The sequence below is a fragment of the Lacerta agilis genome, chromosome Z (genome assembly GCF_009819535.1).
Source record: "Lacerta agilis isolate rLacAgi1 chromosome Z, rLacAgi1.pri, whole genome shotgun sequence".
Lineage (NCBI taxonomy): Eukaryota > Metazoa > Chordata > Lepidosauria > Squamata > Lacertidae > Lacerta > Lacerta agilis.
The window spans coordinates 1,119,971-1,231,786 of record NC_046331.1 but is presented as its reverse complement, the minus strand read 5'-3'; the positions used below and the strand labels follow the sequence as shown (position 1 = coordinate 1,231,786).

The 111,816-nt window shown below is 46.8% G+C and overlaps 3 protein-coding genes across 4 annotated transcripts; 1 reads left to right on the top strand and 2 right to left on the bottom strand.

Annotated features, from left to right (window-relative positions):
- Positions 1 to 41,300: 41,300 nt before the first annotated feature.
- NDUFA8 (NADH:ubiquinone oxidoreductase subunit A8) lies at positions 41,301 to 45,350 on the bottom strand. The gene is made up of 3 exons (XM_033137880.1): positions 45,052 to 45,350; positions 43,668 to 43,833; positions 41,301 to 41,564 (listed from the first exon to the last, which is right to left on the bottom strand). Exons 1-3 carry the CDS (start codon positions 45,345 to 45,347, stop codon positions 41,427 to 41,429), a joined length of 600 nt encoding a protein of 199 aa, XP_032993771.1. The 5' UTR covers positions 45,348 to 45,350; the 3' UTR covers positions 41,301 to 41,426.
- A 2,844-nt stretch (positions 45,351 to 48,194) lies between these two features.
- Positions 48,195 to 67,606, top strand: MORN5 (MORN repeat containing 5). 2 transcript variants are annotated; one of them, XM_033137733.1, is made up of 5 exons: positions 48,195 to 48,323; positions 48,674 to 48,821; positions 49,604 to 49,715; positions 50,215 to 50,346; positions 67,526 to 67,606. In XM_033137733.1, exons 1-5 carry the CDS (start codon positions 48,277 to 48,279, stop codon positions 67,603 to 67,605), a joined length of 519 nt encoding a protein of 172 aa, XP_032993624.1. In that variant the 5' UTR covers positions 48,195 to 48,276; the 3' UTR covers position 67,606. The 2 variants fall into 2 exon arrangements, with proteins under 2 accessions (XP_032993624.1, XP_032993625.1); XM_033137734.1 differs by lacking the exon at positions 67,526 to 67,606 and adding an exon at positions 50,622 to 50,707.
- A 3,617-nt stretch (positions 67,607 to 71,223) lies between these two features.
- Positions 71,224 to 108,868, bottom strand: LHX6 (LIM homeobox 6). Its single transcript, XM_033138058.1, is given in 8 exon segments — positions 71,224 to 72,173; positions 74,451 to 74,554; positions 76,503 to 76,677; positions 78,070 to 78,165; positions 78,269 to 78,369; positions 92,714 to 92,809; positions 92,812 to 92,933; positions 108,749 to 108,868. Coding segments are annotated over 8 exon segments (729 nt in total). The 5' UTR covers positions 108,763 to 108,868; the 3' UTR covers positions 71,224 to 72,152.
- Between the last annotated feature and the right edge of the window lie 2,948 nt (positions 108,869 to 111,816).

Sequence of the window (111,816 nt, the reverse complement as noted above, 5' to 3'; positions counted from 1 at the left end):
TTAGAAATAGTATAGGAAATCTGAGATTAGAAAAAAAAATTGGAGTAGAAATGATACGCAGTTGATAAGAAATTTAGGGAACCAGGAATTGCGGTGGGGGGAGTCACGGGATTCAGAAAATCCCACTTTATGGATTAGATATGGTTTTATGTATAATTTTCTTTGTTTGTGGATGTTATTGCATTTATTTGCATTTGTTGGGTTTTTTTGCTACTTTTGTTGAAAGCTTAATACAAATACTATATATATCCCTGCAACCTTGGCATTATCAGCACCACGCACCAACCGACTGAGCTATCCTTTGGATGGAAGAATGTGTTTAACCATAACTGCTTTTAGATGTTTTTCATTGTAATTGTTTTTTGAATGTTTTTTTTTTAAAGGAAAAAAGAAACCCTGAATATATATTTTCCACCCTGGGCTTCTTGGTGAGGAAGGGAGGGGTATAAATTACCCATATTTTTCCATGTATAAGATGCCCCCTATTTGGGGGGTCTCCAAATTAAGAAAACACCCCCCTCAGCACTTCCCGTGTATAAGACGAGCCCCAATTTTAAACTGAAATTTTTGGTTAAAAAAACCTAGTCCTATACACAGAAAAATACGGTAAATCAACTGTCTAAAGACAGATTAGACAAGTCATCTAATAAGGACATAAGAACATAAGAAGAGATCGTGGGATCAGGACCCTGTTCTCACAGTGACCATGAAGATGCGTGTGGGAAGCCAGCAAGCAGGAACCGAGCACAAGAAGAAGAAGAGTCTGGATTCGATCTCCCACTTGATCACCACCCGAAGGAGTCTCAAAGCAGCTAACATTCTCCTTTCCCTTCCTCCCCCACAACAAACATTCTGTGAGGTGAGTGGGGCTGAGAGACTTCAGAGAAGTGTGCCTAGCCCAAGGTCACCCAGCAGCTGCATGTGGAGGAGCGGGGACGCGAACCTGGTTCACCAGATTACGAGTCCGCCGCTCTTAACCACTACACCACACTGGCTCCACACTTTCCCCTCCCTCTTGGCTTCCAGCAGCTGGTGTACAGAAGCATTGCCACTTCCGACTGCAAAGGCAGAGCTGAGCCATCAAGGCTTGCAGTCAAGTGTAGTCTTCTCTTCCTCCATGAATTAATCCAATCCTCTTTTGAAACCATCCAAGTATGTGGTCATTGTTGCCTCCTGCAGGGGTGGATTCCACAGTGTGACTATGTCCTTTATGAAATACTTTCTTCTTTAAAATTTGTCCCATGTCTTCCAACATTAAGCTCCATTCAATGTTCATGAGTTCTGGTGCTATGAGAGGAGAAAAGCCTTTTTGGTGGACATATATTGGGGCAATGAATTCCATACTCTATATGTGTATGTTGTCAGGGCGCCTCCCCACCCCTCCGCTGAAGAATGGGTGAATGAAGATCTGCAACAGGAATTGGGGGGGGGGGATAAAGACCCATATCAGGTTCTGCTGCCCCTCTGGATCCTGCTGCCAGAGGCAGTTCCCTCACAGTTTTGTTTTGTTTTTAAACTTAGCTGCATTTAAATTTTTAGCACACATGGGCTCAATCTCATCTCACTTGTTGTGTTGCCATCTTTCCCATTACCTGGAGGGAAGCTTTCAAAAATGTGATTCCACACCCCCTGTCTGCCTGTATCCCCCCCCCCCAGACAGAAGTCTGAAATGCTATGGCTCATTCTATCACCTGATTCTACTGCATGTGTGGTAAAGGTAAAGGTAAAGAAGAAGTGTGCATGCACACGAAAGCGCATACCAAGAACAAACTTAGTTGGTCTCTAAGGTGCTACTGGAAGGAATTTTTTATTTTATTTTGTTTTGACTATCCCAGACCAACACGGCTACCTACCTGTAACTGGTAAAGGTAAAGGTAAAGGGACCCCTGACCGTTAGGTCCAGTCGCGGACGACTCTGGGGTTGTAGCACTCATCTCTCTTTACTGGCCAAGGGAGCTGGCGTACAGCTTCTGGGTCATGTGGCCAGCAGGACTAAGCCGCTTCTGGCGAACCAGAGCAGAGCACAGAAACGCCATTTACCTTCCCGCCGGAGCGGTACCTATTGATCTACTTGCACTTTGACGTGCTTTCAGATTGCTAGGTTGGCAGGAGCTTGGACCGAGCAACGGGAGCTCACCCCGTCATTGCAGGGATTCGAACCGCCGACCTTCTGATCGGCAAGCCCACAGTCTAAACCACAGAGCCACCCATGTCCCATCCTGCCACCTGCATGTGTGGACTGGGTCTAAATACAACTTGTGCTGGATTGTGTGTGTCCCGTTCCCCACCCCACCCTTGACAACACCCTTTCCCCAAATGCCAATCTATGGTGCAACTGCATTTGGAGTACTGTGTTCAGTTCGGGTCGCCTTACCTCAAAAAGGATATAGGAGAGTTGGAAAGGGATCAGAAAATGGCAACAGGAGATGAAGGGACTCGCTTATGAGGAAAGGACACAGCATTGGAGACATTTTAGAGATGGGAAGAGGCAACACAATATCAGTTTATAAAATGATGCACAGGCTGGAGAAAGTGGACAGAAAAAAGTCCCCCCCCTGCCCCCCACCTTGCATAGCATTAGAACTTGTGGACATCAAATGAGGCTGAATGTTGGAAGATTCAGGACAGAGAAAAGGAAGTAGTTCCTCATGCAGGGCCAACTATGAATGAACTCCCTCAGGAGGCAGTGCTGGCCACCCACCTGGATGCCCTTAAAAGAGGACTAGGCAAACGAATGGAGCAGGATGAGGCTATCTGTAGCTACTAGTCACCGTTGGAATCCTGAATGCCAATTGCTGGAGGCAGCCCCAGGGGGGGAGAGTTACTCTTGTGCTCGATTCCTGCTTGCAGGTTTCCCATCGTTATCTGGTTGGCCACCGTGAGAACAGGATGCTGGACTAGATGGGCCACTGGCCTGATCCAGCAACTCCTTCCTATGTTCCGAAAAAGTGAGCACCTGCACCTTATGTGCAGTGAGCTGGGCCCCCCCCCCACGGGTCGCCCAGTTCTGCCCCGTGCCGTTGCGAATGTGGATTGCGAGATGCACAGCCCACGTTCTCCAGCTTCCTCGCGAGGGAGAGAGGAGAACATATCCCTTCTCCTTTTGCTGTCTGGATAAAGCTGTTCGGCAATCATCTGGCACGCAGGTGGTAAAGATTCCTACCCATCCAACAATGGCATTTAGTTTGTAACCTGTGACTAAAATCGGAGCTGGCTTTAATTTCAGAGTCTGCATCAGGGGCACGCTTGCTAATCTCTATGCAAAGCAGATGAAATGAATATGCAGCATTTGAGGGATGTAATTGTACGGCTTCCATTCAGGCACTATAATTTTCCAAACAGGATCTTGCAATCAAGATCCTATTCATTAGGGTATAAACAATTTGGTTTTTCTCCACTCTCCAGTATGCCAATCATTTCAATGGAGTGAGCATCTCTGCTATTTAAAACACCACACACACACACACACACACACACACACAAAGTTTCCTTTGTGTTAAGAGAGGTAAAAGTTGCAGGCAACTTCTGATAAGGAAGGGGGGGTGGAAAGAGAGAAACAATCCAGTTGTTTTAAAGGCTGCCATACTCCTCCTGTAGGGCTATGGGGAAGGGCTATAGCTCAGTGGCAGATGATCAGCTTTGCATGCAGAAGCTCCCGGGTTCAATCTCCAGTGTCATCTCCAGGCAGGACCGGGAAAGACTCCTTTCCTGAAACTCCAGCACTGACCTCAATGGATCACTGGTCTGACTCAGTGGAGACACTTTCCTGAGCGCCAAATTAATACAGCCCTTTGCTCAGAACCATGAGGACTATAATCTTCCTCCATGTTTTTTGGGGTGAAATGCAATAGGTTCAGTAGGAGAGCACCTGCTTCCCATGCAGTCAGTATCTGGGGTCTCCAGGTCATCTCTGGGCTGAAACGCCAGAGAGCTGCTGCCAGGGCCAGCCAGGGAGATTGATGTTGTGAAGCTTCATGTGTGTGTCCTTCACAGAACGCACTGTCAACAGACATGGCGGCTGAATCTTGGCTGGCTTTTCTTCTTGAAAAAAAATAATATTAGACAAATTCTAATCTTAGAATCTGCCCATGGCCGTTTGACATGGTAGTCGCTGATCTGGGATGGAGAAAAGGAAGGACTTCTTCACCACACAGCACCTGTTGGGCATGTGGAACTCCCCATCACAAGATGGAGTGCGAGCCACATAGTTCAGATGGGTTTAAAAGGCAGGATTAGGCAGGATCCACACCATGCATAATTTTTAACAGCACTATCATGTCCCCCCACCTCTGGATCCTTACCTTTAGTTTAGGAAAAGGGGGAAAGCAGATAGAGAGGGTTTTCTTCAATTCGCTTATAATATTAGGGCCTGAGGTGGCCGTCAAAGAGGAATCAGACAAATTCACTATCAATGGTTACTACTCACAATGGCTATATGCTGCCTACTGGGTTCAGAGGCACTACATCTCTGAAGACCTGTTGCTGGGAATCCCAAGCAGGGAGTGTCCAGATCAAGGGAAGTAACAGTACCACTTTATTCTGCCTTTGTCAGGCCACACCTGGGATTCTGTGTCCAATTCTGGGCACCACAATTTAAGAAGGATATTGACAGGCAGGAAGGTGTGCAGAGGAGGGCAGCCAAGATGATCTGGGGTCTGGAAACCAAGCCTTATGAGGGACAGCTGAAGGAGCTGGCTGTGTTTAGCCTGGAAAAGAGGAGACTGAGAGGAGATCTTTCATCTTCAAATATCTCAAGGTCACATGGAAGAAGGAGCAAGCTCGTTTTCTCCTGCTATGGAGGGTAGGACCTGAACCAATGGATTGAAGTTACAAGAAAGGAGATTCCGACGAAACATTCGGAAAAAACCTTTCTGACAGATCCCTTGAGAAGTGATGGACTCTCTCTTGCTAGAGGTTTTCACACAGAGGTTGGTTGGCCATCTGTCGTGGATGCTTTAGCTGAGATTCCTGCATTGCAGGGGGCTGGACTAGATGGCCCTTGGGGGTCCCTTCCAACTCTACAGTTCTCTGATTCTTTGAATTAGCTTTGGACCACCCCGTTGATCGAAAGACACAGAAGCGGAGTGTCCTCTGTGAGAAGCAGGTTGCTGACTAGCTTCCATGCTGCCTTTCTCAGCACTGGGGCCCTAAATGTTGTTGGACTATAACTCCCATCATTGCTAGCTAGCAGTACCAGTGGCCAGGGACGGTGGGAGTTGTAGTCCAACAACATTTAGGGCCCCACTGCTGAGAAAGGTTGCCCAGAGGCACCTGGCTGTCCACTGTTGGAGGCAGCACACTGGGCCAGAAAGATCTTCAGCTTGATCCTTATACTTTTGCAACTCTCGGATGGATCCCCTGCCTCTTGAAATGCAAGCTGGCAGATCCCTAACCCCACATATGCACCTCCCCTGAATCCCCTTAGAAAATCTGCAGCTTCCTGCAGGATCTGCCAAGCCCTTGGTATGTTCCCCATTTCCAAATGAGTATTGATGGCTGTAATTGCAGGTCTGCCTTACAAAGACATAACTTTACTGCATTGCAGGAGTATCCAAAAGGGAAAGAGAGAGAGAGAGGCTGTGCCATCCTGGTCTGAAGCTCCTCTGGAGCTGGCTCATTCATGGAACGCAGCAAGGCAGGCACTCCCCGGTGAGCGAAGCAGCACACACACACACACACACACGCAAACCCACCGCCAAACTAATTACTTCCTGATTGTCTTGCGGCCACCCACTGGGCATAATGGTAGAGCCCAAGTTTGGCTGGTGCATAACTGAGCACTCCGCAACAATTTGGAACACAATGATCATCCTCTGCGCTGCCTAATTAAAATCTGATCACTTAGGGTAATTATTTCATATCTTAAGTATCGGGCAAGGGTGCGTTAACACAGAGAGTGGGTGGGAACAGGCGCCCGAGGAGCTGGCTTGGACTCGGAGGCCCCCTAAGATCCAGAGGGAAGCCTTCTGTGGCGTCAAGCGTTCAGGGCCAGCCCAAGGCATTCTGCTGCTGCCTGCGGGGGAGGGTGAGGTGGCAGCCCCCCCCCCCGCTCTCTGCTTTGGTTCGTAGGCAGCAGCCAGCTGGCCTGGCAGATGAGTCCTCCTCCCGCACTGGCGGCACGGTAGGGTGCTCCACCACCACCACATCTGGGGTCTGCAGGCTACCTTAGCAGGCCCAGGAGATGCTTAACAGCAACAGATCATGGAGACATGAGAATGTAAGAGGAGACTGCTGGATCAGGCCAATAGCCCAGCATCCTGTTCTCACAGCAGCCAACCAGACACCTCAATGGAAAACCTATGGGCAGGACCAGAGCACCAGCGCTCTCCTCTCCTGTGGTATGCAGAAGCATTGCAACCTCCAGCTGTGGAGACGGAGCATAGTCCTTGTGGCTCGGAGACATGGAGAGTCTTAACTCCTTGATAAATTTCTTCATTCCTCTTCTGAAGCTGTCCGTGTCTGTGCTCATCGCTGCCTCCTTTGGGAAGGAGTTCCACGGTTCCAACTGCGCGCTGCATAAAGAAGGGCTTTCTTTTGTCTGTCCTGAATAGTCTATTTAGCTTCACTGGAGTTTTAATGAGAGAGGGAGGAAAAAGTCTTTCTCTCCACTTTCCCCACAACATCGTTTTGTAAACCACTATCATGCTGTCTCTCACCACTTCTCTAAACTCAAAAGCCCCAAATGCTGCAACTGTTCCTCAAAGGGGAATCCATCCACCCCCTCGATCATTTGAGCTGCCTTTCTGCAGTATCCTTTCCCCAGACGAGGCAGCCAGAGCTGAGCCCAGTATTCCAAATGCAGTTGCCAGAGAATGGCTTCCTGCCATGTTGAAGCATCAGGGCCAGACCAAGCCCTTCTGCTGGCTGAGGTGAAGGAAGAGGTGTGCAACAGGGCTGGAATACGAGCCCCCCCCCTTCAACGCTGGTGGCGAGATAGCACCCTTCTCCCTGCCTGAGGTAAGGAAATACTGAGTGGCACCAGACAGGAATGGTAGCAGGGGGTGGTCTCTGCCCTCCAGCAGCTGCAGCCAATTGCCTCACCTCTGCCTAATAGTGGGCCAGCCCTGTGGCCAATGGATAGCGACTTTCAAGATGGCAGCCTGGAATTCCTTCCCACAACAGACACAAAATGTGGTACAGTCTAACCTTGGGAGATCACAGTTTGCATTAACCTTCACTCCAAGGAAACCAGATTCCGGTGTTAGTGAAGAAACCACCAGATTTCCTCACTGGTTTGAAATTAGGGTGCATGCAGTATTATTATCGCTGTTCAGGGACATGAGTTGGGTGGCGTTGTGGTCTAAACTACTGAGCCTCTTGGACTTGCTGATCAGAAGGTTGGCGGTTCAAATCCCCGCAATGACAGGACGAGTTCCCGTTGTTCGGTCCCAGCTCCTGCCCACCTAGCAGTTTGAAAGCACGTCAAAGTGCAAGTAGATAAATAGGTACCGCTCCGGTGGAAGGTAAACGGTTTCTGTGTGCTGCTCTGGTTTTGCCAGAAGCGGCTTAGTCATGCTGGCCACATGACCCGGAAAAACGCCGGCTCCCTTGGCCTATAGAGTGAGATGAGCGCCGCAACCCCAGAGTCGTCTGCGACTGGACCTAGCGGTCAGGGGTCCTTTTCCTCCTCCCCCCCCCGCGCCATGTGAGACGTGCATCCAGCTGTGATCTCACAAGTTTTTGGGCACCGTGCTTTTGGGCTTGCCCCCTCTCCAAAACAGGATGTGCCAGACAGTTGGCAAGTATGTGCCATGGACCCCACAGGTGGGTTACGTGGACCTCCTGGGGTCCACCGAACACCGCTTGGAAACCACTGGCCTAAATTGTCAGGAAGGCTATCAAGATAAGGGGCTGGAAGCCTGCCCCCCCACCCCACCCCCACCCCGGTCTGGTTCCTCTCAAAGGCCCACCAGCTACATTTTTTCTTGCTGTCCAGAAAGCACCCAGGGAGATCAACTGGGCAGCAGAGGCTGGGCAAAACTGCCCCCCTCCCTGACTGAAATGTCCCTTGTCTCTACGCTCTCTGAGAACAAGACAAAGGGTGCAGACTCAAGTCCCTGCCAGAGGCATTTGGTAATAAAGCGAACCCTGTGTGTGGAAGGATGTCTGTGTGTGTGACATAGGGGAGAGAGGGGTCCATTAGCTTCCCTTGGAGGGTCCCAGAGCGGCTTGCAAAGACACTGAAAGAATATGTGGATATCGCTTGAGAGCTGGCACTCAGCCACCACGCCGACTGAGACACACCACTGTGCCGTCTGGACCCATCAATCACCGGCCAATGACACCCTCTTCATGACTTTTTCCGAGTGCGGATATTTCGATTCCTGCTGATTACACACTCGCGGGCCTGGGGGGGGGGGGTTGTATCTTGCATTTCCAGGAAGGGAGGGGACCACAAAGGAAAAAGCAGTGATAAAACTTCCCCACTTACTACCACCCCGAACCCCATCAGTTTGGCTCGTGCAGCGCATCAGCTATTGTTCCTGCTGGAACTGTCCGCAGAGCTGGGGGAAGTATTTTCTCAGCTATAAATCTCCTGGGCTCTTTTTCTTGGCACTGGGCCCTCCCCAACTTGTTTTCAAAGAAGTTGCCTTTTATTAGGAACCATTCTTTGCAAAATAACAAAACTTTAACAGGGTACAGGCTTAAAGCTGCCCGTAGCCACACATTAGCTGAGCTGCAGTGATGTCATGGCATGGCAAGTTAAGCCAGCGTTGCTGTGTGGGAGCCTGTCACCAGTGGAACCCTGACCATCACTTCTGGTTGTGCGAGAGAAGTGAAAGGTTATTTCAGGAGCAGGCCTCCCATCTCTGGATGGGAGGAGCGGCAAGAGGCAGAGATGACTCACTGGTAGAATCAGAAAGTGGGGGGGGGCACCCCAAATAGGAGTGGTTTAATGCACAGAAGGGGACACGGGTGGTGCTGTGGTCTAAACCACAGAGCCTAGGGCTTGCTGATCAGAAGGTCGGCAGTTCGAATCCCCACGACGGGGTGAGCTCCCATTGCTCAATCCCAGCTCCTGCCAACCTAGCAGTTCGAAAGCACGTCAAAGTGCAAGTAGATAAATAGGTACCGCTCTGGCGGGAAGGTCAACAGCGTTTCCATGCACTGCTCTGGTTCGCCAGAAGTGGCTTAGTCATGCCGGCCACATGACCTGGAAGCTGTACGCTGGCTCCCTCGGCCAATAAAGCGAGATGACGGCCGCAACCCCAGAGTCGTCCGCGACTGGACCTAACGGTCAGGGGTCCCTTTACCTTTAAAACTACTTTATAAACTAAACGGCGTTTCCATGCACTGCTCTGGTTCGCCAGAAGTGGCTTAGTCATGCCGGCCACATGACCTGGAAGCTGGACACCGGCTCCCTCGGCCAGTAAAGCGAGATGAGCGCCGCAACCCCAGAGTCATCCACAACTGGACCTAATGGTCAGGGGTCCCTTTTTAATGCACAGAAGTGGTGGGAGAGTCAGGGCCGTTGAGAGCAGGACTGGGCCCCAGAAGGGGGGAAGGGAATCAGGGTCTCCTGGCAAGAGTGGACCGACTAAAAATATTTACATGGGATATAAAACAAACGTGTGATCTCATTTTTGTGTTACTAATATGGTAACGTTTGCACCTGTTGAGAATATTCAGATCCTAATGACTAATGCCAATAATATAAGCACCCAAACCATTGCTGCTGAACTAACCATACATCTTAAATGTTAAACCGGTTGGAGAAAAGCAAATTCATTTCCTTCTTCTGAGCTTCTAACTAATGCATGTGTTGTTTTAAACCACACAAGATCTCGTGATCTACTCACCCACTGCTTGCAGTCTTCACTTTATCTAAGTTAACTCTGCCCACCAGAGCTCAGCCATTTTGTGGAGGCAGAAAAATGTTGTCCCCATCTTCAAAGGGGGGGGGAGGAGAGAGAGAAGACCCAGGTAATTACTGACCGGTGAGCTTTACCTCGATACCAGGAAAGCTCCTTGAACAGATCATTCAACCGGTGGTCTGGGCAGCTAGAAGAGGATGCTGAGATTACTAAGACCCAGCATGGTTTTCTCAACAACAAGCCTCTGCCCAACCTACATTCTTCTTCTTTGGCTGAGTAAGATTGTCTTGCAGGAATTGCCTCAGCTTACAGAATTTGTTCAGTGAAGAGGCAGAAGTCAAAAGGCGGTTGGTTTTAGGAATAAATGATTCCCCACGACTACAAAATGGATATACAGTAAAGTCTGATGACCTATTAGCACAGACGCTTCTCTATTTTGCAAATAATGATATAGGCCTAATTGCGTAACACTTGTTTGGTTATAAAGTCCAAATTGATCATTCTTATGCATGTGTGTGTTTTGCGAATTGTATAATTGTTGTTAATACATATTTTATTTACGCAAGGCCTTTCTATTTTGCCATTGTAATATTTAGGCTATATGATTATATTTACATGTTTTCTTCAAAATGTTGGTTTTTCGGTTTGTTTGTTTTTTAACTGCATTGCAGGGGTAGGGAAACCACCCTGACCTCATCATTCTGCACATACATATTATCTTCCTTCCCCGACCTGGTGCCCTCCAGATGTTTTGGACTATGGCTCTCATCGGCCCAGGCAGCACAGATGTTGTGGTGACCTCAGCCTCTTGAGATGAACCCTCAGACATGGATTGACTGTGATGGGGTCACAGAATATTCAGGGGTCAAAGCGGACTGTGTTCTGTGAGGGACAGGGACGTTGTCTGTCTTGCAAGGGTTACCATGCCGGGGCTGCCATATTTTTCTGCTGAGAATGGGGCGGGAAACAGCAATGTGAAAGAAAGAGGCTGGGTATCCCTGCCTTGCAGTGGGTTGGGTTACCTCAGGGGTCAGCAAACTTTTTCAGCAGGGGGCCGGTCCACTGTCCCTCAGACCGGGGGGGGGGGGCGGACTATATTTTTTGGGGGGGGGATGAACGAGTTCCTATGCCCCACAAGTAACCCAGAGACGCATTTTAAATAAAAGGACACATTCTACTCATGTAAAAACACGCTGATTCCCAGACCGTCTGCGGGCTGCATTTAGAAGGCGGTTGGACCGCATCTGGCCCCCGGGCCTTAGTTTGGGGACCCCTGGGTTACATAAATGGCCTCTGCCCAGTATACCTGAAGGAGTGTCTCCATCCCCATCGTTCTGCCCGGACACTGAGGTCCAGCTCCGAGGGCCTTCTGGCGGTTCCCTCAATGCGAGAAGTGCGGTTACAGGGAACCAGACTGAGGGCCTTCTCGGTGGTGGCACCTGCCCTGTGGAACGCCCTTCCATCAGATGTCAAGGAAATAAGCAGCTATCCTATTTTTAAAAGACACCTGAAGGCAGCCCTGTTCAGGGAAGTTTTTAATATTTAATGCTGTATTGTTTTTAACACTCGATTGGGAGCCGTCCAGAGTGGCTGGGGAAACTCAGCCAGATGGGTGGGGTACAAATAAATTACTATTATTATTATTATTATTATTATTATTATTATTATTATTACCCCTGGAGCCCCTTCCAACTCTATGAGTCTGCTTTTTAGAAGAAAACTTTTAGGCGGAGTCTGAGGAGGGGCTGGGGTTTAAGTGGAAAGGGAAAACTGGTCAAGAGGCAGGGGAGCTGGAGGAGTGGGAGGGGGGCAGAACAACATCCCCCCCCCAAAGCCTGGTGCAAAGATGGCTGGTGGCGAGACAAGGCTGAGGGGAGGAGGGGGCCCCGAGGGGGCAGGGAGGAGTTTTGCAGGGGTGGCTGAGGAATTCGGGGACCTCAAGAAGCCACAAATTGTTGGGGGGGGGAGAGGCTACACAAGCTCCTCAGCCAGCCAGAGTCAGAGGGATGAAAAATTGTTCCAGTTCCCCCACCCCACCCCACCCCACCCTCAAGAAATTAGAGGCAATCTGATTTCCATCACCAACATCATTAGCGGCCTTTGAGGCCACCAGCCGACTCTTTTCTTTCTTAGCTTCTTCTTTAAAAATGACTTCGCTCCCTGTTGCTTTGGAAACTGCTGCAAAAAAAGAAAAAAAAATAACTCCCCCCCCCCAGCAAGCAGTACCAGCACCAAACCCACCCAGCACTTCCTTGCGAGGTAACCAGCAACAGATGCAGCTCTGACCTTTGCAACTTCCTGGAAATGTAAATTTGTCAAAATAAAAAATAAAGGAGATTAATGTGAGGAAGAGGCTCTTTAAAACGATGAGGAAATGGCACTCTGGGGCCCAGACATGCAGGCCGCCAGCCCGAGACCCAGGTTGCAGACCAGCAAAGAGAAAGAGGTTGTATCATCTAGCAAAATGGCTCTCCCTCCCTCCCTGGGGGTGGGGGGTGGGTTGCTGTTCCTCCCCCTCCCTGCGAACGGGCCGTGAACCACCCTTCGGAGAGGCCTTTGACTAGAGACGCTCGCAAGCGTAGGAACATAGGAAGCATCTTGCTCAGTATCGTCCGCACTGACTGGCAGCAAAAGCTCTCTGGCATTCCAGGCAGGGCGTCTCTCTCGCAACCGGGATTGAACCCAGGACCTTCTGCTTGAAAGTGTGGCGTAGTGGTTAAGAGCGGTGGACTCGTAATCTGGGGAACCGGGTTCGCGTCCCCGCTCCTCCACATGCAGCTGCTGGGTGACCTTGGGCTGCTAGTCGCACTTCTCTGAAGTCTCTCAGCCCCACTCACCTCACAGAGTGTTTGTTGGGGGGGGGGGGAGGAAGGGAAAGGAGAATGCTAGCCGCTTTGAGACTCCTTCGGGTAGTGATAAAGCGGGATATCAAATCCAGACACCACTTCTTCTTCTTCTTCTTCTTCTTCTTCTTCTTCTTCTTCTTCTTCTTCTTCTTCTTCTTCTTCTTCTTCTTCTCTGCCCCTGAGCTGTGGCCCTTCCAGGTGATGCAAGGGCCCCTTCCACCCTAGTGCTGGAGGCGTCAGAAGCTGCTCACCTTATCAATGCAGAACTGAAACAGAAAACAAAAAGGAGGTTGCTGCGATTAGGTAAGATGGGTGCGTTGCAACCATCTTGCCCACAGCTGTCAACTTTTCCCTTTTCTTGCAAGGAATCCTATTCGGAATAAGGGAATTTCCCTTAAAAAAGGGAACACATGTGTTTTGCAGCTGACTTTCAACTTGCAGTGTTTTTAGGTCAGAGTTTTCTTTGAGTATGTGAGTTGATAATAATGTTGCACCCAGTCTCCCAGTTGGGGGGGGGGTTTCCTCAGAATGAAGGGCAGTGGAGCCGTTTTCAGGGTACATGGTTTTATTCACGCATCTGTACAACCTGAGCCCAGGGTGGAGGGGCTCACAGCATCAATGCCCTGACAGATCTTGCTCCCCCATTAGGGAAGCCTCAAGTCACAGCTTTAGGGTCCTGGACAGAGGTGGCACCCAAGTCAAGTGAGGTAGGGGAAAGGCCCACCCATTTGTCCCTATGGCAACACAGCAACCTCTTTGGACATGCACATGGAAGTACTTAACTGGCCAGCCATTACCTTAACAAATGAACTGGTTTGGCTGGTCCAGCAGGTCTCCTCATATACATTCTACCCTCACAGATGCAGGATCACAGGTTTGGAAGGGACCTGAAGACATCATCCAGACTAACACCGCCACCCCCCCCCCCCAAAAAAACCCCTCCTGTAACGAAAACAACCTCCACTGTCATTTTACACTAGAAGAGCTGCTCACATTTTTTCTAAACTAATACACCTTTGGGGGCCTTTTAGTTTAGAGTAAGAGGAGACATGACAGAAATGTATAAAATTATACTTGGTGTGCAGAAAATGGAGAGAGATTGGGGGGCGGGGGCGGTTCTTCTTCTTCTTTAACAATACCGGAACTCAGGGCCAACCAAAGAAACTGAATGTTTGCAGAGTCAGGACACACAAAAAGTCCTTCTTTACACAATGCAACTTAAACTATTTAATTATTATTTGCTGATGTTTAATTTTACTGTTTACTGCTAGATTCTGGTGGATTGCTAAATGTTGCTTTGTTCAATATAAGTTGTTTGTTTTAAAGTTATTGTGACTTTTTATATTGGATCAGACTGTTATTATTAGTGCTTGATGTTTTATTGCAGAGCCTGCAAGTGTCTCTGTTTTCCAGGGACAGTCCTGGATTTACAGAAGCCGTCCTGGTTTCTGATTTGATCCTGGAATGTCCCACTTTTCCTTAGGATGTCCCTATTTTCATTGGAGAAATGTTGGAGGGTATGGAGTTATGTGACCCCCCCCCCCAAGCCAAGGAGATAAGTACCGGTAACTATACAACCTTTAGAAGACACCTTCTAAGGCAGTCCCGTATAGTTTTATTGTGTTTTTATATATGTTGGAAACCCCCCCAGAGTGGCTGGGGCCAGGGGCGTACCCAGGATCAAAACTAGGCAAGCCATGGTCGTTCAGGTTCAAAAACAAAAACAGCTTCAAAAAACAGAAAAACTCTCCCCCCCCCCAAACAGAAAGCCCCAAATGGCTGAAAAACTCAGTTTCCCAGGATCCTCCGTCCTCGCAAAGGAACTACTCACCATGCAAGGGAACTCAGTTTGCCAAGCTCCCTTGCAACGATGATGAATCCCGGCAACGATGAATTCGCCCCCTGGCACTGCCCAAGTCTCAGCCTGCATCCCCATTTGACCAAGCAGGGTGCAGGCTAGGATCCGGTCTCTGATAGGCATGCCAGCTCTTTGTCAGCATGAGGGAGGGGGAAACAGCTGCCGCAACACACACACACACACACACAGTGGCCAACTGCCTCGACAAGAGCGGAAGAGCTCAATTGTTATTGAGATTTTGGGAGGGGGAGAAAGACCAGTCTTGAGCTTTTTTTTTTCCTTTTAGGCTGCCGATAACCCCCCCTGCCCCCTGGGTACGCCCATGGCTGGGGCAACAGTCAGATGGGCAGGGTATAAATAAGAAAATTGTTGTCAGTGGCGGAGCTTCATGCTCCAGCACCGGGGGTGGGAAGCAGGTGAGGGCGGGGCTGGCGCACGTTCTGGGGGCAGGGTGCGCTGAGATGGAACCCTATCGGGACCCCGCTGCCTGGGGCGCCCTGCCCCCTACGCCCCGCCCTTCCTACGCCAGTGGTTGTTGTTGTTGTTGTTGTTGTTGTTGTTGTTGTTGTTAACTAAACTATGGAATTAGGTTTCCATGTGATGTAATGGCCATGAGCTTGGGTGGTTTTAAAAGGGCCTGATCCAACTGCAGGGGTTGTCTTGTGAAGACCCTTCTTCTCCCCTGGCTTCTGAGATTATACTGGACGCCACCCAAATAACTGTAAGGTTGATTCCCAATATTCCTTCATTACAACCCTGTCCCACACCCATAGCCCTTTTGGGACAATCTTGCTGGCTGGCCCAACTGCCCCCTTTGCCCAACGACAGGGACTGTTCACAAGGCGGCTTCAACCCCTGCTTGCTCCCAAGAACCAGGCATGGTGCTCCTCATGACCTCTAGTGGCTTCAGGGTGGGACTGCGACTTGACAAACGGCTGCAGGAACACCACAGTTTAAAAACAGGAATCAAAACTGCATGGCAAGGTGAAGTCAGGGAAAGCAGAAAAGGCCAATCTCTCTCTCTCTCTCTTTTTTGCTGCGGCCTCCTTCTTGGCACACTGGCCCTCCCTTGGAGATAAAGAGCCTTAGCCTCTGCGTGTCTTGTCCTCCGAGATGTAGTAGGAAGGGAAGGATTTTCCATGCTCTGTGCTCAGGAGCAACCTATTTCTTCATTTATTTATGCACAGCCTTCTTACCCGACAGGGACTCAAGTTGGCTTACAACTACTAAAAACAGAAAAAAACAATAACTGAGAAACTGTTAAACATGGACAATATGCTAGATAGCTCAGTCCACAGAGCTCTTAATCTCAGGGTCGTGGGTTCGAGCCCCACATTGGGCGAAATATTCCTGCATTGCAGGGGGTTGGACTAGATGACCCTTGTGACCTCCTTCCAACTCTACAATTCTACGATTCTATGAAAAATCTACTAACAACATACAGATAATTACAATAAAAACAGCACCACCTTTTAGAGAGCTTGGATCTAAGCCTGATACACATTGAGCACTGGGCCCAGGGATAAATTTAGTGACTGGGCAGTGGTGGCAGCAGTGGCAAGGAGGCATTGATGGAGGAGGAGAAGAAGAGTCTGGATTTGATACCCCGCTTTATCACTACCCGAAGGAGTCTCCAAGCGCTTCACATTCTCCCTTTTCCCTTCCTCCCCCACAACAAACACTCTGTGAGGTGAATGGGGCTGAGAGACTTCAGAGAAGTGTGACTAGCCCAAGGTCACCCAGCAGCTGCAAGTGGAGGAGCGGAGACGCAAACCCGGTTCACCAGATTACGAGTCCACCGCTCTTAACCACTACACCACACTGGAGAAGGCTGTCTAGGGGCCCTTCAGACCACCTCCCCAAAATCTGGAACAAGCCCTGTGTCATCTTCACCAGCTCCCCATGCATCTGGGGCACAAGCTATTTTTGGACCCAAGTCCCTTCAGCCTCAGCCGGAGCAGCCAAGGGTGACCGAGGATGGGAGTTGCTGTCCAAAAGTTCTGTAGGGTGCCAGGTTGAAGGAAGCTGATCTGGGACTTCGCAAAAGGCTTTCTTCTTTCAGACATATTTGGAGGTTTGTCCCTTTTGACAAAATGATGAGCAGACTTACACCACCTGATGATGGCACTTGCCTTTCCAGAGAACAGCTTCTTGGCACCCAATGCAGCTAAGTGGCCATTTCATTTCATTTTTATTAACTTTTGCAGACTCTCAATAGTTGCCTCTTGCACCAAACGCTGTGTGTTTCCCTTTTCTGGGAGAATTCTCACACCCACCCTTCTTGGAGACTGTTTATGCTCTACTAATCCTTCCCAGAGCCAGCCCCCCACCAGCCCAAAACACCCCTCTCTCTGGGTCTCTCAGGCGGCTGACTTCATCACAACAGTATGCATTTTCGGAAGGCATGTGGAAGGCAGGCTTGCAAAGGCTCCCCCCCCCCCTTCTCAGGAACTCTTCCTTTCCTAGCTTAGGAGGGAGCCAGGAATGAGCTGCGGGGGGGGGGGTAGGAGTTATTCCTTAGATCAGGAGGCGGTGGGACGGATTGGCCCATATTCCACAATTTGACTCAGGCCAGGCAGCAGCACTGAGCACCCTTGGGCCGGTGCCAGGTCGCCCTGCGCTCTCCCAGGGCCCGCTGACACAAGACTTGACCTAGAGCCCCCCCCCCATCCCTTTCTTTGCCCAGCACCCTCTGGCCTGCATTCACAGGGCTGGATTCGTCTCCTCCTTTCCATTCATTCAACATTTGCATGGGGGAGTGATGAAAATGGCACGGCCAGGGAGTCCAGCTAGGCAAGTCTGATTTCACCTGCCAACGCCGCAGTTGGAGCAGCGGGAACGAAGTGCCGCTCCAATTACGGTAGACACCAGGAAAGGCCGTTTCTCTGTTCTCTTTTCAGCCCCTTACAGAAAACCTACCCTGATATGTAAAATGTTGATAAGTTGATATGTATTTTAAGATGTTGATATGTATTTTCATCAGTTTTAATCAGTGGCTATATTTTATTTTTGAACGTTTTACATGGCTGTTTTTATTTATAGTTTTATACTTTTCTTCTTCTTCTTCTTCTGCAAAATGCTACGAGGGATTCTTTGAACAGTGTATAAATTTTATGAATTAAATAAATAAAATCAAATAATTGCCGTGGGGGTGGGGACTTTCCTGGCACAGCATACCCAGAGTGGGGGGTTATCAAAGCAACCGAGTAAGCATCTACTAAATCAGGCATGTCCAAAGTCCGTTTCGGGGGCCTAATCTGGCCTGCCAGACGGTTTAATCTGGCCCCTGTGGTAGTTTATTTCCTGGGGTAAAATCCTAAAAAAACACCTCGACAACTTCAATCCTAAAAAAAGGTCAACAACTCTGGTTGGCCCTCACGGCCCTTCACTTCATCAAATCTGGCCCTCTTTGAAAAAAGTTTGGACACTACTGTACTAAATGGGCTCAGCCCTCTTTCAAATCTGAAGAACCATTTCCTTCCTAGGCAACCAGTTAAACCAGTTTCACATCAGATAGCATGACAATTCCTGCACTGCAGGGACTGGACTGGAAGACCCTTCCAGCTCTATGACATGCAATACATCAATGGGATTAAGTAACAAAATCCCTCTGCGTCTCTCCCAAAATAGCAAACCCAACGGTGTTGCAGGGAAGGAGGGTAGTTCAACACTAGAGCAAGGGATTTCTGTTGGGATAATCACACTTTCACAAAATGATTGTGCCAAGAGTGCTTGGCCACCTTTACATCTATTTTTAACATATTTTAAATGCAGTAGTGTCAAAGTGCCCTTGGAAAGCAGTCCTCAATGATTTCCAGAGACCTGCTCAGTTCCCAGCTTCACCTAAAGAAGACATTCAGGTGAGGCCTCACCAAGCAGGGGTCAGCAACTACATTGGCCAGAGGGCCAGTGGGCCAAGCTCCTCCTATTCTACATAGCTGCCTTCGTGCAAGGGAGGCTGCAGCACTATTTCACCCCAGAGCTGATCTGCTGTGGTGTTTACTCTGGGGGGGGGGGATAGGTACAGTGTTGTTGCTGGGGGGTGTCTCCAATGCGGCCAGCACTTCTCCCACAATCCTCAAATAAGAACAGCCCTGATATTAAAGTTCCACATCCTATTTCCAGTGATGGCTAAGAAGCTCATAAGACAGGCCACAAAGGTAACAGCCAGCCCTCCTCCAGTTTTGTGTCCCTAACACCTTGCATTCTGAGGTAGACTGCCTCCTGGGATGGAAGTTCCATTCCTAGCTATCATGGCTAGCAAGAATATCAGTGGAGGGCTGCTGGGACACACCAAAAGCCCACCTAACCCAGTATCTTCTTTTCCCACATTGGCCAACCAGGAAAACCAGAAGCTGGGGATGACAGCATGAGTTCTCTCCTGTTGTCTTCCTAGCAACTGGTAAAGTGTCTACAAACATGGAGGTTCCATCAAGTTGTTGCAAGGATTGTAGGAGCTGAACTAACCGATTTTTTAAAATAAAATTTTTAAAATTAATTTTTCATTAATAACAATCCAATGGAGGCCACATTAGTACAATGCCAATTTATGCCAGCCAAATCACAATATAATCAAAAGAGCCAATTAAAACAGTTCCGAATTAAACATTTTTGGATGACTTCCCATGTTCCAGCTATTAGGAGTTGATGTTATTCCTTGATCCAAGTTCCACAATTCCGATCTTAATCCTTTGTTCTAGCAGCACTGATGTGATGACTTTCGATCGTGCTTAATAAATCCATAAATCCATATCCATTAACTTTGCAGAGGGAATTTATATCTTGTAGCTGTGTGAAATGTTTGTTTGCCTTCTTCTTTTCCTTCATGTTGTAATCAATTTTCTTCCACATTGCCCCTCCTTCGAAAACTCATTTGTAAGTATGCTATGGCTCCATTTTGCTTCTCCAAAACTGAAAGCACTCCAGCATCCGGCCACGACTTCTGGCTTACTTCCAGTGTTCATCTCCTTGCTTCTTCTAACGAGCTTGCGTCTCACCAAAACCATAATAAATCAGAACTAGAGCTCTCTTTAGTTGGCAGTGTTGCGAATCGTCACAGTATTTCACAGTCTATTCTTTCAAGCGTTCCGTAAAGAAAACCATAAGGTCTTGTTGAATCCCTCCTGCATTCCAGTTGTAATCCATTAGTAATTTCATTCCATTAATTTGATTCCTTTTCAGTGAAGGGTTGCCAAATCATAGCAGAGCAAAAATAATGTAAAAAGAGAACAAAGGCTCCCCTTCACTTACATAGCATTCTAATTATGATAACGAGAGTCCTCTCCAGATCAAAACCTTGGCACTCAGTGACTGATTCATTTCGCTGGTTATCTTGTCTCCTACTTCCAGAACACGTCTGTTTCTTAAGTCCAAATTCAGATACATCTTAAAAGAAACAGAGATACCCCCGCTCATGGAGACGGCCTTGCGGAGTTTCCAACATGTGCAATGCTGTGCCCTCTGCGTCCCTGTCCCCGCATTCCATCGGAGTGAGAAGCAGTTACCGGACAAACTGCAAGGGAAAGCTTCCCCCCCCAACCCTGGGGGGGGGGGCTTTATTCCCAAATTATCCTTAATTAATTGCACAGCTGGCATCCACTACCATGGGACTGGCTGTTCACCATGGCGGCTGCGCCTGAAGTCTGAACTGACCAATTTTTAAGCACTTGGTTCGGTAAGCTAGAATAAAGCTTTTTGTGTTCAGAGTTCGATTACAGCTAGCTGGCTGCTCAGCCCAGGCTCACCAGATGTTGCCCCACAGAATGAGAGGTGTGTGCTGCCCTGACCCCACCTGATGTTGGTGGTTATTTTTACAATTCAGTGCATTTGTACTGAAGTGGTTCACAAAAGATTAAAGATCCAATGTAGATTAATATGGCTTGTTTCCTGAGAGATCATCGAAATGGATCCAGTATTTCTGTTTCGATATTCCAAAGTTTGGGAAATATGCTTTATTAGAAAAGTTGGTCAATAAATTACCGGGTATGTGTTTCCAGGAGACAATGTTAAAAGACTCCTGCATTATAGGGCATTGGACTAGATGACCCTCAGGATCCCTTCCACCTCTATAAGACTATGATTCTGTGATTGTGTCAAAGGACAAATTAGCAGAAGTTTGGTTTGATTTTATCACACATGCCACTACAATAAGTTTACCAGATTTTTTTTTTCAATGAGTCCAGGGACACTTTTCAACTTCCTACTAAATAGATGGATTTTGTCAGGGGACTGATTTGTAAATCCGGGGACTTTTCCGAGGAAACGGGGACATCTGGTAACCTTACCCTACAAAAGAACATGGCCTGTCACCTCCCTCTGCTTATCAAATGGCTTTGCTTAATCCAATAATATGTGATATTATTCCTCTTTCAGATTCACCCTAGCCTTGACAGTAATGGGTCTTATTTTATACTGTGTCCAAAAGTGTAGTCAAACTATTTTTTACGTACCAGCCATCATTGTTGATGTTGTTAGCCCAATAAACAAAAAAACAAAAACCTGATGCGATTTTATTTATTTACTTTTTCCATAACCTTTACACACCACTTGTTTTCTGTTTGTTTGTTGTTGTTTTTTAAAAAACAACCCATCAAAGTGGTTTACAAAGGATAAAACAGTAAGATCAAGCAAAACAGAAAACGAAAACAAACCACAACCCTACTTTAAAACAGACCAGAAAATGCTAAAACAAATTAATATTGCCTCAAGTATTTTAGCATCCTGGTAGACTTGCCTAAGCACAAATGTTTTCAGCAAGCACCAAAATCAGTACAGCTGAAGGTCCTTGCTTGATATCAATAGGCAGGGAGTTCCAAAGTGTAGACACTACCGCACTAAATGACCAAGTTCTCGCAAATGCGGGAAGAATATAAGACAGATGAAAGGGTGGTCAAACCTACAAAGCAAGTCCTTTTGCAAACCAAATTTCTCAATTAGAACAAGACCTACTAGATAATAATAATAATAATAATAATAATAATAATAATAATAATAATAATAATAATAAATGTCTTTAAAATGTACAAGATGTTGTTAAAACAGCAAACAAAAGATGAACCAAATCATCGATGAAACACTGGGCAATGGATCTAAGGCATAACATTGAAATGACAGCATGGGAAAGACTGTGGAATGTAGATTTGAAATTGACTGTGTTATATTGTTAAAAGGAAATTATATGAAAACGATGTATGGATTATATCTGACCCCTAGTAAATTGGCAAAAACGTATAAGTCAGAATCAGATATCTGCTGGAAGTGCTAGGAATAAGAGGGTACCTTTTTCCATATGTGGTGGTCATGTAAGATAGCAAAGGCTTTCTGGGAAATGATTTATAATGAGTTGGAAAAAATGTTGAAGATAACATTTATTTAAAATCCAGAAGTTTTTCTTTTAGGAATATTTGGTTCAAAGGGACCCAAGGAGCGGGTATGCAGAAATGGCAAAAACTTACCAGAAGAATAAGAAACCAAGAAGAGACACTTTTTAATTGAGAATTGGGAATATTTGTGGACTATTTGAGGAATTATTGCAAACAACTTAAAACATTAGCAGGATTGATGTAAAAATGTGCAGTAAGAATAACGTAAGGGAAAAGGAGAATTAGTAAACAGGATTTGAATTGGATATGCAGTCAGTGATAAAAGTTATAACATAAGCAACCACAGGAGGGGGGGTTGAAAGGAGGATTTTATATGTAAGATTGATGTGTGGGAAACCCCCCTCCCCCGTTAAAATATCTGTAAAATGGAAAATAAAATTATAAAAACCCTATAAAGCAAGCATTTCCACCCCACAGCATATTATTAATTATAATTATCACATTTATTACCTGCCATTGCCTGCAGGTCTCAGGTCAGGTTACTACAACCATTTAAAATTCAGAAATAAAAACAGCCACACGTATTACACCCACAAGAATGCAATTTTCTTGAGAATATTCAACGAGAGCCAGTGTGGCGCGAGTAGTTGGAGTTTTCGGTGAAGACCTGGGAGACCCGGGTTCAAATCCCCCCAACTCGGCCATGACGTTTGCTCTGGGGAGTCACTGCCTACTCTCAGCCTGACTTACAGGGTTTGTTTGTTTGTTTGTTTGTCAACATTTATACCCCACCTGTTCCCTCCCAAGGAGCTAAAGGTTGACACTTCTCCTCTTCCCCATTTCACTGTTGTTGTTGCTGTTGTTGTTTGGATAAAATGGGGAGGAAGTATGCACTCTACCCTGAGCTCCTTGGAAGAAAGATGGGGTGTAACTGTAATAAGTCAGTAAGTAAGAACAGGGCGGATCCTGAAAACACAGACCTCAGGTGCCACAGGACAAGGCAAAGAGGTAGAGGAGCAGCAGCATTCATTGGAGGCTGCACAGTCAAGGTGGAAGGAGTTCCACATCTTAGGGGTTGGGAGAAAACAGTCATCTCCATCTGATGCTGAAAGGGGGTCACTGTTGCTAGGATTTTAATAGCGAAGAATTGGAAAAGTGAAGATTTACCGACGGTGGAAGAATGGCAGATAAAGTTGATTGAATACATGGAACTCGCTGAACTGACCGCGAAACTCCGAGACCAGAGGGAGGAAGTGGTGCAAGAAGATTGGAAGAAATTCAGAGATTATATGAAAAAATGCAAAAAGATAGAGATTTGAACTGGAAATCAGTTGAACTAATGGCAACAGCATAGATTAGGTTTAGAAAAAGTAGGATATAATTGTTAGAATTGCTAAGGTGTATAGGAATGATATAAGTTGTTAAAGTAAGAGATAAGATAACAGATAAATAAGGTATAGATTAATTGTAAACAATGATTTAAAGTTGTTATAAAGTTACTAAAGTAAATTTGTAATGAACGCAGCATAGAAGATGGGAGGAAGTCCATTAAGTAAGAATTAAATAAGTATAAGGATGCTTAGGATTTTTCTTTTTTTGTTGTATTTTTGGTTTTTTAGTTTTTTGTTGTTTAGTTAAGTGTAGTTTTTGTTTTTTGGATTTGTAGTGTTTGTATTTTGTATTTTGTATTTTTTTTCTCTTGTTATTCTTAAAATATAATAAATTTTCTTTAAAAATAATAATGAAAGGGTGTCACCGTTGGCACCAGGCGTGGCTGGTGGGGAAGAAGAGGAAGAGTTTGGATTTGATATCCCGCTTTATCACTACCGGAAGGAGTCTCAAAGCGGCTGACGTTCTCCTTTTCCCTTCCTCCCCCACAACAAACACTCTGTGGGGTGAGTGGGGCTGAGAGACTTCAACGAAGTGTGGCTGGCCCAAGGTCACCCAGCAGCTGCATGTGGAGGAGCGGAGACACGAACCCGGTTCACCAGATTACGAGTCCACCGCTCTTAACCACTACACCACGCTGGCACACTGGGAAGAGCATTCTGTAAAGCAACACTACAGAAGATGGAGCCAAGCCAAGATGGAGACTGCTTTCAGAGGAGACAAAGATGTCCAAAGGTTCCAGGAAGGCTCACATGGGGGGGGGGGGAGCGTTCAGCAAGGCACTGTACTGGGGTACAGCAGTGTCTGGCAGCTACCCATTTAAAACTATTGAATCAGAGAACTGCATAGTTGGAAGGGATCTCCAAGGGTCATCTAGACCAGCACTGAATCCTGCGTGTAGAATATATGGTGCTTTGAAGAAATGCAATCTGAATCCTGAAGTACGGCAAATTGGGGGGGGGGGAGGGGCTGCTTTATCTAAATTTTTTGAATATTTTAATCACTACAGTTTTGTATGGAAAATAAAGTAAGATGAATCGTGTAAAAACTTAAAAGGAGCTACATCTTAGAAGTGATTAGGCAGACTGGCAAAGACTTATAGGCATTATTCCAGCATGGTGAGGGAGGGGTTGGACTAGATGGCCCTTGGGGTCCCTTCCAACCATATAATTCCACGACAATGCCAACCACCTAGATGGAACATTGGTCCCACTCAGGATCATAGGCAGGTGTCCCCCTCTCCTATTTATGGAATCATAAAGTCAGAACGGGCCCCCTGCAATACAGGAATCCAGCTAAATAATCTCTGACAGATGGCTTTCCACCCTCTGTTTGAAAACCTCCAGCAAAGGAGACTCCACAACCTTCCAAGAAGGTCCATCTCACTGCTGAATGGTTCTTACTGTCAGAAAGTTCTTCATAAGGTTTGGTCAGAATCTCCTTTCTTGCGACTTGAAGCCAGTGGTTTGAGTCCAGCCCTCCATCTTCCATGTGACAGCCCTTGAGATATTTGAAGATGGCCATCATATCTCCTCTCAGGCTAAACATATCCAGCTTCTTCAATCGTTCCTCATAAAGCTTGGTTTCCACACCCTTCTCTGCACACCTTCCAGCTTGCCAAATATCCTTCTTAAATGGTGCTGCGGAAACAGAGAGTGAGCCACAGACGAAGTGCAGCCTGCCTGGAATCTGGACTTGCAAATCCAACACCACTCTGGTTATAGAAACACACAATACATTTTCTCTGCAAGGAGCTTTTGGCATGGATTTTTGAGCAACGGGCAAGGAAAAACAGATATACTCTGATCAGAAAAGTTTGGCAGAAAGAAAGAAAGAAAGAAAGAAAGAAAGAAAGAAAGAAAGAAAGAAAGAAAGACCAGCCAGTGATTTTTTTCCAATGAGTAAAAAATGCAGATTTCTTTAAAAAATAATAATGATAAAAATCCCTGTGGATTACAGTTCCCGGTTTAGCAAATGAAAACAGCAAATTATGTCAAAAGAACTGGCAAAGAGTTGTCTTGGATGGCCCTGTGATTAAGTGGAAGAATATGTAAATGTACGTGGCAGTTGCCATGGTTACTACATGAATTACTGCTAGTGCTCGGCAGTTTAAAAAAAGGAGAAGCAGCCCCCCAGAAGGGTCAAGATTTGCATTCTCAATGATGCTTCTGCGCTCCTCAAACGAGGCTGCCAAGGAGAGAGAGAGGCACAGGCGCCGAGAATCTCAGGAAATGGGCCAAACCGTCCTTCCCAAAAAGCACAGGCACACTGTAAACACCAATAACATAAGAACGTAAGGATCACCTGTTGGGCCAGGCCAATGGCCCACCTAGTCCAGCATCCTGTCTCACAGTGGTCAACCAGGTGACCCAGTGTGAAGCCTGCAAGCAGCACCTGAGCACCAGGGCCCTCTCCCCTCTCCTGTCTCCCAGCAATAGGCATTCAGATTCATTGCTGCCTCTGACCGAGTAGAGCAGGGGTAGGCAACCTAAGGCCCATGGGCTGGATGTGGCCCATTTGCCTTCTCAATCCGGCCCTCAGACGGTCTGGGAATCAGTGTGTTTTGACATGAGTAGAACATGTCCTTTTATTTAAAATGCATCTCTGGGTTATTTGTGGGGCATAGGAATTCGTTCTCCCCCCCCCCTTCAAAATATACTCTGGCCCCCCACATGGTCTGAGGGACGGTGGACTGGCCCACAGCTGGAAAAGGTTGCTGACCCCTGGAGTAGAGCCATAGTCGCCCTAGGCAGCCCTCTCCTCCATTAATTTGGCTAATTCTTTTTAAAAGCCATCCAAATTGGTGGTCAGCCTGTGGGAGCGAGTTCAATGGCTTAACTCTGCACTGCACTGCGTGATAAGTCTTTTCTGTCCTGAATCTTTCAACATCATAGGATGTCCACCAGTTCTAACATTATGTGGGGGGGGGGCATTTCTCTGTCCCTTTTATCCCTGTCATGCATAATTTTGCAAACTTCCAACATGTTTCCCAGAGACATCTGGTTGGAATAGCGGGTGCAGGACTAGGTGGGTCTTTGTTCTTCTTACATGCTCAATAGCCATTAGAGGAATGGAACCTCCATGTCCACACACAGTCTACCTCAAGAGAACCATATACGGGGAAGTGCTGCTGACTTCAAGTCTACTTGAAGGGGGTTTCCCGGAGGCATTTGTCTCTTATTAGACAGTCAGTAGAAGGACATCTTCCATGTTCCAAGAGAGTCTCCCCTCAGGAGAACAGTGTGGTGTAGTGGTTAGAGTAAATCCCATAAGCGAACAAATGGGACAAGGTACCAGTGGAGGGCCATTGCCTTTGTGGCGTGTGTGGGTGGGCTTTGGGCAGGCACCTGTGGGAAGGAGAACACAGGGGCTTTGCTCTGCTCCAGCAGGGCTCTGGTTCTTCTCCCTCTCGCCTCCAAGTCCATCTGAAAGGAACACCCTCCTGGGTGTGGCCCAGCCAGGCGTTTGGCCATCAGGAAGCCACTGACAGGGGGTCTTGACCCCAGTCCGGCACACCGCTGCCAAGGCACTGTGCCTGAGCCTGGGTGCAGCTCTGGGGGCTTGTGGCCTCCCCGCCCTCCCAGCCAAACACAGGAAGGGAAGGGTCAGCAGAGGCCAGCAAGGAACCAAACCTCAGGAAGCTGGACTTGGCAGAGGGAAGGAATGCGAGCGAGCGGCACATGGCCCTGAGCGAGAGCCTCCTTGCCTTCCTCCCCCCTTACGGCTGGGTAAGCATAGGGGGAGAGTGGGGTTTTGCTGTGGGCCAGTGAGCAGGACCCACAGAACACAGAGGGCAAAAACAGGCATGGAAAAAGCTTGCCCTCTGGAGGTTGTTAATTTATTTACCTGTTGCATTTATGTCCCAAACTTTCCCCCAAGGAGCTCAAAGCAGCATAGGTACTTCTCCTCTTCCCACACCATTTTAATCCTAGCACAACAGCCCTGTGGAGTTGAACTGTTAGGCTGAGAGAGTTAGCAACTGGCTTCCAAGTTCACGCCCAGTGAGTGTTGTGGCCAAGTGGGGAGTTGAAAGCTGGCCTCCCAATCCCACGTCCTAGTTCCACACTCTCGTTTCATCCTCCTTGGGGATGAAAAATGCTACAGGGAACCAGTCAGAGGGCCCTCCCTGTGGAACACCCTCCCTTCGGACAGCAAGGAGAAGATAAAGAACTACATAACAACTTTTAGAAGACACCTGAAGGCAGCCCTGTACCGGGAACTTTTTGATGTTTTATTATGTTTCAATATATGCTGTAAGCTGCCCAGAGTAGCTGAGAAAACCCAGCCAGATGGGCCGGGTTTAAATAATAATAATAATAATAATAATAATAATAATAATAATAATAAGCGAGCGCTCATTTTCTTGCTGGTCTTGTTTTTCTTGGCATTCAAGCTTAAATTATTCCACCACCGCCCAACCTCCCAAAATCTGACGAAGTCCCAGAAAGATTATTTGGCAGTGGGAAGAGAAAGTTGTCACAGCAGTGGTGGCCCCCCCCCCCTGCGTGGGCCAACCACGATGGCTTTTTGATTTCAGGCGGTGACAATTAAAATACTGTAGAATAAAAATGCCCAGGGCTTCCAGTGCATCACACACCTGGCGGCAACCTGGCTGTTTTATTGTCTTCCATTGTGGACATTCTGCATTCCTATTGCTTTTAAGGTTGGAAATGGCATATAACCCCCCCCCCCCTGGCTCCTATGCGATTTTGTCTTTGGAAGCTGCCCTGAGAGCTTGCTGGTGCTATAAGGAAATGTGAGAGGAGTCAGATATTCAGTTTTTTAACAAAGGGAAATGATAAAACATCTGCCAGAGAGACATCTTTCTCTATGTTTTGAATACTCAGAGCAGAAACTGCTGCTTGATTTAAGTTGATTAAGTGGATGTTCCAAGAGGTTCAAGCCAAGTCCCTTTTCTCAAGTCAACTATCAGTGGTCCATCAAACCCACTATTGTCAACTCTGAAAGACAGAAGCTGTCTATGGGGTCATGCAGGGGAAATCCTTTTGTCAGCGCACCAAACTGAGATCCCTTACACTGGAGGTGCCAGGGGCTGGACCTGGGACCTTTACACAAAAGGCTCAAAGACTGAACACACACACACTGCAACTGGTGGAGGGCTTTTGTGGTTCTATTTTGCAGCACAGCAGTGGTGCGATAGCAGTGCATTGGTTGTGGATTCACGTTGGGTTGTCCACACACAATTCTGTGTCGTTAGTTGTTGTGTCCCCAGTATTAGAGTATGTCTGCTGCCTGGAGCAGCACTCATGAGCAGATGGAGCAGCTTAAGTGGGACAAAAGAAAGAAAGAGAAAGAAGATCTGGGGTATGAAAAATTGGAGTATTTCTGCAGAAAGTCATGGATACTGACCAACCCCCTAAAAGCTTTGCAGGTTCAAATGAGATTGAAAACGCCCTGAGACCATCCTGAACACAAACAATCATGAATGCACAATAATTACGGCATCTTAACAAGCCACTTTATTTGGAATATTATTATTTTTTAATTGTAAGTTTAATGATAGTGTTCATCCTTACGCCGCCTTCAACCTGCTCTAATATTTATGAGTATTTTATTTTTTATTTGTTCACTTTACTGAATCTATTTTTTTTTAAAAAAATATTTACTGTATTTCTTTTTAAAGGCACCTTTTACAGTTCCATCCAGCATTGTATTGCCTACTCTGGCTGGCAACCCCACCCCGCCCCGTACCTGCTGCTTTTCAACAGGAGATGCCAGAGGCTGACCTTGGGGGACCTTTCAGATGCAAGGCAAGTGCTGAGCTTTAGAGTTATGTGTTTTGTGGAGCCCACACAATTTCCCGTGTGTGTGCGCGCGCATGTAGCCAAAGGTTTGATGTGGTTTTTGATAGAATGACAGGCGTTCTCAACCTGTTCTGCTGTGGCTGCTGTACCATTTCACTCCAACCTGTAGAATTTGCAGATATTCATTTATTGCGTTTATATACTGCTTGCAAATCTGCAGCAGCCCGTCCTCTCCTTAGAGAGCCAGTGTGGTGTAGTGGTTAAGAGTGATGGACCCGTAATCTGGGGAACCGGGTTCGATTCCCCGCTCCTCCACATGCAGCTGCTGGGTGACCTTGGGCTAGTCACACTTCTCTGAAGTCTCTCAGCCCCACTCACCTTGTTGTGGGGGAGGAAGGTAAAAGGAGAATGTGAGCCACTTTGAGACTCTTTCGGGGAGTGAAAAGCGGGATATCAAATCCAAACTCTTCTTCTTCTTCTTCCAAAGGATGGTGACCCCACGAGGGCAGCCTCCAACTTTCCACACGCTGCAAGGAGCGAGCGGATGAAAGGTGGCTGTAGCGCTTAACGTAATTGTTATTTCAGATCTGTTCCTGGGGATTGGCGGGAGACGTGGGTGGCTGGATAGTTGTGCAGTAGGCCAGCGATTCTGAGAATGGGGAGAGAGAGAGAGAGGGATGATGACTGGAAACAATCTCAGTTTCCTGTTGCTGTTATTCCTCCCTCCCTCGTTTCCCCAAACTGTGCAGCCTCCCCTCCCCACCCCATTTGCCACTCTTGTTATAAAACATGCCTACTAATAGCACAGAAGTGATGCATGAACTCCAAACAACTAAGAGCATCTCCGAGCCCGCAAGGACATAAAAAGACTTTGCTCTCAGGTGGCGCACACACGGCAGCAATTGGGCCGCCTTGTGTATTCTGGTTTAGTTTCTCTCATATATATTATAAGGGAGGCAGGTGGCTCTGTGGGTTAAACCACTGAGCCTCTTGGGCTTGCCGATCAAAAGGTTGGCGGTTCGAATCCCTGCGAAGGGGAGAGCTCCCGTTGCTCGGTCCGTGCTCCTGCCCACCTAGCAATTCGAAAGCACATCAGTGCAAGTAGATCAATAGGTACTGCTCTGGCGGGAAGGTAAACGGCGTTTCCGTGTGCTGCTCTGGTTCGCCAGAAGCGGCTTAGTCATGCTGGCCACATGACCCGGAAGCTGTACGCTGGTTCCCTCGGCCAGTAACACGAGATGAGCGCCGCAACGCCAGAGTTGGACATGGCTGGACCTAATGGTCAGGGGCCCCTTTACTTTTATATATATTATAAGTCCGTTGAGGAGAAACCACTAAGCAGCAGCCGGCTCTCTCGAGAAACTTGAGGTTTTCAGCACAGGAAGCCATGCGAATGAGGTTCTAAGCCAGCGTCTGAGAGCCATGGCTGGAGACATGGGCGTAGTCAAGGGGGGGGGGTTGCAGGGAGGAGCAGTTGCCCCCACCCTTAATCAATAAAAAGACATAAAAAGACATAGCAAACTGAGGTTTGACCCCCCCCCCCAACAAAAGCCCACCCACCCCCAAAATTGGCTATGCCCATGGCTGGAGAGTACCAGTGTTTTTTGTTTTTTTAGGGGGGGGGGAGTGCCGGTACTCACCATGAAGTTGTTACAGCAAGTGCCACACTGGGGGCAGGGGGGCGGGAGGTGCTGCATGCTCTTGAGTACCCTGAGACGAAAAGCACTGGCGAGTACAGCAAACAAGGAACATGCGATGGGTCCAAAATCGAATGCTTCATAGAGAGCCAGTCAACACCTTGCATTAGAAGTGTGCCTGAGCCTGTATGCTTGAAGTCTGTTAAAGGGAGACACACACTGTGCTGGTCTAGGACCTGGCAGAGACCAGGGTTCAAATCCCCACTTGGCCACTGGGTGACCTCTGGCCAGTCAATGCCACTCTCTCCCTTGCCAAACCCTCAGGGCTGTTGTTGTGGTGAAATGAGGAGGGGGTGATTAATAATAACTATTTCCATTGGAATGAACTTTCATTGGCCCTGAGCTACCAAAAGGGCAGTGGGGGGGGAGAGCAAAACTCAGACCTAAAATACCTGCTGGACTCCAATTCTCATGATCCTATGGCTATTGGCTGGAGTTCCATAAGTCTGGCCACAGGGTCCCCCTTTTCTATGGCAGCAGGTGAAAGGAAAGGCCTTCAGAAAATCTGAAAGACAACAATGTTAGATACAGGTGAAACTTGAAAAATTAGATTATCGTGGAAAGGTTCATTTCTTTCAGTAATTCAACTTAAAAGGTGAAACTAATAGATGAGATAGATTCATGACATGCAAAGTGAGATATGTCAAGCCTTTATTTGTTACAATTGTGATGATTATGGCGTACAGCTGATGGAAACCCTAAATTCACAATTTCAACTTTGGGGTTTTCATCAACTTTACGCCATAATCATCACAATTGTAACAAGCAAAGGCTTGACATTTCTCGCTTTGCAAGTCATGAGTCTATCCATTGCTTACATAAATGGACTTTTCCACGATATTCTAATTTTTCAAGTTTCACCTGTATGTTTACCCTGGAGAAGACTGAGCTGTGATATGAGAGCCATCTTCAAAGATCTCTCAAGAGCTTGTTTTCTTCTGCTCCAGCGAGTAGGACTCGAAACAAGGGCTTTAATTGACAAGAAATTTGATTCTGACTAAACACTCGGATTAACTTTCTGGTAGGGAGAGCCATTTGCCAGTGGAATGATGAACCACCTCGAGAGGTGTTGGGCTCCCCTTGGTTTCTAAAGAGGTTGGATGGCCACCTGTTGGGAGATTCTTCACCTGTGATCGCAGGGGGTTGGACTGCTTTGAGAGTACCTCCCGAATCCCAACTCTACAATCCTATGATTCAAGGAAGTCAGCTCTGGGCTAGGGGCATTGCACTGTGATGTGACTTTCCTCAAAGGCAGCTCGAGGTACAGCTGGGAGAGTTCACATCTGAAAACACAGAAAGCTGCTCCCAGCCAGTGAAATGGACCGATGGCTTTGACTCAGCACAAGGCAGCTGTTCCTAAAGTGTCCACAAGAGGGAGCCTCTTAGCATTCAACAAGGTTCAGCCACTGAATCCTATTGGGGGTCCTTTAAAGGTAAAGGGTGGGACGTGGGTGGCGCTTTGGGTTAAACCACAGAGCCCAGGGCTTACTAGATCAGAAGGTCGGCGGTTCAAATCCCCGCAATGACGGGGTGAGCTCCCGTCGCTCGGTCCCTGATCCTGCCAACCTAGCAGTTCGAAAGCATGTCAAAGTGCAAGTAGATAAATAGGTACCGCTCTGGCGGGAAGGTAAACAGTGTTTCCGTGCGCTGGTCTGTTAGCCAGAAGCAGCTTAGTCCTGCTGGCAACATGACCCGGAAGCTATACGCCGGCTCCCTTGGCCAGTAAAGCGAGATGGGCGCCACAAGCCCAGAGTCATTTGCGACTGGACTTAACTGTCAGGGGTCCCTTTGTTGTTGTTGTTCAGTTGTTCAGTTGTGTCTGACTCTTCATGACCCCATGGACCAGAGCATGCCAGGCAAAAGGGGTAAAGGACCCCTGACAGGTAAGTCCAGTCGCAAATGACTCTGGGGTTGCGGCGCTCATCATGTGGCCGCCATGACTAAGCCGCTTCTGGCGAACCAGAGAAGCGCACGGAGACGCTATTTACCTTCCCGCTGGAGTGGTGCCTATTGATCTACTTGCACTTTGACGTGCTTTCGAACTGCTAGGTTGGCAGGAGCAGGGACCGAGCGACGGGAGCTCACCCTGTCACAGGGATTCAAACCGCCGACATTCTGATCAGCAAGCCCTAGGTTCAGTGGTTTAGACCACAGCGCCACCCGCGTCCCACACGTCCTTTACACGCTTATAAATATAATATCACCAGTAGACATCTGTGGCCTGCAGGAGAACATTAGGTACACTCACTCTGTGTTTATTGAAGCTGTCCTTGCTAGTGGCTCGAAATTCCTATGCGGCATAAGGAGATGCAAGCTTACTCTCAAGGAGAGGAAAACCAGCTCTTGATGCAGGGCTGGGAAACAGGCCAGAGGAGGGGGAAATGTTTAGGAGAAGGAAACAGTGCTAATGGCTGACTCGCCAGGTTGTGCGACTGGTGTACTGGGATCGCTGGACCCAGCCTTCCTCAATCAGGTGATTCAAAGCACCCAGAGGTCCCCCCCTACCCCAGGTTGGGGAAGGCTGGTCTAACCCATCACAGCATGTTAGCCAAAGGTTCAGCAACTCAAAATACAACTTTACAGAAATGCGAGGAATTGGCAGTGACTCTTCTAAAGGAATATTTAAAAACTGCCCATGTGCATGTGACTATAAGCCACTAGCAAGTGTTCCACATAACTTTGCCTCATTAAGGATGCTGTTTAGATACTTTGGCATTTCCCACCCATATCCCAACACTCACCACTTTGCATGGCTTGTCAGGGGTGGGCTCTATGTGTTCTAGATTATTTCCTTCATATTAGAGTAGCAGCGGATCCTGTGGGGAGCAGAAAAACGTGTGCTGGGTCAGGGCCTGAGAGGGTTCTAGGTGAGCCAGAACTGCTAGAGTCACTTTTGACACCACCTAACAAACACAATGCAACTGCTGCCTGACTTGAATGTTTGAACTGCCAATTTTATTCCCATCAAAAACAAACAAACCTGGTTGCAGGCATTTGTGTTCTTGGTTGGAGGAACCAGCTGGGGAACCCTCAAGGGAGCGGTGGTGGGACGGTGACGAGTGGTCACAGGGAGAAGACTGGGATGAGGAAGTGTTAGAAGCTGAAGAGGCAACAAGGTTTAGTGAGAAGGGATAGTCTGTGGCAGAGAGAAGTCCAGAATCAGGCAGAAGCTGAAGCAGAGGATAAGGGAGCCTAAGAAGCAGAGCGGAATCCAGCTGGTGAAGAGTCTCTGGTGTTTTCCCCTCCTGCTGTGACTAGAGACATGAAAAGGGCGGAGGAGAGGTTGGCTGCATGCAGGCACAGCCTCCAATTGCTTGGGGGGGAATCCTGGAGAGCAGGGGACTAAGCTGACCATGGGAAGCTGAGGACTTTTAGTCTCGGCAACTGATGCAAGGGGGCAACGTCTGCCAAAGAGGAGTTGCCAAGCTCACGAAGCCTGACACTCCTGTGTAGATTGTGTTTTTGCTAATAAAGAGTTGACTCCAATTTGCATGGTGTGATTTACTGCTGGCTCACTCCTGACAGGGTTTTCTTTTATGATGACCTGCTGTATGTGTTGTTTATTTGTGTAAAGCAGTGGTTTTCAACCAGTGTGCTGTGGCAACCCTGGCCTCTGCCCCCCTTTCTTTCCTTCCCTCCCTCCTCTGATGCCTTCTTGCGTCTCTGCCTCCCCAAAGGCTTGCACAGCTGTTTGTTGCAGCAGCCCTTGCTACAAATTCCATGAGTGGTTGTTGTTGTTGTTGTTGTTGTTGTTGTTGTTGTTGTTGTTGTTGTTGTTGTTGTTATGGAACAACAGCGGCAAGGTTATTGGTTGCAAAATATTGGAAAACAACAATTCCAGAATTGTCGGTATGGAGATAAAAAAAATTATGAGTTCATGACATTGGCTAGAGATTAACAGCGTCGGCAACAGGAAGCTATATTCAGAAAACCAAGAAAGAAGGGGAAAGTGTAGAATTGTATATGATGAACTATGGGAAAGAAGTATAGCTTATGGATCATTAATCGCAAGGTTACAGGATAAAGATATGTAAAGAATGTATATGTTAAGAGTAATAAATAAATAACACAGCACAATATGGACATGACAACTTTAATAAGATTGCATATAGGTGAGGGAAGTAGGGGAAGAGGGTGGGGGGAGGAAGGGGGAAAGCTTAAGTAAAATCTGAAGCTTTTTGTTCTTTATTATGTTCTAGTCGTTTATTTGTGTGTGTTTATCTGATGTTTGTTTTGACATAATTCTTAATACAGATTATTTTAAAAATATATGTCCATGAGTGCTGCCTCTGGGGCTGGCCACACAGGGTGCTGGTTGCCAAGAGCTGAGGCCGTCTTGGAGTAAACGAGTACTGGTAAGTGGACAATGGAGCCCAGCCAGCCAGTCCACTAGCCCTTGCTGTTGGGAATGGACAGACAAGTGGGAGGCCGGGCAGGTAGGCAGGCAGGCAGGCGCTGCGCTGGTCTTTCTTGGGCTTGCTGTGTGCATGGCCTGCCCGATGCTGAAGGGGAGCTTTTCTGCTGTGGACACCCAGCAGTGCCTGCTTCTGCCACTACTGCCTCCCAAGGTAAGATGCTGTCCTCACTTTCACCTTTGACCAGTCTCCATCGGGCCACTAAGGCAGGGGGCACCCTCTTCCCAGACCCCTGTGGGGCATTGTGAGGAGGCACTTCTCTTTGGGATGGGGGGGGGAGTAAACTCAGAGACCAGGGGGGTGGCAGTGGCTGCCCAGAGGGCTCCCAAGGAGAGGGTGTTTGAAAAAGGGTGAGAGGCTGCCGGCTCTGCAGGCAAGGGGTGACATAACTGGGCTCCTGAGCCCCACAGGGGTGCCGCGGAAAGAATGGAGTTGGTCAAGGGAGCCGTGGACTCAAAACGGTCGAATACCTCTACTGTATTTCAAGAAAGGTGAGAGAAGGAGAGAGAGGAGCAAGTGGTGCTACTTGGAAGAGATATTGCTGAATGGTCAGCATCCTGCTCTGACAGGGGCCGGCCAGATGGGAAACCCACAAGCAGGCCCTTAGCACAAGAGCACCCTCCTCTCCTGTGGCTTCCAGCCACTGGTATCCAGAAGCTCTACTGCCTTCCAACTGTGAAGGCAGAGCAGAGCTACCCAGTTTGGTGGCCATCTCTGCCCTCCTGCGGAAGTGAGTTCCAAAGTTTGTGCTGCGTGAGGAACTGCTTCTTTTTTCTGTCCTGGATCTTCCAACCTTCAGTTTCATTTGATGTCCACGAGTTCTAGTATTGTGTGTGTGTGTGTGTGTGTGTGTGTGTGTGTGAGAGAGAGAGAGAGAGAGAAACTTTTCTTTGACCCCTTTCTCTACACAGTGCATGATTTTATAAACTTCTATAGTGTCTCCTCTTCTCCAAACTAAGTCCCATACTCTGGAACCTTTCACCATAGGGAAGTTGCTCCACCCCCTCAGTTGTTTTGGCTGCCCTTTTCTGAACCTTTTCCAACTCAATGATATCCTTTTTGCGGTGAGGCAACCAGAGCTGCGCACAAAAAGAGAGAGTGCGGGGAGGGGGGGAGCAGGGGGATAACAGCAACAACAACCACCGTTTTTAAGCAAAACTGCTTTGCTTCACTTTTCATCTCAGGTGCCATTTCCTCTATTGCCAAGTGAGGTTCATAGCCAGATATGCAAGGGGTCTCAGTGCGAGATCATGTGTGTGCAAGAGAGGATACACATTCAGTGTAACGAGGTAGCACAGCCCCAACACAAAACCCTCTGCCATAAGCAGTTAGCTTCAGGCCCAACTTGATGAGTTTTGGCAAAGGTTACGGCCTGCACCCCAAGCACAAGTGGAGTTCTTCCACGCTGAAGGTAAAAAAAATAATAATTTTTTAAACACTCCCATGTCGAATTCGCCTGGGTCTCTCTCTCTCCCTCTCTCTGCCAAGGAAATGTCCTGGTAAATTCGTGCAAGATGGCTTTATGTTCTTAACACAGTCTTGATGTCTGATTGCTCAAAGGTTTTCTAAGAAACCATTAGGGTTCTGCGGGCAGCAGGGGGGGCGGGGGTCCACCAATGATTGACAAAAGCATTAAGGGTAATGCTGAACAGACGCTACTCTGAGCAGACAGCAGACCCCTAGAGGCAGCTTCTAGGACAGCCTCTCAAGCTTTATAAGAGGGAAATCAGCCAGCAGAGAGGCAATGAGCCTTTCCCAGCCACGATGCTTTGTTGGGCAAGAGCAGAGGTTTTGCAGGCAGTCTCGATTCTTGCCAGGCTGAGGAATTGCCCCCTGCCAGTGGTGTAGTGTGGGTTGCCAGCACCCAGGGCCACATGGGGGGGGGCAGGGAGACAGACAGAGTATGCATGCGCATTCAACTGCCTAATGGCACCCACATCACGCAGGTGATTGCAGCCACAGAGAAGAGTTGTTCGGTTATCTGGAGACTTCCTGGTTCTCATGGAGAAGCCGTTTTCAATGGAGCCCAGTACCAGAAGTGCACAACTGTATTGAGGCAGCAACAAGGGTTGAAATTATGCACTCCCTAACAATTTTGCACCAGGGGGCAACTGCCCTGTGGGGCCCCCACAAAAACACTACGTCACTGCCTCCCCTCCCCCCCCCCAATGTGGGGATAAGCAAAGTCCTGTTCAGAGAGAGAGATGCACAGAGTGTGCATTTCAGGAGAAGCTGTGTGCTTGTGTTTGAGAGAGAGATAGAATGATTCCCAGTGAGATCCACACCATGGGATCTGTTGCACTCAGAATCCCAGTCTAGACAGGCTTGTGGTTTGTTCCAGCAAAGCAAATCACCCCCTCCTTCCAAAAGCAAGCTCAGGCGGTGAGCGATGACAGCTCTGAGGCCAAAATGAGGGCAGTGAAAAACAAGAGGGCAGTATCAGCATCCGTAGGGAAATCTACAGCAGTGCTTAAAATAATAATAAAAAACAACAACTCGGAAGTGGTGAACAATTCGAAGAGGATTAAGCATGCTCAGGAGCCACAATCTATTGAGAAAACCGAGGTGGAGGTCAGGAACAGAGGTTTGCATGGTTTGCTTGCTGGAACCCTGGTTAGAAGGGGAGGATACACCGAGGAAGGGTGCTTATTAGCTTCTGGTGGCAAAGAGCTAACCATGCATTGAAACCTCTTTCTGAGCCAGTTATCCAACCTCAGTCTAGCGAACTGGTTCAGAAATCCAGTTCTTCTCCTTCACACAGAAGGTGGCAAGAGTGTTAAGATCCTGGCTTGTGTGACATACAAGGAACTCTCAGAGGCTGAGGGGGCAGCAAGCAGAAGGTCAGGAAGGGCCAAGAGGACCTTCTCAAACTGGGATTCAACCAGGAATATTAACAAGGTGCACTTGCTACTATATGCATAGTTTTAGGCTGCATAAGTTAAAGACCAACGGTTCCCCAAAACATGGGGCAGCAACTACATTGGGATTGCCCCATAGGGAGTTGTTGGCTCCGACCCTTTCCTACTGCCCCAACAGTACCAGATTCAGGGTGGTGCAGGTTGTCCCCCACATAGGAAGCTGAGCCAAGGGGGCACAAAATAGCAGCAGCAGCAGTTTTAATAAATAAATAAATAAATAAATAAATAAATAAATAAATAAATAAATAAATAAATAGTTAATGTCTAGATTTATATGGGCACCTACTGAGAAGATCCATTAAAAGCAACTGTACCAAACTGAATTATCATGGGAATAAGAAATATTGGGGGGAAGGGGTCATCAGTTTTTGTCCAAAGTCTTCCCCTGTGCCACAGGCTCACGTACCTTGAGCAGATGAAGTGGCACAGAAAGTGGGCATGGGTGATTGATATCAGAGTTGGGCAGTGGCACAGAGTGAGAGGGAGCCCAGCAGCCACACAGGTGAATAATGCCAGGTGCATAGCAGCAAATATGCCCATGACTGAAGTTTCTAGAAGGCTGGTGTGATGCCATCAAGCTTGAAGGGAAAGCAGAACTCCGTCAGTCCTTGCTTCTTCTTTTTTTGTCCCACCTAAGGGAACATAAAAAGCTGATCTCTGTATAGCCCAGTGTTGCCTACACTAAGGGGCATTATCTTAGAATCAGTCAGAAGGCACCCGGAGGATCATCCAGCCCAACCCCCTGCAATGTAGGAATATGCAGGGATTGAACCTGCAACCCTGGCGTCATCAGCACCATGCTCTAACCAACTGAGCCATCCAATTAGTGCAGCCGCAGCTCTCCAGGCTTTCAGGCAAGAGTGTCTCCTAGCAATATAGAGAGAGGCCACTGGGGATGCAACCTGGGGCCACCTGCATGCAAAGTCGGTGTTTGACCACTGAGCTAGGAGCTGACACTTCTTGATGCAGAGACAAATGTTTTTTAAAAAGGAAGCTTGGGGAGGAGGGGTACACACCCAAAGCATTTCAGTGAGTACTGAGGGTGTTGTGGCCACAGAATGTTGTAGTGGGGTGTGGGGAGTGAATGGAGTAGCATGGAAGAGGTGCATGTGGCTGGCTGGCACCCTGGAGAGCAGCACTTCAGGCTACAACATTTGATCTCAGGTCACACCTGTATGGGCAGCAACCAATTAAAGCATGCCCAACTGATACACGATCACAAATGCATGGCTCCTTTTGGACCCAGAAGAGGGCAGAACATGATGGGACATGCTTATGCACACTCTGCCAATGCGTGTAGGGACCAGGAACGGAACCTGCATGCAAAACGGTCACCACCTGTATATATTTATATATAAACACACACAAATATATATATATATTTACACACCTCACCGTAGCTCAATGTTGGGGCATTTGCTTTGCACGCAGAACCTGGTTCCATGTTCAATCCCTGGCAACTCCAGACAGGGCTGGGAGGGATTTCCTGCCTGAAATCCTAGAGATGCTGCTAGTCAGTGTAGACAATACTGAAATAGATGGACCAGTGGTCTCACTTGGTATAAGGCAGCTTCCTAGGCTTCCATTAAAATACCCAAGGCAGTTTACAATGGTTAACTGAAATAAACCAGGATATGGATGAGAAGCAGCAGAGCTTTTTTTTCAGCCAGAACTCGCTGGAACTCAGTTCCACCATCTCTAGTGGGCACCATTGCTATGTTCAGAGAACAATACAATGGTAACTCTGCTTACGTTCACCTCCGGTTACATATCCTTCGGGATACGTACACGGCAAACGTGGAAGTATTTCTGGATTTCGCTGCGTGCACATGCGCAGAAGCGCTCTACATGCCGCGCACATGCGCAGAAGCACTAAACCATGCCGTGTGCATGCCTAGAAGCAGCACCTCCAGGTTGCGAATTCTTTGGGATCTGAGCGGAGCTCCGGAATGGATCCTGTTCGCAACCGGAGGTACCAATGTACCTGTACACCTGGTACCTGCGCAAGGGAAGGCAATATTCCAAGGAAATAGGTTACAACCTACCTGGAGAAGCGTTCTTGTGCTGAAGACTCAACGCTGCTGAGACATTACAAGGAGACCTTGAAAGCAGCAAGTGTCCTAGCACGAGAGAGGGAGAGAAACAGGGCAAGAGGGACCAGAGACACCTACTGAAAGCTTTTGCCCTCCAGGTGCCCTCCAGGGGTAGGCAACCTAAGGCCTGTGGGCCGGATGCGGCCCAATTGCCTTCTAAATCCGGCCCACAGACTGGGAATCAGCGTGTTTTTACATGAGTAGAATGTGTCCTTTTATTTAAAATCCATCTCTGGCTTATTTGTGGGGCCTGCCTGGTGTTTTTACATGAGTAGAATGTGTGTTTTTATTTAAAATGCATTTGTGGGGCATAGGAATTCATTCATCAACCCACCCCCCACCCAAAAAAAAACAGTCCGGCCCACCACATGGTCTGAGGGACGGTGGACCGGCCCACAGCTGAAAAAGTTTGCTGACCCTTGCTCTATGGTTCAGACTATGTTGGCCAAGGCTGATTTGAGCTGTAGTCCAAGACATCCAGAGGGAACCCAAGATGCCAAGGTTTTGACAAGTGAACTCAGTTTGGAAACCAGGAAAGGAAAATTCAGTAAAAAGGGGGCAAACCCCCGAGTCCAAAGAAGTATAAACTGTACATGACCATTTGCTTTTGGGATTTAACAGCTCAAACACTTATAAATCTTTCTCAAAGACAGGACTATTATTGAAAAAGGAGTCCCGTTGGCAGCAGAACCAGAAGGATCTAAGCAAACAAACACAATTATACAGACACCCACCTGGCAGATTCTTTTAAGGGTATCCGGCTGTTTCAAAAACATTTGCCTGTTGTATAGTCTGATTTGTAAATATGTCTGTAATTGCCTGTTTTTTATTTATGTTTTCTTGATGTGGCGCTGATCTGTGTATACTTTGTTGACCTATGATCAAGGCAATTAAATATATTCTAACAATATTTCTGTAATTGATATGCCTAACATAAAGAAGTGATGCTATGTCAAACACTGGGAACCAGCCTTCCCCAACCGGGTGCCCTCCAGATGTGGAGGCTGGAGCTGCCTGGCTGTTCAAAACATCTTTCTTAAGTATAACCAACTGCATCCTGAGCCAGTGGGGGGATTTTCTTGGAATTGTTTAAGGGATGTTATTCCAGACTTAGAACTTTCTTGCACTTTTACTTTTCAGAAACAAAACCTACACATACAAGAAAATACATTAGGCAAACCATACCATTTGAAGTTTATTATCCTTAATGACTACCAAATACAGAGGGCATTCAAAACACACCAGGAAAGAGTTATTTACAGTCATCATGAAGTCTGGTGTTGTTCTGAAGGAGCCAAAATAGCCAGTTTAAAAGTCAAAGAAAAACAACTTGCTTCCATATTTAGATGTCTGCAACTCTCCTTCAACTGGTGGGTTTGGTTGTGGTCTTTGCCTAGAATGATAGGGATTCTCAGGCAGTGGCCGGTCGGTCTTCACTTTGGTGACCTGAAAGGGAAAGAATCACATTGAAATGCGTGATGAGCAGCAAACAGCCTGGAAAGAGTGACAAACAGGAAGGTTTGCAAAAGGAAGTCAGTCCATCCGAATGGTGCTAAGTGCAAACAAACCTGCATCAAGGAATCCGAGTACAGAGAGCTGCCTTATTATGCATCAGAAGTGGCCAAGCTGGTGCCCTGCAGATGGTGGACTGTTATTTATTTAACTCTTTAGTCACTTAGTACAACAGTCTCTAAGTGACTTTTGAAAGCTTAAGAGCCTATAACCCCCCCCCCCCAGGTAATGTTTCAGTAAAATCACTAAAGTAACCCAGCAGAAAAAAAACATAAACAAAAAAAGCTTCCCCAGCAAAACAAGCTATCAACCTTGTTGTCAAATGCCTGGGAGGTAAGCCTCACCCTGGCAGACGGGAGCCAAAACAGAAAAGACCCTCTGCCATGCTGTCATCTTCCAAAGTTTCTCTGAAGGGGCACCCAAAGGAGGGCCTCAAATAAAGACCAAAAGGTCTGGGTAGGTTCATACTGAGAGAGGTGATATGAAAAATATTGGGTTCCTGAGCCGTGTGTTTGAGGTTAAAACCAACACTTTGATTTGGGCCTAGACACATACAGGCTGCCTGTGCAGCTGTGTCAGGACTGGTGTTCCAAAATCTGTTCATCTTGAGCCTGGCAGCTGCACTCCACTGCAGTTTCTGAAGAGCTTTCAAAGGCAGCTTCACAGAAATTGCACCACAATGACCCAATCTTGAGTTTACCAGAGTAACTACTCCAGCCAGATTTTAGCAGACCGGACAGTGTCATGGTTAGGCCACCAGCCTAAGTTGGTGGAAGGCCCTGTGCACCACTGTGGCCACCTGTGCCCTAAGTGACAGCAGTAGATCAAGGAAGAAGCCTGAACTATGGGCCAGGATTGAAGCTGAGAGCCTTTTGTATGCAAAGCATATATCCTACTGCTAAGCTGCAGTCCTTGCACTCCATGTCACACACCCCCTTCCATGTCCTGCAGTGATTTCCCCCAATAGGAATTAGAAAGTGGTTATTCTAAGGCTCACTCTGATCTGCAGGGAAGACACATGGGTGCTCCAAGACATTAAAATTATGGTTTAAAATAAAATTATGGTTTAAAATAAACTATTGTTTAATTTGGGCAAGCTCTTTCCCCTCTCCTGACTGTGCCACATAGGAAGAAGAGAAGAGTCTGGATTTGATATCCTGCTTTATCACTACCCGAAAGAGTCTCAAAGCGGCTCACATTCTCCTTTCCCTTCCTCCCCCACAACAAACACTCTGTGAGGTGAGTGGGGCTGAGAGACTTCAAAGAAGTGAGACTAGCCCAAGGTCACCCAGCAGCTGCATGTGGAGGAGCAGAGACGCAAACCCGGTTCCCCAGATTACAAGTCTACCGCTTTTAACCACTACACCACAAAACCTAAGAGAGTCTGGTTTGTTATGTGCAAATTCAGGTTCCTGCACACTTGCAGTGTGGAGGTAAACAAACTACAAGCAGGAAGCAAAAAACAGACTTTGGTTTCTGCTTTTGGTTTGGAGACAAACTACGAACCTGTATGAACATGGGTTTGCACATCAGGGCAAGCTAGACTCCAGTTTACTTCATCCCTGCATGGCACAGTCAGAAACAGGGGAGAAGCAAAGCACTTCTCTACATTAAACCACAGCTTATTTTAAACAATGGCATTGAACACTGCTTGTGATCTGGGGTCAAAGACACAACTTGAAACCCAGAAACCAGCTACCTTCTCCAATACTAGCTCGAGAGCCGAATTTTCCATCTGGGCTGAGCCAAAAACAAACTGAAGATGACTGAAGAGAGGCCCCCTATGTGGATGCTCAAGTTATGCCATCACAATTCCCTAATAGGCAAAACTGCTGAAAAGGTTGGAATTTCTAGATACTGGCCTCAATGCTTGGGGAGCTAGCCCTGAGGAAAGACTGGCCGAGTTTGCAAATCCCTCCTGGGCCATAGTGTAGGATCAGGCGACAACATTCAGATGAGAGGCAAGATAAAAAAAAACCCTTGCAAGAAGTGATTAGGTTAACACCCAGTACACAGCCAGCAAACACATTCAGTTACCTTTGACAGCTGTCCCAGATCAGGTCTCACCCAGCCCAACTTATCCAGGACGCACTCATCAAAGACCTGCTGCTGCTTGCGGCAGTGGCGAAGCTCTAGCAGGTTATTATAGTCAATGCAAGTCCAGTATTGGGTAAATGGCTCCGCACAGTGCAGCTTAAGCTGCCTAGAAACACAAAGATGCTGCATTAATGTTTCCTGAAGTGAAAAAGTAGGCAGAGTGATTCTTAAAAGGCACCTTTTTATTTTGCTCACACATGGGTTGGAAGACCACAGCAAGCTATGTGTTCTTTCTGGTTACAGCTGGAGTACCACATAACTAAGTCCTAGTGAAAACAGAGGAACTCTGGCCATCAATGCCAACTCAGACTGCAAATATTTTCTACATTCGTGCTACCATCCCCATACCATGCAAAATCCCTATGGCAAATAACACAAATATGTTTGTCAATCCAAAACTGAGAACAACAGGATAGCATCCAATCACAAAAAGTAAACAGTGTCAATGTTATTGCCTTTCAGTTTTTCTAGAAAACTGAAGGAGGCATAGTGGATTCATAAAACTGTGTTTCAAGTTCTTACAGCATCCAATATATGACATTTTGACAATTTAAAATCCAAGTCAGATGTGAACTATCACTGACAGGAACTTTTCTAAATTAGGAAGTTGTTCCCATCATGGAGGGGAAAGGAGCTACAAGGCATGAATGGCTCATCAATTAAAGACAATAATGGGTAACCATTTGAACTCACTATAGAATTAGAGGGAAGTTAAAACAGAAGATATCTGAGCAGAAACAAGTGTGTGTGTTTTAAAGAACACAGCAGTTGTCAGAGGCATGATAATTTCTCTAGCAGATTGTAAAGGAAATCTGGATTCAGATCCCTTGCCTTGTAGGGTCACTTCAGAGATATGATTTTCCTACAGAGTTAATCATGGAGCAGGGGGAGCAAGTAGGCTATGGAAAAATAGTTAAAACAGTGTCATGGCACCTGCTTATTCTGACATAAGCAAAACTATTTACTCACTTATTTACCGGTTACATTTGTACCCTGCCTTTCCATTAAAAAATCTGTAGGTACCTAACAGCAACAACATTCACAAGATAATTGAACCAACATCTAATAAGACATAAGCAAAATTTGCTGTAGGGGAAGGAATTCAGTAGTTTCCTTTTGCAATATGAACCTGCAAAGCCTTTGGGAGGCAGGATCTCAAATACTAAAAGTGCATTTCTGACTAAAGGAAGAAGGCAAAATGAGACTATTTTATTTATTTGAAGGATTTTGTTTAATCCTGCCCTGCAGGCAAAAATAAGCCCCCAAAGATCAGTAATAATAGATGGGCCTTTGGTCTGACTCACCAACTCTTCAAATGGCATACCTGAAGAAGTCCATTGCACACTTGTTCACTTGCTTGCCCTCCTTTAAACATTTCCGTGGGTCCTTCTCCTCCCAGCGGCAAAGCATGAACTCCTTGTTGGGCTTGTCACACTGTGAGCCATAATGGTGAGCTGCTGCTTTCAGTACGGCTGAGCTTACATTTACCTGAGGAGCAAGCCAGAGAGATAGCAACAGGCTGAGTGAGCGTGTCTGGGAATGCAGAGGACTCTTGCAAGCTCCACGAGAGCCTATGGAATGAAGAAGAGCCAGGCTGCAGGCATGCATTCCCCTTCTCATACATATAAAATGGGAATAAGGTCCTGCACTCACAAGAATGCCAAGGGGCAGCACACAATGAAACTTGCGTACTGCAGTATACCCAAACATTGCAACACAATGTATTTCATTTATTTAACAGAATTTGCATACCACTTAATTGTAAATAAAACCTCAACATGGTTTGGAAAGAATATGAAATATGGGTTGGAGTTATCCATAAAAGTTGAACACAAAACACGTTTTTTTTTTAAAAAAATCAAAACATAAATAAAAACAACCAGTTAAATGTATTAAACATATATGTTGCAAACTAAGATTAGAGATTAAATTACATGTCAACTTTACATGTCTGGGCACGCTTGCCTAAACAAAGAAATTTATAATATAATAATAATTTCAGCAAGTGCAGAAGAGAGCACAGGGAAAGTTCTGGCTTAGTCAAGGCACAGGGAGTTCCAGAGTGTAGGAGCTACCACAAAATAATTATGAACACGCATAAAATTAATGGAATTAATGTAGGGTGACACTAATTATTAAGACAATGAGAATCTGAACATCCACTTTTAAACATTTTGTGAGAACAAGGGTTAGTATGGATGTGGTAGGAGGGAAAAGATACATATATATAGATATAATATCAAGGTATTTAGAGAGTGGAGTGTACAATCCCCCAGGGGCTTATGATAAGCAATATAATACTCTTAATAAATCACACCCCATTCTACACAAATGTTTTGCACAGGATTATGCATCTTATTGATATCAATGACATCAGCGGCCAAAGTAGTTGGAAGAGAGAAGACTGTAAATCAAGAATATGTAATTTGAATTAAAAAACAAAAGCCAGTTGGCAACAAGGTAGGAGTTTTCATACAAGATAACCCTTCATGGTTAAGAATCCATATTCTGCCACAGAAATCTACGAGACCCTTTCTTGTTTTTGGTGCGCCTCTGAGAATTATTGTTTTATTTATTGCATTTACATACAGTAAACATGCAGTTTACACAGCAGTTGAATCCAGGGATTTTTGCGCCTAAAGCCAAAATTGTGTAAAGTCAAAGCACACTGGGTTGAATGGTGGGTGGGGTTGCCAAAGTCTTTTTTCCTGGATTCCCACCCCTTTTCAGGCCCCCTTTTATTTTGTTTTTTTACTTTTTTGTCAAGCATTGCAGGGGGTGGACTAGATGACCTTTGGGTTCCTTCCAACTCTAAGATTCTATGATTCAACGAAGCACATAAAGCTGAATGTGCTCAAGTTAAATGTAAATTGTGGGTTCACTGTACCTTTTCCTCCAAGGAGTTCAAGGGGGTCCCACCACTCCATTATATCCTCACAACACCCCTGTAAGGTAGGTCGGGTTGGGAGATGGCTGCTGGCCCCAAAGGTCACCCAGTGAACCTCACAGCTCAGTGCGGATTTGAACCACACTCAGCCACGGGGCTTGGAGCTAGTCCTTGGAAAGGACTAGGACCTGGGAGAGACCAGGGTTCAAATCCCTGGAATTTGCTGCCAAGGAGTGTGGTGGAGTCTCCTTCTTTGGAGGTCTTGAAGCGGAAGCTTGACAGCCATCTGTCAGGAATGCTTGGATGGTGTTTCCTGCTTGGCAGGGGGTTGGACTGGATGGCTCTTGTGGTCTCTTCCAACTCTAGGATTCTATGATTCCCTGCTCTGCCATGAGGCTCACTGGGTGATCTTGAGGATGAGAAGCTGCCACTCAGCCTGGCCTACCCCACAGGGTGGTTGTTGTGGCCAGAAAGCTGTCTGCGGACGAACACTGGCTCCCTTGGCTTGAAAAGTGAGATGAGCGCTGGACACACACACACACACACACCCCAGTCGCCTTTGGCTGGACTTAACCATCCAGGGGTCCTTTACCGTTTACGTTACCTGTGGGGATCAAACGAGGAGCAGGGGAGAACCACGTACACCATCCTTCAGGGAGAAAAGTGGGATACAAATGCCATAAATAAATAAAAAAATAAGTGGAGTTTGGGGGGGGGGGTCACCAGGCTGGCAACGCCTGCTGTAAAGGGTTTGAATTCCTGTTGTCATCCTCCTTGAGGGCTTTTTTATTATTTAGAGCGGATATTTATTTAGCTTTTATCTGTTTTATTTAGAATGGATGGAATGGCCACGGGTCACTTCGAGGTTTGTGTATGTTACATGTGTTTGTGTGGAATGACTTCTCCCTGACATTTTGGGTCTTAAATGGGGGGGGGGGAGGAAGCCCTTTAACAGCGGGGGGGGGGAGTCGACCCTGCCTGCAAATGGGGGAGGGGGGCTACCTCACAGGGTTGTTGTTGTTGTTGTTGTGGAATTTAATGAGGAGGGGGGGGATGGAGAACACCGCGTGCGTCTCCTCATGGAGCTCCTTGAGAGCGAAAAGGAGGGACAGAAAATGAGGGGGGGGAGGGGAAACTGAGGTGAGGGGGTCCTCCCCAGACATTTGTGGGGGGTGGGATCGAGCTCCCCCCTCCCTCCCCCTCCGCGCGCCATTTCTCACGCTCACCGGATCCGCTTCTAGCTCCTCCAGCGGGGGCACCTCCAGGGTGGGCATAGCCGCGGGCGAGGCCTTTCCCCTTGGACTCTCCTTCTCCACCGGTCCTCACGAACCAGGCCGGACGCCAAGGCAAACACTGCGCACGCGCCACCTCTGGGATACACGCATGCGCCGAACTCCCGTCACCGTATGTATGCGAACTGGAGGAGGATTTGGGCATGCGCGTTTAGCCTTGCTCATCCTTCCCATCTCTCTCCGCCTCAGAGGAGGGACCTTGGGGGCCGTGGCTAAAAGAGCTCCTCCCTCGCGGGGCGTTGCTCCGCTTACCGCTCTTCTCGCTCCTCCTCCTCCCCCTCCAAGCGCCTCGTTGCCGTGGCGACCGCAGTTTGCCGGGGCCTGCGCTCCATCAGCCGGGCCTGGCCTACCTGAGCGCGGGTGGCCGGGCATGGAGTACACCGGCAGCTACTACCGAGGGGAGCGCGTCAATGGCAGGTCGGGAGGGAGGCAGAGCGGGCGGGTAATGCTTTCAACGACATCAGTAGGTCTACTCTGAGTATGTCTGAGTTAGATATCACCCAATATTATTTGTTATTCTCCTGTGACAGTTGGTTTCAGCTGCTCAGACTTCTTGCTGCTTTATTTACCGTTTTATGATTATCTCCCCCACACTTAAAAAAAAACCCGTGTAAAACACTCTGGGTGTTTTGATAGAATAAGAGGTGCAGAATGAACAATCTTATTACCACCTCCCTTAAGTGTGCATGTTGGGACTCCTAATCTAAGCAGTCTGAGCCCTTTGTTGGTTGTGTTAAATTGTATTCTCCCTGTGGACTTTTCTGCAGGTTGGAGGGCAAGGGCTCTTACACCCTCCCAACAGAAACGAAGTATGTAGGCGAAATGAAAGATGGGATGTTTCACGGCAAAGGTGTTTTGCACTTCCCTGGAGGAAGCAAATATGAAGGGACTTGGGAAAATGGAATATCCATAGAGGTAGGTATACAGCACAGGCATGTACATCTGAAGCACTCTTCCCTATCGTGGTGCCCCTCAGCCTCAGTCACCACCAGAGGAGCCAACTCCTAGGGGCCAAGGTCCCTTCACGCCCCCCCCCCAAATATTGGAGGGCCCCCCAATTGATGAGCATTTCCATTCAAATGGTATGCATGTGCCACATCATGTGATCAGTTATGTGGGACAGGGCTTACCTTCCTCCCCCCCCCCCAATATTTTTTATTCAAGTTGGACCCCTTTTCCACCACAGCTAGGGGTTGATGGGAGCTGCAGGCCAAAACAACTTTATTGGTTCCTCGGACTGGGGAAGGCAACCCTGCCTTTCAACTGAGATCCATTTCAGAGGCCATACTGCAGCTGCTCCTCTCTTCAGAGGCTAGGCCAGCATCCATTTGCTGGTTTGTTTTTATTTGCTGTTTTATTATGTTATTTCAAGCTCCCATTTCTTTTCTTTTTTTATTGCCTTCCCCCTCACCCTAAGGCCCAGGGGTGGGCGCTAAAAGAAATATTAAAAGCAATTTAAAACAATTTCTAAGCAATCTGATCTGATCCAGGAGGTATACTCTAACGTTCCTAGGTACCTCTATCAGCACCCCATTACCCTTGAGAGCAAAATAGAGTATCCATATTCTCTGGTGTGTTCATAGACCATCTGCTGTTTGTGGGCTTCCCAGTGGCATCTGGTTGATCACTGTGGGGAAGCAACATGCCCTGTTCTTTATCCAAGAGAGCTGCCCTTAACCCCAAACTTTCCATTGCAGGGGAAATATACTTTTGCAGATGGACTGGAGTATGAAGACAACAAATGGCATTATTGTGATGGCTATGACAGAAGGTTTTATACAGAGATCTGCAAAGGCCTGAAGCCAGCAGGTACTGCCTTGGTTAAGCTTTTCGATGTAACACACCAACTGCATTAATCGAGAGGGACTACTTTCTAAGAAGAAGAAGAAGAAGCCTCAATAGGTGGCCCTTGGGCCACTTCAGACCCCCCCCCAACCTGCTGGAGTTGGCAGCAGCTAACCAAATAAATAGCTGCTGCTTCTTTCCTCTTCATTGCTATTTGCTCCCATACCTGGTTCCACTGCCCATGTTGGCTGCTGTCACCTACTGCTGTGTTTTCATTGGCTATTGTGCCCTGATCCCACAGATCTGATGCCTAGGTGGGATGGAGAGGGCTTTTCTTCAGTATTAAAATAAATGAACAGCCTCCGCTCACAAGGCATCTGCATGGGAGTCCCTTGAAGCTTTGGATCAAGATGATATCATATTCCCCAGTATAAGTGATTATTTACTGGCTATTCTCCTTAAAGACCTGGATATTTTAAGTGACTTCTTTATATGCTGATATCAGCCTGTTTTCAATTTTAAGGCATTTCCCAGCTTACAAACCTGGATCCTCCTCGGGTCATCCCACCAGGCTGCTACGACTGTGGTGACGGCTTCTATAACCCCAAAACCAGAGTGGTTGTTGATTACCACCTCCGGTTTCTGAGGAATGCAGGTATGGCTTTGCCAATCAGATCAGGAATATCCATAATATTTGTGTGCTTGCTATGTACTTCTAATGGTCTAGTTATTGAATCCTAAACCTTCACCATCAGATGCAATTTCAGTTACAAGGATTCAGGACTCTCAACAAATGTCTCTCCATGTCAGCTATGGAAATAGGGTGGGATTACCTTGGGAGCATGCAATATATAACTTGGGGTTCAATTTATTTATTTCTTAGAAATTAGGAGGAAATTGCAAAATAGAATTCTGCCATTTTATGAACAGATCATGTGTGCAGGAATATCAGACTCAGTGGAAGGCAAGTCTGGCCCAAAACATTTTGGCACCTGAGGTGAACCACAAAATGGCATCCCCCCACCAGGGAAGAAGGGGTGAGTGAGGATCTGTATCAGGAACAAGGCGATCAACCTTATCTGGCGGTTGAGATGGGAATCAAAGGCTGTTGCAGGGCAGAAAGAGGCCTGCTCAGAATCACGCTTGGCAGGTGCAAAGTCCAGGAGACCCCAGAGGGCAGCTCCCACCATTTCTTCCCTAGGGGTGGGAGGAGACCAACAGCGCCTCCTATTCACTGGGCTACTGCAGAGGCAGCATTGAGGAGGGGAGTGCCGCTAAGGAGGTGGCAGATCCCGCCTGCAAGGAGTGTGTGGTAGCAGGTGATGTGTTCCTTGAATGCCGGATCTGCTGCACCTGTGGGTCCTGACACCCAAGGCAGTTGCCTCACCTTGCCCCATGGGTGAGCTGGCCCTGGTGGAAGGCACGTACAAGAACAAACTGAATTTGAGAAACTAATAATGAAATACAAAAGGCATATAAAAGCAATAAATAAATAAATAAATCATCAGTTAAATTTGATACAGAGTAAAGAGCAGGTAAAGGAAAATATGGTATGTTGGACGTTTGAGTGCATGGGTTTTAAGACAGCCGGCTCTACATCTCTTCTTGTTAGACCAATGTGTCTTAGGTTGCACTCTACAGATTCATGCTGCTCCTCACACTTCTTTCTTGAACTTCAAGATAAGAGGTCAGGCTACAACTACAAAGTCATGGCGGCCATGTCTTCCTGTGGTCTAGTTGGTTAGAAAAGAACTAGGAACTTTTCTACCCAAGTATATATTTCCTGCAATAAACTACTTTTTATTTTTCTTGCCTACAAGCATCTCTATATGTGTGATTGAAACAAGTAAAAATCTGCTCTCTTAACAAGATTCATTCCTTATTCTGCATACCAAAAAGGTTCCAATAGGAAATTTTAACCAAATAATCCAACATGATTAAATGGGCACAGAACATTGGAGGGAACATTCCAATGAACGTATAGAAATACCTCTGGTGAAAAAGGACATACATTTTCACTGAACATGACAATAAGATAATATTGTTATAAAGCAATGAGTAGGTGGAATGTAACAACAGTTAGAATACAGAAAATTAATATTTTCAGGTTTAATATTTCCAGGTTGCTGGAAATGTGAAAAAGAAGGACTGTAGAAGAATTCTATCATATGTGGTGGAGATGTGACTTAGGCAAAAAAAAAAAAAAAAAGCAGGGGGCGGTAAGGGAATTAGAAGTAAAAAATTATTGAAATTTTAGGATATGAAATTCCCCATCATCCTGTTCTGCTTTTATTAAATTATGTAAGAGTCGGGAAGCCCGCAACAGAAGGAATTTGTTTCGTATATACATACAGCATATACAGTACATACATACAGCATATACAGTAATTTATGCAAAGAAGTGAAGACAATCATCGATACCCTCGGTAATTGATTGGCATGAAAAAGTCTGGGAATATGCTGTTATGGCGAAATTGGCTTGTTATTTAAGGAGTAAGCAAGCACAAATACAATATTTATTTATGAAGAAACAGATAAGCTTCATTCAGTGTTGCCAGAGGATGCATCCCTAATACATTATTTTGTAAGTCTCTTTGGGTTACCACTTATGAAGAAAAACAACTAATAAGTGCAATAAATTAATAAATAATAAGTAATGTATGTTATAGTTTTTCAAACTCCTGTTCGATGTTATGGTTGAGTTTGAATTAATAATTTGGAGAGTAAAGGATTGTTTTTCTGAGGATAAGGCTGAGGATAAGAATACTGTACTGTTAAAATTTCCAAATAAGGCATAATGGTACAGGGTAAAAAAGAAAAAAGTTGTATACAGTGTTAATATATTTAGGATTTCCTGCTATCTTTCAATTCCTTTTGAATTAGGGGAAAAAACATGGTCTATAGTTTTATAACACCCACACCCTCACACCCCCATAGTTTAAGCATTCTGACATTTCATCATGCTGTGGTTTGCCACAAACCAGGAAACACTCACATCAGGAGTTTATTTTTTAACTTTTGCATCCTGCCCCCCACCAGTTGCTTAAAGGTAAAGGGACCCCTGACAATTAAGTCCAGTCGCAAACAACTCTGGGGTTGCAGTGCGCATCTTGCTTTACAGGCCGAGGGAACTGGCATTTGTCCTCAGACAGTTTTTCCGGGTCATGTGGCCAGCATGGCTAAGCCGCTTCTGGTGAAACCAGAACAGCGCATGGAAATGCCATTTACCTTCCCGCCGGAGCAGTACCTATTTATCTACTTGCGCTTTGACATGCTTTTGAACTGCTAGGTTGGCAGGGGACCAGTTGCTTAGGGAACCGTATAAGGGGTCCCCATTATTTTCTCAGTAGCCTCCCACACGCTAGGCTTGTCTTAAAGGATTTCCCTCGATTAGCTTCATGGCTAAGCAAAGGTTTGAGCTACACCACGCTCTTAGTGGCCTTTGTAGTAGGTGAGGCAGGGAGTGGGGAATAAGTGTGGGGTTTGTGGCGTAATCTCTACTTCCAGCCGCTAAGCACGAGCAGATCTAAATGGCTCCTGGTGGCACTAGCCCAAAATACTGGAATGCGGTGGCTCTGCTGATGCATATGATAAGCCAGTGTTTTTCAACCTTTTTTGGGCAAAGGCACACTTATTTCATGAAAAAAATCACGAGGCACACCACCATTAGAAAATGTTAAAAAATTTAACTCTGTGCCTATATTGACTATATATAAAGTAATTCTCTTGAATAGGAATCAAATAAACACAAAGAAAGTATTTTATAATTACTTTATTATGAAATAGTAAGTAAACAGAAATATGAAAAATTATAAAATACTTTATTCAGTGCGCAACCAAGGCCTGTTTGGCTGAACACAAAGTTGATATTCTGGCTGGAATTTTTCCCACGGCACACCAGGCAACATCTCGCGGCACACTAGTGTGCCGCGGAACAGTGGTTGAAAAACACTGTGATAAGCACACGCTTTCCAAAAACACAGGAACCTAGACAGATCAACCCAGGCGGGAACGCCTAGAAATTCCTTTTTTTTTTTTTTAATCTCCGCTTTGAACTCTCCTTTGTTACACTTTATTACTATAAACTTACAACAGTATCAGCTCCGATTAAATGGCCCATTGTATATGTCCCGTTTTGCAAAGCAATTGTCTGCCGAGTGTCCAGGAGGGCCCCCAGGCTCTTTTTGCTTTGAGGACATGGGTGTGAAGATGGGATGCAGCTCAGGAGTCCATCCCTTCCTTTAAGGGCACCAACACAATTGAAAGAGCCAGGGCTTGCCTGACATCAGAGGAACTCCAGTAGCCCCAAGAGAAGTCGTTCAAGGCTCAAGGCCACAGAGGTGACAAAATAGGCGGGTAAATAGCCAGGCTGTGTGCGAAAGAAGCCAAGGAAGTGGTCGGGAGCGAGAGGGAACAGATCCAGGACTGCTTCTTTACAGGAAAGGCAGGAAAACCCCGTCAGGCTGCTGGCCAGGTCTTGGAAGCATCAAAAGCAGATGGCAGGAAGCATTCAGAAACCTTTGGCAAAACCCTGGTGGGCTTGCTTAAATTATGCCGTTTTCCTAAAGAGCTGGGCTCGAGATCAGATCAGCTTTTTCTTAGCCTCATGCTTTCTTCCTCTTTCCTCTGCCAACTTGAGATCACAAACATTATTCAGAAGTTGGGATAGGAGACCCTGCGGTCTGCCCAGGCAAAGGTTAGAAGTGAGATTCTAAAGAGGGGGGAACAAGTCCTGAATGGGTCTTCACTGCTGCTCAGTACCATCATATATAGGTAGATAGATGGGTTTCAATATTTGCTATATTTTTGTTCTGCTTTTCAATCTATTATTGTCTCCCAAAGCAGGTCACATCACTAAAACAAAGGCAGGGAGAAGGGAAAGACAGGCCCTGCCATAAGGCTTACAAACCAGAAAAACAAGGAAATGCAAATGGAGAGGATCAGGAAGCAGTTTCCCTGTAGCTGATTCTTTGGCTAATTGGCAAGGCCAGGCTTTGCTCCATTCCTTGATATTTTTCCTGGGAGGCAGAGCGTGCAGCCTCTCAGTGGTGGCCTTAGGTCCCTTTGCGAATGGCAGAAGCCAGAGTGTGATAGATACTTTGAGGTCACAGAATGTTCACAAATGTTCTAACAGCTGGGGAATAACGTTCAATATTTTGACTGCTGACCAAGCAATGCAGCTCAGCTCCTATGAGAGCCGGAGGAGATTTGTTAGGTCAGGATGAAAAACAAAGTTGCAAAGGAATTGAGGACAGAAGGATCTGGGTATTGGTGTCAGGAAGGAGGGCTGAGTCAGAAAATTGAGAGGTTGTTTGCTTGTTGGTAACAGGATGCAGCTAAGTGGCAATGCAGCACATGCTGAGATAGTGGCTGAGGAAGCCTTGTGCTTGAGAAACGGGAGCATGTGAAGGTAGGCGATAGGTGGAAGAATCAGAAGCTGAGGTAAGGAGACTTTTTGGAGTGAAGAGTCTATAAGAATCTCAGAGTCTACATACCTGAAGGGCTGAAAGGAGTATGGGAAGCTGCCTCGTACACAGTCAGACCACCGGTCCATCTATTGCTAACTGACTAGAAGCTGATTTCCAAAGTGTCTGGGAGGTCACATTCCCAACCCTACCTGAAGAATAGCTGGGGGGCTGAACCTGGGACCTTCTCCAGGCAAAGCTCTGCAGCTTAAATATGTAAAAAGAGCATCTGCTGTTGCAATGGCCCCAACCAAGGTCATGTATGAATATCCTTCTATCATGCTACTTTCTTTCACCCTCCCATGTTGGACCAGTTTGCACGTAACAGCAAACTATACACTACAGGTCTTTCATTTCAGTCCCATGCATAGGCGGCATGAAGGCTGAGCCCTTATTCCTGCCTTGCCTGCACTGGCACATGCCTCCCCTCCCTCCAGCGGCTCCTGAGAGCACACCTGTGCCTTTAGAAAGCAGAGCGTGCGAAGTGGCCCTTGAAACACAGGACAATTTAGTCATTTATATGCCAGTTGCCTTCTTTCTTCATTGCTGTTCCAAATTCAGAGGAGGTCCGACTCCTACAAATGTGAACTCCTTTGACAGCTCTCCAGGAATGGAAAAAAGGAATGCATTAAAAAACAAAAAATAAATATGGTTATTTAGACACTTTGCAAATGAAATACACTGGGTTTTTGATCAATCACCTCAAGTTCTTCACTGCTTATTTTTATTTGATTTTTTTTAAAAAAATAATATGCTATACTATAACTCTTACTTGCTTTTGTATATATAATCATTGTGAATTACAAGCCGTGTGAAAGATTTTAGCTCTGGGGCATTTGCCAGATGGTTGATTTTGCTTTTTTTTTCACATGACAAAAGACATAATGTTTGTGGCAGGCCCTGAGAAATTGTTGGTAATCAGTGTATTCTTCAAAGGAACGGGCGCCAGACCTGTTTGCAAGAATGTTCAGCTTTTGCAGAAATTAATTGTGAGCACTTTTAGTCTCTGCTCCTGAGCATGGAACAAAACCAAATTGTGCCAATTGTTTTGCTGGTTTCCCATCACATAGCTACGTGAGCAGAGGAGAGGTAGATGGGACGTGGGTTGTTCTTGTTTTTAACATGCTATAGTTTGCTGCTCATTTATTGATCATTTTTCTGCTTGGGCTGGGAATGTCAAAAATATTGCCGTACAGTTCAATGCATAAACCTAATGCCTGGAAGCACCACTTGGTGGTTTTGGGATGTGGGCAGCTGCTTTATTCCAGGACAGCCCATTATTGCTAGCTCTGACTGGCAGTGGCTCTCTAGAGCCTCAGGAGGATAAAGGTATCTCCCATTTATTACTGCTGAGCCTTTATTTATTTATTTATTTATTTATTTATTTATTAGATTTCTATCCCACCCTTTCTCCAAAGACTTCAAGGTGGCATAAACACCACACTCTTCTAAATACCCTCCCTATTTTATCCCCACAATAACCCTGTGAGGTAGCTTAGGCTGAAAGAGTGTGCCTGGCGAAGTGGGGATTTTAACCCTGGACTTTCAGGCCCTAGTCCAGCACTCTAACCACTGTGCTACACTGGCTTTCATTGGAGGTGCTGGAGATTGAACCTGGGACTACACGTTTTGGACTACAGCTCCCAGCAGGCCCAGCCAGGTTGGGCATCTTGGACTACAAGTTGAAAGTCCAAAGCAGCTGTGGGGCACCAGTTTGGCGAACACCCTGCATCCTGGGCCATACTGCCCAGTCACAACATGAGAGATTAGTTGCTGACCTTATAGCAATGACAAGAGCTTCAGACCTTCCACACAGAACTGCCTGCTCCAACTGCTAGCTTTTCTCCCAAGGCTCAGCAGGGGTAACTTGAAACCCTTATCCAGAAACGGAACCTTTTTTTGTAATTTTTCTAAATGCAGAGCATTTTATATAAGAAACAAAGCAATATTTAAGATCACAGCCCATCTAAGCATGCTGATGAATCATCTCCTGAGTTTTTTTTTAAAAAAATGACCATGGAGTTGTACCATATAAATATATGAATGCAAAAAATCTGTCTACTCCTAGGATTTAAAGAAAGTTTCATTAGTAGGAAAAACTGCCTTTACTTTGTCTTGGCCCATTGTCAGAGCTCACTGCTGAAGCAACAGTTCTCTCTAAGCTCCCGCCTTCCTGAACTGGGGGAATAGAAACCAGTATTTGATCTCCTCTACTCTTTTCATGTTGCTGTCTTCAGCAGAGTCATTTGACAACTCCCCAAGGAGCAAGATGGGTTTCTGTGGTGTTAGCTGCTGCAGAGAGGAGTGGCCACTTCAGCTGGAACCTCCAGCAGTTGACAGAGGCAACCCTCTCCAGGCTGTTCTCTCTTCTCTCTCCTCCCTGCTCAAGACAAGGATCATTTACCCACAGGGCTGAGGAGGAGGCACCTTACCAGAAACAGCACCCCAGAGCTCTGGATTGCAGCTATGGAGGGTGGTGCTCTCTTGCCTTGAAATACATCTTTGGGAGCTGTCTCTTGGCAATAGCCAGCAGGGGAAGGCTAGTCTCCATCGTGGGCTGAGCAAGTCCCAGAGGACCTTAGTGCTGCTAGTAGGCACAGGCTGAAGGACAAGCTCAATGATGAGGGCAGGAAATGCCACCTGAATAATCCTGGCACCAGCATATCAGTTCCTGATATTAGGCTTAACAGTGATTTTTATTGTTAGAACCTTTTGTGAGGCACTTTGAGTGAGGCACTTCCTGGGGATAGAAAGTCAGATACAAGTATTCTGAATAACAGCAGCTGTAACTTTCTCTCCTGGCCATCTTTTCTACCCATCTGCTATGGCAATGTTGCTGAACTGACTCCCAACACACGTGGCCACTGGAAGGCCAGAGGCTCCCCATCCCTGCCCTATGGGCTCATCTTCCTGGCAATACATACGTATATTTGAGCCATTTTCAAAGCAGGCCTCCCTGGGGAGATGTGGAGGGGAGAAACTTAAGCATCTCCCCACAACACCTCCAGTGTGTATCATGGAGGTGATAGCCACCCGCCATTCCCCCCCCCCCAAAAAACCCCATAGAGATCTCTTTGAAGCAGGCACCTTCTAGGTTAAGGGGTTCCACAGATGATGCCTTGTCTGAGAGCCCCCAAAATTCTGGTGCTGGTTTTATGTTTTAAATCACAAGAGTGGGGACCTGTGGACCCCCCAACTGTTGGACTCTCATCCACCCCAGTCAAGATGGCCAGTGCTCAGAATTCCACCCTTTCTGTAGAACACCCTTCCATGTGCTGTTCATGAAGCAGGAACAGTGGCAAGCTTTACACACCCCCTGAAGACACATCTGTTTAAACAAGCATTCCCAGGCCTATAAAATTTATCACATTGTTCTGTTCTATTATTTATCAGTATTTCACTGAATGTTTTATTGATAGCTTCTCTGGTTTAATGATGTATTCCTTTGTATCTTTGGTTTTAAATATTGTATATACATTCTTTTAATTATCTTTCTTTGTTTTATGTAAACTGCTTAGGGAGTTTGCATATTAAGTGGTTTGTAAATGATGATGATAATGATGATGATGAAGATACTGGGTAACAGGGCTGGGAACAACCTCAGCCTGACACCGTGGGGAGTGGCTGCCAATCACAGTTGACCAAGAGTCTGTCCTGGGCAAGATGGCAAGATCTGAATTCCCCCAGTTTCCGGACCTTAAAACAATTGCTGCTATGAAACCTGCAAAGGTTTAAGTTCCAATCCTCACTCAGCTTGCCAAGAATAACAGGGAGTGTTTGGGTTTTAGCTCTCCCAGCGCAGATGCTGAGAAGATTGTGATGCATGCTGCTTTACAGCTTGTGGGCAACTGTGTCGTGTAACATTAACAAGTGTAAAAAATGTCATCCAGGCTGGGAATTTCCTTTCAATGGGCAATTTGGAATTGTATGAGTTAAATGGAAATGAGAGAGTAAAGCATTATGGGGTGGAGGTTAATTGAGTATTTTAAAGTTTCCGCTTGTCAGCCAAGATGCAGTGGTGTATAGTGGGGGGAGGGGGTTCAATGAGCAGCCATGCCCTGGGCTGGAGAAGTGTCTTCATGCTTCTCCAGTGTGAAGAAGTTTCACAGGATATTTCCAAAAATCACTATTTAAAAGCATTTTGCTTTTAAATGCTTTCTGGGACAGGGAAGTTCCTGGATTTTTACAGGTTCCTACAGATCGCATTTACCCCATTTCTCTTATAAAAGCAAGCCACAGGTGGGGCTCCACCATTTCTTAATAGTGCAAGAACCTATTTGGGCAGCTTAGGGAAGAGGTAGAGTTGTGCAGACTTCTTAATTAAGAAAAAAACCCAAGTAGAGTTAAGGTGGAGGGGACATGATTGAGGTTTGTAAATTAATACGTGGAGCTGAGAAATGTATTTTTTTCCATCCTTCCCGCTATAACAGTATAGCTTAAGAAGAACTCAGTTGAAATGATTGCTATTCAGTTCATGAGAGACAGCCATGACAAAAGAACTTCTTCATACAGTGCATCATTAACTTACAAACTTTACAGCCACAAGGTGTGGCGATGACCCCAAGCTTAAATGGCTTTGTTTTTTTTTTGTTTTTTTATGAAGAATTTATTAGCATTTTCATAATACAACACACACCCAGACCCACACCTACAAATAGAAAACAAATACAAATACATATATTGCCAGGATTCTTCTTCTTATTTATATACCTAACAAAAAAAATTTCTATTTCCAAATCTTGACACTTGACTTCCCCTGCCTTTTCACCTTCGGTTTTAAATCCATATTTTACTTTCTTAACAGCTTTTCTCTAAAAAAAAGGAATTTAACTTCAATTAAAAATAACACAATTATCTTAATCATCCTATTGTATCATAAATCTTATCAAAATATTCTTACAAAATCTAAACTTATTTCTTCTGTCCTTTATCATGCTGCTTTTTAACTTAAAATCCAATATCCCCTTACTTGTTCAAGATAAACTTATAACTAACAACCTTCACACTCCGATTTCAGGTACCATAACAGACCATTTAAATTTTGCATTTAATACTTCACCCCACACCCCCTCTGTCCATTGTCTTTCTCTGTCTTTCGTCGGAACCAATCTTCCAGTTGTCTTCTTTTCCCAAATGTCAACAGATCCAGGCAGCATTCACAACAAACCTTGCATCGAGCTTCAGGATACACATCACATCTTTTCTGGGCTCCTCCGCTTCTTTGTACCATACTTCTTCTTCTTGTAGATATCTTAATTCTATGTCCCTTGCCCCCGAGCTCCCACCTCGGGGTCTGGATATTGCAAATTTTGCCATTCCGGGACTGCCACCCCCAAAGAACGGTTCCTTTTCCCGGAGTCGCCCAGCCATTTCAGACCATCCTTCAAGCATCCCTTCTAACTCTTTGCCAAGGTTTTCTTCCATTGTGTAAAACTTTTGAAAAGCCTCCTCTGTGGAAAATAGATTTTTTTTATTTATAATCCCACTCAAGACTTGCAATTTCCGATTAAGCAGTTCCAGCCTCAAGACAGTAAGCATTTCTTCATCCGTTAGTCCAGAATTCAAAACAAGTTCAAACACAAAGTCCAGCATTTTGGGGGAGAGGGTGAGTGTCAAATTACAGTTCCTGTCTCTTCCTTCCTTTGTTTCAATTGTTTACCACATCAGTCCAGATTTTCCATCGCCATTTTTTCTGAAGCCAGAGCGTAAAGACCAAAACTTTAAATGGAGATATTTTCTACCCACTTAATCCCCAGAGGGAAATCTCAGCAGTCTCAGTTTCCAAATTCCAAACACTTTGTATCCATTATTGTAGCAGCAGTCACTTAAACTGGTTATTTTCTTTCTCTCCCGAAGGGAGGAAGGCAGGCTCCCTTTCCTCTTCCCCCCGGATCGTTCCAAAGATATAAAAGTCAATCAAGTACTCACAACCACCGGGTTCTTTCAGATCATTAAAGACAGGTAGAACTTAGACGCTCATCACAGGATTTGTCGCCGCATTTGCATCCCGGTTGGGGCATGTCCCCTATAGCCCGGCTCCGTCGTCCCTTCACCCCCACTCCCCCTTTACAGGGGGAGTGAGGGAAGGGTTCGGAGCCACAACGGGCACAGCCGGGGAGCCCAGGGTGCGGGACGCTCTTCCCGCACCCCACCGGAGCCTCGCTTTGCGGTAGCGGGGCTCCAACCCCCGGGATGGACTGGGCGCTTCGCAGCCGAAGCAGCCCACGACCACCCACAATGGCGTCGCCGCCGGAAGTCAAGCTTAAATGGCTTTGAAAGGGAATTTGACAAACTCATGGAGGTCTGACCACAGAATTTGGAAATGATGGCTAGATAAAACCTCCAGATTCAGAGGCAGTGTACCACTCCAAATCAGCTCCTAGAATCATAGAACTGTAGAGTTGGAAGGGAACCTGAGGGTTATCTAGTCCAACCAACTGCAATGCAGAATCTCAACTAAAGCACCCATGACAGATAGCCATCCAACCTCTGCTTAAAAACCTCCAGGGAAAAGAGAGTCCACCCCCTTCTGAGGAAGTCTGCTCCACTGTTGAACAGCTCTTAAACTGTCAAAAGTTCTCCCTGCTGTTTAGTCAGAATCTCCCTTCTTGTAACTTGAATACATTTGTTTGGGTGCCACACTGCGGAGGATGAGAAAACAAACTTGCTCCATCTTATGTGACAGCTCTTTAGGCAGTTGAAGATGGCTACCTCCCCTCAGTCTGCTCTTATCCAGGCTAAACATGCCCAACTCCCTCCACCATTACTCATAAGGCCCGATTTCCAGACCCTTGATCAGCTTGGTCACCCTCCTCTTCACATGTTCCAGTTTCTCAATATCCTCCTTACTTACATTGTGGTGCCCAGAACTGGACACTGGACTGCAGGCATGGTCTGACTCTGACCAAGGCAGAATAGAGTAGCATTATTACTTCCCTTGATTTGGACAATATACTTCTGTTGGTGTAGTCTAGAATAGCGTTGGCTTTTTTTTTTTTTTTTTGCTGCTGCTGCATCACATTGTGATCCTTTTCACATGTACTACTGTCAAGCCAGCATTTGCCATCTTATATTTGTACAGCTGGTTCTAGATGCCTAAGTGCAGAACGTGGCAGTTGTCCCCGTTGAAATTCATTTTGTTAGCTTGTGCCCAGTTCTCCAGTCTGTTAAGGCCATCTTGAATCCTGATTCTGTCTTCTGCGGCATTAGCTACCCCTCCCAGGACGATGTCACCTGCAAACTGGATGAGCATGCCCTCAGTTCCTTCATCCAAAAGACACTGAGCAACAGCAGGCCCAGGACAGAACCCCGCAGCACCCCACTTGTCACTTTCTCCCAGGATGACTAGGAACCATTAGTGAGCACTATTTGGGTTCAGTCAGTCATACAATCGTGTCATACATTCATATCATATATATTATTCAATCATACAACCATAGCATATATAATAATATCATATCATAGATCTTATCCTATAATACAGTCATATATCCTACTGCCATATAATAGAATATTATACAATCATATCAAATCATACATTCATATCACACAATTACATAATCATATCATGCAATCATACAAGCAATCATATACAATCATACCATAGCATATCATATGATCATGCAATCATACATTTTCATCCCCAGCTTGTGAACTTCCTGGAGGATCTGGTTGGTGACTGTGGAAAGCAGGATGCTGTACTAGATGAACCTCTGTTCCTGCCTAGGAGGGCTGTTCTTATGCATGTGAGAACTGATTCAGAGCAAGTGCTCTGCTGCAAAGATCACCCTAGCATGGGGACTTCTTTTTATCCCCAAGGTTAGCCTGAGCTCTTCTGGGGGCCAGATGTTTAGGCCCAAGGGTGGAAAAGTACTGCAGGCAGCAAGCGATCAAGGTGAAAATTGAGTGATGGGTTGACAAGGAAGTTGGAGACTGGCACCATGGTCAGTGGTGCAGGAGAGCGAATATAAGGACATATGAACTTGCCTTATTTCAAGTCAGGCCATTGATCCATCTGGCTCAGTATTTTCAATGCTGAGTGGCGGCAGCTCTCCGGGGTATTAAGCAGGGGACATTTCTGCCCTACTTGCAAAATTGTGCTTTGACCATGGCTTGAATTTGGGAAACAAAACTGACCCAGAGATTCTGCGCAGATCTTCACCTGGCCTGCTGACACCTGCCATACTTCCTGGGCTAGTGTAGAGAATGCCTCGGAACATCAACCATTGCCTTATCTTTTTATTGCTAAGTGTGCCTGGGTGGCCCATTTCTCCTTTCTACAGAGAGCAACTTTCTTTTGTTGCTTCATGCACTGAAGTCCTTCCCTGCCCCCCACCCATCCCCATCTAAGTGATTTCTACTTCACCATGAACTGGGGCCACCAAAAAGGGGACAATGGAGAAAGAAAGAACTTTTAAAAGATGAAACGAGCAAGCGTGGATTTGATTCTCACCCACAATGTGGAGAGCTGCCTAATTGCGCCAGGGTGATAATTTCCAGTTGATTAAAGAGTATTTGTATTCTTTCTCTCCCCACCCGACTCCCTACAACCACATGAGGAAATCACATATGAAGGTGAAGATGTGCTTTGGTGTTCGCATTAATATAACCCAACAATTGCCTTTGCAAAAAGAAAAAAAAAGTAATTACAACTTGCTGTCTGGGGAGCACTAATCAAACTCCAGGCTTTAATTCTGCTTTAAATATGGATGAAACACAACTCTCCATGCTCACCCTGGTGTTGTGGGGTTATGGAAGCCGCCAGGGATGGCACGAGGGGATCTGCGTGGTTAACAAGCAGCTGCTGCCAAGCCAGATCGGCATCTGTGATTTAAATTGTTAGCTGCACAGTCAGGTAAAGTGTAAAAAGGGTGGTCGAGAGGCTGTTAAGTCCCTGGCCGCCAATTACGAACAATCAAGGAGGAGCCTGAACATTCGCTTAGTACAATAAACCCAGTTTGTCTTGTTTCAGGGGTGACTGCTGAAGAGGCTGCAGCTGCACTGATTCAAATACCCAGCAACTACAGTGATTATCAGGCAGCCTCCTCCTTTTAGGGTGGCAGAAGTAGTATGCTCAGCCCATCTCTTTTAACTCTTTAGTTGCCAACAGGTTTGAGCCTCTTCACGTGCTGCCAGGGCCCTGCAGACCTGTGGTGTCATGGCCCCAAGTCATTCAGCACAGATTTGGTCGTGGATTCTCTTCCAAATACATGGGCATTAGAACTTAAATGTCTATGTGATAATAACTTTCTGACAGTAAGAGCTGTTCGACAGTGGAACAGACTCCCTTGGAATGTGTTGGACTCTCCTTCCTTGGAGGATTTTTAAGCAGAGGTTGGCTGGCCATCTGTCATGGATGGTTTAGTTGAGATTCCTGCCTTACAAGGGGGTTGGACTAGATGATCCTCAGGGTCTGTTCCAACTCTACAATTCTGTGATTCTAAGAAGAGGCCCCCAGTGGCCCATTTGGTCCAGCATTCTGTTTTGCACAGTGGCTAGTCAGGTGCCTGCAGGAGCACAAAGGCACAAGCCCTACCTTGTTGACTTCCTCAGATGGTATTCAAATGGTACTGAACATGGACGTTTTTTATAGATCCTCACCACAACTCTTGGATTGAGAGAGGCCAGACTCATCCTACCACAACAACAGAGGAGATTGGAAAATGCCTTTTGTTGCATCATTTTGGCCAGTCAAGAAAAATGCCCATTCGTGGTGACTGAAATAGCTCCCCAGGCTTTAAATGTGACACATCTTTGCCTTCCAGGACCTACCAAATCTGAAGCAAGTCTCTGGTTTGCGATACCCCACATCTTACAGATAAACACCAGTGCACACTAGCTGTCTGGAAAGCAGTTGAAAGACAAGCTTAACCTCAGTTGTGATTTGCAGCCCTTGGGTGATTGTGTAATCCAGTGTTTCTCAACCTTGGTTCCCCAGCTGTTGTTGGACTGCAGCTCCTATCATCCCAGACCACGAGTCCTGCTAGCTAGGTCTTGAGCAGAGTCTTTTCCCACTCAATATCTTCTAACGGAGCATCAGGCCTTATGCCTGCAAATATTGCCTTCAAGCATAGAGGCCAGAGCAGGTACCTTACTTGAAAAGAAAGCAATGCTATTTTTCACCCAACTTTATAATCGAGCCATTTTGGAGGAAGCTGTATTATACCGAGTCCAACCATTCATTCATCTTAGGCTCAGTATTGTCTACAATGACGGGTATAGCATGAGACTCTTAATCTCAGGACCGTGGATTCGAGCCCCACGTTGGGCTAAAAGTTGCCTGCATTGCAGGAATTGGACTAGATAACCCTTGTGGTTCCTTCCAGCTCTACAATTCTGTGGTTCTATGACTGGTAATGGCTTGCCAGGATTTCAGGTGGAGGTCTTTCCCAGTCCTACCTGGGGATGCCAGGGATTGAACTTGGGGCTTTTGCAGGCAAAGTAGGTGCTTTGCCACTGAGGTTTTGAAGGAGTGTGGTTCAGTGGATTGATTGTAGCAGCAGCCACAGAAGCCTGGCTTCAGATCCCTGGCTCAGCTGCAAAGCTCACCGGGTGACCTTGGGCCAGTCGTTCACTCCCAGCCTGGCCTTCCTCACTGGGCTGTAGGAGAGAGAGAAGAAATGGAGAGGCCTCCATATGTATAGCCCTGAGCCTCCTGGCAGGAAGGACAGGATGCTGACGTGGCAAATAGTGCCGTAATATAAGACAGTGCGGTTTAGTTAAACAAGGGGGTAGGGTTTGGATAGGGAAATGTAATCTGCAATGCCGACTTTTAAAGGGTGCATTATGCTGGGCAATTATGTTGATTGAGCCTGCTAAGATGAATAGGGGCTGCAAGAGAGCACCGTTATTTCCATTAATTTCAACCGAACTTGCGTTTAATAACTTTTTGCCCCGAAAGTGGTTAGGATGTCAATTTTTGGCTTAGGCTGCAGTGCTAAGCATGCTTATTTGAAAACAAATCTTGTTGAAATTGATGGAACAGGGGGGGAAAACATTTTGAGCTAAAGCGTTAACATTGCATTTGGCTGCAGCTGCACACAAACGTGAGAATAAGGTCTGCTTATAACTGGATGAAACAAGGAATGAGGTCACACATATTGTCTCTAGGATTCTTATAGGAGGAGGGGAAGAATAAAACCCTGATTTCAACAATACCTAAGTGCCAATAGATCTGGGATGGGGGTATAATTTTATGCTAACAGTAGGGCTTTAACCTTTAATCGGTTAAACAGATCAGTCAACTAACACTTTGGTCATTGGGGTCATCCACACTTCTGCTTGGCTCAGTATTTGTGTACCGTTTAATTCCTGCCCCACCCACCCCAGTCCAAGAATTTTTCTTATTATTCGGTAACTGTGCCTTGCTAAAATCCGATCTTGCCCACTGAATTGAAGCTTGGTTAAGCAAAATCTCTTTTTAGGTTTTCTGTGCATCCAAGAAGATCTGAATCAGCAGGCAAGATCTGATTTTCATAAGGCGCAACTACAAAATGACAAGAAAAGCTCTCGGACTCAGAGGAATTAATCAGTACATAGTAATATCAGAATACAGGCCAAGCAAAAGTGTGGATGAGCCCAATTAATCTATGTGTAACAACCCCAATTGGTGTGTTGAAGACACTAGTTTCTTTTTTTGAAACCCTTCCAGTTTGAAATGCTTGAATGAAAATAATTAAAATATTCCTTCTGACAATGTGTGGTAGATCTCAATGATTCAATCCAGTCTTTGCCGACCTGGTGTCTTCCAGGTGTTTTGGACTACAGCTCTCATCAACCCCAACCAGCATGCCTGTAGAATGCTGCAGGGCTGATGGGACTTGTAGTCCAAAACATCTGGGGGCACCAGGCTGGTGAAAGCTAATTTAATCAAATTATCTTGCACTTGCTTGAGGATGCCTAACAAAGGCACCTGTGTAAAAATTTCGGCACTCTGAAAAATGATTTAAATTAATGAATTGAGCAGTTTTAAAAAGATTATATCAAATTGACAAACCTTGTAAATGTGAGCTATTTTTACATGCCACCCAAAATACTGGTTTTGTTTTGATTGTAACAAGAGCCACAAAGGTTTGATGATAACCTGAAATTGTTTTCTTCTGTGTTTTTTCTTCCTACACCTTCAAAAGTTTCAGGGACTGTTGTGGCTCTGATCTGTGCTCGTTTTTATGCTTACCAGCATCTAACATGAACTGTTCCCCCCCATATCACAGGAATACAATGAACATCTTTGATTGGAACACCTTTTAAATGCACCTTTGTCCATTTGGCAAAAGGGGACATCCAGTAAGGCAAGGGGGGCAGTCTGAATTGACTCATTATTTATGCTTCTTTTGTCTCTCAACCCCCCACCCCACCCCACCCCCTCAGATGATGATGAACATGACTGGATTGTTAAGACCTGTCGGAAAGGTTGGGACGAGATCATTGGTTTCAAGCCAAAGGAGTAAACCTCATTAAGGGAAACAGAGAAACAGACCTTCCCGCTGGAGCCTTCTGCTTCCCTGCTCAAAGAACTCTGCACCTATAATTTCTCCATTAGGGTTGTTTTTTGTTACCTTTGCTAACCAAATAAGATGTAAACCCCTCACTTCATCAGCGGCATTAAGAGGAAATTGTGCAAATAATCACCCTATATTTACTATAATATTCCCACAAGGTGTGCAACCTGGTAGGCTTTTTGTAGTCTATACTGTGAGCACAAAAGAATTAACTCAAAAGGCTGCCATGCCGTCTCTCAACACCATATTATATACCGGTTGCACACCCACCCACAAGCTACAGTGGATCTTTCCCCTGCACTTGGATATTAATTGGCTGTTGTAACGGCGAGCTCAGAAGCGACTGTTTTTAATAACCGGTTTGCCAAAGGGGGGGGGGGGAGAATGAAACCCATTTGCCACAAACATCGGTGTTCTCAACAAAGGTGATTGGGCGGGCTGCCTTTGGAATTCTAGGGCTGCAGAAGCGTTTCTGAAATAAAAGAAAAATGGAATTGCACCGTTTCCTTTGATGTAAGTGCCAGCACTTCGACTTGCGTTAACTTTATTTATTACACAAATAAGACATTTACAAAGCACAACAGTAAAAGTAGGTAACAAAACAGACATTGGTTTTACAATTTAAAAAGTGCTTTACACCCCCCCCCCAATTTTCCCTCTCTTCTTAAATAAATATTGATCTTGACTGCCTGCTCTTTAGAAGGGTATTTTTAGCCAAGACATGCACAATTGCAACATGCTACAAACAAAACAATCTGCTTCTTTTTCAAGAAAAACTTGGCTGAGTTTCTGCAGCTGGCATCACCTTGCGAGACCCTCCCTCTCATCTGGTACCACTGGTGTCCGAAGCCCCTGTTGCCCAGTTTACACCACAGTCCTAGGCACTCCGTGTTCTGGAGTGTGAAGCTAATCAAAGCAAGAAAGAGAGAAAGAAGCAGGGAGGGAGGGAGGGAGGGGACATAGCTCTGGCTTCTGAAGAAGCCATGTCAGGTTCAACCTGCATCACTTATGCAAATCAAGCATAATTTGCCTGATTCATTCTGGTTTTGCCAAGGAGGGGGGCGGGGAGGGCTATGCATGAAAGTCTTTCCTTCCTTGCTTCCTGGGAAACATTCCTAATATGTGCCCTGCCTTCTATTCTGCCAGATACCCACATTTCTAGCCTTAAGGGCTAGAAACTTTTTATGTCATTAAAAAAAAAAAAACACGAAGCTGGGTTCCATGCCTAATACCAAGTTTGTCTTTGTATGAAGTGCATCCATCCCCACCTAGGCCACTGTCTGTTGGTGCAGCCTTGTGTTAAAATAGGATCGTTGGCCAATCTATTGGGGACTCAACTCACTGACTCTGTGGTGGGCAAGAAAGTACATGGCATTTGAGCACCGATGTTTCAAATTCAAGTATTTCGAAAGACTTCCAATTAATTTTAGCCCAAAAGAGGCACAGTCAGGAACAGTTTTGTAAATATCTTACAAAAGTGTAGCTACCCATAGTCCAAAGCGCCAGAGGGCTTCCAGTGATCATGCCGGCTTGCCTGTTTAGTTCAATGTGACAGTGAAATGAATGGAGCAGCTGCAGCAGCTTACATGGAGCTTCGTGTGCACGCATCAGAGCCACTGCATGCGTATCATAACTGTTGGATGAGGTTGAACATTGGCTTTCTTGCCCTGTAAAACTGTCTTGACAACTACAGAGTCAGCAAACTGAATGCAAAGAGCGTCTTTGCTCAGATTTGTTTGTTTGTTTGGACCCGGCATAAGACTTTTTTCAGCACCATCAGTCAGTCTGTAAACACATTGGCTAACGAGAGTCAGTGGACTAAAATAATTAGGGGATGTGTTACATTCTCAGGACGGTCGTTTATTTTCTATAGACATCGTTTAACTAATTATGAATTGTTTCCAGTTTTTGCACGGCAGAGCCAAAAAGATTTTTCAAGTTTAAAAAGCTAGTCCTGGCTGCTTCCTGAGATTTGCAAGGAACACAGCCTAAGGCTTCCTGCAGAGATGGGGAATAGGATTGGCGGGTTGGGGGGGGGGGAGAGATTACAATTCTCACTTTAGATATAACAATTGACTGCAACTGTCCACTCTGCTGCACTGGGCAAGTCCTCACCTCTTAGCCGCTCATACATAGTGTGCCTGCATGCTTTCCACTACTGTATAAGCAAAAGCAGCTTTGGGGGAGGGGCAATTTAGCCAGCTAGTCCTGGTGACTAATGTTTATTGGATGGATTTCCCCAATTGATTTTTGAACTTTGAATTTTATTGTTATTCATGCTTTTATGCTATATTTTATGTTGCTTTTACAATTAAGTGTTTTAAATTTGTTGTTAGCTGCCCTGAGCCCGGGTTTCTGAACCGAGAAGGGCAGGGTATAAATTATAAATAAAAATTTATTATTATCATTATATTTATTTATTTAAATTGAGAAAATGCAGTCTTGTTTTTTTATGAGAAAAAAAGAGCTCGCCCAGCACCATGGCCCTGATCCAGTCTGCATCTTTGCATCTGCTTTTACCTTTAAGAATAGCTATGGGAAATCCTAGGAATGCCTGCTGTGTGTGCATGGTCTGCACCCATTCTTAAGATTGCAACTTTCTGCACACTTACTTGAGAGTGCAGAGCTCTCTTGAGCTTCTGAGGAAGGGTGCTTAGGACTTAGCACAGTCAGTCTCTTTTCCCTCAGTTACCAAGTGCTACCACATTGAGCAGGGGGGCACGGGGGGCCCTGTAGTCTAAACCACAGAGCCTTGGGGTTGCCGATCAGAAGGCTGGCGGTTTGAATCCCCACAATGACGGGGTGAGCTCCCGTTGCTCGGTCCCTGCTCCTGCCCACATAGCAGTTCAAAAGCACGTCAAAGTGCAAGTAGATAAATAGGTACCGCTCCGGCGGGAAGGTAAACAGCGTTTCTCTGGTTTGCCAGAAGCGGCTTAGTCATGCTGGCCACATGACCCAGAAGCTGTCTGTGGACAAACGCTGGCTCCCTCAGCCTATAGAGCGACATGAGCGCCACAACCCCAGAATTGTCCGCGACTGGACTGAACGGTCAGGGGTCCCTTTACCTTTACCACATTGAGCAATGTGTTCATGTTTGGTTTCAAAGGCACATGAGCAGTCCCAAGTGGAAATACGCCCTCCCAGCAGAGGGGGACAAAGATCTTGTGTGTTCCTGCATCCCCAACAGCAGGTCTGTGGCCTCTGGGTGCAAGGTAGCCATAGAGACAGCTGCTCCAGTCATGCCCAAATAGTACTGCAGCCCTCAACCAGAAACTCGGGAACCATTCCGGAAAAGGAGGACATGTCCCTACCCCACCCCCAGTCATCCCCGTTTTTACCTTGTAAGAGGCTAGTCTGAGCTGGCCCCTGCTCCAAACTCCCACTGCTATGAGTATTGGTAAAAGCCTCAACCACAGAGATCAAAACCACTGAAAGGGTGGACCAACCCAGCTTGGCAACACTGCAGTGACAGGGAAACCTGTGCCTTTGCCTTTTGAGCCAGCTGCCCAGGAGAAGCAGGTCCTCAGGGAATACATTTTGGATGAATGATAAAGGGGGGGGTGGATCTACAGGAGGGCAATGGATTTTTTTGACAGAGGGCTAGTTTGCACTGGCACCAAAGTATCATCCAGCAGCCATCTATTTATGGTGAAGCAGAGCTTGATACCTTGGAGAGCTGCTGCCAGTCAGAGTAGACAGTACTGTGCTTTGTACAGGGGAAGGGATGTCAAGTTGAAATTCCAGGTTTCATCATCATCATAATTATCCGTTTATTTCTGTAGTGCACTTTGGCCAAGGCCCCCCAAGTGGTAAACAAATCAATAGTTTTTGCAACACTGAGAATCCCAGGCACCTGGTCATTGCCAGCTGTTAACAAGTTTGGTGCTGACACCAAGGAATAGTCAAATATTTTTCTCAGTTCTGTGCTGGGACCTAGACCGTGACAACGATTGTGGCTCCTAGGAATTAGGAAGGTTTTGATTCCACAAGCACGCACACGCACCCTGATGTTGGGTGGTGACTGGGTTGGAAGTGTGTGTGGCGCTTGGATGGAACTCTCCTGGCACAGATGGCCCATGTTTGTGTTCAGAGCTGCAGACCCCCTGCCTGTCAAAGGAGTAGGTGGGCATGTTCCCTACAGGGAAGGTCAAAGACCAGGTGGTTGTATAGCATTTGAAAGATACAAGTCCATAGTGCATGCTGTTAAAACTCTGCTGAACTGAAGTCCTTGGTTGCCTCTGCCAGGATGGGTGCGCTGCCTTGGAGTCTTGGAGAGCCAAACAGTTCCACAAGAGAAGTCAGGGGCTCAGTTGGAATGTGCTGCAGAGTTGTAGAGATTCAGGTGCCGGATTCGTGGAAGGGGATCAGGAGTGCCACCACGGGTGGGTTACCGCAGCATGAGGGTCTGCAGTTGCAGTGGATTGGCTGGTGCGTATGATTCAGAGGCAGTGCCACCACCGCAAGCATCCCTGGAAGGTCAGGAAGAGCAGGAACAGTCAGTACTGGAAGAGGATGACCTGTCAGGAAAGCCACAAAGAGGGACTCAGCAACACACAATTGGAGAATCCAGAGCTCATTCGTAGGGGCCTGTGCAACATCACAAAAGGGAAAGGCTCTCCACATCCCAGTCTACAGTGCCTCTTTAACCAAGAGAGGATCACTTTGTGCCCCTGAGCCACTCAAGACTTACAGGGACCTCCCCAACATCACCCCAAGCCCTCTAGGCTTCTTGTCAACAATGCCTCCCCCTGCCTCATCTCTTCCTCTTAAAGAAAGAAAGGCAGTGCCAAACTGGTTGGGGGCTCCAAGTGAATATACTGTGCTGTGCAACCACTCCTCTATTAGGCAAGTTCTCGAATAGTAGCCCAGGATGATAGCAGGGAGATGGTTGGGAATACAGTATATGTGAGATTGACTGTGTGTGGGAAAAGTGACGCCACGCTAGCTTGCAGGGGGAAGCCCAGCCACAAGGCAGGAGGAGGCAGTGGCCTCAGACAATGATGGGTTGGAGGGCAGAGCCGTGCGCCTCATGCAGGCCTGCCCTTTCCCCTCTCCCCTTCCCAGTACCTTGCTGCCCTTAGTATGGCAGGGCTGTCTCATCACCAGTGTTGAAGTAAGATGCAGTCTGGTAGGCTTTCATATATAGAAGGGGTTGGATTAGATGACCCTTGGGGGTCCCTTCCAACTTACAATTCTATGAAATGTGGAAAGAAATATGCCGTGAGCCACACGTGTGTCTATGTGTAGAGGCAACAAGAAGCAAAGCTTAGTGCTTGTTGAAGGCTGGGGGTGGGGTGGGGGTGGGGTGGGGTTCAAGGTCTCTGCCCTTGGGGGTTTTATGCAAGGAAGCTGATCTGCCTAGAGGTGGGAAGGCCCAAAAAACCCCGGGAAAATTCAGGGGGGGAAACGTTTCCCCCCGTTTTTTTTCCTGAAGCCTTTTTTGTTTTTCCCCGAAAAATTGAAAAAAATAATAATTATGGAATGTTTTATTTTAACATGATGAATAAAATATTTTAAGATAAGGGGTTCAAATATTTTATAAATCATTTCTAAAAAAATATGTATGGTATCAGATTATTCTAATTTCTGTGAGGACAAGTAAGTCCTAGGTTACAAACTGAACCCTCCAATGCAAGAACAAGATACATTTCTTCCTTTAGGAGGTGCTGTTATCACCAGAAAAGAAAAAGGTTTCAGTTTTGTTTTTGCATGCGTGTGGGTATGCATTGGTTCTCAAAGCACTGGAAGAAAATATAGAGCAACAAAAAGGGCCTGAAAGTATATACTTAATTACAGCTCAGAAAATGATTCTGATTAAATTTCATGCCCATTCATTCACTTCCTTCTTCAGTTCTTTTTATGAGAATGTTTTTTTTTAATACTGTGGAAAGGAAATATGAGTAATTGTTACTTCTGGATTTTTTAAAATTGTTTTGTGGAGTTTTTTTTGTTCCACATAAACTAGTAAACAGTTCAGGAGATTGTTGCTCCGTTTGTTACAAATACAAATAAATATTATTTTAAAAGTCAATTCTGTTTGTAATCATTGTTTGGATACACTATATTTTTAATATGCTAGTTGTGATAATTTTATGCCCATTAAAATTGTCCATAGTTATATTTTATGTTTCTAAAGGAACAGAATGACTTTCAATCTGGAAAAGAAAAAATAAGTGCTAATGTAGCATTTTTTTCAATTTTTCCGAAAAAAACTGGGGCTTCAAAATTTCCAGAAAATTTACATCTCTAGATCTGCCACATTGCAGGAGGCACCAGCTGTTTGCCTCCACTTCTGCTCAGCTTGTGAATCTGAAAATAAAGCAAGAGTTGCAAATATTCCATAAGTCTTAGAATATTTGGTGTTGTCTCTTGGAGCTTTTCGCCCCTTGGCAAGCTCAGAACAAACCAAGTCAGGCCATTGTTCCACCAAGCCCAATTGACAACCGCTGTCCCAAGGTTTCAGCTAATAAGGTCTTTCCCAGTCCTGCTACCCAATATCTTAGAGATTGAACCAGTGACCTTCTGCGTACAAAGCATCATCCACAGCACCAAGCTATGGATTCGTCCCCATGCACACAAAGAAATCGTACCAGTGGTCAGGGATGATGGGAATTGTAGTCCCAAAACAGCTGGAGGGCCGAGTTTGGCCGTCACTGCTCTAGCTAGAGTTGGGTGGCTCTTTTGCATCGGATTCAGGTTTTGTGGGAATAGCGTTGCGGAACTGTGGAGGTGGGGTAGTGGGATGGGAGCTGTGGAAGCAGCGCTGGTTATTGCAGAAGTGAGACCACCTTTACCTTCTCCCCCCTACTCGATAGGGGTCCTTCCATGTCAGCTTTGAGATGCACAGGAGGGGCAGCATAAGGGAGGCGGCAATGCATCTGTCCACACTGGACCTGACCTGTGAATGAGAAGGCAGCTTCGAGCCTTATTCTTTTGTGGTCAAACAAAAAGCATTGCTGGTGTGCTTTTGAGAATTCCATGCCCCTTGGCTTCACAAGTGGAGGGCAAGGAGAGGAAGCCACAGGGCACGAGAAACACCAGTTGCAAAAATAATTGGTTTTAAGGAGAGAAAGCAAGACGCTGTGAAGTATTCTGTTCTCGGAAGGTTGGTATCCCAATTCTCCCAAAATATTTATCTCAATGTACAGGGTGAGTCTTCTAAAAGAGGCCCCGTGGAACATGTGTACTCTGTATCCACAGGGCCTCTTTTAAAGGACTCTCCAAGTGATCTTTCCCACCCACCACCCACCCACCTCAGTACCTCATTCTGCAGCATGTTCTGGTAACTGGTACTCCAGTCCCAGCTCTTGCTATCTCCCCACCCCATTGTGCACATGTGCAGTGCCCAAAAGAGACAGTGGTGGCTCCGCTGCAGCTGCCACATGTGAGAGGTCATGAAAGGCAGGAGACAGCACCTTGGGGTTGCACCTTGGCTTAGTTGTGAGAGATTGGAGCAGGATCTCAGATCCCTGTGAGGAACAATGCAAGCCTTATGGAAACCCAAGAAGCAAACGCGAGGGGGGGGGATTCATCCTCAGCAAAGGCACTTCCATCCTTTTGACAGGGTCGGTTTGTTTGTTTCATGGAGAGATTCTTGGTCACTCAACACCTTGGATCACAATAACCCTCTGTACACTTCTTCACAACTTCATCCCAGTTTATTCAGTGGGGCTCCTTACCTAGTCTAGGGGTGGGTAATCTTTTTCTCTCTCAAGATCCACACTCTCTTTGGAGTGAGCTCAGCAGTTTGAGGAGACCCTCTTTGCCAAGAGATGTGACCCACGAGTGAGAGCCAAGAGGCTCAGAGTTCTTGAAGTGCAACGTGTGTCGGAAGAAGGAGCTACAGTACTGGTACCACCACGTAAGAACCTAAGAAGAGCCCCGATGGATCAGGCCAAAGGGGGCCCCTCTAGTCCAGCCTCCTGTTCTCACAGTGGCCACCCAGATGCCTGTGGGAAGTCTGCAAGCAGGGCCCGAGCACAAGAACACTTCCTCCCCTCCTGTGGAGGCCGAGTCAAGCCCCTTTGACAGTCCTCTCCTCCGCCATGAACCTGCCTGAATCCAAGTTAGTGGCCATCACTGCCTCCTGTGGGAGGAAGTTCCGCAGTTGGACTACGCGCGGCTGTGCAAAGGAGTCCTTTCTTTTGTCCATCCTGAATCTTCCAGCAGCTTAGAGGTATTTTATGTATTAAGTAGTATAGATATATGGGCTAAAATAAATAAACCTGTTGGGGGCTGTGGACCATAGGCTGGCACTGGTGAGGACCTAGGGCAGGCATAGGCAATCTCCGGCCCTCCAGATGTTTGGGACTACAATTCCCATCATCCCTGACCACCGGTCCTGTTAGCGAAGGATGATGGGAATTGTAGTCCCAAACATCTGGAGGGCCGGAGATTGCCTATGCCTGACCTAGGGTCACTGGTGGCTGGGGTCAGAGGCAGAAGGGGCAGCTCTTCTCTCTCTCTCTCTCTCTCTCTTTCTCTTTCTTCCCCTCCCTCCCTCCCTCCCTCCTTTTTTCTGTACTTGCCACCCATATGAAATGAATCTGAGCGCCCTATGAAATAATGCCAAGGCTAACAGGGGCTGGAGGTTGCCCACCCCTAGCACATGTGTTTAGGATTGCAGCCCTAATATTTAAGGTGTGTCACCTGCACTACCTTGCAGCATAGGTCAGTACTGATACCCCCATCGTGCAAACTGGAGGACTGAGGCTAAGAGAGAAAGAGAGAGAGAGAGAGAGAAGTTTGTCTGGCTATTCTTGCAGGGATGAGACTTGAACCTGGTGCATGCTACGTCAGCTTTCTCAGCCGCTACGCTGTTGTTAAGCGTGGCTGTCAACACTTACTTTCTATGTAGCTGTGGAGCGTCACCATCCTGGCCCGCTCAGGACTGCTGAAGGGGGAATAGTGGATGTCGTCAGGCAACACCGAAGGGATGCGGGACTGGGAGCCTCCAGATGGGGGCACCGTGTGTTGGGGCGTGTGCTTTTTATGGCGCGCTCTGCAGTTCTGAAACCAAACCTGGAATGCAAGAGGCGTTTTGAGAGGGAGCCACAGCTGTGTTGCTTTAAAAAAAAAAATAATCTTGCTAAGTTTTACTCAAGAGCAGATCTATTGAATTCAATGAACATGGCCCATTAAGTTCACTAGGTCTGCTCTGAGTAAGACTTAGCTGAATACCACTCCTGGTGCTTCTGTTTCACCCTGGCTGAGAATACATCCGAGGAAAACAGAAGCAACATGATGTCTGCACAAAAATATATACCATTGATGGGCAAAAGAGGGGTCTTGGGGAGCAGTCAGGTTGATAGCAAAAAGGATGTCTGCAAGATGGAATCATAGAACTGTAGAGCTGGAAGGGGCCCAAAGAGTCATCTAGCCCAGCCCCCTGGAGTGTCATATGACAGCAAGGCTACCGGAGGGAATAACCCAGGCAGTCTTTCTCAGGTGTAGCTGCTTCGGAATGGATGAGCTGGGCTCGTCATCCACTGTCACCACAGCCATTGCCAGAGTCTCTTACTGCAAACCCACCTCAGGTCAATTAAACATTATTTTGTGAGTAATAAATCAGACATTTTAGCATCTCATTCCTCCTCCACCGCCCTTCGTCCTTGTTTGTTGAGTAGAGCGTCCCGTGGACACTTTACAATCTCCCCTCCCTCCCCCTTCAAGCCAATTAAGAATTTTGGGAAAGCTTGCAGTACAGCTTACCTGGAATGGCATAATTCATACTGCTGGAGAGGGCTGTGTGTTTGAATGCGCCCTTGTTGTTTAAAATACATGCACGCACCCTGCATTTGGAAAGTTAGCTCTTTAGGGGGAAAGGTCCCCCCTGCCATGCTAGAATCCTCTGCACAAACAGTTCTTGCCACAGGGAAACATTAAAATATTTCCCAGTCCTGAGAGTTTATGATTAAGAAAGGACTCCATGCTTTTCCTTAACATTTGCACTAGCTCTTCCTCAAACCTGCATTGCAGGGGGTTGGACTAGATGAGCCTTTGGGTTCCTTCCAACTCTATGATCCTATGGAACTGCTAGCTTCCCTGTACCTTTTCCTTCCACAGCCCTTTGCATGCTCTGCATGGGCCATATCCTCCACCCCACACTGCTCCTTTTGGTTCCCTTACAGCATCTCGGTTTCTGGGTAATACTCTGAGACTGTCACCTCCGTGGAATGTTCGCAAACCCCACCCCACCCAACCCACCCACACAATTCAGGGAACCAAACAAAGAAAACGGGGTCTGAGATGCCCATAGCACCTGGTTGCAAAGCTTCCGTAGGCATCCTGCGGGTTGGCATAAGAGACCAAGGAGCTCGGCTAGATGGATCTTTTGGTCTGATGCAGACGGGTGGTTTTGGTGGCCCACAGGGCAAGTCCTTTTGGCCACCAGTGCTGCGCTCAGAGCCTCACCTGTATCACTCTCCTGCTCAGCCCTGTCATGTCTGCCAGCTTTTGAAGGGTCTGTGCGTCTGGGTTGTTGTCCTGAGCGAATTGTGCTTGCATGACCTAAGAGGAGGACAATACTCAAGGGTAACCCAGGCATGTCGCCAGCATCCTCCTCTTCCTGCATCCCACTACCACTCTCGAGAGAGCCCACCCGGCTCTCTACCTGTAGCTGCTCTGCCGTGAAGGATGTCCGCGCTCTCTTGGCTGGCTTTGGCTGGCTGTCTTGCTCAGATGGGACTGCCCCTTCCAGTGTGATGCCGTTACCTGCAAGAGAACAAAGGGTGAATCTGGCGCATATTGGCTGAACGCTGGTCTTCAGCTGGTGGGTCAGGACCCACTAGTACAGGAGTTCCCAAACTTTTCTCAGGCTGCTGCCCCCCTGGTTCACAAGCTCATCCCCAGTGCCCCCCCTTCTGCACCCTAGAAAGAAACATTTTTTCAGAACAGCCGTTTGCACAATCCAAGTAAGGAGGTTAATAACACAATAAAAGTCAAAAGTGTAGTGATTAATTGCACATTTATTCAAAATCATACGGCAAAATGGATGAACTTGATCCGATGACGTCAGCTTTTCAAAGTCTGATAGTCATTTACACATCCAGTGCCCCCTGCCACCCCCTTGCCTCTTAGCATGCGCACGCGCGCGCACACACACAGGTAATCCCACCACCCACTTTGGGAACCACTTCACTAGTGGGCTGAGGCCTGATACAAAGCAGGTGGCAACAGGGGCACTACCACTGTGCAATTATACGGTGGAATGCTAAGAAATGGACCCCAAAATGCATGTTTGGGTTAAAAGTGGGTCCTGGGTCTGAAAAGCTTTAAGGTACCTGGACAAAGCTATATGTGTGTGCTTTGAGCACTTCTCTCAGCCTGAGCTTGTTCATGAGGACTAGGCCCTTGATTGGGAAACTTGTGCACCTTTACCGACTGCTACACAGCTAACTATTCTGGGCACATTTCAAAGTACTAGTGATCCGTTGTGGGTTTTCTTCTTCTTCTTCTTCTTCTTCTTCTTCTTATATTTTATTGCATTTATATTCTACCTTTTTTCCTCAAAGGAGCTTAAGGTGGTGTGCATGGCCCCTACCTTCTCATTTAATCCCCACAACAACCCTGTGAGGTAGGTTGGGCTGGTCCCCAGGGTCACGCAGTGAGCTCCATGGCTAAGTGGGGATTTGAACCCTGGTTTCTCAGGTCTTAGTGCAACACTCTTAACCACAACCCTAAATGGGTATACAGGTGAAACTCGAAAAATTAGAATATCGTGGTTCGTTTCTTTCAGTAATTCAACTTAAAAGGTGAAACTGATATATGAGATAGACTCATGACACACAAAGCGAGATACGCCAAGCCTTTGTTTGTTATAATTGTGATGATTACGGCGTCCAGCTGATGCGAACTCCACAATTTCAACTTTGGGGTTTTCATCAGCTGTGCACCATAATCATCACAATTATAACAAGCCAAGGCTTGACATATCTCGCTTTGTGTGTCTTGAGTCTATCTCATATATCAAACTCCAGTAGCTAATGAAAACAATTGCTTACATAAATGGACTTTTCCATGATATTCGAGTTTCACCTGTATGTAGATGGATCTGGAGCAGGTGATGACTGGCAAATTTGTGTGAGAATATGTGGAATATCAAACATCATGGAAGGTCAAGGCTACGATGATCAAGACCATATTTTCAATGGATAATAACAACCGGGGGGAAAAGACATTCGGTGGAAATTAATGACTCTGTGCCCGTGGCTGAGGTCTACTGTTTGAACCCTTGCAATGGACTATGGGTGGGGAGGGGGGTGGGAAGGGGAAAAGGAAAAAACTGTATGGGAAATTCAATACTTGACGGAGATTATACAATGAATGTAAACATTCTCGTACAATTAATAATAAAATAATAATAATAATACAGAGAGAGAGAGAGAGAGAGAATATATGGGTTATCTACTTACCACTTATTCTCACCCAAATTTGCCAGTCATCACCAGATCCTACCACCACCGAAAAGACCTAGGATATCAGACCATCCAGTTCCCTCCCCTCCACCACCAGCACCCCACCAGCCATTCATTTGGGCATTTCCTCCTCATATTTCCCCATCAGCAGCCACAACAGCTTTAATGAGAGAAACAGAAGTGGAGAAAGGATATCCTTGCTGCTCCGGTCTGCATGGGTGATTCTTTTCTACCCAGCATCAGTTTGTTAATGAAAGCCAGGTCCAGCTCACTGTTGGCCCGTTTCTCAATGTTCAAGACAAGATGGCGGGTTGCCGAGAAAACAGCACTCCCACATCAGCTGCTATCAAGCACAAGATCTCCTCGACTTTATGCTTTCTCCAGGATCCTAGTCACTAAGCTCCTCTTTTACATCCAACAGCTCACAATCCCTTGCAGGCTCTGTATGGTTCACCCACCTTCACCTGTCAGATTGACCTTTCACTTTCCTCACAGAAGCTGCACTGTTGAACAGCATTCCACAACTGCCCCATCCACGCACAGGATACGCAAGAATATTCTATGCCAAGGGCACCCACACACAGAGAGAAAGCCACTGCTTGAGAACCCACAGGCATAAAACGCATTGGGGGTTGTAACAACAACAACAACAAACAACAACAACATTTTTATACCACCCTTTATCCGATGATCACAGGGTGGTTTGCAATATAAAAACACAAAAACTATACCCCCCCCCGCCTCCTACATGCACACTGCTTAAAAGGCTATAGATTGTTTAATTAGCCAAAGGTCTGGGAACTAAAGATATGTAACAAAGGAGCCAGGAAAACCTTCCTGGGGAGAGCATCGCACAAACGTGGAGCCACTGCAGAAAAGGCCCCATTCTCATGTTGACACCCTCTGGACCTCTCATGGAGGAGGCACACAAAGAAGGGTCTCAGAAGATGATCGTAGGGTCTGGGTCAGTTCATATGTGGAGAAGCGGTTCTTGAGGTGTTGTGGTCCTGAGCTGTTTAAGGCTTTGTAGGTCAAAACCAGCACTTTGGATCGGGCCCAGAAACTGACTGGCAGCCAGTGCAGTCAGGACAGGGTCGGTGTCACGTGCTCAAACCTCCTTGCCCCGGTGAGCACATTTGTTCTGTGGCTCTTGCAGCCACCGACTCCAGGGTCACAATGGTTGACTCCTATGTTTAGCAGCATATCTTCTGAGTGGTGACAGCGACTCGAGTCTTACCGCAGACGGAGTCTCTAGCAACTGTGGGAACCCTTCAGCAGCTTTGGCCAGGCATTCCCTCACCCTCCGAGATATTCAGTTTGGAGGCAAGATTTGGGATGTGATTATCTTGGCCCCAGTTGAAGGAATTTTCTTCCTTTTTAACAGTTTGACTCGTCGTTGCAGGATGATTAATGGGGCTCAGCTTCGGCAACATGTGTTTATTTTCCCTTCTCCAGAAAAGCCTTGCAACACAGGCGAAATCGCTTTGTGATTCCCAGAGGAAGCGTACATGCCAAATGGAATTGCCGCTTATGCTTTTCGTGTCCCCTCCCTGGAGCAAGCAGGAAGGGACACCCCACCCACAGCTGCCACCTGGCCTCTGCCCACCATCTGCCCTCAAAGCTGACATCTCCCTCTTCTGGGAACCAGCATCCTGAGCCACAGGAAGGGCTGGGCAGGGCCGAGATGCAGGCAGCGGGAGGCACAAGTGACACCTTGAAACTGGGGCGGCTCTGCTTCAGATGTCTGCAGACGAATGCCGAAGTAGTGACTGCATCAGTTGGGACTTCAGCTGAGCCAGGCTAAAGCCCCACACAAGTTCAGCCAGCAGAGGAGCGGGGGGGGGGGGGAGAGTGTGATGCAGGCAGCACTTTATACAAATCTGTGGCGCTACAAAACTTGGAATACTTAACTTCTGGTTGCCAGAACTCAAAAAAAGACTATTGTAGAGTTGGACAAAAAAAGGGGGCAACAAAAATTATCACAAAGAGGAAAGGTAGCAACATTTGAGGCTTGTGTACCAAGTGGGGAAAGTGGACTGAGAGATGCATTTTAGATTACTAGAAACAAGTTGGATGGCCTGGCCAGTAGAATGAAATGCTGGGCGTTTTAGGAGAGAAAGCGCTTTTTCGCATAGCACACAGTTACACTATGGAACTCGCCGATGGCCACACAACTTGGATTGCAAGAAGAAGAAGAAGAAGAAGAAGAAGAAGAAGAAGAAGAAGAAGAAGAAGAAGAAGAAGAAGAAGAAGAAGAAGAAGAAGAAGAAGAAGAAGAAGAAGAAGAAGAAGAAGAAGAGTTTGGATTTGATATCCCGCTTTTCACTACCCGAAGGAGTCTCCAAGCGGCTAACATTCTCCTTTCCCTTCCTCCCCCACAACAAACACTCTGTGAGGTGAGTGAGGCTGAGAGACTTCAGAGAAATGGGACTAGCAACCCAAGGTCACCCAGCAGCTGCAGGTGGAGGAGAGGGGAAGCGAACCCGCTTCACCAGATTACCAGGCCACCGCTCTTAACACACTGAAAAGAGGATTTGACAAATTAGTGGAGAGACACAAGCCAGACACAAATGGATTAGCACCCCCACCCTCCACTGTTGCTTCCCAGCCACTAGTATTCAGAGGCAGACTGCGTCAGGAAATGGAGGCTCAATTTAGCCAGCATACCTAATAATAGCCACTGACAGATTTGGCCTCTGTGATTTCTTGAATCCCCTTTTGTAGCAAAGGGAGTTCCTTTCTAGCTCCCAGATGAAATTACCCATTAGTCCTTGAGCAGGAGTAAGAACTACAAAAGTGTCCCCGCTCTTTCTCCCCTCAGCTGTTCACACCAGCATGGCTTCCTTGGTGTCAGTTTCATTACTGTTTGTGTACATTCCAGGGGGGGGGGGAGTGTTGATGGGTGGGGGTGCCAAGGTGTTCACGCCTTGGCTAGAGATAGATTAGAAACACCTTCAGGACTCCCAATTGGTGTGAAGCTGATTTACATAATCATAGAACTATATAGTTAGAAGGGGTCCTCTAGGGCCATCTAGCTCAGGGGTCAGCATACTTTTTCAGCAGGGGGCCGGTCCACTGTCCCTCAGACCTTGTGGGGGGGCCGGACTATATTTTTTTTGGGGGGGGAGAAGAACTAATTCCTATGCCCCACAAAGAACCCAGAGATGCATTTTAAATAAAAGCACACATTCCACTCATGTAAAAACACCAGGCAGGCCCCACAAATAACCCAGAGATTAAAAAACAAAACATCATAGCCAGACACTGGAGAGACCTGTCAGGAGTAAGCACAGACCAATGGTATCAAATAGTATGGGAAACAGCCTTACTAGAAAAATTAACCAATAAGCTGAAACTGACATGGGGACAAACAGAAGAAGCAGCCTTCACCCCGGTATGGCTCCCCTTCATCACATGCACAGCCCAGCAAGACAACGACAAGAATCCACCAACAGCATGTGAATCAATATGGCTCACCTGATTCAAAAACACCCACCCACCCACCACACTCGCACACGAAAACAAAGTTCAGCACAGCCAACCACAAACGAACAACCGCACCCTGGGCCAACCCCAACCTCTCTCGCCCCCAAAGGAACACAAGCAAATAGCAAAGAGAACCTGCACAAACGACGCTGACACAAAAACCCACACATACATTAAGCAAAATGGAAATATCGCCTCCCGACCCCACCCCCACCCACCAGGGCCCCTCCACCTCTCCCCCCCCTTTCTTCCTAATGTAACCCCAATGTCTCAACAAATGAGACTGACCTATGGAAAATGTAACTTGAAAAAAGAGACATTGCGCATACCTTTGTAAGCCAAGAAAACTTTTAAAAAATATCTTTAAAAAAAAAACAAAGAACCCACAGATGCATTTTAAATAAGAGGACACATTCTACTCATGTAAAAACATGCTAATTCCTAGACTGTCCGTGGGCCGGATTTAGAAGGCGATTGGGCCAGATCCAGCCCCCGGGCCTTAGTTTGCCTACCCCTGGTCTTCTAGCTCAATCCTCTGCATGCAGGAATCACACTAAAGAATCCACGACAGACGGCCATCCAACCTTTGCTTAGAAACCTCCAGTGAAGGAGAGTCCCCCAACTTCCAAGGGAGCCTGTTCCACTCTTGAACAGCTCTAATCTGCCTACTGTTAATCAGAATCTCCTTTCTTGCTGTTTCAATCCATTGGTTCGCGTCATACCCTCCAGAGCAGCAGAAAACAAGCTTGTGCCATCTTCCATGTGGCAGCCCTTCAAATATTCGAGGCGCAACCGCATCAAATAGCAGCATCTCATAACAAAGTACAGGATAAGGTAAAGGGACCCCTGACCGTTAGGTCCAGTCATGTCCGACTCTGGGGTTACAGCGCTCATCTCGCTTTACTGGCCGAGGTTGCCGGCATCCAGCTTCCGGGTCATGTGGCCAGCATAACTAAGCCGCTTCTGGCGAACCAGAGCAGCACATGGAAACGCCGTTGACCTTCCCACCGGAGCGGTGCCTATTGATCTACTTGCACTTTGACGTGCTTTCGAACTGCTAGGTGGGCAGGAGCAACGGGAGGTCACCCCGTCATTGCGGGGATTGGAACTGCAGCGCCACCCGCGTCCCATAAAGTACAGGATACAGATGCATTTATTACAATGTCGTGTGAAGGCAAATTAAAAACCCAGATAAGTGCCCAGTAAACGGGAGTGTGAGCACAGCCCTTCTCTTTGTTTCTTGACCTGTAAGGTAAGTCACTCAGATCCCCCTTCTGCAAACAAGAGGTTGAAGGTCAAGGGAGACCCATTTGCTTGAGCAAGGCCACCCAGCCAGCTTCCCTAGCCCAGAAAGCTCCTGAACCCAGGTCCAAGTCTAAGCCGCTAACAAGCCGCTGGACCACACTAGCCCAGGACACGCCACAAATGAGCGACTTGGGCGCCCACCCCCTTCCCCAGCTCACTTCTGCATCTTGGTTTGATTTTGTTTTCATCTCCTCGCTTAAACCTTGTAAACAGAAACATGGATTATTTTCGTTTTGAGATCTCTCCCCTTCTCTGAAATCGTTTCCATCTGCAGCCCAAGATGGCCTGTTCCATACGCCTCTCCTCCCCCCCCCCCGCCCCCAGTCTCACGTTTGCTCAGAAAAGAAAAATCAGACAACTTCTTAGCACTTGGGCAAAGTTTTATCTCTTGGGAATCACACACACATTAATTTGGAGGAGGAGGAGGAGGAGGAGGAGGAGGAGGAGGGGGAGCACCCGGGCTGAATAGGACCACGTGGGACCCTCGTTTGACTGCTGTTCTCTTTCCCCCTTTGTTCAAAGGCCTGAAAATCCACTGTCTTGAAGAAGGGAAATGTGGGGGTCCTGAGAAGCCCATGGTGTGCATATTCCCAAAACTACTGGTCCCACATATAAGCAAGGGAATCTTGTATCCACCACAGAACCTCCTATAACAGTGACTTAAGAACAAACAGAACACAGGCTCTGTGTTCGTATTATCAGTATTCAAAGTTGATGGTGCAGAACTGCTTTCGTAAAACTCTTATTATAAGCTTGTTGGTTGTGGATATATTTACTGTTACCCAGCGATGGAGAAATACTGGTACGTCACACTTTCCCCTTCGTATTTGGTTTCAGAAAACCCTACCTATTTCAATTTCAGAAAAGTTGGCTCATTCAATGCGTATTTCACCAGACACCGCCAAGCCAATTGACTGTGCTGCCATGTGGTGGATGTTTTTGATGTACATTAACAAACAAACAAAATAAAAAAATAAAAATCCTTCCAGTAGATTTTTATCTCATTATACATGATATAGCTATCTTTAGCCATCTCACCCCTTGCTTTTTCCTGTAAGACCAATTGCAGTCGTTAACAGTTGTCAACAGGTTTTCCACACCCATCAGCCAATCTCCCATTCCCACCACCCTTCTGAGTAATACCCCTCCCCACCCTCTCACTATATATAAAGGTCTGGTGACTTCTGTTTCAGTGTATCTGAAGAAGTGCGCATGCACACGAAAGCTCATACCAAGAACAAACTTAGTTGGTCTCTAAGGTGCTATTGGAAGGAATTTTATTTATTTATTTATTTATTTATTTATTTATTTATTTATTTCAACTATGGCAGACCAACACAGCTATCTACCTGTATTAAGAAACAAATTCATGACTGGCAGGTTCCCACCAAATTTGGCTTTATTTGGTACTGATTACATACCGATATCCATTATTACTAGCCCTCCCCCGCAAGAACAATAGTCTTATTTTATTGTCTTACTTTAGACTGAACCTCTTCATGTTCCACTGTCATATCCAAACACATACTGTGGACCTGTAATAGCAAATCTCCACCTGCCTCTGTGTTTTGTTGTAAAATATTTTGATTACTTAATGAAGTTCACACACACACACAAATTGGAAATGACTGCATAAACAGGTTCTGTGCAGCCACAGATTCACAGGCAGTTCTGCACAATCCATAAGCATCCCATCTCTCATGTTCTCTCTTTGTTGCGAGACAATCATCCATGGATATTGTTGTCAATCACAAGGCATTCCCAAGACTGGTGTGAGATGCTTTGTTGAAAAACATTGCTCTCTCTGACTAGATCGTGAATGTTAAAAGGAAGAGGCAAGGAGGTCAGTTGGTGGTTATTTAAAACCACCGTGATAGAAGCTTGGATGAAATGTGCACCGTGGATTAAGAAAGATGGAACCAATCCAAAAGAATGCCAGTGTGGTTAAAAAGCAGTGTCAAGAAAACTATAAAAGGCAAATGAGCTTGCTTTAGGAAGTGTAAGTCTTGTCCAAGTTGGGAGAAGCACATACTTTGGTGATACAAATGAATGTTGAGATAGTAAGGCAACTTCTGAGAAGGGGGAAAGCTAGAAAACCCATTGCATTGAGCACAAGGCTCTGGACATACACAGGTATCAGCTGTGTGTACTTCAAATACCTACAAATCTAGTGTCCAAGCACAGAATCCAGATCTAAAGAGTATATTGCTGAAAACAGTAAAAAAAAAAAAAAGTCTGCAAATCAGAGGCAGGAGAGTAGCTGGGAAGACTGTTTACGAAGATGTGAAAGGCTTACTGGAAGAGAATAAGGAATTCACAGAGGAGATGAGTGAATTTACATTTATCTTCACTGTAGAAGAGGGGCTTGCAGGCTTTGGGCTTGTCAGACTTACTTTGCATTTTTCTTTACTAGAAACTCAAGATCTAGTGGAAAAGACATATTAGTTAGAATGAAAGAACGGGATGCCTCGGAGCATACTTTAAGCCTAGCAATTTGTTTTCAGTACTGGAACTAAATTGAGTGCACAATCCATTCACACACAAAAAATCCAACCCTGGTTATGACAATTTGCTCCTTGAGGAGGATAGAGCGCACTTAGTTGTTGCTACACATTAAACAATTGGGAGCCAGAAACTCTTTGACAGCTCAGTTGGTAGAGCATGAAACTCAATCTCAGGGTTGTGGGTTCCAGCCCCATGTTGGGCAAAAAGAATATAAGGAGAGCCTGCTGGATCATCAGGGCACAGGGGCCCCATCTAGTCCAGCACCCTGTTCTCACAGTGGCCAAGCAGATGCCCCAGTGCAAAACCAGAAAGCAGGACCTGAGCACAAGAGCCACAGTCTTCCCCTCCTGTGGTTTCTAGCTTCTGGTATTGAGAAGCATTGCTGCCTCCAACTGTGGAGGCAGGACATAGTCATGGCTGGTAGCCTTTGATAGCCCTCTCCTCCTCCATTGACTTGTCCAATCCTCTTTTAAAACCATCAAGGTCGGTGGCCATCACGGCCTCCTGGGGGAGGGGGTTCCATAGTTTGTGTGCATGAAGGAGGACACTATTTTATCCTTCCTGAATCTTCAAAATCCCCACCTTCATTAGATGTCCATGAGTTCTAGAGTGGGTAAGAGGACAGGTCCTCTTCTGGTTGGGTGACTAATTAAAGAGGAGAGGAGAGAGGAGAGGAGGATGCAGTGGAGGATGGCAAGCAGTGGAGTTCCCCAAAGATCTGCAGGGAGCTCCATAAGAATATCTCCAAACTGAGTGGTGGGCAAAGAAAGGGAAAAGAGAGCTCAGTGTAAGCAAACAGCAGCTGATGCACAAACCCTAACTTCACATATCATGCACCAACAGAGTCTGAGCTGATGGTGACTGGGAACATCAGTGGTGGGGTCTCCTTCACTGGAGATTTTTAAGCAGAGGTTGGATGGACATCTGCCAGGGATTCTTGAACTGTGATTCCTGCGTTGCAGGGGGTTGGTCTAGAATGATGACCTTTAAGAGTCCCTTCAAAATCTGCAATTCTATGATTCTGTGGTAGCTTGGTGAAAATGGTGACTTGGTGAGTGGCAAGCAACAGTGAAAAGGTGACTCCCCTCTGAGGAGCCAGTCAGAAAGGGGTTGAAAATAAAATTTCAAATGCTGAAATATTGTGCTGTGGCTTATTTTGGAATGCCATGTTTTTGCTGCCTGTGTCAAAACGGTTTTGTAAAGCTATCAGAGGGCAACTAAAATGACCAAGGGGCTGGAGCAACTCTCCTATGAGGAAAGGCTACCAGGACTGGGGTATTTTAATTTAGCGGGGAATTGAAAGGAAGTGCATGAGAGAGGTGAATAAAATTATTAATAGTGTAGAAAGAAAGAAAGATATTCATTCCCCTTGACCTTTCATAGAACACAGGAAGCTCTCTTATACTGTGTCAAACAATCTAGTTCAGTATTGACTACAGGTTGGCAGTGGTTATTCAGACAGAGAACTCTCAAGCCCTATGTGGAGACGTCAGATACCACCCTAAACTCAGGGGTGTCTACTGAAATGGGTTGGCAAAAAATAATAATAATCAAAACAACCTAAATAAATCCACACAGTGGATAATTAACCTGTGGGATTTACTGACACAATATTAGATTGTGGCCATTGCCTTAGATGGCTTTGTAAGTGGGCCAGAGAAGTTCATGGAGGAGGTCTATCAATGGCTGCTAGCCACTGCAGGTAAATGTGCTCCAGGTACAGCACTGAAAGCCAGCTGGTAGGAGGGAAACAGTAGGGAGGGTTGTAGCCTTTGTGCCGCACTTCTGGGCTCCCTGAATGCACATCTGTTTGGCCACTGTTGGAAACTTGATGGCGGACCAGATGGGCTTTTGGTCTGATGCCACAAATGGCTCTTTTGGTGTTCTTTATGACAAGCATATAAAGATCAAGCTATGTTTACGCTGCGCTTTTAAAAGTGTGGCATGAATTAGTAGCAACCGTCCTACGGCAGGAGCAGCTGAGGCTCCGTGCATGCATCCAACTCAGAGCTGTTGAGAAGGATGGCTCCTCTGCAGCGTTCACCAGAGCATCTCGGGAATGCTTCCTCGGGGTTCATGTGAAGGACTTCCATTGGAAAGCCTGGCTGCGGGTCAGGGGGGGTTGCCTGCAGTTTGCCAGAGACTGATTTGACTGGTCGCAGCACAGGTGGGACTCATTGGTAGCCTCAGGGCCAGATTTAGGTCTGATGAGGCCCTCAGCTGCTGAAGGTAATGGGGCCCTTTATATGTCCAGCTGTCCTTTGTCAACAACAAATTGTCGCTGTTTTTTGCGTTGAATATGTGGTAATTTATGGACCTAATAGGTACCTAAAGCCATTTGCACATAACAAATATGTATTTTATCAAAGTAATGGTTGAACTGAAATACAATTAAGAATAAGTATATTAATAGTGAAATAATTATTAAGCTCTAACTGTGTGTAGGTTTTATTTTATTTGTTTTTTATCTCATATTTTGGAAATGTACATCCAGGTTTTTTGGGGGGGGGGCTAAGAGAGTGGGGCCCTAAGCTACAGCTTGTTTAGCTTATATGTAAATCCGGCACAGGGTAGGCTTCAGAGCCTAGGGCTTGCTGATCAGAAGGTCGGCGGTTCGAATCCCCGCGATGGGGTGAGCTCCCGCTGCTTGGTCCCAGCTCCTGCCCACCTAGCAGTTCGAAAGCACGTCAAAAGTGCAAGTAGAGAAATAGGCACCGCTCCGGTGGGAAGGAAAACGGCATTTCCGCTCACTGCTCTGGTTCGGCAGAAGTGGCTTAGTCCTGCTGGCCACATGACCCGGAAGCTGTACACCGGCTCCCACAGCCAGTAACGCGAGATGAGCACCGCAACCCCAGAGTCGTCCACAGCTGGTCCTAACGGTCAGGGGTCCCTTTACCTTTAAATCCGGCACAGGATAGGCTTCAGGCATGCAGAGGGCATGTAAGTGTGTGTGAGCTCCAGGGAGGAAGAAGACTGCTCCTTCCATCTCTGGCTCTGGAAGCAGATTAAAATCCCAGCTACAGTTGCGGCTGAAATTCTTCAACTCCAAAACAGGTTTCTGATCAATTTTACAGACTTTCCACTGTTTGCAAGGAGCAAATCCCACCGAAGCCATGCAGGTAGCTCCATACAACGGATGCTTCAAGTGGTTCCCCCAAATTCAGCTGAAAATGCATCTTATAGTGAGGCTGGAGAAGCCAGGTGAAGTGGCATTTTTGACTGAATTTCACCTGATTTGCAATGGGAGTTGAATAATTTCAATTGCCACTGTATTTCCGAGGGAATGTCTGTCACAGAAACACCCAGTTCCTCTGGCGGTGGCAGAGGCAGTGCCACCTTTTGCCAGGCAGGTGCTCAATTGTGTGTTCCTAGTTCTAACTCGGGACTGGATATTCACAAATCTTCTAAAACTGTCGGACTTAACCATTTCCATATCATTCTGCCTGCCTCTGTAGGTCAGGAGGAATTGGGCTGTTGGCCCCTTTTGCTCAGTATCATCTTGGCTGTGGCAGCTTCCATGGAGGAAGGGGCTTGCTGTCTCTCCCCCCCCCCCTTGCCCTCCTTTTACAAGAGCACTCGTGATATTGCTGGTTTCCATAAGAGCCGAGTTTTCTGGGAGGAAGCAATTCCTCCCATCTTGTCCTTTGCCTCAGATGGCAAAACGTTTTGAGCCGGGCCTTACATTGGGACGGCTCAGCCAGTAGAGCATGAGCCTGTTAACCTCAGGGTCATGAGTTGAAGCCCCACAATGGGAAAGAAGATTTCCTGCATTTCCAGGGGTTGGACTAGATGACCCTTGGGGGTCCCTTCCAACTCTACAATTCTATGATTCTATGACCCTTCCAAGGAAAACTTCCCACTAGGAACATAAAAAGCTATACTAAGTCAGATCCCTGGTCCCACTAGCCCAGTATGGTCTACCTTAGCTCATCCGGGCTTCAGGCAGGAGCCTTTGGTCACACCCCAACCACATATTTAAAGCTCTCTCATGCCACTTTCACAGCCATGGAAAGAACCTTCCCCAAAGAACCTTGGGAACAGTAGTCAGTTAAGCGTGCTGGGAACTGTAGGTCTGTGGGGCCAGCACCCTTCACAAAGGGACAGTCCCCATGACAGTGAGACGGGCGCAAGAGTTCCCAACTCTCCCTAAGAGTTCCAGGAATTAGTCCCGAGGTCTTCTGCATGAAGGACAGGTGCTTTGCCCACTAAGCTGCAAACCTTCCTCTATGAAAGTGGCTGGCTGGCATCCCTTTGTGACTTTGGTTTTGGTGAGCCAGTGTGGTGCAGTGGTTAGAGTGCCAGAGTCGGACCTGGGTCAGACCAGGGTTCAAATCCCCACTTGGCCATGAAGGACACTGGGTGTGACCTTGGAGTCGGTCGCTGCCTCTCTCAGCCTAACCTACCTGGCAGGCCTGTGGTGGGGGTTACTGTACATGTTGATATTTATCACCCCTCCCATTGTGAGAATCTGCTGGTCATGTTGTGAGAGGGAGGGGGCGGGGAACTGGTTTCTTTTATCTTCCATCCCTCTCTGATTGACTGCGTGTCTGGAGAGAGAGTCTTAACTTTGTAATGATTAGATGGCTGCGAGAGAAGCTGTAACATTCATGCAATCCTGTAGTTTATTTAGTTTGTTGTAGCTGTTAGAAATAAATAAGATATGCTTCAACCAGCATAGCTTTATGCTGCTAGAGTCTGGTGCTCACAATGGGCTGTTGTGAGTCCGTGCACTGGGATTGGAAGGTCGGTGCTCCAGCCGCCCAAGCCCAGTCAGGGCACAACCAGTTGCAGGCACATCGGTTGTTGAACTCAGATGCTGCACACATCGGTTAACGGGCGTACTGAAATTACATGAAGAATGGGGGGAAGAACCATGGGCAACACCTTGAGACCCTTGGAAGAAAAGGTGGGGTATAAATGCAATCAATCAATCAATAAATAATAAATAGTAAGCGCCAATAGAGATGGTATACCCTCGTCCGATAACTGAATGCCATCGCCTGCTGACCATCAGATATTGCCAAGCATGAATAACAGAACAACAACAACAACAAAATAGGTGACAATCAAGTATTTGGTAAACTTCTGGCAATTTCTAGCATGTACCTGGAGAATATTCAACACCTAGAAACACATGGAGGCCAATTTCAGGAAAGCAACACCTTTCCGCTCTGCTGAGTTCTCCTGTGTGCAGCTGAGTGGAGGGCATGCACCTCACGCTTTTCTATCGAGAACATCAACCAGGAGAAGTCCAGGGTTTGAGGGGAAGGAATCACACCTCCTACCGTCTCACAGAGGGGGGGTGAGCAGGCGTCCCGGGAGGGAGGGAGGGGGGGTCCACCTACCGTTCTCTGCCGCGCGCTTGAGGTTCTCGATCATGGTGTCGTAGTGAATCCGGCACAGGACTTTCTCCTCCACCAGGCCAAACTCCTCTCCAGTTGCAGCTGCCGTTTGCAGGAGAAGCAAGCAAAGCAGGCCAGGTGGTAGGCGTTGCCTCGGGCTCTACTGACCCAGTCGCTGGCATAGATCTGCCCCCGCAGCGGGCGCAATTTTGTACCAAACCGACTGCAAGGAGAGAGAAACACAGAGTAAAGAAGCTGCCAGTGCCTTGGGCTCCTCCTGCTCACCTCTTACGGCAAAAGCTGGCACAACTTTCTCATCCAATACCACCAACCCTGATCTCCAGCCCAGTAGGTCACACTACCTTTCAGGACTGAAATGCTGAAACAGTAGCCTCAAGAAGGTGAATCCCCTGGGACAGTGAATCAAAAGCCAGAGTGCCAGACTAGGACCTGGAGACCAGGGTTCGAATCCCTACTTCACCACGAAGCTCACTGGGTGTGACCTTGGGCCAGCCACTGCCTCTCAGCCTAGCCTACCCCACAGGGTTGCTGTGGAGATTAAGTGAGAAGCAGGAGAACCTGATGTTACATACCTTGAGCTCCTTGGAGAAAAAGGTTGGCTATAAATGCGACAGATAAATAGGTAATAAATAGATGTAGCAATGAAACCTTGGTCCAACAAGGTATGTATTTGGTTTCTTTTATTTAGTTGATGTTGTCTGTAATATTTGTTTTTTCTTTGTGATTGTTATTATTTGTGTTTTTTGCTTGGTTTGTTTTTGTTTGTTTTTTGGATGTGGAAAACCAATAATTTTTTTGTCAAAAAAAAAAAAAAGAAACCTTGGTCCAACAAAGAGAGATAGCACACCTGTTCCCTAGATGACACCCACCTGGAGGAACCATAAGGGTTATAGCTGATCCTCAGAAAACACACTCATGCTACATCACCTGAAACTGTTTCACTGCCATTGGGAAAGAGCATTGGGAATCATAGCTTTTGAAATGCTACAATTCCCAAGGTTCCTTGGGGTGAAAGGTGAGTAGTGTTGATGCTTAAAGCAGCTCTCATTCATACCGTAGACCAGGGAAGGGGAACATGTCGCTGCCCAGATGCTGACAAGCCACAGCTCCCATTATCCCCAATCCTTGGCCATGCTGGTGGGGGGCTGGCATTGTGAAATGAAGTCCAACAACAGTGGGATACAGGTTTGCCACGGATTGTGCATTGCCTCTCGTGACTTGCACTGGTGATCATTCTCCACTGTGCAGCGGAAATACTCCTGTCCCTCCTCCCAGCCTAAACATGGCAAGGAGTCATCATATTCCACTTGAGGGAACCTAACTCCAAACCTAGTGCAGACAGTTGCCTCCCCTTCAGCTCCATACTAAGGACTGAAAACATTCTCCTGGCAGAGGAATCTACCTCCCTTGGCAAGGTAAGGGGGCATCATTCCACCATGACCCATCTGTGTCTTGCTCATTCTTTGAAGTCATCCTGGGAGCCCATCTAGCCCAAGCATCCTGATCTCACAGTGGTCAGCCAGGTGCTGGTAGGAAACCAGGGAGCAGGATCCCCTTGTGCTTCCCAGAAACTGGCATTCAGAAGCATTGCAGCTGCCAATTGTGGAAGCAGAGCATGGCCAGTGGCCATCGATAGCCTTCTCCTCCATGAATGTGTCCAATCCTCTTTCAAAGCCCCCCCCCCCCGCCTCCTGGGGGAGGGAGCTTCATGGTTTAACTCCTGTCTGCATGAAGAAGGACTTTCCTTTATCTTCCTGAACCTTCCAACATTCAATTTCATTGGATGCTCACATGGTTGTTATAAGGGAGGGATGAAAACTTTTCTCTGTCTACTTTCTCCCTTCCATGCAGAATTTTATAAACTTCTGTCATGTCACCTCTTTACTTGTATTTCTCTAATCTAAATATTCCCAAATGCTGCAACCTATCCCCATGGGGGAAATCCCTCCACCACCACCACCCCCACCCCCACCTGATCATTTTGGTTGCCCTTTTCTGAACCTTTCCCAAACCCTACAATATCCTTTTCGAGGTGAGGTGACCAGAACTGGACACAATATTCCAAATGTGCTCACAAAATAGATTTATATAATAGCATTATGGTATCACCAGTTTTATTTTCAATTCCTTTCCTAATGATCCTAGCATATAATTTGTGTTTTTCACGGTGCCACACACTGGATGGACATCTTTGTTGAGCTATCCACAGCAAGCCCAAGGTCATGTTCCTGGTCCATCACCACCAATTCATACCCCATGAGCATATATGTGCAATTAAGGTGGTTTTGTGCCACTTTACAATTTTTACAATGAATTGCATTTGCTATTTTACTGCCCATTCCTTTCAGAGCTCTGTTTTATTGACCCTGAACCAATTTAGTGTCATCCAGTGAACTTGACCACCTCACTGCTCACACCTAACGCTAGATGGTTTATGAACAAGTTAAAACACAGAGATCACAATACGATACTTGGGGGACTCCGTGTTCTTTGATTTGGAGAAGAGAGGAAAAAGGCTTAAGTCAGTGATAGCCAAACTCAGCCCTCCAGCTGTTTTGGGACTACAATTCCCATCATCCCTGACCACTGGTCCTGTTATCTAGGGATTATGGGAGTTGTAGTCCCAAAACACCTGGAAGGCCAAGTTTGGCCATCACTGGCTTAAGTGGTCTATTGAGACCTCCAACCATTTTCAAGTGGTCCACAGGCAACAGAAGTTTGAGAACCACTGTAATAGATACCTGCCCTGCGAGGAGGGAGAAAGAATGGAGCAGAGGAGAGGCCTGTCTCCTCAGCATGGACCTTGGCTCATTTGCTTGAATTATTTCAGGCTCTTTGCACCCACTTTGCACCAACAGAATTGTGCCATTCCCAGCTCTGGAATGTGGCAGACTTTGGAGGTTAACTGCTTCTCCTCCTGCAGCTTTGTAGAGCTAAAGCAGTACTCAGCATATTAAGGATGAAGCCCTGGTTCTTTTCTTTAATTTCCAAATGATTAGGAGCAAAAGGGCACTTGACTACCAAGCTCCCAAGAACCACCAGGTCCAATGATTACAGCCAACTTTTGGCACTATCAGCTCACTCGTCTTCATATCCAACACAGAGATGGACCCCATGCAGAACCTGAGCCAACCTCACCACCACCACCGTTGGCCACAAAGCAGATAAAGTGGGTCCCAGAGAACACCACCCAAGTTGGCACTGGCCCCACCCGCCCCCCATTGCTCTGATGCAGCCTGGGACAACCGGAGCAGAACTGCATCTGAAAAATGCAAGTGAGGAGTTGTGTCTGAACAGTCCCAAAGCCAATTTGGAAAGAGGGGGAAGCGGCGGAGGAACAACCAAGACTGTGCTAATTTCTTGCATATGGGGAATGCAGCAAGCTGGCTGTGAGATGCTCTGATTGTATGGTTGTACAAACAAAGGAACGGTATTAATTAATTTTTCATTGCTGCAACAGGCTCGGGGAAAGCTTGGGTCCCCACCAGCAGCACCAGAGAGAAGAGAAAGGATTTCTGAATAGACCTGCAACACTTATCACTGTTCTACACAACCACTATAAGTAGTGGCTGGAAGCGTTTTCTGACTTGCTTGGTAGATTAATCAACTGTTACTGATTAATTTGGGGAGGCGCATTTTAATCAGGGAGGGCAGGTTTATATACATTGTTTTAACTCTAGTTTTCTTCCCCTGTTCCAGTAATACGTCAGACCTTTAAAATGATATTCTTTCAATGAACAAGAGCTTTCGGATCATGCTTTTAGTACAGTAGTTAAGATAAAACTGTATTTTTTATACGATCACCTGCACATTCAGAGAAAGAAATGTACAACTTTGTGTAGGAAAAGCAGGATGTAATTATAAAACGAATAATAAAAACTCTTTTGAAAAATGTTTAAGTTAAATTTGAGGTGTAAGTAAATATTGTAAGGACTAAATTGGTGGATGCTACAGAATAAAGGTAATTACCGGGTAAAAGCAAAGTTACCAAGTCGAAAAAGTAACATTTGGAATCACACATAAAACATGAGCTGTATCAACATTTGCCTCGGCTCAGATCTGTACTGTAATGAATTCTCAGCAAGACCCGAGATCATTTCTCTGAGCCACAGCAAGCTTCAGACACAACACACACTTGCAACCAGTGTTCTCAGGATATGGCCTTTGGGGAAGCAGCCTGCCTGGGAGCCCCACTCAGCAGAATCAGCAGCAGGCCAGCCCGGCTCGCCACGTGGAAGAGACTCTAAGACTCTTAAGCCCAAGTCCAAAATGACCTGACTGCACAGCAAGAAAGTGAAGACACAAAGGCTGCAGTGCTTGTGTGCAACCAAATAAAACAACAACACCATCCAAACAGCAACCCTGCAGTGCGTACCGTGCTCCCTACTGAACCCCAGTGGGGAGGCCTTCCTCCTTTCAGGTTTAAATTGCAGTCTGCATTCAGGCTTCAAACCCCAGTGGAATGTGCTTAATTTAAACCACTCATATTTAAGTCAAGTGCTAAGAGCATCATTGCCTGCTGTTAGTGTCAGGCCTTACAAAAGGGACGGGGAATCTGTGGCCCGTCAGATGTTGTTGGGCTCCCAGCGACCTCAGTCAACTATGGCTGGTGGCTAGGAGTGATGGAGTCCCGGCAACATCTGGAAGGACACATAGCAGCCTCCCCCCCCCTTTAAGCATGCTCCGAAATGCATTTCATTCCCTACTGAGAAACTGCCAGCAGCCCACACCATGGACAGAATTTCTCAAGCTGAGGTGCAGGAATATTTATGCCAGCCTCCTTCACGGGGCTGCGGTGCACGAAGAGTCAATCCATATAATTAAGGCATATTTTAATCAGATAGCAACTGATGCCTCCCCACCCCCCACCCCCATAATGCATGCCTTCAATGTGAGTTTGTATTCCACTCTGCATACATGGGTGCAGCTAATCTGGTTCAAACACTGCTGCCGTCAAATCTATTTGTGGCTGTTTCTAAAACATGGTGCTTGTTCTGCGCACACACAGAGAGACTCACATTTCCCACATCTGCATATTTGAAAAGTATGTGCCTAACATTCTATAGGTACATGTATCTTCCAATTCAATAATCTCCTCCCTTGCTTTCTATGTCTCATTAGCACAATTCATCTGTGCCCAGAATTGTCCTAAATTTAACATTTTCTCCTCTGATTACAGGGTTTCTCAGAGAGGCGGGGGAGAGAGAAAGATAGCACACTCCTTTCACCTCTTTGCCAAGCTCAGTTTGTGTCTAACTAGGCAAAAAAAAAAAGACAATCACGGGAATATCCAAATTACAAGAAAAAATCCACACCGTGAAAGATCCCTGTAACGAGATGAGCGTATATTATATAGTAATACTTAAACAATGTATTCGAGAGCAGAATTGCTCAAAAGACACTTCAGAAAGTTATAAACCAATCCAAAGGAAAATATTAACTTAACAAACTTTACAAACAACTCCAAATACCTAACATAACTACCTAACAACCTTGACGAGTTGCCGGCTAAAAATCTCATTTCACTGTTATGATCTATCAGTTTCCTCAGAAATTATATTTTGTGTCACTCAAGATAGCTTAGTTGCTGTTAAATATAGGGGGAGGACAAGAAACTTCAAACAAAAAGAACACTCCCAGATAGTGAGTGGTAATATTCCAACTCGTGACTTTAATTAAGCTTCATTCCAAAGGTGGAAACCTAAATTTAAGTTCAAAAACAAGCTCCATAGCTTGTAAATTACATCGACAAGGGGCTGTGCAGGCTCCCACGATTATTGTTACGAAGCTGTTGCAAAAGAAGGGGAGGAGTTCATCTTATTTATATGGGCATGATCCTCTGAGTTACGGAGACAGAGTAGCAACTCGTCCAGTCTTTCCGTTATCTCTGTTCGTTCAGGTTTTGGCAGGTGGGAGAAAGATAAAAGCATTTCATGCTCTATGGAGTTCTCCAGATGGGTGGCCTTCGTCAGTGGGGGAAGGGGGGCATCAGTCCAGCTGATTAGATCTGTGGCCAAAGAGGTTGAAATTGTGGTAGTTGCAGGGCCCTCAGGCTTGACTACTTTCTTTTTGAGCAAACAATTAGGTGAAAGAGGGCAAATCTTAGTATTGGTAAAAACCCTTGTGGCAAAGATTCCAAAGTTGATTAAAGTGCTTCTTAAAGACATAATAAATGCAGGGAACTTTTTGGATTCAAAGGAGAGCAGCACTCTCTGCGTATGAGACCTGCTGCTTATGTGTCATATATTTCAGATCGATGGAGTGAGGATTTACCCCCAAAAGTCCGGCTTGGTGCCTCCTTGCATCGTTCTTGGAGTACCAGTTAATCCCCTGGCCTCTGAAGGGGCAAACAGTTAGGCAGACTTTAGTAGCTTGCAGAAAAAGATTATGAGAAGATATGGAGTGTTGTTCCTCCTGATTTGTTCATTCTCATGTTTGCAGGCGACCTGAGAGATTATGTGAGGTAAATCAGGTGCTCGGGGCATTTGTATAGTCCTATCCTCAGGTAAGGCACCTGGAGGGCTGTCATTACCTTTTAAGGATACAAGTGAAACAATCTTCCCTAGGGATCCTCGGATGTCTCATATATTTAAGATATAGTCCACTGTTTTAGCAACTAGGTCTAAAGTGGTCGAATGTTCAAATAATATATCAGAGAGGCAGCTTTCTCATTCTCTAATGCAATCTTTCGGTTGGATACCAGTGACTGTATCCTTTTTAGACCTTTATGATTTAGTGGCGTTGTTGCTTTGAGGGGTTAGTGAGCAGTTTATCGGGGGATTCTTTCAGCATGGCTTCCTTGTCAGTCATCTCTGCTAGCGGGGAGAAGGTGTTTGAAACAGGGATATTAAAAATATCATTGTTTTTTCAGGGAAAAATTCACTAAATTTCGTTTGCTTGGCAAGAGGCAGGCACATCAATTCCTCTATATCCTCTGATTCTCTGGTACGTTTCCCAGCCCCTCCCTCTTATAAGCAGGGCTGCGCGGTTGCTGAGTCATCTCTCTCTTCACACCACCACCTCAAGGCTTCAAGGTTGGCTGTGGTGATCTTTGGTTTCCTGTGTGAGTGGGGTGGGTGGGTGTTTTGGATCAGGTTAGCCATATTGATTGTATGCTATCGGTAGATTGTTGTCATCGTCTTGTTGGGCTGTGTGTGTGATGAAGGGGAGCCATACGAGGGGTGAAGGTGTCTTCTTCTGTTTGTCCCGTGCTAGTTTTAGGTTGCTGGTTAATTTTTCTAGTAGGACTGTTTCCTATACTACTTGGTACCATAAAATCTTTAATAATAATAATAATAAAGCTTCAAGGTCAGTAAATATCTCCCAAGATAACTAAAGGACTCCCCCTAATTAGTAAACTAAAAAGGTTAAAAGGTACTATGGAGTGCTTAAATTTTATCAAGCTTCTATACTCATTAAAAAAATATTTTAAAGATAAAATCAGAGTGCTCACGCTGACTAGGTGCTGTTCGCTATCTAATTTTAATTTAATTTTTCTAAAACTAAAATTGTTCGTTTCGGCCGTTCTTTCAGGAAATACAATTGGAATATGAAGGGAAATGCCATAGATCAAATCAAGAACTTCCAATATTTAGGCATAACCTTCTCTTGCAATGCCAAATTTTCAGCACATCTGACCGCTTCAGCCACTTCAGCAGAGAGAAGCGCAAATGCCATCCTTGGATTATTTAGAAGGAAAGGTGCTGGCTTCCTTCCTATGGCTTTAAGAGTCTTTCAGGCAAAATCTCTGGCCCAACTTTTATATGGCTCACAAATTGGTCTCTCTGCCAATCTTAAGATTCTCGAAACAGTCCAATCAAAATTTCTTAGAGCCTTATTTGGCGCTCCTAAGAGTACTTCTAAGACAAGAGGCAGGCCTTCCCAGAGCTGAACTAAAAGTCTGGGAACAGGCAATATCCCTCTGGTTGAAAATTCATTATAACCCAAAGGGAATGTTATCTCATTTCCTGGCTGCAGCCCCTTATCCACCTTGGCTTTCGCAAATTGCTAACAAGATCAAACAGATTGGTCTAAAAAACCCGAAGATCTCTTGAATGCCACCCTGAAACAGCTGTCACTCAGAGGCTCCTTGACATCGAATTGCAAAAAGAAGATGCTTTACTCCCTGAGAACTACAGGTGTCTAAAATCGTGGCCCAGCTTTTCAGCTGCCCCTTATTTATCTAATATTACTTATGAATCTTATAGATGGGCATTCTCCAGAGCCCGATTTGAGGCACTACCTACGGCTGTACTATGATGGTAAATTCCGTGGGTTCCACATTCACGAGCGCTTATGCCCATGCATGACCAATAAGGTGGAATCTGTTACTCACATCTCCCATTTTGTGAATTTACAGTGAAGAACGGTCTCGATCATATTACGCCTTTTATCAAAATCTTTACCTTTGCAATATTATTTGGAATTCAGCCCCGAAATTTCACGCAAATTCCTTTTGGAAGACTCTCTGAGCCCAGTATCCTACGCTGTGGCCAAATTTTGCACCTTAGCTATTAAAAAACGTAAATCTCTTTAATGAAAAATACATTATAAACTTCTTCTGCGCCATTGATCTTTTGTCCTGGCTCTTGGGATTTTGATCTCTTGTGGGGGTGTGCTGTTTGGTTTTGGTTTTTGTTTAACTTATGTTGTTTGTATTGCTGGCCCTTGCTGTAATAAAATTGATTGATTGATTGAAGCTGTTGCAAAGACTGGTCAACCCAAGGGTCTGCCTGATAGAAGGAAGGACATTGTGTTTTTGTGTTTTTTTTTTAAAGTGCAAAGTAAAAGCAACAGTGGCATCCTTTAAGAACATAACAAAAGCCTGCTCAATCACGCCAGTAGCCCATTTAGTCCAACTTCCCGTCTCACAATGATGCATCAGGTGCCTGTGGGAAACCAACAGGGTTCGAGCACAAGAAGCACCCTGCACTCCCTGGTTTCCAGAAACTGGTATTGAGAAGCATCACTGCCTCTGATCATAGAGGCAGAGCATATCAAGTAGCTACAAGTAGCCTTCTCCTCCATGAATTTGTCTAATCCTCCTGTGGGAGTGAGTTCCATAGATTAACAATGAACTTTACAGGTGGAAGTTCCACAATACTGATGGGACTTGAACTTGCTTATTTTCAAGCTAACAAGTAGCTTACCAGCACAAACTTTTAAATGTCTGCTCAGAAGCAAGCCCTTGGAAGTTCAGTGGGGCTTACTCTCATGTAAACTTGCACGTTAATTGTGGCCCTGGTAGGTGCAAGTGAGTTCTCTCCTTGCTTGTATTATCTCCATCATCAGTTTTGTTGTTGTGTTATACAAACCGCCCTATACCCAGAGGTCTCAGGGCGGTTCAACTTGGGTTCTGCTTTTCAAAAACAAAGATCCTTCTAAGCAGCTTATTCTCATAAGATTTTAAACCCCAAAAATATGGGAAAAGAACCACCACAAAATCTCATAAACAAAATCGCATAAAATTAGAAATGTTAAACACCTAAAACACACAGAACAGCATCATTATCTATTTATCTTTTAAATCTAACCAAACCTAACATCTTAAAAGCTCAGTTACAGCAACATTTTGTCCTCCGCAAACAGATGCAGCCTCCTACATATGTCAGACCCCCTAAGATAAGGGATCTCAAGCAAACAAAAACCACGTATAAAAATGTCTTGGCCCTCTGCACATGCAAAGCACCCGAAAGAACAATAGTGCCATTCTGTATGTGTCTACACAGAAGTAAGTTCTGTTATTGCCAGTGGGGCTCAGATTGCAGACTACCCACCGGCAATGGGTGACAGCCGTGCTGAACCCTCTAGGAACACCACAAAGCCTTGAGGAAAGTCAGGGTATAAACATTAGGGGGCTGCATGCTTTCGGGTGTTAGACTACCCATACTGGAAACAGAATTGAAATAAACTCAGAGGCCGCTTAGCCCAACCCACCGCTCAGAACAGGAACTGCAATGGGAGAGGTGCAATTGCGCAACATCTCTCTCTGGCAGCTGGCCACCCAGCTTCTGTTCAGATACCTCCAATGACAGAGAGCCCACCCTGCTCCCAAGGCGGAGGGTCCCACTACAAGTACATCTCCTTCCATTTCTCAAGGCTGCCTCATCCTCCGCTTCACTGACTGCCCTTCAGCTCTCTCCAATCCCTTGCAGCTCTTTCAAGGAAGGGCCTTCGCCCAGTGGCAGAGCGCCTGCCTTGCATGCAGAAGGTCCCAATCCCCAATGGCATCTCCACATAGGAAGGAGGGAGAACCCTGCCTGAAACCCTGGAGAGCAGCTGCCACTCAATGCAGACAAAGCTGAGCAAGGTAGACCAAGAGTGAAAGGCAATTTGCGGTGACTTGCATTCCTCACCATCCTGGTCATCCACCGTCCTAGGAGTGCTCAGCACTCTTTCTACTTAAAATGCAGCATCTGGCAACACCTTTGCGCCGCTCTTGCATCCTCTTGCCACCAGGCATGAATTATTTGCCTCGCTTATGCATTTCACCTGAGCCAGGTCTAAACGGTTGTTTCAAAACCATCTAGCAAAGAAAGGAGGAGATCCAAGCCATGCTCCAACACCAGAAGGGAATTTGCATTGAAGGTTGGCAGCATTTGGAGCCTGGCTGAAGAGGAAAGTGACAAATTAAAACTGCTTTGAAATAACTTCACCAGCTGACAGTGGAATGCAACTTTTTAAATGTCTGGGTAGCATAGAGAAAATACTAGATTAGGTTAGATGGAGGGGGGGGTGTATTGCTGGAAAGTAACCATCTCTTGGATTTGCTCTGACGCAAATAGTCAAGGAACAGAAAACATCTACCCCCAAGTGGGTTATCTTCAAGTTGCCACAGGGTTGCTTTTCACCTTTTAAAAAAAATGTAGTTTATGCAGAGTGTATGTGTGGGTGTTCAAGATATATATCATTGGGTAGGGAGGTGTGTGTGTGCGAGTAGTATATATAAATGTAAATACAAAGTGTACAGCACATTCCATGCATCATCTTAACTCAGAAAGGTGCATATTAAAATGGGGAAAATAACAAGTATTATACTGCTCTGATAATATATATATGGGCCATTAGGTCTTAGTAAGTATGTGTGTAAGTAAGTGAACGGTCATTTTAATTCAGTGTTTCCATTTTTAACTTCTTTGATAACACAGCAAGAATTTCAAATTATAATTATGATGAACATATTCTGGATTCACCAGTAGATGTGGATCTCTCAGTTTATTGCAGGAAAGCGAGGAATGGCAGCAGTAGGAAATAACAGTTCCTTTGGTTGCTAAAAGTAAAAATAAATTATGTATTAAATAACTGGAAAATGAGTGCTGTGGGTTTAACTGACTTTTGTTCTGTCTTTGAAGTTCAATCACAGTTCTAAAAAAAAAAAAAAAGCCCCCTCTCCTGCGAGAATAATCACAACCCTCCCTCTCTGCAATCTCCATCAGAGACACCCGGCACGAGCCTCAATCAGAGTTTGCTTCAGAAGGATATCGTTTTTCGGGGGGGGGGGCGGGTGCTTAGCGTCCAAATAATACCCCCCAAAACTTGTCAAGACCTCGATTTTGATTTACACCTTTTATTTTGGGGTGGGGAGGAGGGGACACATTTAGTCAAGATGTGGCGTGGATTTTGGCGTCCCGGAAAATGTCAGGTGATGAAGGCGAAGCCCAAGACCCGAGCGGAGTTGGCGGAGGCTGAGCATCACCTGAGATTTTCAAACCTGCTCGCCGCCCTCTGATGCGCAGTGTTTCAAAGAACAAAGCATGGTTTTCACTTTTACCAAATCTCTCCGCTCCCTCTATTAAAATTTATGTATTTTCAAGAGCAAATCTCTTTCCGCATACCGCTTGAATTTAAGAATGTTCCGTTTCCCGCAGCGCGATTCTCGGTGCGGTTGCTCGGGAGCAAGAGCCACTGCGCTCCATGGTGCATTTTCCCGCTCTACACCCCGACAATTTACAGCCTTACAGCGCAAATCCCGCGCAGGTTTTACTTATAGGCGACTCCCCGGTACCCGGTGAGATTTACTCCCAGGTAGAGGGAGTGAACCTTACATGATCGCAGCCTTAAGATCCCCTTTGTCTCTCATAAAATCCCTGGCCGGGACCGCGGCGCAAGTATCTAGAGATAAGGAAAGAGCCAGATTGGAAAGGAGAGCCGACCTCCGCCCCGAAGAGGCTGCTCGCCCGCAGCTCTCGCCTGCGGGAACGCAGAACCAAGCCTCCAGGCGCGACCCTCATTGCAAGTTCCTTTACTGGGAGAGAGAGAGGGGATTCATGGTAGGCTACCCCCCACTGCGGGTGGGCAGACACCGTCCCAGCCAGGCGAGGTCAGCCCCCCTCCCCTGCAAGGCAGGCAAGCGGGGCGGCGGGAGAAGCCTTGGAATGGGACGCATTTCTTCAGGTTCCTTAACTCACTCCAAACATTTTAGCACCATCTTCCCGCCGCCCGCCGCCTCGGCTTGGGGAGATCTCCTAAACCCCCTAAACCGTCACATATTTATCACCCTAGCTAGTATGAGTTTTTAAAAATCGAAAGCACTTGCGCTGTGTAAATAGCAAACGGGAGTCACTTCGAACCCATTTCGGCTCGAAATCTCGCCACAACAGGGCTTGTTTGCAAACACAAAATCGTAACGATTCCTAGCTTCCTCTTTCTTGTTTTTCCTTTCTTTTCCGGTTCTGGTTCTCCCTACCCCGTTTTCCGGGCATCTTCGGTTTGCGGAGTTCTCTTTCTTTTGGAATCCGGGGCAATGCTATAACGCGGGCGGTTGTCCCGTGGCGTGGATTCCAGACACGCGACAGCGGGGGGCGGGGAGGGGGAGGGGGGGGCGAGGGCGGGTGGCAAATGCCGAAGACTGAGAAGGACGTTGGGATGAAGACCCCGATCCATCCACTCGTGCATAAGTACGTCCCAGGGAACTCGACTAGGCTTTATTTTAGGGAAAGCAGCTGGAAGGAGAACTTCGAAAACCCGAGAATTTGTCTAGATGTTGGTGTTGTATTATTAACAGTAGCAAATAAGTTGCAATCGGTCCTAGTCATACTCAGAGTAGACCCACTTATATGAATGGACCTTACTAAGGGCTCAGCGGTTGCATTTTGAGTAGAAATTCGTTGAATACAAAATAATGGTCACAGGAAAAGCAACTGCATAGAAGTTGTTCTGCTCCGCTCGAACAACTGAAACCCGTTAGCCACGTCCATTCATTTCAGTGGATATAATAACTACGGTGGGAACAACAATAAAACAAAACAACTGTTACTCCCACTACTATTTTCGGTTAGGTGTCATGGTAAGGAAAGGTTTAAAAATCTCCGCAGCGCTGTGATTTCAGCAGCGCGCTCTCCAACAGAGCTCGCCTGCTTTGTATTTCCCCTTCCGGAAAAGGTGACTCCCAACGCGCCCGTCCAGGGGGCCTTGGTCCCTCGAGGAAACCTGGCGCTACGCGGCCGCCTCAAGGTGCATTAGGGGGGGCAGCGCCTTGCGAGAGGGCGAGCTCTCCTCTCCCCTTTTCCGAAGCAGTTGCCCCCAGAAAAGGGTTTGCCCGCCTCGAACCTCCTCGACGGCAGGCCGGGAGGGCGTCGAGGAGAGAACGGGGTCCCAATCCATGGAATGGACAAAGAGGGACTTTCTTTTAGGAGGGCCCGATTCCATGGGAAGAGCCTTCCCCTCGTGAGTCCAGCAATCCCAGGTTCCTTTTTGATCCATCCAGGCAGCGCCGTCAAACCCCGGAGTTCGGATTTCCTTGGGTGGGTCCGCCGCCACCAGATCCTGGAGTAAGTCACAAAATTCGCTGACCATTATTTGGAAAAGCAAAGGAAAGCAAACCACAATAGTTTGCAACGCTCCCTGGCTACCTTGAAGCGGCGCGCAAGATTGGGTAGGCTAGAAGACTTTATTCCGTTTTGTTTGTTTGAAAGGGCATTTTAAGGACACTTTGAAAGATATCAGACGGGCCATTGGCCTGATCCAGCGGGCGCTAGTTTGTTCTTATGTTTATTTGAAATATATCCCGCTTTATAGCCGAATAGGTGTTATTATTATTATTATTATTATTATTATTATTATTATTATTATTACTATTACTATTACTATTACTATTATTGCTATTACTATTGTTATTTCAGCAAGTGCCATCGAAGGGCTCCGGCTTCAGAGCATTCTGGGCCACTGGGGCGACGCCTCCCTTCCTCTCTTTAGCACGAGGGGTCCCGGGCGCCGAAGCAAAGGCGCCGGCCGTTTTCCTCTTTACTCCAGAAGGCGCCCGTGTCCCTGCCGAACATCGCCCAGCCCTCCTAATCTCATTTATCCTCTCAAAAAACCGTAGTTTATAAAGCAACCCACGAGTACGGAAGGGTAGGTCAGTTTGATAGAAGCGGAGGGAGGGAGGGCATGAATGGCCTTTTCCAAACGCGCCGAGCGACCCGTCAAATCCAAACTAGGTAAAGGCACGTAGTTTTTAAAAACAAACAACAACACACACCCAACCCAAAACCTCACAAAAACTATTTGAGCGGGTCCTTCTCTCAGCTACAGAGAAACGGTCGAGACAGGGGTGCGTGGGGGGGGGAGGGAGGAAGCGAGGCGTTGTTGTCCTTTGGCCTTGGCTGGCTTCACCGCTGCAGGAGATTTCCTGCTCCGCCCATATTGCCCCAGAGGCCCGTCCACTCCAGCACTGGACTGAGAGGCACCGGATCAACCTCGCTGGAAGTCTCTTCCGCGGAAGCCTGTTCTGCAGCCCTAAGAAAGGGGCTTCACCCGCGAGCAAGGGATGGCCCTGACCCAGAGACCCTGCGCCCACCCCCCGCACCTTGATTATTCAGTCTCCTCAGTAAATTTCTGCGAAAGGGAGGATAAACCCCGTCAACGAATCTGGACGCACCCCACCCCCAGTGCTCGCCTCTCGGGGGTCAGCCTGTTCACGGAACAGTCCTGGGAAGCACTCAGGTGCCCTAGGTATAATTCGAATTTTCCCCTACTTCCCCAGAATAACCTACCCGTATTCAACCTCTTGGAGGGGTGTCTCTCCGCTTTATCTATTTTTAGGGGGGGACCCCCATAAAACCCTAGCTCACTGTCCCTTCAAGAAGGACGCTTCGGATTTAGCTGCACCCCCCCCTTTTCTACGGGAAAGTGAAGCTGCCCGCTTCGCTCACTCCAAATCTCTGGCCGGGGCAGACAACGACACACCTGGAGACAATCCGAGCGCTGAATCCGAATAAGGCCAAAAAGTGGAGAGGCTCCAGAACTTTTCTGAATCCGCTGTCAAAGCGCACCCGCTTCCGACCTGCAGAGCTGCCCCCCTCGGAAAAGGATGTTGGAGGCGGGCAGCTCCAAACCAAAACGAACGCCCGCCTCCGCTCCGGAGTTTCCGCCTTGCCAGGAATCGAGCGGGACTTCGTTTTCAAAGGAAGGAACTGGTTTCAGATTGGGACGCCTGTTTTAAAGTTTACTTTTTAAAAAAAATTATAATCGGATTAATTAATCAGGATTAAGAACCAGTATAAATCAAATCAAGCAACTTCGGAATCCTGCCCTATCTGGGGTGCGCGCGCCTAAATATAATATACAGGGGTCGGCCTCCACGCACTTTGCCAAGGTTTGGTGCGCAAAGACCCGAAGATTGAACAATGCGCACCTGAGTTAATGCTTTGTTCACACGTTCAGTTCGAGTCCTCCTTTAGGTACCAGTGAATGCATCATGAGCCGCATCCCGCAAATTGAATATGAAGTGAACGCTACGGGGCCAAACAACACAAGAAACCCAAGACTCCCATTCTCTTCCAATCTCCAAAGCTGAGATAATTTCTCTTCAAAGCTCGGGGCCCACCTCCAGTTCCTCCAAGTAAACTTCGGTGCGCTGCATATGAAACCATTACTTTAAAAGTGATCCGGGCGTTCAGGAGACCTTTCCAGAACATGCTGATCCAGCAACCAGGAAATTCCAAAGCAAGCGGAATCGCTCGGATTCGCCCTCCCTGAGTCCCACAGTTCAGTCCATCCCCGGGGCCTCCTGGAGCCTACCTGAAATAGTCCATTTTGCAGAAGATTTCTTTGTTCTTGACGTAGCAGCTGTTTTGCTGGGCGAAGCGAGGTCCGGCACACTGAGCATTCCAGGCAACGCACGTGCCAGGTGAGGTTGTTTCACCTGCGAGGAGAGGAGGCAAAGGGGACCCGAGATGAGGGCTGAGGGGGCTGGCGTGTGAAACCCCTGTTCGCATCACTGCCTCTACCCCACAACACACCTGCCCTCCAACCATTCCCCCCTGCGCGGCTCCCCTTTACCTTGAGCAGGTACCGGTCCACAATCTCCAGGCCGCAACTGGAGCAGACGTTCTTGGCCCCCAACGGCAAGGAGGAGGAGGCGGAGGACGGTGGGGGAGCAGACGGAGGGTGTGGAGGGCGTGCTGGCGCCCGAGCGCGCCTCCTCTTTATCCAGGGCGCCCGGGAGCGCTTCCCCGTCCGGCTGGGCCTGCGGAGAGCGAGAGAAAAGCAAGAAGCGTTAGACGGGCGGCGCAGCTCGGCGGGAGCCCGACAGCACCCATCAGCCCAGGGCTCCCTGAGAGGCGGGGGACCAGGCGCTCCCCTCCTGCTTCTTCTTCCTTCCTTCCTTCCTTCCTTCCTTCCTTCCTTCCTTCCTTCTCTTCTCTTCCCTTCCTTTTCCCATTTCTCAGCCAGCTGCGGCCTCGTCCTCCCCGTCGGAAGCAGGCTTACCATTCGTCAAGGGCGCGCGGTGGAGATGTTCCTTGCTGTTGCTGCTGCTGGCTGCTGCTTCTGAAACCGGCGGAAAGGCTCTAGTGCGGGGCTTCATGCCCCCCCCCCCCACTCTATATAAGCCCGCTCAGACAATAAACCTCAACTTTGTAGTGGCCATAGAACGGCGTCGATCAAAAAAAGAGGGAGAGGGAGTGAGGGAGGGAGAGAGAGAGAGAGAGAGAGAGAGAGCCGAGAGAGAGAGAGAGAGAAGGAAAAGAAGAAAGGTAGAGGCGGTAGGGCTTGTTAATGGAGCAATTTGCGGGGGGGGGAGGAAGGAGAGAAGGGGGTGGCTTTGAAAAGCGGCTCTCGAGGTATCGCTGCGCTCCAGGCACGCTTTGCCTCGCCAAAGCTGCTGCTGGCAGCCGCGTCCGCGCCCGTCCTCCTCCCTACGCCGCCCCGAAGGCGCCTGCAATTAGCGCCGGACGCCCAGCCAGAAAGGCAGCGCTTATCAATCAGCCTCGCCGTCGGGTGGGCTGCGCAAAAGCAGCGCTTGCCTGCCCCTTTCCTGCTCTTCTCTCCCCCCCCCACACCGCAGTCGCACTTTCTCCTCCCTCTCCCAGAGCACCACAGAACTGAGACCCCCCCACCCGCGCGCAGCAGAAAGAGGGAGGAGGCGATCTCTACCACCCCACCACAAGAAACCCGTGAGAAGACTCTCCTTCCTTCCTCTGTCCCTACCCGAAATATTCCATCATTTCTCCAACCAACACTCTCCTCCACAATACGCTACTACCACCACCACCACCACCAAGGAGGCTTCCAGAGGGCAATTTACTCGTAAGGAGGCCCTTTTGCTATCGAGGACACCATCCTCCCAAGGCACTAAAAGCAGAAGGAATGTCTCGAAACATGCCCCCCAGGAAAGGAGATGGGGAGATATAGTCACCTGGGAGATCAACGAGGGGATCTCACAATCTCTCTCCCCACCCCCGCAAAAGGCAGGGAAGGGGTTAGGGTGGCACTTCAATCGGGGGCGGGGGGGGGGTGAGGTCACATCTGTCCTCCTCAATAGAAGCTGGGGAGTTTTCCCTCCTCTGTCAAAGACGTAGAAGGCGGGGGGTTGCAGTTAGGCCTCTTTTATCCTTGTATGCTCCTTTTTTGTGGGTCGGGGGGGCAATCTCTCAGTCCCCCCATTCCAAGCGAGCCAAGGTGTCAGTGGTGGGGGGGACGACTGGCTCCTCCTTGCTTGAGGGATTGGGGACCAGGTTCTCAAAACTACGACCCCACCTCCAAATCAGGGTGGCACGTTTTTCTCCCCCACTTCAGGAGATTCATTTGCCCACCCCGCTCTCCTCTCTAGAGTTTGCACGGGGCAACGGGAGGCCCTCTCGCCCCCCCTCCCTCCACATGCACAGAAGGGCTCTTCTCCGCTTCTCCGCTTTTTCTGCCCCCCCCTCCCCACAATGCCATGTCTCACCTCGGTCCGCGACTGCTGGCCTCGGACTGGGGGGTGGAGGTCTCATTCTTCCAGAAACATGGACGGGGGCGGGTAGTTGGGGGCACGCGAGGAGGGGAGCTCCCCTCCGCAGCGGCCGCCCAGACGTGACTCACCCGAGGCGGCTGCTGAAACAACTTTAATGTTCCTTCTTTAAAAAAAAAAAAGCAAAAAAAACCCCTAGGACGCTCTCCGCTCCTGTCCTCCTTCCTTTCTTTCCTGAAGCTAGACGGGGGCGGCGAGAGAGCAGCGGGAAGGAGAGAGAAGGACCAGGACGGTGGATATTCCAGCAGGGCTCGGAACTTGAGCTACTCAGAGTGCGCGGAACAGAAGTAGCGCCTACTGGCTTGGGAATGCGGAGAGGGTTAGGGGGCTGGGGCTGGGGGCTGGGGGCTGGGGGGGGGAAAGACTTTTGGAGCTAGGATTTTATTTACTATTTGATCCATTATTTTAAGTGCCAACTTGAATATTGGGGGGGGGCGTGGCAGGTGGGCTAATGCTATTCTGGCTGCCTCAACAGAAGTAATAGCACACTCTATTCTGCGGGTGGCGCTGTGGGTTAAAACCACTGAGGCTAGGCTTGCTGATCAGAAGGTTGGCAGTTCGAATCCCCGCAATGATGGGGTCCATAGCTGTCAACTCCCCCCTCCTTTTTTTAAAAAGGGAAATTCCCTTATTCCGAATAGGATTCCTCGCAAGAGAAAAGGGAAAAGCTGACAGCTATGGCTCGATCCCCAGCTCCTGCCCACCTAGCAGTTCAAAAGCACGTCAAAGCGCAAGTAGATAAATAGGTACCTCTCCAGTGGGAAGGTAAGGCATTTCCGTGCACTGCTCTGGTTCACCAGAAGCAGCTTAGTCATGCTGGCCACATGAACCGGAAGCTGGACGCCCGGGCTCCACT

Coding starts and splice junctions, on each gene's coding strand:
- NDUFA8 (XM_033137880.1), bottom strand. CDS start 45,347: ATGAGAAGGGGAATGCATGCCTGCAGCCTGGCTCTTCTTCATTCCATA. Junction 43,834..45,051: donor TGTGCAATGGACTTCTTCAG/GTATGCCATTTG, acceptor TTGTGTTTCTAG/GCAGCTTAAGCTGCACTGTG. Junction 41,565..43,667: donor ATCTGGGACAGCTGTCAAAG/GTAACTGAATGT, acceptor TTTCCCTTTCAG/GTCACCAAAGTGAAGACCGA.
- MORN5 (XM_033137733.1), top strand. CDS start 48,277: ATGGAGTACACCGGCAGCTACTACCGAGGGGAGCGCGTCAATGGCAG. Junction 48,324..48,673: donor GGGGAGCGCGTCAATGGCAG/GTCGGGAGGGAG, acceptor ACTTTTCTGCAG/GTTGGAGGGCAAGGGCTCTT. Junction 48,822..49,603: donor AAAATGGAATATCCATAGAG/GTAGGTATACAG, acceptor TTTCCATTGCAG/GGGAAATATACTTTTGCAGA.